Source organism: Natator depressus, chromosome 27 (assembly GCF_965152275.1).
Source record: "Natator depressus isolate rNatDep1 chromosome 27, rNatDep2.hap1, whole genome shotgun sequence".
NCBI lineage: Eukaryota > Metazoa > Chordata > Testudines > Cheloniidae > Natator > Natator depressus.
The window spans coordinates 15,528,038-15,664,668 of record NC_134260.1 but is presented as its reverse complement, the minus strand read 5'-3'; the positions used below and the strand labels follow the sequence as shown (position 1 = coordinate 15,664,668).

The 136,631-nt window shown below is 55.4% G+C and overlaps 9 protein-coding genes across 12 annotated transcripts; 2 read left to right on the top strand and 7 right to left on the bottom strand.

Annotated features, from left to right (window-relative positions):
• Positions 1-85: 85 nt before the first annotated feature.
• On the top strand, positions 86-25,366 carry VAT1 (vesicle amine transport 1). The gene is made up of 6 exons (XM_074940807.1): positions 86-433; positions 11,223-11,430; positions 11,940-12,110; positions 12,230-12,319; positions 13,687-13,928; positions 20,561-25,366. The coding sequence occupies exons 1-6, from the start codon at positions 86-88 to the stop codon at positions 20,660-20,662; spliced, it is 1,161 nt and encodes a 386-aa protein (XP_074796908.1). The 3' UTR covers positions 20,663-25,366.
• Positions 25,367-27,712: 2,346 nt separating this feature from the next.
• Positions 27,713-38,254, bottom strand: LOC141978546 (uncharacterized). Of its 2 annotated transcripts, none has more exons than XM_074940728.1 (6): positions 38,055-38,254; positions 36,348-36,539; positions 35,904-36,007; positions 31,770-34,700; positions 29,246-29,454; positions 27,713-28,551 (listed from the first exon to the last, which is right to left on the bottom strand). In XM_074940728.1, the coding sequence occupies exons 2-6, from the start codon at positions 36,523-36,525 to the stop codon at positions 28,482-28,484; spliced, it is 3,492 nt and encodes a 1,163-aa protein (XP_074796829.1). In that variant the 5' UTR covers positions 36,526-36,539; positions 38,055-38,254; the 3' UTR covers positions 27,713-28,481. The 2 variants fall into 2 exon arrangements, with proteins under 2 accessions (XP_074796829.1, XP_074796827.1); XM_074940726.1 differs by lacking the exon at positions 38,055-38,254 and adding an exon at positions 37,349-37,571.
• A 2,732-nt stretch (positions 38,255-40,986) lies between these two features.
• IFI35 (interferon induced protein 35) lies at positions 40,987-49,473 on the bottom strand. The gene is made up of 10 exons (XM_074940729.1): positions 49,399-49,473; positions 47,856-47,887; positions 47,167-47,262; positions 46,711-46,869; positions 45,751-45,864; positions 45,003-45,147; positions 44,502-44,623; positions 42,727-42,916; positions 42,282-42,388; positions 40,987-41,346 (listed from the first exon to the last, which is right to left on the bottom strand). Exons 2-10 carry the CDS (start codon positions 47,871-47,873, stop codon positions 41,155-41,157), a joined length of 1,143 nt encoding a protein of 380 aa, XP_074796830.1. The 5' UTR covers positions 47,874-47,887; positions 49,399-49,473; the 3' UTR covers positions 40,987-41,154.
• Positions 49,474-50,528: 1,055 nt separating this feature from the next.
• On the bottom strand, positions 50,529-55,407 carry RPL27 (ribosomal protein L27). The gene is made up of 5 exons (XM_074940447.1): positions 55,289-55,407; positions 54,857-54,939; positions 53,387-53,556; positions 52,346-52,456; positions 50,529-50,669 (listed from the first exon to the last, which is right to left on the bottom strand). The coding sequence occupies exons 2-5, from the start codon at positions 54,935-54,937 to the stop codon at positions 50,621-50,623; spliced, it is 411 nt and encodes a 136-aa protein (XP_074796548.1). The 5' UTR covers positions 54,938-54,939; positions 55,289-55,407; the 3' UTR covers positions 50,529-50,620.
• Positions 55,408-56,916: 1,509 nt separating this feature from the next.
• On the bottom strand, positions 56,917-64,433 carry RUNDC1 (RUN domain containing 1). Its single transcript, XM_074940890.1, has 5 exons — positions 64,098-64,433; positions 61,390-61,548; positions 60,906-61,104; positions 60,463-60,576; positions 56,917-59,481 (listed from the first exon to the last, which is right to left on the bottom strand). Exons 1-5 carry the CDS (start codon positions 64,431-64,433, stop codon positions 58,616-58,618), a joined length of 1,674 nt encoding a protein of 557 aa, XP_074796991.1. The 3' UTR covers positions 56,917-58,615.
• Positions 64,434-68,528: 4,095 nt separating this feature from the next.
• Positions 68,529-87,351, top strand: PTGES3L (prostaglandin E synthase 3 like). 3 transcript variants are annotated; one of them, XM_074940893.1, is made up of 17 exons: positions 68,614-68,661; positions 73,113-73,226; positions 73,386-73,452; positions 74,146-74,244; positions 76,619-76,708; positions 78,142-78,195; positions 80,995-81,120; positions 81,398-81,557; positions 82,834-82,891; positions 83,280-83,436; positions 83,569-83,685; positions 84,308-84,438; positions 84,627-84,693; positions 84,950-85,041; positions 85,809-85,863; positions 86,441-86,535; positions 87,110-87,351. In XM_074940893.1, exons 1-17 carry the CDS (start codon positions 68,654-68,656, stop codon positions 87,243-87,245), a joined length of 1,626 nt encoding a protein of 541 aa, XP_074796994.1. In that variant the 5' UTR covers positions 68,614-68,653; the 3' UTR covers positions 87,246-87,351. The 3 variants fall into 3 exon arrangements, with proteins under 3 accessions (XP_074796993.1, XP_074796994.1, XP_074796992.1); XM_074940891.1 differs by lacking the exons at positions 68,614-68,661; positions 73,113-73,226; positions 73,386-73,452; ... (1 more) ...; positions 76,619-76,708; positions 78,142-78,195 and adding an exon at positions 80,707-80,867; XM_074940892.1 differs by lacking the exons at positions 80,995-81,120; positions 81,398-81,557; positions 82,834-82,891; ... (6 more) ...; positions 86,441-86,535; positions 87,110-87,351 and adding an exon at positions 79,008-79,360 and having other exon boundaries at positions 68,529-68,661.
• A 4,225-nt stretch (positions 87,352-91,576) lies between these two features.
• Positions 91,577-95,978, bottom strand: LOC141978497 (glucose-6-phosphatase catalytic subunit 1-like). Its single transcript, XM_074940646.1, has 5 exons — positions 95,761-95,978; positions 94,839-94,948; positions 94,639-94,744; positions 92,889-93,004; positions 91,577-92,105 (listed from the first exon to the last, which is right to left on the bottom strand). The coding sequence occupies exons 1-5, from the start codon at positions 95,976-95,978 to the stop codon at positions 91,594-91,596; spliced, it is 1,062 nt and encodes a 353-aa protein (XP_074796747.1). The 3' UTR covers positions 91,577-91,593.
• A 3,348-nt stretch (positions 95,979-99,326) lies between these two features.
• On the bottom strand, positions 99,327-105,101 carry LOC141978505 (glucose-6-phosphatase catalytic subunit 1-like). The gene is made up of 5 exons (XM_074940658.1): positions 104,872-105,101; positions 103,102-103,211; positions 101,776-101,881; positions 101,204-101,319; positions 99,327-99,990 (listed from the first exon to the last, which is right to left on the bottom strand). The coding sequence occupies exons 1-5, from the start codon at positions 105,099-105,101 to the stop codon at positions 99,479-99,481; spliced, it is 1,074 nt and encodes a 357-aa protein (XP_074796759.1). The 3' UTR covers positions 99,327-99,478.
• Positions 105,102-116,346: 11,245 nt separating this feature from the next.
• Positions 116,347-124,980, bottom strand: LOC141978347 (glucose-6-phosphatase catalytic subunit 1-like). Its single transcript, XM_074940378.1, has 5 exons — positions 124,614-124,980; positions 123,198-123,307; positions 119,713-119,818; positions 118,768-118,883; positions 116,347-117,632 (listed from the first exon to the last, which is right to left on the bottom strand). Exons 1-5 carry the CDS (start codon positions 124,841-124,843, stop codon positions 117,121-117,123), a joined length of 1,074 nt encoding a protein of 357 aa, XP_074796479.1. The 5' UTR covers positions 124,844-124,980; the 3' UTR covers positions 116,347-117,120.
• Between the last annotated feature and the right edge of the window lie 11,651 nt (positions 124,981-136,631).

The following is a 136,631-nucleotide window of genomic DNA, read 5'->3' as shown; positions in this document are numbered from 1 at the left end:
CCGCACCGCGAGCCCGGCCGCTCCGGACCCCACCCGAGCCCCGCACCGCGAGCCCGGCCGCTCCGGACCCCACCCGAGCCCCGCCATGTCCGGGGAAGAGGCAGCGGCGCCCCCTGCCCCCGCCGAGCCGGCCCCCCCGGCGGAGCAGCGGGCGGCGGGCGGCGGGGACGCGCCCCCGGCGGAGCCCCAGTACCGGGCCCTGGTGCTCTCGGGCTTCGGCGGCTACGAGAAGGTGAAGGTGCAGGTGCGGCGGGGCGAGCCCAGCCCGCGGCCCGGGGAGCTCGCCGTGCGGGTCCGAGCCTGCGGCCTCAACTTCGCCGACCTGCTGGCCCGGCAGGGGCTCTACGAGCGGCTGCCGCCGCCGCCCGTCTCCCCCGGCATGGAGTGCGCGGGCACCGTGCTGGCCCTGGGCGAGGGGGTCACCGGCCGCCAGGTGAGACGGGGGCCGGGGCCGGCGAGCCCGGGGGGGGGCGGCAGGGGGCGAGGCCGGGGGGGGGGCCGTGAACAGGGGCGGCGGGGCAGGCGAGGCTGGGGGGGGGCGGGGGCGGGTTACACGGGCGGCGGGACCGGCGAGCCCGGGGGGGGGGCGGCAGGAGGCGAGGCCGGGGGGGGCCGTGAACAGGGGCGGCGGGGCAGGCGAGGCTGGGGGCGGGTTACACGGGCGGCGGGGCCGGCGAGCCCGGGGGGGGGGCGAGGAACGGGGGCGGCGGGGCAGGCGAGCCCGGGGGGGCGGGGAACAGGGACTGCGGGGGAGGCGAGCCCGGGGCCAGGAACGGTGGAGGCGAGCCCAGGGCTGGTCACCGTCTGACGGTCTCGGGGCGCTCCGCCCTTCCCGCTCCCAGACGGGGGCGGCAGCCGGGCGATGCCCTGGCGGGTCCCTCCCGGAAAAGGGGCGGGGGGGTCCCCACTCCGGCCACCGCTCCGCGGCCGGGAAACAATGGGGGCTGCGGTGCGCATGCGGCCGGGGGGGCTCGGGAGCGGCCGCCCCAGCTCGCCCCGGGGCCGGGCCCGGGCCCGCCGCTGGGTTCCGCCCGCGCGCGCAGCCGGAGGCGGCCGGTCTCGGGGTGGGGGTGTGCGGTGTTAGGGGCAGCGGCCAGCGCCCATGTGGGGAGGGGGGTGTTGGGGCGATTTCCCCCTTGCTGTGGGCTCTGCATGGGGGAGGTGGGGCACCCCCACTTTGTGGCATGTCAGGTCCTTGCACCCCAGGCTGAACGATCCATCTAAACGTCTGCAGACCGCACAGGTCCCGGATCTCCGGGATGGGGCGGGGGGCTGCCGCGCCCCCAGCTTGGAGTGGTGTCCAGCACATCCAGGGTTTACAGTTTGGTTCAGTGGCTCTCAGCCCCCTCACTGTACAAACTGTTCCCATGCCCTTGGCTGACAGTGGAGATGGTGATAAATCTGCCAATAACCCCGTAGCCTGGCTGAGGGGGGCACTTCCTAGCCAGGTGCCTTCAAAAACTGAAGTCCCTTGGTTGTGTGATGCAACATAGGGATAAAACAGGTATTGGCATTTCTGTCACCAGGTAAAACTGCATCCTCCAGATACGTGTCAGGCCCTGATACTGGCCAGTACAGATATCCCGTGGCCCCCAACGTAATGCCCTTTAAGCCTCAAACACAGTTTGTAATAGCTCTGTCAGGAGCCCCTCCTCATGCCTGTGGCCACGTTAACTAGTGGAAGCTAGACCTGTCTGTGATGGTGCAATATCTATTCCGTGAGTTCAATAAAGAAACGTGGTTTTCGTTCAGCACAAGGCAGGAGAACAGGTTTCTGGTCTGTGCACAACGTATAGTGGGAGAATAATCTTGTGCAAGGGCTACAGAAGTGACTAGGGAACGGAACCGCTTCCATATGAGGAGAGAGTAAATAGACTAGGACTGTTCAGTTTGGAAGAAAGATGACTGAGGGCGGAGATGGGAGAGGTCTATAAAATCCTGACTGGTGGAGAAAGTGACTAGGGAAATGTTATTTACCCCTTCACATATCAGAAGAACCCCAGGGGGCACCCAATGAAATTAATAGGCAGCAGTTTTAAACATAAGAAAGTATTTCTTTGTGCAACACACAGTCAACCTGTGGAACTCATTGCTAAGGGATATTGTGAAAGCCATAAGTATAATTGAGTTAAAAAAAGAACTAGATAAGTTCATGGAGAATAGATCCATCAATGGCTGTTCGCCAAGATGGTCAGAGACACATCCATGTGCTCTGGGTGTCCCTAAGTCTCTGACTGCTAGAACCTGGGACTGGACGATAGGGTATAGGTCCCTTAATAAATTGCTCTGTTCTGTTCATTCTTTCTGAAGCATCTGCACTGGCCAATGTCAGAAGACAGGATACTGGTCTAGGTGGACCATTGGTCTGACCTGGTATGGCCGTTCTTATGTTCTTCTATATTATACTGTACCTGTATTACTTTTCTCAGCAGGGGTTAGGCAAAGATGATTTCTCTTTATTGTCACTGTTACAAAAAGAAAAAACTGTTCCCAGATGGCCTATATTACCTGTGCTGGACTGAATGTCTATGACTGCTTCTCTACAAATGTAAAGTGTATCCGCCCACTCAGGGTGGGGCAGTTCCCATGAAGCTGCATTTAAATTAAACTGCTTTGAGGTCTCATTTGGTAGAAATGGGTTTAGTGAATTACAATTTAAATGGCAAAGAATTTCAATCTCATTAGGAGTTGTAAATCCAGCACTTGGCATATGTGCTGAGACATCACACTTTCGTGCGACAAAATTGTCTTCAAAATAAAAGCAGTGTACGCTGAATTGGGGGCTTCCATCAAAAGCGTATTTATGTGCTATTAAATGCAGCGTGTGTGTGTGTGTAACAAAGGTGGTCTGTGGAGATGATCTTATTAACGCATCAATCTCGGAGGCTAGTTTCTCTATGTCATTGTCTTTATGGGCAGAGCTGATTGATGAATGTTACTTAAGAGCTCTTCAATAGTAGAACAAAGATTCTGCATTCATTAATTAATTAATTAGCCTTTTCTAAATATATGTAATTCTTTCATGTAATGGTTGCCTGGTCTAATCCCACTGCCACTACCATTGTGGATGAGTCAGTAGAGATGGTTGGCTGCTGTAATAACACAGGTGTGCTAGAGAGGTGACTTGCTCAGGTGCAGGTGTGAAGCTTTCAGATTAGAGTGGGCAGAACTGTTGATTACAAACTGGCTGTTTTTATTTTGACTGGGATGTTTTGTCTCAACACTCTGTAGCTGCTGTCAGGTGCGTCGTCCTACAATAAGGAGGAAGTTAGCTTTAATGAATGATGTTTCAGACCTGGATATGCTGCAGGGGACAGTATATCTGCCTGTTTCCGATCATTATGAGATATGTAATAAACATTGACTATGCATCTAACATGGCTTAATCCGGGGGAAGGAGAAGAGCCTTGGCTAAGCTATCTGAGCATTAGAATACTTGGCAGTAATGATTTCCACCACAGATCTTCATCTGCTTTTAAGCTACCTAAATGAGTCTTTTTCTGGGAAAACGCAGCGTCTCTCAGACCATATTCTGTGGATTCTTTCCTCATTTCTGGGTCTTTAAGTTTTAGTGCAGCTGATTACTGTTCGTCGTCTACTTGTTGTCCAGTTCTCATTTTGAGGAATTAAGCTGCTATATTGTATTCCTTTCTCCCTGCCCTCAAGAGTTTACAATCTAGATAGACAAAGGTTGGGACTGATTTCTGGAGCCTCTAAGCGGTACTGCAATAAAAATAGCTTACTATTAATGTACTAGATCTGCTCTGGAACAACATACGGTATATATTTCATTTAAAGATCAGTTTGGGTTTTTTTAAAAACACTTCCACCCCTCGCCAGCTAATAGCAGGTTTATTTAATAGATTGCTGTTTTCATAGTTTCTCCCAAAGAGTTTAAATGGATGTTAATCTGTCTGGCAGATCAATCCTGAGTGTGTTATAAACATGTTAGTTCTGGGAGTCATGTCTCACTTCAACTAAATGGAGAACATTTCCAAGATCGTCTTGAAATTCACCATTGGTTGTAGAACCTTAAAATTACCACCGTTCCTGTGGCTGACACCCATCCAGAAGTGGTTAGTACCCTCCTGGCTTTCTTTCTAGCACGTAGTGCTGTGCAGTCACTAGGGCAGGGCAGGTGAAACATGTTACTCATACCCACTTGCTGGTGAAGGGCGCTCAGCAGAGCAGATTGGAGTATCAGAACGCATCTGTCTGACATCAGCAGTTTGGGGAGTAAGTAAAATTTAAAATAAAAAATAGCGTCCAGGTTCGGTAAACTTGTGGCTGGCTGCGTGACTGTTTGAACAGGGGTCATCCTTGCTGTCCCCAGGAAAGGAGGGAAGACGCGGTGATCCTACAGTGAGCTGAAGGCCGTGTGCTCAACCCCCCCGTACCCCCCCCCCCCCCGTGTGTGTGCATGATGTATGTGGCAAATGCTTGTGCATGTGGTAAAAGGGTTCATGTAAAAGGTGAAGGATGCAGAGCATCAATAACCCTTTTTTCCTGACACTGCTGCCAAATAAATACAGGATTTCCTGCCAGCAAAGGAAGATGGTGTTTTCTTTTAGCATGAAGGATGCATGGCTCAGGAGCAGTGGAGGCTTCAGGGATAAGCAGTTCCAGTGGCGTTGATTTTACATTGTCTCCAGAACCAGTTTCAGGCATCCACCAGCATGCTGGGGGGAGGCTATTTATTGGCAGGAAGAAATGTCTAGCTATAACTTAATTTAAAAGGAGAATCTTCTTGGGAATCTGGCTAATATGAGATCAGCTGCTGAGGCCCTTTGTCTAAGGGTCACCTGGCTGGTGGCCTGCATGGACAGGATATCTCAGGGGAAAATAACTCTGTGCACTGGCTGGAGCAAGCTGCTACCTGAGCCAGGTTCCAAGATCTGAGATTCTGTCGGAGCTAGGTGAGGGCAGTGTCGCGGGGCAGACAGTCTTTGAGAGAGGGGAGATCAGATGGAAGAGTGTGGAGCTCTTATTTCTGGTTTTTTATGAGGCTTTGCATGAGCAAAATTGCATGCTCATTGGAGTTAGCGAGGACCCCTGTGTTGCTCTCCCCTCCACCCCATACCTGGCAGCCTGAGCGCTGTTTCTGAACGGGGCCAAAACATGATTGGCCCCAGTTTCAGCGTGGAAGGCGATTGCTACAACTATTGCAAACGCTGTTTGCCAGCCTTAGAGCTGACGAGGCCTCAAGGGCACGAGCAGGTTAGCCGCTGCGAGGTCTTGCTGAGGCCAATGCAGCATGATTCTGGCGTTGCTCTGTAGATCACGGTTATCTTTGGAAGTTCGTCGGACTGAAATGCCCTCTTTGTTCTGTTTCTCTCATTAAAGCTTTGGTAGCTCATTGACAGACGTGCCAAGTTTTTTTCTGTCACCTGTTATCATTGGGTAACAGAGTCGTGACCGTTTGAGACGTGTCTAGGGAATGTATTTGCAAAGCCTCTCAAACAAACCTCGATTATTAAATCTGATTCCGTTACATTCGCCCCTCCCCCCCGCGAAAACATTTCAGTTTGCTCAAGTGTAAATGCCAAACCCACACAGCTATGAGCCTTTCCGCTGCCTCTCTGCTGTCCAATATGCTGCTATCTGGTTTTGCTGGCCCCCCTCCCGACACACGAGGAACAGATGCTCCCTGTCTGGGGGGATGAGAGCAGCTCACTGGAGAGGCTTTGGGTTTCGTGCATCTGGAAGCAAAACTAAATTTGAAAGATTTGCACCCACACTGAAACTACGGGTACATCTACATTGCAGGTAAACACCTGTGGTTGGCCCATGTTAGCTGACGCTGCGAGGGAGGAGGGTCCCAGAGCCCGGGCTCCAGCCCAAGCCAGGACATCTACACTGCAGTGTAGCTCCACAGATCGGCTGCGAGCCTGAATCAGCTGAGACAGCCACGGGTGGTTAACGGCAGTGCAGACACATCTTGTCTTGTGTCACAGTACACAGCCTGTTCTCTGTGCTCTTAAAGTTACAAGAGAGGTTCAAGGTGGGGGAGCTAACATCTTTTATTGAATCCACTTCTGTTGGTGAGAGAGACGTGCTTTCGAGCTTATGCAGAAGTCCAGTAAGTTCGGCATGAGGTGAGAGGACTGTGTTGTCCTCTGTAGTTCCTGAATATAGAGCAAAGTGAAATCTGAGGGTCTCCTTAGGTGTCTGGCAGGACAGACTTAAGCTCTTAGCTTACCCCATGCACTTGGGTTTACTGAGTGGCATCTGAATGCAATGGCTGCACATTTTGAGAATTCACTCCGTCAAGTTGCCATGTGGAAAGGCTTTTTCCACATGTGCATACCCTTAAGCTGCCTTTGAAGAACATCAGATTCTTGTATCTGATAGAAGCATACGTAGTTTGTGGAGATATGGTTGGTTCATACAGTGGTTATTCCATGTGTCTTAATTGTACGCTGCCCACCCCCTCCCAGTGCCATCAGAGAGTAGAGCTGGTTCTGTTGATATCATCCTTCAGCCTTGATGTAAACGCCGTTGTGATGTTGAGTTCACCTGCAGCCACGTTGTTTTCTGCTGTGATGCCCTCGGGATTTGCAGGGTCAGACCATTTAACCAACTGTCCTGGAAACGGCTCTTATGTTGAAATATTTCTTATCATTATCTGAGGTTTCTTTTAAGAGCAGAAGCTTAAAGCAAAGGCCTGTATTGTGGAAGGAAATCTCTTCTACGCAAAAAGAAAAGGAGACGGCTGTTACTCTGAAACCTGTCTTCTACACAGGCTTCCCTGCTGATATCCTAGCAGGGAGTTTTTGGTGCAACTGTTGGGCTCTGTGGCGAAATCACTTCCAAAAGAGGAGAAATATATGGAAATTGCCTTTGTGACTTATCAGCTGACTTGTATAACAAATGTCACATGCCTCTTTTAGTGCAGAGTTCAGAGGGGCTCAGTTACTTCCCCAAAATCCTTTTTCAGAAAACCTCTGAGGCATCAAGAATCTAGAACTGGTCATTGCACATACTGTTAAAATATAAAAAGTCTGGTAAAAAATGCAATGCTTTCCTAGTCGCTCCCTCCCTGGACTGATGCTCCTAGAGTATCCCCTTAACAGCCTCATTTGGGACTTTGAGAGCAGCTAACGTTTGGGACACTGTTTGAGTTCTGGTGATTGGTAACTCCGCCTTCCCAAAGTGTATTATATTGTTTCACAGCTTGAGTTGCTGCTTGAGCAATCAGTATTGGCACTCCATAAATAACATCCTGAAGCACGCCCCAGAGCTCCAAGCCTTTGCCGGGTAATACTGACACCATGCCAGCTTTCTGCACCTAGCGCTGTAGTCGAAAGGCACCAGGGATGAATGTCTGGACACTCTTAACCTTCCCTTAGTCATTCAGAATGAACAGTGATGCAAACAGAGCATGAAGCAGATGACTCTGCTGGACTGAACAGCGCCTTAAAGTTGGGCATGCTATATTCAAAGACAGATCTTACTAACCCAGTGCAATCATCTGCGTAGGAGTCTCTGTCCACACGCAAACAAATTCAGCCATGAACATAAGAGCAGCCATACTGGGTCAGACCAATGGTCCATCTAGCCCAGTATCCTGCCTTCTGACAATGGCGAATGCCAAATGCTTCAAAGGGAATAGAATAGGGCTATTATCGGTTATCCATCCCATGTCATCCAGTCCCAGCATCTGGCAATCAAAGGCTTAAGGACACCCAGAGTATGGGGTTGAATCCCTGACCATCTCGGCTAATAGCTAGAGCCTTGTGCAATTATGAAATCTGTATCCACATCCAATCCACGCTCCCAAACGTGGTCTGTGGATATAAAGCAGATACTGATAAGCCATTCCTAGGCCTATCCTCCAGGAACTTATCTAATTCTTTTTTGAAACCAGTTATAGTTTTGGCCTTCACAGCATCCCCTGGCAATGAGGTTGACTGTGTGTTGTATGAAGAAGTACTTCCTTTTGTTTGTTTTAAACCTGCTGCCTATTAATTTCATTGGGTGACCCCCCCACCCCGGTTCTTGTGTTATGTGAAGGGGTAAATAACGCTTCCTTAGTCACTCTCTCAGCACTGGTCATGCTTTTATAGGTCTCAAGCGTCTCCCTCCTCAGTCGTCTCTTTCCCAAGCTCAACAGTCCCAGTCTTCTTAATCTCTCCTTATAGGGAAGCTGTTCCATCCTCTCAATTATTTGTGTTGCCCTTCTCTGTCCTTTTTCCATTTTTAATATCTTTTTTTGAGATGGGCAACCAGAACTCCACGCAGTGTTCCAGGTGTGGGCGTACCATGGATTTATACAGAGGCATTATGATATTTGTGGTCTTATTATCTGTCCCTTTCCTATGGTTCCTAACATGCTGTTTGCTTTTTTGATGGCCGCTGCACATTGAGCGGATGTTTTCAAAGAGCTAAGCACAGAGACTCCAAGATCTTCCTTGAGTGGTAACAGCTAATTTAGACCCCATCATTTTATAGGTATAGTTGGGATTATGTTTTCCCATGTGCATCACTTTGCACTGATCAGCATTGAATTTCATCTGCCATTTTGTTGCCCAGTCATCCAGTTTAGTGAGATCCCTTTGGAACTCTTCAGTCTGCTTTGGACTTTACCCTGAGTACTTTAGTATCGTCTGCAGATTTTGCCACCTCCTTGTTTTACCCCTTTTTCCAGATCATTTATGGATATGTTGACCCATAGGTGATGGGGGGAGCACAATTGAAAGGATGGGGGGTCACGTGACCGCCCCACACATTGCTTCTGCTGCCCATCCATTGACCCTTTATATGCTCCCCTCCTCGCTGTCCTCCCCCCACTTTGCCCCTTCACCCACCACCATCCCCACTGCTCCTCCATAAACCCCTGGTGGAGCGCGTCCTGCGCCCAGCGCTGTGTGGAACCCCTGGCAGGAGCTCTCAGCACACCTGTAGCCTGCCCAGCAGACTCCTTCCTCCCCAGCTGCCTCTGGCTGGGCCAGCACCCCAGGAAAGCCCAAGACTCTCCTACATGGGGTGCTGCCCAGGAGGAACCAAGCCCTGCATGTGCCAAAGCCGCCCGGAGCCCCTGCCAGTGCCAGGTGGACGCTACATGGGCACGGGGGAGCCTTGCCACCCCTCAGAGAAACGCTGGAGTAGGGAGGGGAAGCAATTTCCAGCCGAACCTGCAGGCTCCGCAGCGGCCCCCTGGGCAGGGGCTTAGCGTCCTCTTCCCCCCACTGCCCCTGGTCCTGGTCCCAATGAGCATGGGGCTGCTCCATCCCCTAGGTGACGGGCGCCCTCCCCTGCTGAGCCACATCTGGCTGGGCTCCACGGCCGCTGAAGCCCCTGCAGTCAGGTTTTCCGGTGCACAATGCCTCTTCCCCCCAACAAATTGTGTTCATCAGTGTCTGATCATTCTGTTCTTTACTACAGTTTCAACCAGTTTGCCAGGTACTGAGGTCAGGCTGACGGGCCTGTAATTGCCGGGATCGCCTCTGAGCCTTTTATAAAAATTGGAGTCACGTTAGCATCTGGTCCAGAGGCTGATTTAAATGACAGGTTACATTCCACAGTTGTTAGTTCTGCAGTTTCATCTTTGAGTCCTTCAGAACTCTTGGGAGAATATCATCTGGTCCTGGTGACTTATTACTGTTTAATTTATCGGTTTGTTCTAAACCCACCTCTGTTGACGCCTCGGGTTGGGATAGTTCCTCAGATTTGTCACCTAAAAAGAATGGCTCGTGAATCTCCCTCACATCCTCTGCCGTGAGGACCTCTGCCGGGGTGGCCAAACTTACTGACCCTCTGAGCCACATATAACAATCTTCAGAAGTTTGAGAGCTGGGGTGCACCTGCTGGGGCTCGGGGCTTCAGCCCCATGGGAAATGCCTGTCGGGAATTGGGGCTGAAGCCCTGCTCCTGCTGAAGCCCCAAGACCCGCCCCCCTGCAGAGCAGAAGCCCCAACCCCACCACCCTGCTTCAAGGCAGAGGTCCCGAGCTCCACCCCCAGTCTGGTAGGTAGAGAATGGGGGGAGTGTGTGGGGGGCCCCTTGAGCTGCACTTTAATGGTAAAAGAGCCGCATGTGGCTCAAGAGCCACAGTTTGGCCACCCCAGGCTATTGAAAGAATTCATTTAGCTTCTCTGCATTGGCTTTGTCTTCCTCGAGTGCTCCTTTACCACCTCAATCCTCCAGTGGCCCCACTGATTGTTTGCAGGCTTCCTGCTTCCGATGTACTTAAAAAACATGTTGCTAATAGTTTTTGAGTCCTTTGCTAATTGCTCTTCAAATTCTTTTTGGCCTGCCTCATGGGAAAATTCTGTGCTGCTTAGAGCAGTGATGTTGCTGCAATGCCTGGAGAAGTCAGAACTGCCAGGTGTATAAACCAGTGCAGGAATCTCTGCAGAAGTTGTAGAACCAGAGAGGAATTTGCAAGTGTCTGTAGAGAAATGCATGGTATAGCTTCAACTCCATGGCTGGGCTCTTCCGCACAATGTCTGTATCCATTTCAACATCGTTAAAGTGCTGGATATCCTGTTATTGTTTGAGAGCTAGCAATGAGAATGGTCCCTGCCCTAAGGAGTTTACACCAACCACTGTGTCACTAGGAGCCAACGGAAAACCTGAAGTGAGTCCATGTGTCAGTCTTCTGAGCTGTCTGGCAAAGTAGAAAGTACAAATTCTCTCCACTGTGGTGCTCTTCTGTCATCACAGCTATTAGAGCGCTCTTACTTGTGGTTTCATGCTTACATCACTAGATCACACGGTCCCAAGACACTGCTGCCTTCAAGCAGACAAGGCCCTTGTTAGAGAGGTAACTCTCAAAGGGAAGCAGGTGTCATAGAATGGCTCTAGGCCTTGGACAGCTCCTTGGTCATTGTTTTGGGAATTCTCCCCCCCACCCCTCCCTGCTTTGCCTCAAGTTTCAGCCCAAGCTTCATGTTCTAAGTGAAACTAAACTCCAGAAGTTTGCTGCTCCCTTTTCCAGTCTAGTATGTCACACCAAGCCGGGCCGACACAGCGAGTAGCGTCGTGTCAGGGAGCCTGGCTAGGGGGATGGCTGTACGTGTACTGAGTCTGTGGAGGAGGCAGAGTCTCGGCATTCCCAACCAGAGACCAGGAGCAGTCCAGGCACTGGAGACCTGGTGCTTGTGCTGAGTGCTGTGGGCTAAGTGCAGACTGGGATGCACTGGATGCTGGGTGTGACCTCCCTGCCGACCCAGAGCATGCCACTATCCGCCCTCCCACTTCCTCTCTCTCTCTGGCCGTAGGTTGGTGATAAGGTGATGGTGCTGGCCAGGGCAGGGCTCTGGCAGGAAGTCGTGACTGTCCCAGCCAATCAGACTTACCTGATGCCTGACGGAATGAGCTTCGAGGAAGCAGCCGCCTTTCTGGTCAACTATATCACGGCGTACATGATCCTCTTTGACTTTGGGAACCTGAGACCCAACCAGAGCATCCTCATCCACATGGCTGCCGGTAACGTACGCCCAGCACGCCCCGACGGGGCTCAGCCTAGGGGGAGTTGGCTTCAGAGCGGCCAGTCCAGCTGCTGGGAGGGGAGATGACTTAGGCTCTTGAACAAAGGGGTGACGACCCTGATATAAAGGCTTACACAGATCAGTTACACAGGTGCTGGGTTGGCAAAATATCCCACTGCGCTATTGGCCGATCCGATCCACACCCCGGCCTGTTGGATGGCACACGGTAAAATCAGATGGGTCTGATTGTATTAAAGCCCTGAGCGCCATAGTGAGGTGGCAGATCCCAGGGCCATATTAGTTCGCCTGAGGCCATCAAGCTCTTAGGCTCAAAGCATGAGTTTTTCTGAACCGCAGACAAACCCTTCGCTCTGAGATTGAGCCGTGGCGTGGAGTCAGGTGTGTGTGTGCGGGGGGGGGGGGGCAGAAGCACAGCCCGGGGCTGGTTTGTCTCCTATGCCCCTGTCCTGCCCGCGCCTCTAATTCCCCCATTGCTGCCTGTTTCAGGGGGGGTGGGAACGGCCGCCATTCAGCTCTGCAAGACGGTGGAGAACGTCACCATCTTTGGCACTGCCTCTGCTTCCAAGCATGACGCCCTCCGGGAAAGCGGGGTCGCTCACCCCATTGACTACAGGAGTATGGATTACGTGGAGGAAGTCCGGAAGATCTCCCCCAAAGGTACCGTGAGTGACGGGGGGGAGGACAGGGTGGGATAGGGCTCCCCTACCCCGCTACAGGCCTATCCCTCAGGAAATGGAAGGAAACAGCCTGTTACTCTTTGTGCAAACTCTCTCTAGGAGTCGACATTGTCTTGGATCCACTGGGAGGATCGGACACGTCCAAAGCATTCAACCTCCTGAAGCCAATGGGCAAACTCGTAACCTATGGTGAGTATGAGGGAATGATGCATCTACCGAACAGCTGATCAGTCGTTCTCAAACTTTTGTACTGGTGACCCCTTTCACATAGCAAGCCTCTGTATGCGACCCCCCCTTACAAATCAAAAACCACTCTCTTTCATATTTAACACCATTATAAATGCTGGAGGCAAAGCAGGGTTTGGGGCAGAGGCTGACAGCTCACGATCCCCTGTGTAATAACCTCGTGACCCCCTGAGGGGTCCCGACCCCCAGTTTGAGACCTTTGGCTGATGTCAGCAGGCCAGATTCCCTGTAGGGTGGGGTTATGCATTAGCGCCTGGGGGGTGGGGGGTGGCTCTGCATGAGAGCACTCGTACTGGTTTCCCCTAGCCAGGTCCTGAGGGAGAGCAGCCCACTGTGGCTGGTTACCACATTAGTCTGAGCTCTAGATTCTGCTCTGTCTGGAGGATCACACGGGTGAGAGAGCCAGATTCCTACTGGGGGTTTGGTTCGCTCATGTCTCATTTTGAGAGCTGCAACCCTAGGTTCCTGTCCTCTCTCCCTGCCCGAGAGTTGCAATTCACTCCACTCCATCCGCTGACCTCTGCCTCCGGTATCAAATCTCCCCTGCACAGAGAGTTGCTTCCCAGTCCGAACACGCACATGCAGGGCGAAGTGGGATCTGTGTCCCGCACACAGGATCAGTTGCAGTGAGTTTATCCTGGTTCAGGCTGACTTAATTCGCAGCACTCACAGAAGCTCACGTTTTTTCTGTGGGGTGTGTGGGTGACGCGGTTTGAAGCTACCGAATACTTCTCTCTCCGTTCCCCAGCTGCAAAACACAGCGATTCTGTCCCCACAGACAAAGCCCTCACACAGCCCGACGGGATATGCAGGAATCTCACGCTGACTGCATTCCCTCCCTTGGCATTGGCCTCCTCACTCTGTGGACTGCAGAGTGTTTTGGCAGGATTAACCATTACAGCGGGCCAGGCTCCGAAACCCTAGCTTGGGGTGGATTCGGCCAATACGGCTGGCTGCATTTTAGCATCAGCAGTACTCTGACGTTGCACCAGTCTCACTGGCTTGGCACCTAAATCTAGCTGTGTTAACTTGCTGCCTGTCCTAAGATAAGAAACTGTCAGGTTTTGAATACTTACCCTAGCAATGACCCTGCACATCTGCTGGCCCAAAGGGGTCTCTGTTGCATCACTCAAAGCCTATTTGCTTCTGCCTTTCTTTGGTAGATCCTGGCCTTACCTGATCCTGAGTGTGCAGGTGGAGTGAGTACTCTGTGCTCTCTGAGCTGTCTTAGATCTGGTGCACTGGGTTCTTCACCAGGCATTAGCTTTTTGAGAGCTCTGAGCGTGACTGTGGCCTTGACTTCCTCCTAGGGGTGGCCAACCTGCTCACTGGGCAGAAGAAGAACCTGGTGGCCATGGCGAAGACATGGTGGAACCAATTCAGTATCAACGCTCCGCAGCTCCTGCACCTCAACAAGGCCGTGTGCGGCTACCACCTCGGTTACATGGATGAAGAATTTGAGCTCATTGGGGGTGTTGTGGCCAAGCTGGTTAGCCTGTACAACCAGGGCAAAATCAAACCCAAAATAGACTCCGTATGGCCCTTTGAGCAGGTGAGTCTGAGTCGTGGTGCAGGCTGGCAGCCTCCGTAAGAGAGAGAGTGCTGCAGGGAAAGCTGCTGCTCCTGTTCCTAGCTGGGTTCGGCAGAGTTCTGGGTCACGGTTTCTGGGATTGGTTTTGTTTTGCAGTCGAGGTCCCAACCAAGATGGGCTGCGTTGTGCCATGTGCTGGATCTGGACACATTGAGACAGTCCCTGAGCCAGGGAGCTTATAATCTAAATAGACAAGCCAGACAAAGGGTGGGAGAAGGGAATATTATTATTTCCATTTCACAGACAGGGAACTGGTCCAGAGAGATTAAGTGTCTGGCCCGGGGTCACACCGGGAGCATCAGAGCTGGGAAATGAACCCAGATCTCCTGCATCCCAGTTCAGTCTCAGCCACAAGACCACCACTCTCCCCCCGGCAGTGCTCTCATGCAGAGAAGAGCAGTGCAGCATGTACGGGAACTGGCTGGGTGACTGGCATCTGAACTAAGTGACTGAAGCCTTCAGCACTCTGTGCCCAGTGTCCCTTTGATTTCCACTGGATTTGGAGCGTCAGGCTCTCTGAGGCAGGAACTGTGTGTGCCCTGTGCCTTGCGCAGTGGGGCCCTGATCCTCGACTGCGCGCTAGCACAATACAAATAATAATTGCTCTCCCCTGGGAGACCTGGGTTCGAGCTCCACCTTGGAAGCTAGGCCAGAGGTGAAGGAGTGCAGCCCTCTTGTTCCCCCAAAGCTCCGGCTGGTTAAGGAGCATCGTCCCTTTTCTTGCAGGGAGTCTCCTAGTGCGTTAACCTCTACTTGCCTCCCCCCCAGTCCAAACTGGAAGGATGGAGACTGGATCTTGGAGCCTTGAGGATGGATTTAAATTGGGGCACTGTGGATTACAAGAGACACTGACTTGCTTAGGGAACTTGTACTCAGCAGTGTAAACCATGGGGGCTGGAACAACGTGCACAGTGGGGGTGCTGAGAGCCATTGAACCAAATTATAAACCCTGCATATGATGGAAACCACTTCAAGTCAGGGGGTGTAGCAGCACCCCCCGCACTCCTTGTTCCAGCACCTATGGTGTAAACTGAAACAGATTATCAAGATCGGTGCTGTTCACAGGATTAATGAATCTCCTCTCTGCCAGGCAGAGAGCTACCAGCAGGAACTCAGCCTGGATTGCTAGTGTCGGAGCCAGGTGTGGCTGCTAGTGGCAATGGAGCGAGCAGAGAGTGCCAAGCGCTAAGTGGTATCTTGGAGCAGAGACCCTGAGGGAATCTGGAGTAAAATGCAGGAGGCCTCTAGGGGCTGGGTAATGTGCTGGGTGTCTGCATGACTGATTTCCGTTGGTCCATGCGTGGTAAGCCTGGAATCGCAGCTCATCAGAGAGGGGTGTGTGTGTGTGTGTGTGTGCGCGCGCAGGAGAATTGGAGAGTGAACTTGCACATCAGGTAGCTTCACCCCAAAGTCCCCTGTACAGTGCTGTGAGGCCTTGGGGCCGCGGAATCCCTGGGGCCAGAGCAGGGGAACCCCGCTGCAGCGGTGGACGGCAGAGTCCTGGGGAAGAGGCCAATGTACTGACTTCACTCGACAGCTGTTGGCTCCTACATGCTCCTCACTGGGTTTGGGTTGGCACGGGCTGCGGTTTCTCCCTGGGGGGAGGGTGGGGAGAAGGGGGCGTATCCTGCTGAGTATGTGTTCTTATTGTGTGCTGCAGATTCCTCGCTCTGAGTGGGAGACATCCGTGCTTGTTCTCTTCCCCTTAGCAGAGTAACTCTCTGTCTGTGCCCAGGGCTGCTCAGTGTGCCCTGGGAACTCTCTGCTTAAGCAGCCAGCCCACGCAGAGGAGGAGCCTTGTTCCCAGACGTGGGAGTGGTGTCCCCATAGTGCAGGCTGCCCTGCAGAAAGCAAAGGGGGAGTTGGGAGTGGCCATGGGAGGAGTGTGGCCAGGCTTGTGCTTGCCGTTGGGAGTTGTGGGTGTATTGGATGCTCTCATCCTTGGTGTGGGAGCGTTGGAGCCGCTGTGGACCTACCCGAGTCCCTGGCTGCGCACTGCGGGTGCAGCCTCTGCACTCGAAGGCCCAGCCTGGGTCCCAGGTGCACCTCGGTGGAAGGTGTTCTCACGTCCGAGGCCAGCAGCTCCCGTGGGCTGTTACTTGCGTAAATTCCTGAGCTCTCCCTCGCTTACACTCCCTCCACTTCTCCAGCAAAGCTTTGCTGGGAGCCCCTGTGCCCTTTCTGCAGAGGGTGGCTGGTACCTGACCCACTCGTTTCCGGGGCAGGAGAATTAAGTCACTTTCTTCTTGTTTTAAATGCCTTTTAGACTGAGGTTTCGAGGCGTTCCCAAGCTGTGAACGGAGAAAGGGCTAAAGGGCTGAGTTACATTGATTAATTACAAACAGCAGCGCTGCACACTGCATGTGGGGCGTGTGCTGTGCGTGTCATACTAGACACTGCGTTGAATCTCTGCTCAGTAATTACAGAGGAGACTGTATGTGGGTGGGTGGGTGGGTCATTTTGTTGCTTTACCCTCAGATTTTTCTGCTGATTGGAAACTGAGGCAGCAGAACAAAGTGGAGATGCTGCAAAGTGAGACTGCGGCTTCCTAAACGGCTGTTACACATTTCTGCATTCGGTGCATCCTTATGTCCAGTCAAATTCTGCTGTAGACTCTGGGCTCTCCACCCTGAGCTGTCTCTGGGGCTGGGGGAGCTCTTACGAAACTAGATCTTTCTGCTAAACCCCGCATGTTGTAATAGGTGGATTCAAACCAGCGTTGCTAACGAGAGAATTCTCCTGACGCAGACCCTGCCCTGCTCCGCTCAGTCACATAGCACAGCGATAGTTTGCGATGATGGCTCTGCAGAATGGTCTTTAATAGTGTGATGAAAAAATTCCCAAACGAAGTATTGTAAAGGGCCCTAAAAGACTTGAGGATCAGAAAACAATGCCTGGCTGGAGGATGGCAGAGAATTACTGCACTGGTTTCCTGTCACCATTTGTGACCTAGTCCAGAGTTAAACAATGACTTCAGATGAAATGGGCTCTGAGAAAAGAGCTGACATCTTTACCACTTCCCAGCGAGAGACCAGGACACCGGGATAGCAGGGGTCCTGTGGGTCGGGATTCAGGGGCATCTGCAGAGCTGGGCGTGAGGTGCACGGGACTGATAACGAATGAGACTCTGGGTTTGAAGATGAGCTGGGATGTGGGCACAGTGCCTGCCACAGCATGTCTTCGTTTCAGGCACAACACAGCTCCAAAGACTTTAAACAGGTTTTAGAGGGGTAGCGTGTTAGTCTGTATCAGCAAAAACAACGAGGAGTCCTTGTGGCACCTTAGAGACTAACCAATTTATTTGGGCATAAGCTTTCGTGGGCTAGAACCCACTTCATCAGATGCATGGAGTGGAAAATACAGGAGCAGGTATAAATACATGAAAAGATGTGAGTTGCCTTACCAAATGTGAGGCCAGTCTAACGAGACAATTCAATTAACAGGAGGATACCAAGGGAGGAAAAATAACTTTTGTAGTGGTAATGAGTGGCCCATTTCAAACAGTTGACAAGAAGGTGTGAGTAACAGTAGGGGGAAATTAGATTTAGGTTTTGTAATGACCCAACCACTCCCAGTCTTTATTCAGGCCTAATTTGATGGTGTCCAGTTTGCAAATTAATTCTAGTTCTGCAGTTTCACGTTGGAGTCTGTTTTTGAAGTTTTTTTTTTTTTTTTTTTGTTGTTGTTGAAGAATTGCCAACTGGAAATCTATCTGCAACTGAAATCAACATTTAAAAAAACCCTGACTCCTTTCCAAGCCTGGGGCGAGTGTTGTGGTGCTGTTAAAAGTCCTTTAATCAAGTCTGTCTTCAAAGGAGATACATAAGGTGGCTGGAATTTAGTCAAATGACCACTTGGCTGCTGACTCTCCCTGAGCTCCTTGTGTCTGCCCAGAGCAAGGGATTGTCTGGCTAAGCTGTGGTCACATGGTGTTTTCTCTGGAGATAGTGGTGGTTCTGTTAATCGTATTGCCCATTGTTCTCTGCAGAGATTGTCAGCTTCTGGCATACACTAGAATTGCTTAACTCTCCTCTACAGCTCCAGACCTTGAGATCAAACATCACTGTGTGGGGCAAGAGTGCTGGTGGATCGTGCTCAAGAGCAGGGCTGGAGGGAGCTGTGCGCCCCTCCTGCCAAATGGGCCAGAATCTCCAATGGGGAGCTGATTTGTAAGACAGGCAGCCTGGAGTGGCTTTCCTACCCGAAAGCTGCTGGCCAGTAGCAATCGTGGGAGTCAGGGGTTAAGTCTCAGGAGTTTGCTGGACTCTACCAAGCAGCTTCTGGAGCCTGCCGATATAGCTCTGATTTCAGTCTAAGCACGTCAGGCTGCCCGAGCTCAGAGCGGCCCAGGAAGTCTCTGCTTCTCTGAGCTTAACTGTCCAGGCTGCCTCACAGGTGTTGGGCAGAGGCCACCCAAGTCATCTCCGCTGTCAGTGAATGGACAGTAATGCATAGAAGTGTGTTAGCCCTTCAGGCCCAGCCAGGGGCAGAAGTCCTCTCCAGTGAGGAGCAGAGCTGGGTGACTTGTTCCCCTTCAACCAGAAAGAATAGCTGCTTCTCAGGTCTCAACAGCAGAAGCCAAAAGAGATGGGGGGAGATTCCCGTAAAGGGTCTCGGAGTAACCTGGGCCCAAAATACAGAGGTGCAAAGGGCTTAGAGAAGAGTGATGGACCTGTCTCTCCACTCGCTGAGTCTCCCCGAAGGGCCAGCACGGTGCGGCAGGAGGGCGCTTGCTACACGAGAGCAGCCAGTCTCCGGGGTGGGGGAGAGAGGGATTTGGCAGGGACTTCGCTGCAGGAAGGAGCAGATTTCTCTTTCCGATGGTAGTTTGTAGCCCCTTTGCTGCTAGCAAAGCATGTGCATTAGCTCGTAGCCGTTGGTGTCAGATTGGCTTCTGGCCCCAAGCACCGATTGGAGCAGTACATGCTTCGTGCCTGTGCCGTGCTCTCGCTGAAGCATTCGGGTAGAGCTACGGGGATGGAGACACCACAGTGGAGGCAGGGCTGGGGTGTTCACCCAATTTAGAACCCAGCATGGTGGCCCAGGCAGGGCCCCAAGCACCGATTGGAGCAGTACATGCTTCGTGCCTGTGCCGTGCTCTCGCTGAAGCATTCGGGTAGAGCTACGGGGATGGAGACACCACAGTGGAGGCAGGGCTGGGGTGTTCACCCAATTTAGAACCCAGCATGGTGGCCCAGGCAGGGCTGGGGTGTTCACCCAATTTAGAACCCAGCATGGTGGCCCAGGAGCATTTTCCTGTCCAGTCCTGGGACTTCCCAAGCCTGCCCTGACTCGACAGCGGGTGAGGGAGACGTTTGCCCAAACTGAAGTGCCTGCTAGATGTTAAGACCGTGCTGTCAGCTTTGTGTTGGGAAGCGCCGTGGAGTGGGCCCTTCTTTGAGTCCCGTTCTGTGAGATGTGGGGGATGCAGCTGGAAAACCCTTCCGGAGCCGGGGAGACATTCAGGTGCTTACCAGGTAGTTACCTGGTAAAACACCTTACGCCGGCCTCCCCTGCCCTTGGTTCTGATCTCCCTTTCCTCCCGTTCCCTGCAGTCTGTTTAAATTAACTCTGGCAGGAGGCGTGTGCTCCCGGTGCATCACTGTGCTGATCTCCTCCTGCCGGAAAGAGCGTAATGGGACTCTGATTGCATTACTAGCAAACAGCTTCTGCTCTGCCTGCATTGATCTGGCCATCCACTTTGCAATGAGCCGGCACCTCCCAGTGGGTCTGTGCATGAGGGAGCGCGGTGCTCCAGAGAGATGCAGGCGAACATGAGCATCTCATCAGCATGTCTGCTTGGCATGGTGACGAGGACAGCGCCTTCCAGGGAGCTGAAGGCGAACTGCTTCTTCCGGGCTTTCCAAACTGACTAGAGATGGAACGGTCCAAGCCTGATGTTCTGGGAGCCTTCACCATAGGGCGGCTGGACTCGGCAGCACTGCCGGTTACTCCAGCTGGGGCTCAAAGCAGCAGGATCCTTGTGGCTAGCATGAGATGTCCCTGCAAGGTGCACCAATGGCCCTGTCCACTCTCCTCTCTGGTGGTGACCACTGAGTGGCACGGTCATCTGCAGACATGGCTCATCCCTGATGCAGCGTGGCTAACGCTGGGGGCTAGAATGTGCTGTACCTTTTTAGGCAGAGCTCCCCACTGATTCCAGACTGATGGTACTGTATGGCCTTTGCCTAGTGCTACATGCTTTTCTCCCTTCCTGACACTAGGCTGTCTCTCAGTAGCTGTTTTGGCACAGTTTCTTTGTGTCGCAAGAAGCCCTAGTGGTGCCAGTGTAACCTATTGGACATATTCCTCCTTCCTCCCGGCTCTCTGTTCAGTGGGACGCCCTGGAGTGCGCTGCCCTGGGCCCAAGTGCTCTGAGCGCTCTCTCCCCTGTGGAGGCAGTGTGGGATAGCTGCCCACGATTACCCAGCATTCTCCGTTGTGTGGGATGTGTGAATGCCCAGCAATTGCTGACCCGTGGTTATGCTGTAGATGAAAACATCACTGTATGGACACCCCTGGGCTGGCATGTCGCCCGAGTGGTGCAGCGAGGCAGGTGTGGATCTCCTTTCACGGGACTTCTTTCTTTCTAGGTGGCCGATGCCATGAGGCAGATGCAGGAGAAGAAGAACGTTGGGAAAGTCATCCTAGTTCCTGAACTGCCGAAGGAAGAACCCAAAAAAGAGGAAAACTAAAGCAAGGAGACCTGTCTGCAGGTTGTGAATTTGTGGTTTAACTCCTAACCCTTTTGGGACCTGGGAATGGACGGCTCAGTCCCTGCCATCTTCCCCATTAAGGGAATGATACATTTTTAAAGCCAGTTCTAGGACTGTGAGCACCTTGGGTTGTGAATCATATGCACCTGCCATAGCCAGCCTCTCCCAGGTGTGATTGTGTAACATTGAATGTGAGGCCTCCAGCCTTAGCCCTGCTTTTCTCATCTGGTTGTTACATTTCCTTTCCCAAATTCCAAACCGAGTTCTTTTTCTCTGGCAACGCCTCTCTGGCCTCCAAGCAGTCAGTGACTAATGGCTGCGTAGTATGTTGCTGCAAAGTGTAAATGCAAATTGTTATGGCAACCATTGACTGTCTCCATAGAAACCGAGCCCTTTTTGCAGTCTTAAGATGCACGTTCGACAGACGAATGTGCCGAGCCAGAGATGCTTGTCAATGAAATTGCTGTAGGAAAATAACATCGGACCTTGCATTGTTCTAGGGCTGGTTATTTCTTTGCCATTATTCCTGCTGTCACAACACTTCCCTTCCTCCTCCCCCTCCTCTTCCCCACACCCCCAGTCCTAGGCCTTTAATGCCAATCAGCTGGCAAAAGGCCAGTTTTTCTAAGCCCAGCTTAGTATCTTACATGCTGGTCACGCTGTAGCTTTTTAATTTGCTGTTCCTTCTCTGTGCACGCTGCATGTAACCTGAGGAGGAGTTAGGCTGGTGCTATATGAATACTAAAGAGAAATTTCAATTCAACAATTTGCTCTCGTCCATTTTCTGCTCCCAAACCGTTAGGGAAAGTCTAAACCAATTCTGTGGTCAAGGCTGGGTCTGGAGACTGAAAGAACTCAGCTGTGTCTCTGAAATGACTGACCCATTTGTGTTGGCTCTATGTGCTTTGTTAACGTTGGGCTCTGAATGTCCGTCAGGCTAAACTTCACCCTCGTGTTTGTTACCAAGGGCTGCAAATGTGAAAAGGTGTCTGCAAGACTGGGACAAAACAAGCCTCATGGTCGGCCTTTGCTTCTGCGGTTGTGTGTGCTAGGAAGGGGACGCTGCAGCTCTAGAAGTGAGCAGGCCCAGTAAAGTCTGTGCTGGCATCCACTCCCTGGAGGGCCAGCTTGTGGTTCTGAGTGAGTCACCCGCTGTCTGGGCTTAGACCTGTCGAACCCGCTGGTGTGAGGCTCTCGCCTGGTTAGATCCTGGCTTTTGTTTTTCACTTTCCACTCCAGTTTTAATTGGCTTTTCAGATTCTCCCCTAGTCCCAGGCTGTCCCCGTGGCCTCTGCCCGTCCCTATGGCTGGCTAGCTAGTGCCGAAAGGGGGCTTGCAGCTTGTCTGCTCGAATCATGAAGTGCCAGTGTTTTCAGGGTACTTCCTAGTGCTGCTGAGATGCTGGGAACTGCCCAGTGGGCTCCTCTCTCTAGGAAGAAAACTGGGCTTGCCCATGCCAGGCGTGCAGGTAAAGCTGTGGGTGGGAACCTGAACGGTTCAGTCTGTGAGCATCTAAACTTGTCCTTGTTTAATGTCCTGACTGGCACCGCCCCTTCCAGTGGTGCTCGGTCTCCTGCTGCAGTCCCAGGACTTGGCGCTTGTCAGGTTTGGTCCTGCTGGGTGGCAGATGGTGCAGTAGCTCAGGCTTTGCTTCTATTTTGGATTTGGTAACTGAAGGGACCAAGCCCCCACCCACCCCCTTTTCGTAAAGGTGCCATAGCAGAAGCAAAATGCTGCTCTTAAGAGCAAACATGGATCTCCTGGGCTGTGAACATCCCCTCCTGGGTCCCTCCCCCATTAAAGAAAACCTGGTCCAGCATCAGCACGAGGACTTTATTGTGCACGGAGAAGGAAGGCGACAGCCTCTATTAGCTGCAACCGCCCCAGGAGGCGTAAGTGGTGCTTCGCCGAGGCTTGGGCTACGCTTGGAACTAACGTCGGTGGAACTGCATCGCTCAGCCATGCAGTTTTATCGACCTAGCTCCCAGAGTAGACAACGCTGCTCCCAGCGACACGGCCACCGCCTCTCGGGGGGCGCGGTACGTACGCCGACAGGACAAGCCTTCCTCTTGGCCCAGGCAGCTTCTTCACGGGTGCGCTACAGTGGGGCAGCTGCGTTATCTCATCAGTGCAGCCTGGGTTTCAGTTCCTAGCTCTCTCACCCTGCCGGGCTGCATGAGGCCTGGAATCTGGAGGATTCACTTCGGGTATAAAATGGTGCCCAACATTTAGGACTTCAGAAAGGGAACCACGATTGGGTTCAGACCCTCTTCTGTCTTCGTTCCTTCCATTCGTGACATGGGGGTTGACTCCCCTGATGTGATGCAGCAGAACTCACACGCACCACTTTTTTCTAACCTTTTCTAAAGACAAACTCTCCTCGCTGGGTTTTTCCCCTCTCAGAACCGCTCCTGCCCAGTGAATCAGATTTTACTTTCCATTGTTTTGTGCCATTTCACTGCAGGTTTGTAAAGACAGTTCAGACACTTGTTTGCTATAAAAGGAAAAGCCCAAGACCTACTCTTGTCCAAATCTTGGCTTCACCTTGAGACAGGAGGAGTCTGGACAAACTGCACCACAAAGCTTCAGGTTCTCTAGAGTCTTTGAAAGGGGGAAAATGATCCCACTTTCCTCCTTTCCTTGGCTCTACTCTGCCAGCTGAGAGCACCTGGTGCCTTACTCCGGACGGCCCTATCCTGGGCACTATCGCAAGGCTTTTGTAGTCTAGTCCCCCTTTTGATACAGCGTGAAGGAAGCAAATGGGAATATCTTGTATCTTCCTGTAGGACAACTCTGACGTATGCTGCATTGCATAGAAAACAGTATCTCAGTGCCTTTTCTAGACCACTTGTAAGACTAGCAAGTCACTGAAGCCTTTGCCGTACTGGCCTCTTAAAATACTGCCAAAAAACTAGTGTGCTGCATAATAGATATGGCTTGTGGTACACAAGTGACCTAGCTCTGCTTACCCTCTGCCTTGATATACTCTTCGTACACGTGCGTTTTATGGACTCTCCAGGCTGATCCCTGGAAGCTCCTGCTCCAGAGCCTAAGCAGCAGTGCCTGCCGTAAGGCAATGCCTCACCCAAGTTGGCTGCATTTGGATGTGGCCAAAGGTGATGTCAGCCTGCCCGTGTGCGTCGGTATCTCTAGGCCTGTCCTCTTGCAAAGCTTTGCTGGTTGTGGCCTCTCCTGAGGCTGAGGACGTTGAGGGTTTGTCGCCATTGCGGAGACTCTCTGGAATTCCTTTTCTCTTTGTTTGCAATGTGTAGTTGATGGTGAATTTTCTACCTATAAACTTCTCATGCCCTTTTCAGTCTGACTTCTGAATCCTTCTGAGCAATTAGGTAGTCGTGATAAGAGATTAGCATTGACTCTGCACCCCAGTAGCTACGTTTTCTACGGAAGATTAAGTGTAACCTTGCGCTTTACTGCCTCACTGACTAATGCTCTGTTCTAGATTTTATAGTAGCCTTTATTTACCCTGGCGTTTTAGGGCCCAGTAAGTATTAAACCTACTGATTGTCAGACTTAATACAACTTTATTACCAGTGTCTCAAACAACTTGTTAAACAGCGAGTTGTTCTAGCAAGGACCAAAGCACAATGTCATTCCACTCCAGAAGATGTCTGATTAGAAGGAAGCATGCTGAACAGTTGAGGGCACAGCTGGTGTCATCCAGGGAACAAAGAGTGCCACGTTGCCTCTTAAATTGTGCATCCTTCCAAAATAACTGAAGTGCAGCTTAATATTCATTTTGCTAATTGATCATTTTCACTCAAATCTTGTGCCATGGGTGCAAAATGGCTGAAGGGCAAAAGTTTGTGTCGTGATGCTATGAGCACTAGCTAAAGGTTTCTGTGTTCCCTGCACTCTCTCCTGCTCCAGTTTGCAGGGTGTTCTGCCTTTGGTATGTTGTGTAGATTGTGAAATCCAGTGGTATCTGTCTAAGTGTGACCTGAGCATCATTGCTGTGTCTGTAACCAAAACTGCCAGTCCAGGAAGGGGCCCTTAAACACAACTTTACGTACTTTGCCATCCCCAGGCGGCTTTAGAACTAAAAAGCTTGTTTAGTTTAATAAGAAATTGATTAAAGTTACAAATGTTTCTTGCACCTGGGAGATGGGAGTGGAGCTCAGCTTGCACAAACATAAGCCCTGTTGAGAACCGTAGCTACATCAAGACCGTATTTGAGAGATGGGGGAAGGTCCTACAGACACCAGGGAAAGGAGTTTAGCTGCATGCTTAGTTACAAACCAGCTGTGTGAAGTAGAGTTGTGGGCATCAGACTTCAACCAATGCAGGAATCTGACCCATCTGCACAGACCACTCCTGTTGCCAAATGAAGTCTTTGATGCCCCAAGCGCTGGTGATGGCAAAGGGTGACGGGCAGGTAGCGTATGAGCACGGTGTGAGAACGTGTTGCTTTTGGAGCCTCTTACGACACATGGCAGTGTCTGTGCCGTCCAGCTGATTTGCGGAGATGTGATACGAGTGGCTGTTGTCCTACAGCACGGCATCTTTAAAAATAATTATATTCCGCTTTGTGCGTGTAACCAAGTTGAACAGAAAGCGATTGTGCCAATGCTGTTTACATGACTACAACGTGTAATGCTCTTCTGCCTAACGTTACCGTATGCCTTATGTGTTTCAAATGTTAATTAAAAGCATAACAAAATCCTTGCTGGCATGTTTCTCTGCTTGTGACAATGTTGGGGTTACGCATAAAGCAAAAGTTCATGGGTTTGTCAGCGGCCCAGCAATCTATCTGTAGTTCCCTTTGTCAGACCCGGGCAGGCCCCTGTCCCATCCATCTCACACTCGTTCGTGTGACCGAAGAAATCTGGGAGCAATAAATGCTCCCCAGTCTGTCACAGAATCGTAGACTTTAAGGTCAGAAGGGACCATTCTGATCGTCTAGCCTGACCTCCTGCACAACGCAGGCCACAGAATCTCATCCACCCGCTCCTGTAACAAACTCCTCACCTATATCTGAGCTACTGAAGTCCTCAAATCATGGTTTAAAGACTTCAAGGTGCAGAGAATCCCCCAGCAAGTGACCCGTGCCCCACACTGCAGAGGAAGGCGAAAAACCCCCAGGGCCTCTTCCAATCTGCCCTGGAGAAAAATTCCTTCCTGACCTCGAATATGGCTATCAGCTAAACCCTAAGCATGTGGGCAAGACTCACCAGCCAGACACCCAGGAAAGAATTCTCTGTAGTAACTCAGATCCCACCCCATCTAACATCCCATCACAGGCCATTGGGCCTATTTACCACTAATAGTCCGAGATCAATTAATTGCCAAAATCATGTTATCCCATCATACCATCTCCTCCATAAACTTATCAAGCTTAATCTTGAAGCCAGATAGCTCTTTTGCCCCCCGTGCTTCCCTTGGAAGGCTGTTCCAGAACTTCACTCCTCTGATGGTTAGAAACCTTCGTCTAATTTCAAGTCTAAACTTCCTGATGGCCAGTTTATATCCATTTGTTCTTGTGTCCACATTGGTACTGAGCTTAAATAATTCTTCTCCCTCTCTGGTATCCCTCTGATATATTTATAGAGAGCAATCATATCTCCTCTCAGCCTTCTTTTGGTCAGGCTAGACGAGCCAAGCTCCTTGAGTCTCCTTTCATAAGACAAGTTTCCCATTCCTCGGATCATCCTAGTAGCCCTTCTCTGTACCTGTTCCAGTTTGAATTAATCTTTCTTAAACATGGAAGATAATGTCAATTTGGATCAGTAACACTGGGAGGGGAGCCAAGTTGGGAAGATTCAAGACCTACCCTACGGATTTCAGATAGCCATTGGCTCATGCTTGCAATGGGGGTTAGTGGATTTAGCAACAGAGCGGCTAGCTGAAAGGTGAATGGGATAACCAGGCAACATGAGCCGGGCAAGCTCTTGTCAAGTCCTGCAGTGACCCGCCCAGCAGAACCTGGATGGGTACAATTGTCACCCCTTGTTAATAGAAACTTATCGGGGGAGCATAAACCGATGTTAGAGAACACACGTAGAACTACTGGACTGCTTCTCTGCTGGCACGAACGCTAAGCAGCCCCGGAAACATGCTCTAGGCAGGCTTGAGCCTCTCCCCCCAGACTTTCAAGCCCACCCCCCCCCTTCCCTTTTGTGGGGCTGAGTATAAAGCAGGCGTCTCCCCTCTGGAAGAATGTGCTGGGTCTGAAAGAGGAGCCTGAGCCCATAGAACCGGCTGAAGAAGATCTTGGTGCCTGACTAAATATTCTTAAGGATGTTTTTCACCCCCAACTCTTCACCTTAGAGCTCTTAAATATTGGTCCAAGCTTCATCGCAGTGCTGTAACACACGAGCGAGTGAAAACGAGGGTGCTTGTCTCCGATGTGACAGGCTGTCTCCCCTCCAAGCTGCCACCCCGCTGCAGCGGCAGAGAGCCATTCTCTGACACAGCTTCCGGGGCTAGGTTATAGGGCTGTTGTGCTCAGGCCCAATCACGCTTGTCGCTTTCCCAGCAGGCTCAAAAACTGAATGGAGTGTGAAGTCCCCTCTTGGCCCAATGGCAACCTCTCCACTTCAGAGGGGAGGCTTGTTGGCCAGGGCTGGGGGGAGCTGGTGCTGTGGCTAAAAGGAGACCTTCACCCCAAGCTCTGGCCACGGGTGCACTCCTAGCGCTGTGATTGTAGGAAGCAGATTTTGCACATGGCTTTCGAGCAGCAACACTGAACACCTGCTGTGAAATGTACCCAGGATCTCAGCTGCTTTCTAAGGTTTCAGGTCAGCCCTGCCCCCTCTGGTATCCGCACCAAGTGTTCATTTGGAGCCTTAAATGCACCATCACATTCTCATAAAATGCTACTCGAGAAAGCCCAGTCTCTGCAGAGGGGCTGCAGACACTTCAACCTGCAACGGCCCTTCTGCTCTGGAAGCAGCAGCCGCTGCTGGGCGGCCTGCAGCCAGTTGTTGCTAGCCCTGCCTGTGACCAAAATGGGGGGCATTTTTGAGGCTCCCAGCCTGAGACACGACCAAGCACTACTAAACAGGGTGGGGAATGAGACTCGTTTATTTGGAATTCTCCACCCAACTACACGGAATGCCAAGTAACAGGGAATGTGCAACGTTGTGCTGCCTTGAACACTGCAGGTTTGGGCCACGGTCCCACAGGGCTAGAGGCCTAGGGATGGGACGGGAGCTCCGGACTGTCTGTCCAAGGAATGAAATGCCCAAGCTAACAACTGAGATCAAGTATAGTTCTGCACTGCCCAGGATGCTGGTACGCGGGACCCCCTGTGTTTTGGCTTCATTAGCCAAAGGGGAAAGTGCCATTCCAGAAGCACTGAACACTCCAAAGACGAGCAGCTCCCAGCCTCCCGAAGGCAGAACTGGGATGTCCCAGGGTGACCCTTCCTGCAGCCAGACACGGGCCTCCATTGGAGATTAGCATCGGGCTGGAAGCTGGTAATGGCTCAGCCTGTAATGCTGGTCGTTCACTGATGCCGAAACAAGCTGCTGCTGGCGGCTGGTTAACAAGCTAAATCCAAGTGGGAGCTGGAGCTGACAGCAGGTTTTACTTCCCTTCAGCCAGAGCGAGGGTGGGTGCTGGTGAGACGCTGCTGCTGGACAGCTCGGTTCTCACTTACACTTGGCACAGGAATTCCTGGCTAGCAAAGGGAGGTGAAGGTGAAGCCCAAGCAGCGAAAAACCAGCACTGTCCTGAGCAGCTCAGAACTGAACGTGGCTTGTGCCAGCTGGGCTGAGCCTGGCTGGGGCTGGAGGACGGCACAGAGGGGGCGGCTTTTGGCAGCTCAGCGCTGGGAATTTCACTCGATGCCCAAGTTTCTCAGCAGAGCGCAGACCTCGCGGAGGTACTGGGAATCTGGGTAGCCATTCCTACCAGGGGAGAGGAAGAGGCGTGAGGCTGTGGCCCCGCTGGTAACGCTCAGAGCATGTTCCAACCACTACCCCTCCCAACGACCGCAGGAAGTGGGGGGCATCTTTCCCTATTCTCCCACACTCCCTATTTCCCCTGATGGGGAGGGAGCCAGTGGCCCCAGCCACCCAGGGAACCTCTCAGAGCTTAGCTACCCCACGCTCCCAGCCCCAGAGCAAGAGGCGGCCTAGGTCTGGCGCAGGAATTGCTCTTCGCTAGGGTCTCACTGGGTCCTGCCTTGCAGAGGTGGAAAACGGCCGGCAGGGACGGAGTAGCATGAAACATTTAAAATGGCGTTTGGATGCTGCTCTTGCTCATTCATTTCTTATCTGACAAAGCGGCTGCTGCAGCCCCACCAGCCAGGGTACGAGAGGGGCTCTGCCCTCCCAAGCCAGGGCAGGGAAGCAGCTGGGGGGCTCAGACAATTCCTGGGCGTGGTGCTGTGTTGCACCACCGGTGGGTTTGCTCTAAGGCTGGCTGCAGCATTGGGCTCTTGGGCTCTGGCAGGTGCCTGCACGCCAAGCGTGGATTCAGCACAGCACCCAGGCGTCTAGGCCCGGGCCGCGTTCCTCTCCCTCCTAGGCCAAGAGCTAACAGGCCACAGGCAGCCTGGGCCCCCAGCCCCGATCAAACACCACCAGCACCGCTCCCTACCTGGCCTTGCCCTTGTCGAAGGAGGTTTTGTGGGGGATGAGGTGCCACGTCACTCTTTCCTCGTCCTCACAGGATTGGATCCGGAAGGTCAAGCCCTGCTCAAATGCTTTCTGCAGCAGCTGAGATGTCTTCTTCCCCTCCCTGTTGTCGGGCAGGAAGGCCTGGAAGCGGCCACCCCTGTACGGTCTCCCGGGTCGGGGGTCTCCAGCCTTCAAATGGCGGTGTGGGGGAGGGGAGAAGGAAGACAGTCGTAAAATTAGCCCGGAGCTCTCGGGTTTGCCCGGTGGGAGGCGAGGCGGGTTTCGTCGCCTGCTGTGGTAACACTCCCCGGGCCGTGAAGGCAGGGTTGGTTTGTGGGACCCTGCCCTGCCCTGCCCTGCCCAAGGAGCGAGCCGGGAATGCTGCTGCAGCCGGTGTGCTGGCTAGTTAGCAGGAAGCTGGCACCGAGAGGGGGCTGCTAGTGGGAGCCGTTCGTGGCGTTTCCTACCACGCTCCCAACCCCCCTGCTCAGCACTTCTACACAAAAACCCGACTCTGCTGGGGTTCCCTTCTTGGTCGCTTCTCTCTGCAGTGCCTCAGCCCTGGGGTGAAACGGGGGAGGAGACTGCTCCGGGCTATTGCTGGGTTGGAAGGGAACGTGGGAAAAGGCTGTTCCACCTACTGCTGGTAACTCTCACCGCTGGCTTGGGCTTAAAATAATAAATAAATGAAGGTGAGTGGCTGGGAAAAAGCCACTGCCAGGGACCGGGCAGCAGGCCTGGCACCTGCAGGAAGCCAGAGCCCCCTTCAGCCAGAGATGAACGGTGTATCTGCCTCATTCAACTCCCCTCTGCTGCTGTGCCCGCAACGAGCCGACAACCTCAGGACGGCCAGACTGGGTCAGACCAATCGTCCATCTAGCCCAGTATCCCTGTCCCCGACCGTGCCCGGTGCCCCAGAGGGAATGAACAGAGCAGGGCAATCGTTGAGCAATATATCCCCTGTCACCCAGTCCCGGCAGTGAGAGGGTTCGGGACACCCAGAGCATGGCATTGTGTCCCTGCCCATCTTGGCTAATAGCTACTGATGGACCTGTCCTCACTGAACTTATCCATTCTTTTTTGAACCCAGTCATAGTTTTGGCCTTCACAACATCCCCTGACAACAAGTTCCACGGGTTGACTGTGCGTTGTGTAAGGAAGGTACTTCCTTATGTTTTTTTTAAACCCATTGCCTAGTAAGTTTATTGGGTGACCCCTGGTTCTTGTGTTATGGGAAGGGGAAAATAACACTTCCTTAGTCACTCTCTCTGTCCCCGTCATGATTTTATAGCTCTCTATCGTATCCCCCCGAGTCGTCTCTTTTCCAAGCTGAACAGCATTAGTCTGTTTAGTCTCTCCTCATACGGAAGCCGTTCCACAGACTTAATCATTTTTGTTTCCCTTCTCTGTGCCTTTTCCACTTCTAACCTATCTGTTTAGAGATTTGGCAACCAGATCTACATGCAGTACTCAAGATGTGGGCATTCCATGGATTTATATAGAGGCATTATGATATTTACTGTCTTATTATCTATCCCTTTCCTTATGGCTCCCAACACGCGGTTCGCTTTTTTGACTGCCGCTGCACATTGAGCAGATGTTCTCAGGGACTTCTTATCTATGATGACTCTAAGATCTCTTTCTTAGTGGTAACAGCAAATTTAGACCCCATCGTTTTGTACGTATAGCTGGGATTATGTTTTCCAATGTGCATTACTTTGCACTTATCAACACTGAATTTCATCTGCCAGTTCGTTGCCCAGTCACCCAGTTTAGTGAGGTCTCTTTGTAACTCTTGGCAGGCAGCTTTGAACTTAACTATCTTGAGTAATTTTATATCATCTGCAAACTTTGGCACCTTCCTGTTTACTCCCTTTTCCAGCTCATTTATGAATATGTTGACCAGCACTGCTCCCAGTACAGATCCTTGGGTGACCCCACTATTTACCACTTTCCACTGTGAAAACTGACCATTTGTTCCTCCCCTTTGCTTCCTGTCTTTTAACCAGTTACTGATCCATGAGAGAACCTTCCATCTTCTCCCATGACTTCTTACATTGCTTAAGAGCCTTTGCTGAGGGCCCTTGTGAAAAGCTTTCTGAAAGTCCATGTACACTATATCCCCTGGATTCCCCTTGTCCACAAGCTTGTTGACCCCTCAGAGAATTCTAATAGATTGGTGAGGCATGATGTCCCTTTTCAAATGCCATGTTGATGCTTCCTCAACAAATTGTGTTCATCTGTGTCATAATTCTGTTCTTTATGGGTGTGCTTTGACGACTACTCACCCCCAGCTGGCATCCATGCTCCCCTTCTGCCTGTGTTATCCACCCGCCTCTTTTCTTGTGCGCTCTTTGGGGCAGGGACTCTGTTCTGTGTGGGCCGTGCCCAGCACAACAGGGCCCGGGCCACTGACCGGGATGCCTAGGCATTACCCCAAGTCCCATAATTAGGGGGCTGGGAAGGCCCTGGTGGCAGACTCTTTGTGTGGCCTGGCTACCTACCTCCTGCACACCGTCAGGGATATCATAGATGATCTTGAGCGTTGGGTCTCGAAAGTGGCCAGGCAGGCTCTGGGACAAGGTCACGACCTTGAATGCCCCTTTAATAGCCCTCGTGCTCTTGGGGGAGCTGCAGCAGGCTGGGTGCGTGTCTTCTGCTGCAAAACAAGTCCGGCACAGGGAGTGGCCGCACTGGGCGCGGCAGGTCGCTGTGCGTGAGGTCTGGCACGCATCACACTTCCCAAGCTTGTGCTCATGGGCTTCCTGCCCAGGGCTGGGCCCTCTTAGCTCCAGCTCTGAAATCCCAGTCTCCTGTGAGTCCCCATCTCCTGCTGGGGGCAAGTGGCCTTCCTGGCTCACAGGGTCCCCTTGGCCTGGCTTGGGGGCTTGCTCTGCTGCAGGCCTGGCTGGCAGTGCAGTCACAGAGCTAGAGAGCCAGATGGGCAAGGACTGTGGGGCACCATCTGCTGCATGAGCAGGGGGTCTCGGGCTTCCCCCTGCCTCACTGGGGCCTCCTCGGCTCTTGTCTCTTGCGAACTGGAATCTGTCAGGCAGGACCCGCTTTATCCTGGCTGCCTCGGGCTCTCCAGCTGGCCTCTCCCCCTTCTGCAGCTCCTGGGGGTCCCTTGGGCTGAGGCTCTGTCTGTCTGCCAAGCTGGCATCAAGGAGGCCACTGCCTCCCTGCACGTCCTGTGAGTCGCTGTGGTAACTTGGGTCCTCTTGCCCCACTGCCTGCCGGTAGCTACTGGTTTTCATGGCGTTCCACCCGGGACCATACAGTCTCACTATGTCAGCACCATTCAGCTGGGGGGCGCTCTCCGAAATGTCAGACAGGCCGGTTGTGCTGCTAACCTCCAGCGGCTGCAGTCCCTCCCGGCTATGGGGATATTCTGCAGCCAGCGCTGGGTCCTGGGTTTTCACCTGGTGCGTGGGGCTTGGATATTCCTTGGACAGAGATCCCTCCAGCCCCCGAGACGGGGAAGAAAGCGTCAGAGCACTTCGCCTCCTGGCAGAGAATCTCTGGAACGCCTCATTGACTCTCAGCAGTGCTTCCTTGGGGCACGTGAGATGCAGTTTGTACCTGTCTTTGCTGACTCTGACCTGGGCAGAGCATCCTTTCAAGAGACTGCACAGCTCATTCAAGGCCTCATCGCTGGGTCCCTCCACATCAAGTTCGGAGTAGCTCAGGCTCTGGCATACGAGAGCAGGACACACCGTCTGGCACAGAGCCTCCATCTTCCACCTGGCTTGGAGGAGCTTTGTCCTGTCCTCAGCTGTGAGCGTCAGCACGGTGCAGTCTTTGTCGCTGCGCTCTGCGAGCAGGACGCCTCCCTCCCTGCACAGCCCGTCAATAGCAGAGCTGTGAATGTCTTTCAGATAAGCCCACTGCACAGGATCCATGGTGATCTCCTCGCTGACCCCGTGGGCCCTGCTGGCTGCCCTGCTGGGGTCTCTGGGTGTGTCGCCTGCCTTACACTTCGGAATGGAGAAACTGTTGGAGCGTCTCAGAGGGGCGCGAGACTCGGGCGGTTTCGAATCCAGTGCTGAACAGGTCCCCGTGGTATCGAAAAGGCTCAAGGATTTGAAGGCGCTAGACACGTTGCTAATGGGCTGAGGCTTTACGGGATCGGGGCTTTTCCAGCCTCCGAGACTCTGCAAAGTGCTGCTTTCTTTGCCTCCGGCAAACAGAGACAGCGTCTTGAGTCTCAAGAGCAGGGGGGCCCCCTTCCTTTGGTCCCAATCCTTCGGCTCCCTCTGCTGACCCTCTGCCGCTGGCCCAGTGACGGGCGCAGAGACGGGCAGGTGGTGCTGACCACTTGGTGGTGCTGGATCGCTCTGGCTCAGGGCGCCAGCTTCCTTTAACCAGCTGCCAGAAAGCTCCATCTGATCTATGAACAGGGAGCTGCGATCCAGCGAGGGCCATGCACTGGAAAGAGGCGTGTCGTGCTTTAGGAAGCTGAAGTTGGCGGCTAGCTTGTGTTCACCTTTAGACTCAAACTTGCCAGGGCTAAGTCTTGGGGGTGAAGGATCCACCGGGGGTTCGGGCTTGCCCAGTCTGGCATCCCCTCCATGAAGGGCGGCTGTGTAGGTGGCCAGGGAGGTGTCGGGCATCTTGAGGCCGGCTGTGGCTCTTCTCCCGGTGCTTCGATCTTGGATGTATTGTTTGGCCTGGGAGACATCGACCAGATTCCCGATGAGATAGAGATGCCGCTCATCTTCGTGACAAAAAAGCAGGGGGCACAGCTTCTGCAGGTCCCCTAGCAGGGCCCTCTGAGACCTCATGTCACTGCTCAGCTCCCCCTTGCTGATCTTCTCCTTGCGCAGACTGGCTTCCAGCTGCTGATAGAGGCCCAGCAGCGCCAGGCGGGCTTGCACCACGGAGCTGATGTTCCCCATGTTCTTCGAGGAGGCCTGGAGGTAGAGAACAGCGATGCCGTCACTGCTGACGTCCACCACGTCGACCTGGTGCTGGTGCAGCACCCGCTGGTACTTGTCGCTGCAGAACTTCCGCATGTACAGGTAGATATCTGCGTCCATCACCAAGGAGAAGTCCTCCAGCTGCTCCACAGCTTCTCCGTCCACGGGGTCCCTGTGCAACGGGGGCTCAGACACCTCCTCGTGCACTTGGCCCGGACTTGGCTGCTTCTCCACCCTGGGCTCTGGCAAAGGGGAGCGGGGCCCCTGCTGGGAAGCGGATGTCCCTGTGACTGGGTGGCTGACTCCCTGCGGGGGGCCCTCTCCAGCGTGCTGGCTCCTTAGCAGCTCCCTGCTGAAGGCCTGCAGCTCCGTGAACGGCCCCTTGACAGTGCACAGCGTCTCCTTAGGGTCGAAGCTGAACTGCACGGCACCGTAACGTCTGCGCAGGCTTCTCAGGAGGGTTTTGCCGTCCAGGAGCCTCCCGTAGTCTATGATCATACAAACGCGCACGAAGATCTGGGGGGACAGGACCAGAGGAGTCAGAGGACAGCGACTGATGGCAAACAGCCCCGCTGCAGGAGGGAAACGACCCCCCGACCGGCCCCACTCCACCACCCCGGCATCATCAGGACACATTATCTCACCACGGCTCCCAGGGTCACTTCAAGGCCAAGCGCCAAGCGCCCCCACCTTCCCTTTCACTCTGTGTTTGCTCTCCTCAAGGGCAGGCAAACAAACCGCACGTAGCTTCGTGCTGCAATCGCTGCCCGTGGAGATGGAGAGGGCGTGCCCAGGCGGGAGTGCACGGAGCACGGACACAGGCAGAGGGCTGCCTTCCCGATGCAGGCTGAGCTCGGCCGGGCACCGTCGCTGGAGGGCCGTGCGGCCAGGGCTGACCGAGAGCCAGCAGCCTGGAGCAGAACTCTCCCCTCCACGCCCGGCACAAAGGGCTCGGTGCGCAGGGAGCAGGGAGTGGAGCCGAGTGCGAGTTTACCGCAGCTACAGCATCTCCCACGTGCGCAGAGAGCTCTGCAAAGGGGCCAGGCCTCCCCCCTTCTATAACTCTCAGGCCCCTGCGCGTGGAGCCGGGCTCTCAGCCGCTTCCCACTCCCTCTGCTCTGGCTGCAGTGTCCCCAGCAGGCCCCAGGCTGCCTGTCTCTGACATCACACGCCGTTGCCAGGGAGATGATTGTGATGTCACAGACCCCGCTGAGCTACGGTGACGCCAACGCCCAGAGCCGGCAGCTGGCCGTGGCGCCAGCTCCCTGACAGCCGAGGAAGGGCAGAACACCAGCCCTTCCCCTGACTGCCCTCCCCCCGAGGAAAATCACCTGCTTTCCCGGCTCATGAAATGGCAGAGAAGTGAACAGAAGCCCCTGCCTGGCCATGCGGGAGCAGACAGCTGGGCTTAATGACCCCCGCCACCCGCGCATCCCCTCGCCCTCCCCCGGTGCTATTCCCTCTGCGCTTGGACAGGTACAAATGCAGACTGACCAAGTGTAAAACTGGGCCCTGCCTCAGGCGCATTATCAGCAAAACCCCTTTAAGTCCTCATTTGAATACAAATAGAAAGAGTTTGCTTTAACTCTAATTAAGATTAACAGGATGAGCAGAGTCTCCTCTCTGCGTATCTGTTCCGGGCAGCGGCAGGGCTCGGGGAGGGGTGTACACAGCCGGCGGGGGCTGCTGCGGCCCTGCCCGCCTGATCCCGCTTGTTACCTCGTCAGGGCTCAGCTCGGCCGCGTGCGCTGTCACGGTCAGCGGGTACGTCTTTCCACCGACCAACAAAACGTGGTTCTCCATCTCCAGGACCCTCTGAGCCACTACACCGAGCAAAGCAATAGACACCGGTCAGCCAGCTGCGCCCTGGCCCGGGCTGTGCCACTGGGCTCCCCAGCCAGACGAGGCCCAGAGCGGGATCCTTATTCCTCCCTCTCTCCCACCACATTCTTGGGGCATCCCCTTGTTGGAGGCTGGGGAAGGGCAGGAGGCTGGGAATTCCACCAGTTACCCAACAGGATGCAGGGCCCAATGCCCCAGGAGGTGCCCTGGCCTCTAGGCCCCTGTGCAGAGCTTCTTGGCCTGCCCCCGTGGCCCCAGGACACGATTTAGCCTGCCAAGCGCTGCCTGGTGCAAGCACCCCAGCCTCATCCCCTGCATTACCTCCTGCTTCCTCAAAGGTGACGAGGGCGCAGGCTGGGGAGCCAGCGACGAGTGTGATGTCTGCGATCTCTCCACCGCCGTTGCGGGCCCGCAGGAAGTGGATGGTGAGCTTGTCGGCGACTCTCTCTGGCGGGATGTCTGTTGGGATCCCCCCCACACGCACCGTGCGCCCAGCCATGCTGCCAGACCCTCCTGCAGGGAAGGCGCGCAGACATGAGGCAACGAGCAAAGCTCCCAGCCCCCCCACCAGGGCTTGCATGCTGCCCCCTCCCCTCTGGAGCCAGGGCTCTGGGCTCGCAGGCAGGAGACCTGGGTTCTGTTCTGGGGTATGTGCCCTGCCTAGGCAATATTTAATGCCATGCTCCTCACTGGGGGTAGGTCCCCACCCCGCTCTGTGACTCAGTTTCTTCACCTGTATGAGGGATTGCCGCACAAGGGCTTGTGCAGCTGAATTCAGGAGCATTTGCAAAGCACGTTTGGATCTGCAAACAAAGCCTGTTGTTATCCAGGGGAAACCAGGGCAGCCCTAGCACCCCTTGAGCGAAGCCCGTCCCTTCACCCCATGGCGCTCACTGGGAGCAGACCCCCCTGGTTTCAAGGCCGCAGCTCGGCTGTGTGACGAGTCAGTGGGAATCCGGAGGAACCCACTGTTCCCCATGAAACCACACTGGATTCCTGTCACTGGAGCACAGCTGAGCGTGGCCTTGCGTCTCCCTCCAGCCTGTGCAGCACACCAGCCTCTGCCCAAGGCACTTGCTGCAGACAGGGGAGCTCTCATGCCTGGAGAAAGATGTTCCTCACCCAAGGCCCCATTTGCCCCAAGGGAGACTGAGGCCTCCGTTGGATTTGTATCTCAGCAGCTCTTTTCTCCAGGGAGCCCGAAGGTTCCAGCCTGGTTTTTTCTGGCTTCAAAGCTCCTGCCAGGGCGGCCAAACTTCCACCAACCCCTTGCAAAGGGGTGTCATTGACTCTCTCTTGCAGCGAGCAATAGAATGGCCAACCTCTGCAGGCACCAACGGGCACCGTCGAGTTCCCCAGCTGCATGAGGCTCGCGTCTGGCGTCAGGGCCCCGGCTTTCTGTGGCCAAAGGAATAATGCCGCCTCAGTGCCCTGCCCTCATGAATACACATCAGTGTCGCTCTTTGGAAAGGCACCGCGGGCAAGACCATGCTGTCTCTGCTAAGGGCTCCAGCCTCTGTGACCCGAGCTCGGGTACCTCTTCTCTGCTCAGCTGCAAGCAGAGGGGCTGAGCTCTTGGATTATTCATGAGCTTCCACTGAACATGCAAAGATGCAGCTAGACAGCCCATAAATATTTATTAGGCCTCAGGGAGGGGGACCCTCTGTTTCTGCAAATTCTCATTAAGCTGGGAGCAGCAGACTGAGAGGTGTCAAGGGGGGAGCCAGTGCCACCGGGCTCAGACAGCCTCTGCTGGCGGGAAGGACAGCACCATTCATGGTGCAGGGCAGGCCAACCCCCACACGGCTCCCCTGGGCCAACACCCCATGCACCAGCTGGTAAAGGGATCAGCCTGTGTTTCTGCTGCTCTCCCCCTCTACTGCCCGCTGCCAGGAGTGATCCGACGCCTGAGGAAAAGCCCTGTTCGCCCCTGCCGCTCTTGGCCTCGAGGCTGGGCCAGGCCCAGACAGAATGCGCCCTGCTCAGGGGTTTGCCGCAGAGCTTTTGGGGACTGAGCTGTTACCGTACCAGCTGCGTTGGAGCCAGGATCTCTCTATGGCTTTTATACAGCCGCTGTCCCTGCAGGCCCCAGTGGGAAAGGGGGGTAGGGTCCCCCCCCCGCCCCCAGCAGTTCAGGTGTCCACGTCACCAACTGCTCCTGCAGACGCGGGTTCCTGTGTCCCGGGCCCAGTCTGAGCAGGCGTCTCCAGGCGGTGTCTCTGTGGATCAAGAATGAGAAGGGGAAGGTTTAATATTTAAACAAGCTGTTGAATTTTTCAGCACTAAAGGTAGCAGCCGCAGGGCCCCCTGGAGCTAACAGCTGCCTAGCTGGGCGCCCGGGGCTCTCCACAACCCAGCAGCAGCAGAGAGAAGCGATAACGGCGGCAGGAGGAGACGGCTGCAGCAACCTGTGAGGCTGGCCAGGGGCGCCTGGCGCGGCCCCATCCCTGCAGAGACGCCCCAAGGGGCGTGGGGGGGCCTGTGTTCACAATGCAGCCCCCGGGGGCGCAGGTTGGCCTCGTTCTGCTCTCGCTCTCGGGGGGCTGCCAGCCTGACACCGGCAGAGACGGGAAATGCTGCCCTGAAACGGGAGTGTTGAGAAATGGCACCAGCTCCCGCCGCGGCCGTGCCCGGCTGAGCGAGCGCCCGACTCGGGCCCCGATTGTACAGTGGGAGCCAGGGACCCCATGGGGCCCCAGCCCCACGGCGCAGAGGGCAGGATCCCGGCCCCAGTACCTTGTCCCCCCCGTGCTGCCCGGGAGCCAGGGGGGCCAGGCTCTGCTCCGGGCCAGGCCGGACCCATTGGCTGACCCCCCAGGGCCTGGCAGCGAGGGGGGCTGGAGGCGGGGGGCTGGCGAAGGGCAGGACCCAGCCCCCCAGGCCTGCCCGGAGCAGGGGGCACGGGGTGAGCACAAGCCCTAGTGTCCAGCCCAGCACGTGGGCCCGGAGCCAGCGAGGGCTGATGCCCCCGGAGCCCCCCCAGGCCAGATCCGCGCCCCCAAAGCGCCCGGCCCCGCCCTGCGTGACGCGGGGGGGGTGGGGGCCGCATCTTGGGCGCAGGCCCGGCCGGAGGGGGGGGGGGAACCCTGTGTTTGCTGTTGGTTATTAGTGCTCCGGGGGGGGGGCAGCACCCCAAGTTCCAGCCCCTCCCCCGGGGACGGTGCCCCCCACTGAGCACGAGCGCCCGGCCCCAGGGCGTGTGGGGGGGGGGGAGAGATGGGGCATGGCTGGGGGCGGGGCTGTGCGTGGCCCCGGGGGGGGTCCGTGCCCATGGGGGGGGGGAGACTCCCGCGGGGGCCAAGCGCGGCCCCGTCCCGCGCCCCCCGCGCCCGGTACCTGCGGGCTCCGCTCCCGGCTCCGCGCGGCCGCCGCGGAAACGAAAGTGAAAGTCCGCGGAGGAGCCGCCCCCGCATAGGCCCCCCCCAACCCCTCCCCCGCCCTCTGGGGGGGTCCCCATAGGCCCCCCCAACCCCTCCCCCGCCCTCTGGGGGGGTCCCCTATAGCCCCTGCAACCCCCCCCCCCAGCCCGGCCCCTACAGCCCCCCCCCGCCCTCTAGGGCCTCCCCCCCATAGCTCCTGCCCTCCACAACCCTATGTACCCACCACCCCCGCCCCCCCAGGCCAGCTAGCGCCCCAGCCCCCCCCCCACTATCCCCTGCCCTAAATATCAGGGGGTAGCCCTGTTAGTCTGTATCCAAGGAGGAGGCCGGTGGCACCTTGAAGACTAACAGGGTTATTTGGGTAAAGCTGCATTGAATGAAGAAGTGGGTTTTTTTAAACCCACGAAAGTTTAGGCCCAAATAAATCTGTTAGTCTTTAAGGTGCCACCAGACGTCTCCTTGTTTTTGCCCTAAACACCCATCCTGGCATCCCCCCCTCCCCCCCCATGGCATCTGCCCCCACCGCAGCGACGCCCCCATCCTCTACTCGGGGCCCCTAGGCCAGCCACACGAACCTCCAGGCGTGACAAGCCCAATGAGCTTCTAAGACCCATGGAGCCGCAGCCAGCACCCCACCCCTCTGCTGGGCCCTTGCTTGGGCCCCCTGGCACGGCCTCAGAGCTCACACTGGCACGGCAACATCTCTGCCCCTCACCCAGAAAACCCCTGAGCTAGTGCCCCACAGCAAACCCTGTCCCTGCCCCGCTCTGAGCCCAGCACCCTAGGGACCCCCCGGCCCCAAACACCACGCAGCACGGGGAAGCACCTCGGGCTCAGCCTGCAGCCCCCTCCCTAGCACGTGGGAGTGAGGAGCCAGGCAGAGACACCCCCCCACACGCGCACACACACATGACAAAGGGTTTGCTCAGCCCCATGAGACTAGTCATGCTGGTGTCTGTCTGTCCCGCTGGGTATGCAACCCCTCCTGCCCCCAGGAACCTCTGCCTGCATGGCCCATCCCATGGACAAGAACCTCACCCCACACCTGTCATGGCCCCCTGCCCAGCCCAGCCGGCTAATGCCAGCCTGCTCCCAGCAGAGCCATGGGGCTGATGCCCAGTGACAGCACGGCTGGGCCTCACCCGCCCCTGCCACCCCAGCGGGGGCAGAAATTCAGCATTGGGGGGGATCTCTGACTAACACTCCTCCGAGACCACACCACCTTGTAAATATCCGGGTTTGGCTAAACTCTGACTCCCCCAGGCTCCAAACTCGTTTATTAACCCTACACCCAGCGGGCCCCACACCCTGCTGGAACGAGATGCTCGAGTAGGGCCTAAACGCTATTGGGGTTGGTGGGCAGAGAGCCGTTGGTATTTCACCTACTGCTCATTTCACGCCATTTCATGCCCGTGTCCTCCATGCTGGGTGTTGGCGACAGCCAGGGCTTTGCGGAGAGCCACGCAGGCCGAAACAGGAAGCTCCGAAATGGGGTTCTCTCGCCCCATGGCTCTCTCACAAGATCCTTCTCTCGTGCCCAGCCCCACAACACCAGAGATCCACACTCGGCCCTGAGAACACGGCCAAGGACCCAGAGCAGCTCCCTAAATACTTTAATTCCAATCAGAGTCCGATTAATCTACACAGTGCTACATGGAGCACGCGTGGGCTCTGAGCCTGTGGCTGTCTCAGGCCCAGTCCCTGGGCGCCGACTGTCTCGAGTTCGGGTTAACGTCCATGAAGGAGCTTCAGTCCGTGTCCTCCTCAAAAACAGCAAGTCCCTGTTTCCCCACTGGCACGTATCCCAGGGCATCCACCTCGCCTCCGCCTCGGCTGGGCTTCTGGAAGTGAATCTCCAGGGCGTCCCTCATGGACTCCTCGTCCAGAATGTCCGAGATCCCCGACAGGAGCACGGTCTTGGCACAGACGGACGGACGGACCTAGGGGCAGAGAGCAGAGGAGTGACCCCGCAGAGCGCGCTGTCTCCTGCTGGCACAGCCAGGTGTTGGCTGAGCTACGGGGAGAGCAGCCAGGGAAGAAGAGCGTCCGTGGCTGGGGATCTCAACGGATGGAATTAAACGCCACAGAGATCCCCCTCCCCCCCCAGGAGTCAGAGCAGGGTGTGACACACGCCCTGGGCACAAAGGCACAAACCCTGCCTGCTGCTCGCCAGGCAAGCTCCAGCGCCTCGCTTAGCTTTGCACAGAGCCTCCTGCAGCTGTCCATCGGGGCAGGGTCCCTGCAGAGCGGCTAGTCTGACCCAGCAGCAGGGAGTGCTGGGAATGCAGAGCAGGGGTTCCCCAGCTGGGCTCCTCCTCACTGTGTCTCAGCCACTCCCCAGCGTTGTCATCTGTATTTCCACAGGGCCTAGGAGCCCAGTCATGGGCCAGGCCCCACTGTGCTCTGCGCTGTGCAGACGCAGAACAAGAGACAGCCCCTGCCCCACAGAGCTCAGTCTGCCTCTGTCCCTCTCATGCTCTTGGCCATCAACCCTTTCGGCTGGCCGTGTGCCTTCAGCCTCGAGGGAGAGCGAGCGCTGGAGCATGCCGAGGGTGGGGTGGGGCACGCAGGCTTGTGCAAAGTGCATGTAGGGTGGAAAATGGGCACTGGGCTCACGCCCAGGGTGGGGGTGGTGCTAGGGTCAGGAGTGGCGGTGTCAGCATGTGCTGGGACTTGTGCAGAGGAGAGGGGTGTCAGGATCAGTGCACACTGTGGGGAGTGGGCACGGTGAGTGTACGCTGGGGCTGGTGTGGGGGGGGAGGGGTCTCAGGATCAGTGCACGCTGGGGGGTGCGGTCAGTGCACACTGGGGCTCACACCTGGCCGGGGGTGGCACCAGCGCACACTGGGAACGCACTGGGGCTTGCAACCCCTACCTGAAGGTCTGTGATCTGTCCGCGTATGTAGGGCGTCACTTTGAGCTCGTACGTCTGCTTCCCAATGGGGACTTGGAAGCGTCCTTTCTTCGCTAGCTGCTCCGCCACTGCCGAGGAAGAGAGAAGCCCTGACCTCCTGCTCCCACCCGCAGGCTGAGCCTTTCCACCAGTGCCGGGGGTGCAAAAGTGGCCGCTCAGACACCAGCATTGGCGCCTGCAGCATCTGCACAAGGACACCCCAGGAATCCGGGGCCAAGGGCACCTAGCCCAGTGCAGCCTCTGGGAACCTGGAGCCACCCCAGCCTGCTCCCCATTCCAGCCCTTCTCACGGCTCCCTCTGGCGGACGCACAGAGGGACGCTCTGTCTGCTGCAGGTAGCTGTCCCCTCCCTGGATTGACAGCTCCAGGGCCCCCCACCCCAGCTCTCAGCGTCTCCCCCACGTACCTCCATTGTGCACAAAGGTCAGCACCACGTGCCCAGAATCACTCAGGAGCTCCCGCTGCTCCACCTCACTGCCCCCATTCTTCTTCTTGCTGAAGAAGATCTCCAGCTTGTCCAGCAGCTGCTCCTCAGAGAGATCCAGGCGGGGGAGGCTGGACAGCAGGATGCACCTGTCACTCAGCTTCATCTCAATCTGCGGGGCAGGTACCAGGCCGTCACAGCTCCAGCCTGGAAAGAGGGGGCCCTGGCTGTCTGGGACATGGCAGGAGGTGGGCACCAGGGAGCTTCATGCCCCAGGCCTCCAATGGGGGGAGCTTTGTGCTGGTACTGAGCATAGCCCTGGTTACCTTGAGAACAGGCCACAGCAGGGCACACAGCCCTGCAGGACATGGGGAGGCTTCCCTCCCCTGCCGGGCACAGCCCATCCCCCCAGCGTGCGAGAGGCTGCCCGACCCTGCCGGGCACAGCCCATCCCCCCAGCGTGCGAGAGGCTGCCCGACCCTGCCGGGCACAGCCCATCCCCCCAGCGTTTGAGAGGCTGCCCACCCCTGCCGGGCACGGCCCATCCCCCAGCGTGCGAGAGGCTGCCCGCCCCTGCCGGGCACAGCCCATCCCCCCAGCGTGCGAGAGACTTCCCGCCCCTGCCGGGCACGGCCCATCCCCCCAGCGTGCGAGAGGCTTCCCGCCCCTGCCGGGCACGGCCCATCCCCCCAACGTGCGAGAGGCTCCCCGCCTCTGCTGGGCACGGCCCATCCCCCCAGCGTGCGAGAGGCTTCCCGCCCCTGCCGGGCACGGCCCATCCCCCCAGCGTGCGAGAGGCTTCCCGCCCCTGCCGGGCACGGCCCATCCCCCCAACGTGCGAGAGGCTCCCCGCCTCTGCCGGGCACGGCCCATCCCCCCAGCGTGCGAGAGGCTTCCCGCCCCTGCCGGGCACGGCCCATCCCCCCAACGTGCGAGAGGCTCCCCGCCTCTGCCGGGCACAGCCCATCCCCCCAGCGTGCGAGAGACTTCCCGCCCCTGCCGGGCACGGCCCATCCCCCCAGCGTGCGAGAGGCTTCCCGCCCCTGCCGGGCACGGCCCATCCCCCCAACGTGCGAGAGGCTCCCCGCCTCTGCTGGGCACGGCCCATCCCCCCAGCGTGCGAGAGGCTTCCCGCCCCTGCCGGGCACGGCCCATCCCCCCAGCGTGCGAGAGGCTTCCCGCCCCTGCCGGGCACGGCCCATCCCCCCAACGTGCGAGAGGCTCCCCGCCTCTGCTGGGCACGGCCCATCCCCCCAGCGTGCGAGAGGCTTCCCGCCCCTGCCGGGCACGGCCCATCCCCCCAACGTGCGAGAGGCTCCCCGCCTCTGCCGGGCACAGCCCATCCGCCAGCGTGCGAGAGACTTCCCGCCCCTGCCGGGCACGGCCCATCCCCCCAGCGTGCGAGAGGCTCCCCGCCTCTGCCGGGCACGGCCCATCCCCCCAGCGTGCGAGAGGCTCCCCGCCCCTGCCGGGCACGGCCCATCCCCCCAGCGTGCGAGAGGCTTCCCGCCCCTGCCGGGCACGGCCCATCCCCCCAACGTGCGAGAGGCTCCCCGCCTCTGCCGGGCACGGCCCATCCCCCCAGCGTGCGAGAGGCTTCCCGCCCCTGCCGGGCACGGCCCATCCCCCCAGCGTGCGAGAGGCTGCTGAAGTTCCTCGGGGGAGGCAAAAGCCCCGGGCACTGACGGTGAGCCAAGGACACTGAGCGGCCCCCGCAAGGGATGCGGCATGCAGACTCCACGGCAGCTGGGCCTCACCTCCAGGGCTGAGGGCAGCAGCAGCTCCACCGGCTCCGCCTGCACTCGCAGTCGGCCCTCACACCCGGCACTCTCATCCAGCTTCACCTCGTGCCACTTCATCTCCAGGATCCTCTGGGCAACTGCAAACAGGGAGAAACCACTCAGGCCTGGGGAGCGCCAGGCAGGCGGCTCTGGGACGGGATGGGCCAGGGCCGAGCCAGGCAGGGGATCCCCCCACAGGAAGGGCTGGGCCGTGGGGCACGGCCTCCACACAGGAAGGCTCTGCAGGTGGGAGAGAGAGTCTGGCAAAGCGAAGGGCAGCAGGGCTCCAAGCCACAGCAGCACGAAGGGCCCTCAGCGAGGGGAATGCTGGGGCCTCGCGCCCAGGCCAGGCACCTCTGCGGGAGGGACCCCAAGGGGGCACCAGGCTGCTCGTCTTAGCCAGTGTGTGGGGAGCGGGGAGGCCGCCCCAGACTAGGCACTGACCAGAGGCAGGCTGGCCTGCAGCAACAGACCTACCCTCTGGCTCCTCGAAGGTGAGGAGGGCAGAGCCCCCAGGCAGTGCCCGCTGGACCCGAGGGGCGACCACCAGTGCGTTCACGTCCTCGGCCTCCGTCACGTGTCCCTTAAACAACATCTTTCTGTCCGGCAGGGAGGGCGGCGCCTGGGGAAAGCACGCCGGGCAGCGTGAGGGAGTGCTGCGCCCAGGGAGGGGTGGGAGGAAACGGCGGGGGCCCATCCCCGCCAGCCCCCACCTGAGATCCTGCAGCTCAGCTCCCCACCGAATCCCGCCTAGGGCGCCGGCTTTCTAATGCCTGGAAGGCTGCCGCCGGAGCAGCCCGGGCAGGGACCCGGTCGGACCTCCCAAGCGAAGCAGGGTCAGTATGGGGGTGGGAGCCCTCCGAGGGAACAACCCCCCACAGCACATGGAGGATTCCGGAAGGGTGCTCCCCCCGAGTAGCGCTGACCCCAGTGCCGGGGGGCGCCGTGCTGCTGGAGGCATCTTCTCGGCCGAGATGTAAAAGCAAGGTCCCGAGCCCATGTGCTCCCCACTTCTCACTAGAGCCAGACTCCGGCCGGGGGACTCGGGGATCGGCAGAGCCGCTAGCGGGCTATTGTACCCCCCCTCCGACCAGAACGGGAGTCGAGCGCACTCACTGCAACCAGCCCTGAACTGATCGGCCCCCGCCAGGCCCACGGGCCCCTCAGCGACAATCACCAGCAGACGGGCGGGGCCAGCTGGGGACCCTGCTGAGAACTTCCTCACCTTCACTTGCTTCTCCCAGGCCACTCTCCTCGCCTCCAGCTCCTCCAGCTCCTTTTCCAGCTTCTGCTTCTCCTGAAGCAACGTGCCCCTTTCCTCCTTTGCCAGACAAAGCTCCTTCAGGAGGGAGGGAAAAGCTAATCAGAGAAGGGGGCAGGGGAGCTCTGCCAGTGGACCACCCATGATTCCCGCCCTGCGGGCCCCCCACCCAGCTCTGCTACAGCCTGACACCCACCCGCAGCCCCTGCTCCTCCCGCCCTGCGCGCCCCCCACCCAGCTCTGCTACAGCCTGACACCCACCCGCAGCCCCTGCTCCTCCCCCGTGCGCGCCCCCCACCCAGCTCTGCTACTGCCTGACACCCACCTGCAGCCCCTGCTCCTCCCCCCTATGCGCCCCCCACCCAGCTCTGCTACAGCCTGGCACCCACCCGCAGCCCCTGCTCCTCCCCCCTATGCGCCCCCCACCCAGCTCTGCTACAGCCTGGCACCCACCCGCAGCCCCTGCTCCTCCCCCCTATGCGCCTCCCACCCAGCTCTGCTACTGCCTGACACCCACCCGCAGCCCCTGCTCCTCCCGCCCTGCGCGCCCCTCACCCAGCTCTGTTACAGCCTGACACCCACCCGCAGCCCCTGCTCCTCCCGCCCTGCGCGCCCCCCACCCAGCTCTGTTACAGCCTGACACCCACCTGGAGCCCCTGCTCCTCCCACCCTGCGTGCCCCCCACCCAGCTCTGCTACAGCCTGACACCCACCCGCAGCCCCTGCTCCTCCTGCCCTGCGCGCCCCTCACCCAGCTCTGTTACAGCCTGACACCCACCCGCAGCCCCTGCTACTCTGGGACTTCGCTGAGCAGAGGTGGCCAGTTGTGCCAGACTGTGCTGTGGTTCTGAGATATATTCACTAGACTCTGACTAAATGCATCACGGGAGGGTGGGGTGCAAAGGGCCTATTCCTAGAAACCAGCCTGGTAGGAGGGCTCCAGCTCCCTGCTCAGAGACTTCTCTCTCTCTAGTTTCCCACGGAGGAGTTCGGCTTCCTTCCGGAATCCTCGTGTCTTGTCCTCAGCGGCTTCCTTCGCTGTCCCCAGCTCTCGCTGGTCTTGTTCCAGCGCCTGACAGCGCTCCTGGGAGAGGCACCGAAGGGAACATCAGGCTCCCGTGGGCTGCTCTGCAGAGGCTGCACCGTCCCCATGGCCACTTCCACCCCACAGAATGCCAGTCTGTCCCGTGCAGGTGCGCAGTGGGGCATAGCTCCTCCCCAGGCACTATCAGCCCAGAATCGTCTGGGGCTGGGCCTCTATTAACTGCACACTGCGGAGGGAGCTGCAGCTGGTAGGCACATTCTGAGCCCCTGCCCCATCCCGCCATCAGCTCACGTGGAAAGCAGCTGCTCAACCTACAGTGCCTGGCCAGGGACCCACCTTGTACTTCTCAATCTCCTGCCGCAGGCATTTGGATGTCATCACGAGGGCGCTGTTCCCCAGTTTGAACTCTTCGGGCAGATGGACAAAGGACTCCTAAAAGCCAAGAGAGGTCAGTGACCCTGGGGCCCACGCACGGAAGCATGGGGCAGCCTGTGCCATGGGCCATGCCAGTCACCATCTGCACATGAGCTCTCTGGCTCCACCAGCACAGGGGTCAGCATTCAATGTGGGTGGAGCCAGAGGGGTGGGGGTGGAGCCAGAATCTGCGTGGGGGTGGGGAAGGAACTTTCCTGCTGGACTCAGGCTGTTCCTTTCCCCTGGGTGGTCTCCAGCTCCCCGCGCTCAGAGCTCGTCTACACTCAAAGCGCAACAGCTGGGCTGCTGCAGCAGTTCAGCGAAGTCGCTGCCCTCACGGACGGGAGGGGTAAGGCACCTCGGCGAGGCGGCCGGTTGATGGAAACGCACTGTCTACATCAGGGGTTAGGTCGGGTGAGCTGCGTCACTCAGGGGGCTGGATTTTTCACACCCCTTAGTGACGGGGTTATACTACCTTAATTTCCTAGTGAAGACCAGGCCTCAAGCAACCAACCTCCTGGTGCCCCCCAGGAAACGTTACTCTCAGGTTAATTTCCACTTTGGCTTTCAAAAACCCAGGGCAGGGACTGACTCGCCTGGTGCCCAGTTACCTCTTTGGAATCCGTCATCGTGTCACTCGCACCTGGGGAGAGAAAGCACCAAAGTGTCAGAATCTGGCACCAAAATCAAGCTCCCCGTCCCTAGCGGCATCACGCTGAGCGTTGGCTCTACAGTGATACGGGCTTGTCACCAGGGGAGACCCTGGGCCTTCCTGACTCGCCAATCACTGCAGCATGGAGCGTTTCTCCAGGTTCAGGGGGGTGAGGAGGCTTGGGGTGACAGATGAGAGCTCACCCCATGTTCACCGCAGGTCACTCTGGTCTGAGTAAGATTGTGCCCCCCACCCCCCCTCAGGTGCCCAGAAACCGCAGAGAGCGACAGGAGACACAGTCTAAAGGGAGGGTTGGCTCCCAAATGTCCGGCTAGGACCAGTTCTGGGGTGGGGGGAAATGGGCCCTGCTCCAGTGGGGCTGGTGCCTGGTCCCTAGGACTGCAACACCCCAGGGTGGGAGGGTGTAACGAAGTGCGACTGTTCTTAATGTTTCCTCTGAATAGTGTGGGGGGGGCCTCAGTTTCCCCTAGGCAGTTCTTAAGTATCTAGGTGGTGTGATAAGGGTGTATGATCATTGCAGAGCCCTAGAGGGCAGGTGTGTGCAGGGGTCTGGACACAGAGAATGGCCGACACCCTGTTTCCTGGCCACTGATGGCCTGGGCCCTTCCCCCTGCAAGGTGAGAGCTGAAGGGTTGGAGAACAAAGGAATCAGGTGACCTCCTGGCCAGGGACAGGGACAAAGCCCAGAGGAGGAGGGGCTGGGGGGAGTTTCAGTTTGGGGCTGGCTGGGACATGGAGTGAAGGGCAGACGTGGTTGTCTGGCTCACTGCCCCCCAAAATGGACCCAGCTGAGGGGTCCTGTTCTCCGCACCTACAAGCTCTGTGTTAGACCATGTTCCTGTCGTCTAATAAACCTCTGTTTTACTGGCTGGCTGAGAGTCCCGTCTGACTGCGGAGTTGGGGGGCAGGACCCTCTGGCCCCCCCAGGACCCCGCCTGGGCGGACTGGCTGTGGGAAGCGCAGGGAGGGGCAGAGGAGGCTGAATGCTCCGAGGTCAGAGCCAGGAAGGTGGAGCCGGGGGAGCTGTGTGTCCTGAAGACAGGCTGCTCCCCGAGAGGAGACTCCTGCAGAGTCCTGCCTGGCTTCCTGGGGAGCAGCTCCAGAGCATCGCCCGGGGACTCCGGGACAGGGGGAACCCCTGGAACGGAGCCAATGGCGCAGGCACAAAGGGGCTCCCCCAGTCACTCCAGACAGGGACTTGGGGAGGCAGCGCCCCTGGGCTGGAAACAATGAGGGAGGGGGCACAGCGCCTCCCAACGGGTGGGGAGAACACTGGAGACCCTGTGAAAAAGGGGTGCACGGTGCAACCCCCTCACAGCCGGGGCTGGGCCTAGGACAAGGAGCAGACCAGCTAACACCCCGGGGGACCCAGGGCATGCCATGGGCCCCCAGCAGCCCAGGGCAGGAACCGCCCCCCCCCAGCACCCCGGGGGGCTCAGCGCAGGGCGCTCCCCCCACGCGGAACCCGCAGCCCCTCTCACCGCTCCAGCCTCCTGCAGCGGCGCTTCCTGCCCGACTCCGGCCCCGCTTTCACTTTCGTTTCCCGGCCGCCCCGCCCCGCAGACCCACCCGCCCGGCCCCGCGGCGCCGGCCGGAGGCAGAGCCCGGGCCCGGGCGGCCGCAGCCCGGCGCCTTGCCCAGGGCAGGGACCGCGCCAGGGCCACCCCTGTGAGTTCATTTCGGTCTTGGGGCCGGACGCTGCCTCCAGCCAGGAGCAGGGGAACTGCACCGGGCAGGCTCCGATGCATGGTGCCATTCAGCCGACAGCAGCCGTGTGCCGGCCCTCCCTGACCAGCCAGGAGCGCCCTGACGGTCACGCTTACACCTTGAGGGGCGGGACCCTTTAAAGGAACTAGGACAAAGCAAAGCCTTGCGGTTCAGGCAGCGAAGAGAATTTCTCTCCCTGAAACGATCCCCCCTTCATAGCAGTGGGGTCCTGGCAAGGGCCAACATCCCCATCTAACCTCACGCAGTATAGAGTGGCCCTGAGTCCCTGTGCGGGGGGAGACCAGAGGCTTCTTTGTCTCTGTTGAGTTCCTGATCGTCAGATAAGTCATCCGCCAGGTGCTCATGAAACCTTTTCAATGGAACAATTTTTGCACAATAAACCCTCTAAATTACCTCTACCCGCTGCTGAGCTCACACCACCTTCATTTAGCTTCTGCTCCCAAAAGGTCAATGATGCAGTTGGAGACTATTAGAATCAAAGTTGCCACTTGCCAGATGAAGACCAATACTTAGCAAAGGCAGTTGGAAAAAAATGACACTCCTCCACCCCCCCCCCAACACCACACTGAAGGTATCACTCCCATTTCTTAGGCAAAGAACCAAAGCCAGCTGGAATAGCAGGATCCCAAATCATTTCCCTCCCCATGAGTGACCTTAAATTCATGTTCAGCGCATTTTAGACTACCCAGCCTCCATTCCTGGAAAGGTGGAGCAGCTTTGTCGTCTGCTCTCAACATTGTGTGGGGAACGCATCAGATACGGAGAGAACTCTTAGGGCAGTTCTCCGAAGTCATCTTGGTTAGTATTTAATTCCATTTAACGCTTCGACTGTAATTACCCCTGCAAGTCATCTAATCGAAGCACAGAGCCAGTGATGTTTACACTGCAAAGCCAGATGCTTCGCACCAGGGAACACTTTACAGGGCAACAAAATGTTTTTTAATAAACATTTATTGATGCAGCCATGTTACAAGTTTAGAATCGCAGCTTCTGGAAGAACCACTTATTCTTGCCAGTCTTGTATCTGAAAGAAAGGCACAATCCACACATTAGGGAACGCTTGGCACCAGTGTCCCGAACGAGCCTTGGCCCACGCTTCAGGCCCACAGAAGCGCACATCTGCCCAGCCTGAGTGGGGCTCTGGAGCAGCCACCACCTCCCTCCCCCAACCCTTTGCAGAGAAAACTCACATGGGACTCTTCACCCTCATCTGCTTGGGTTAAACCCACTAGTGAGAATTTGCTCCTGTGGGCACTGCAGCCTGGCCACACAGGTCCCACAGCGGAGAGCCCAGGCCGTCATCATGGCTGGAGAGCAGTGAGTTCAGCTCCTCATGAAGAGGGAGCCACCTCACTACTATGCAGTGACCCCTTTGGCCACATCAGAAGCACTACAGGAGGCTGGGATGAGCCTGCTAATAGGCGTGACAGGCCTTTGGAAGGAGGAAAGCAAAGCAAAAATGCCACTCCCTATACCAAATCCTGGGCCAGTGCCTCACCTGGAGGGGAATAACCCCAGAATGTAAAACAGCATCTGCCTCGACAGAACTAGCTTCTCTGGTTGGTTAAGTACAGCATGGAGATGTGTGCCCCAAACCAAGTTAAATGAGGCCTACAATTTCCTCTTTAACCCTGTATAGTCAGCAAGACGACAGGGGACAAGGGCAGCAACTCTTGGCAGTTGCAGGACTGACAATTCCCACTAGGTATTTCACAACCCCAAAGTTAGCAAGACATCTGCACAGCCCCAAGCCAGAGGTCAGCCAGAGCAGATACAGCAGCGTAATCCTGCAGCTAACAAAGGAGCCAAGGCAGTGAGGATGGCTATAGAAGCCACTACACCTTCTGCAGGCAAGTCCCAAGAAAGGATGATTGTTTCTTGTTGCGGGGGATGCTAGTCACAATTCCTTCCTTTGAAGGGGAGGCTCTGAAAGAGGCCACTGAGAAGGCAAATCAGCCAGCCTGAAGCACTGATTGCAGCCGGGGCACACTGGAGTCATGTACATAGGAAAGGGAATCCAGTGACATGCACCTAACAGGTAACTAAGGAACAGGATGTCAGGAGACCACATCAACAAAATTAGGAAACAGCTCCTTTAAGGTCCTATCTGCTCCTACTCCTCCCCTTTCTCCCCCACCACCAGGCAAGGTTGCTCCCTGCAGTATGTTCACAGGTGCTTGTGCAAGTGCAGTATTAAATCTGGTTAACGTAACACATTGCTTTGCAAGAATCTGGCCCCCACCACTAGAATGCAACCTCCTTGGGGGTAAAGAGTACACACTGAAGGACAGGAAGTGAAAAATTATACGTATCCAGCTGAAAAGGTAGAATTTTAGGTGAAGGAGGGAAGTAGGTAAATATTAACTTAGGATGAGGCCTGGTGTTAATTTACAGTTAATGCAAAAGATCTTAACATCCTCAAGCAGCCAGACCCTCGGTTACTGTCACTGCAGGGCCAGCACAGCCCCATTCAGGAGCATGCTGGGACATCAGTGCTATATGAACCCGGTGTTCCTTGGGTCTCCCAGCCAACAGCTGTCAGGATGGATACACTTCACTTGAGAACAAGAACAAGCCGGGGCACTGCATTGCAGGTTTCAATGACTCAGAAACTGAAGTATAAACAGATTCCTACAGTTCAATAAAGAAGTGAAAATGTAACAAGCAGCTGGGGGAGGGAGAAACAAGTTTCCAACTCACCTTTCCTCAAATTTCACCTTGGCTTCGCGCCTTGCCTTGCGTTTTAGCGCAGGGTCCCTGAACACATCTTTATTGACAACGGTTTTGTCCAGAGGAATATCAACAGAATACCTGAGAGAGAGGGAACAGCAGGCTTTGAAACATCCCAAAGATGTGCTACACCCACATGCCAGGATGCGAGATAGCTAGCCTGAGCCTGGCTAGACAGTGCACCTCTCCTGCCAGCCCACAGAATGATGGCAGTTAAAACATACCTAAGAGACAGAATCAGGCCAGCACCCCTAATGACCCAGGAGTCCTCAAGCACTCTGAGCCAGTAGATGGTGTGAGAGGTGCCAAGCTGCCTTGCTTTGCCCTCACTGTGCACTCAGAAGCACAGAACGCTAACAGACTGGGGAAGGGAAGGCCAGTGACAGTATCATGAAATGCTGGTTCCGCTACAGTCCCCAAATACCCAGCTCTTTCTATTGCGCTGTCCATAAGTAGATCTCAAAGTCCCTTACCAAGGAGATCCGTATCGTTATTACAAATCCTCTTCAGAGCTTACAAGAGGAAGGCTGTGTCTCCAGCCAAAGAAAAAAAAGGAAAGGTCTAAATAATGGCCAATGCCACAAGAGATGCATTCGGGGACAACAGAATTTGTTCACCGACCTCTCCCACAGTATGCATCCGATGAAGTGAGCTGTAGCTCACGAAAGCTTATGCTCAAATAAATTGGTTAGTCTCTAAGGTGCCACAAGTCCTCCTTTTCTCTCCCACAGTGAAAGTGTCAGCCTGAATCGCGATGATAAATGAATGGGGAAGATCATGAAGGTCTCACCCCAACTTTTGAATCCTCCAAGATAATTATCACTGGCCACCCAAGTCAGCATCCTGCAAATCTATTCACTGAGCTGCATAAGGACATAACTGAGGAAATCTCAGAGCAGCAGATTTCTCGGCTTTTCCATAGAGAAAAGCTGCTTTTGCCATGTGGAAGGAAACTAAAAGGAATTTACTAGTTCTATTAGCAGCACTTCAGTGAGCCCCGAGCCTGCTCACCTGGTGGGCATTAGATGGTTGTAGTTATAAACCTTCACAAAAGATTTAATCTTGGACCTCTTCGCTATCTTCTTTTTGCCCATTGCAGCAGTTACCTTCCGTGGGTACCTATCAATACCAGCCACCAGGGCGTGGCTATACGGTCGGTCCGAGGTACCATCATCAATGTTCTGAAACACACAGGAGACCTATTAGCAACGCACAGACACCTGGATTCTGGGAGGTCACCATAGAGTCTTCTACCTTTTGAACAGAAAAACTGCTATAGCTTAACGAGTTTAAGGCGTTGGAGAGAGCGCCAAATGGCAGGGTGCAGAGAACCCAAAAGAAAATTCTCAGCTATGTGAACAGATCTAAAGCCCGCATGCCACAAAAAGCAGCACTAAGGGAAGTCCCCAGAACGCTCACGCTGTATTCCATGGAATTTTTAGAGGCTTCTCTTCTGCAGGTGTGCAACCCCCATGAATAACAACAGGATATATGCAACAACCTCAAACTATCTAGCTCTAGGAGTTAACGTTTCTAGGCATCTCCGTTCTCAGCCCGACAAGCAGCATATGGATGACAGCTTTCCAGATGCTCCTAGGTAACACAGAGAAAGCAGATGTCTAATTACTTTACATGCTTATCCAGCCCTTGTCACTATAAAATCTGAGGGCCCCACAATCTTTAATGTATTTAGCCTCACAATCCCCCTGTGAGGTGGCAGTGCTTTTATACCCATTTACAGGTGAGAAACTGAGGCACAGAGGTTATCCCTGCACAGCTCCTGGGAGGCTGGATTCCCAGCACAGGTAGACAGATCCATGCTATCTCTGCTCAAGCGAGTGCGCTGAAGGTAACAGTGTGGACACAGCTGCAGCCAGACGTACCCAGAGGGATTAAGTGACTTGTCCAGGGTCCAAAAGCAAGTTTGCGACACAGCAGCAAATCGGCCCTGGGACTCCCAATCCTAGATTAGTACCTGACCATTAGACAATCCGTCACATCCTGGCACACCATGAATGTCGGTGCACTGGCCTCTCTGTGACCCACTCAGCAAACGTTAACCAACCCTCACTGAACACACACACACACAGCAACTAAGGCCTACAGAGGTTGATATAAACCACATAAAACCACAAAGGGATTAAGTGACAACTAAGATCAGAACCCATAAATCCCCAGCCGTGTTCAGAACAGGCCTCTCGCTAGAATGGCACAGGGAACTATGGAGACTGGGGAGAGCCTTTGACTCTTTAAATATGCCCCACGTCTACATGCCAAAGGGATGGGGAGCAAATCATTCATGAACCCCCAGACCTGCAGGTGGGGCCATCCCTTACATACCCCAGGCCAAGCCCTGCCCGCCCTCTGCTTTTCAACAGCACCCAGAAAGGTCCGGGCGCTAGGCCACCGCTGCCGAAGGCCCCTCCCTGGTACTCGCAGCTTTGGGCCCCGGACAAGGCCTGTTCTCAGCGGGTGACTTACCTTCACGATGACAGCTTTACGCCCCGAGTAGCGCCCAGCCAGGACGAGCACCACCTTCCCGGGCTTCATGAACTTCCCCATCTCTGCCAGGAGAGAACAGGCGTTAGGGGCCAGGCAGCCGCCGGGGGCGCCCACCCTGGCCCGGGCCCCCCCCTCCCGCCCGGGGGGCACCCACCCAGGACCGGGGGACCCACCCTGGCCCGGGCCCCCCCCCTCCCGCCCGGGGGCGCCCACCCTGGCCCGGGGCCCCCGCCCCGGGAACCTGCCCCGCGGGGTCCCGAGCCCGCTGCCCGCAGGAACACCCCCGGCTCCAGCCCCGCCCGGCCCGACGGCCCGGCCCCGCCGCGGACCCGCCCGGCCCCGCGCGCCCCCCGCCGGGCCCCGCCGCCCCGCGGATGGCGGCCGATGGCGGCCCCGCCGCCCGGGGCTCACCGAGGCTGCGGCTCCGATGGCGCCCAGACCGGAAAAGGAAAGAGCCGCCGCGGCGCCGACCTTTCACCCCGCGCTTCCGGTCACCTGACTTCCGCTTCCGCCCGAGCCGCGCGGCGGACCCGGCCCCCTGCAGTCGTGGGGGGCTTGGCCCGGCCCGGGGGAGCGGCAGCTCCGCGCTCGTCCGGTCTCCAGGGGCGGGGCCCGTGCAGCTCATACAGCGCCGAGCACGGCCGGGCAGCACCGTGCACATTCCCCCCCCGTGCACATTTCAGCGCGTTTAAAGGGGCGGCGGGTGCTACAGCTGCCCCCGCCCCTTGGCCGCGGGGTGCGCCTTACACTTAAAACCTTCTTTTTGAGGGCGTTTATCTCCCCCCCCAGTCATGTAAACCGCCCCCCCACACACACACTGTCGGGAACTAAACCAGCGACCCCGACCGACCCCCCTGCCTCTCCCAGCCCCTCACACCCACACCATGGAGAAGTAGCATCTTCCCCCCTCCACGTTTTTTTCCATGGGGCAGCTAAGGTATTACTCCAGACAGGCGTGCAAACTTTAAAATGGACAATCCTTTCCACTCCAGCCCTCAAGGCCAAGGTAGCCTCTTCCTCGCCCCATCCCTGAGCCCATGTGGAAGGGGTGCACTTGACCTTCCAGAAGTTTTGGGGTTTTTTCCTATTAAGACATCAGCTGCCCCTGGTGGTGCCCAGTTGTGTCCTTGCTGACCCCAGTTTTTAGTTACCAATGATCTGTTCCTAAATGTTCTGTTCCTAAATAATGGTTCAGCATACAAGCTATAAAGGTAATAGCTGTAGGTATGAACCAAAGATTCAAAGTCTAGAAGGAATGAGAGGGTGCATTAACAGTTTATCTATTAATGTACACGTAATAAAACATACACAAACCACCATGACTTTTATTATCAGCAATAGATATTGTACTCTCCACAACACAAATACATCCATCCTATTGCACATATGCACAGACCTAAAATCAGAACAAAATCAACATCAGAAATAAAGCAGATTTCTGAACTAGTGTACAACACAAACTTCTCCAGCATAGCACTAACACAAAATGGAGTTAAGAATTAGAAAAACCTGAAGATGCTTTATGGAACCATTTAGGGCCCCAGAAAAGCCTTTCCAGCAATCAGACACTTCAACTGCCAACTTATTTGTAACTGCCACAGATTTAACAAAAACATGCAGATTTCAGACAAAAAATAGCCAAACCAGAATGGGGAATGTTCCATGGAAATTATTCTTGAATTAAATCTTGCCTCTCCAGCTAATCTTAATGTGGTTGGTCATTGGTAATTCTATAATTTGCTGTCCAGGAAGACAAGTTTATCTGGATAAATGAGCTTGGAATTTTTCACCCTTAGACAAGCCTCTCAAAATATATGAACAGTTTCATAACTGAAGGGTACAACATGAAAACAGTTTCCACATATGTAAGAGTCACTGCTGCTGGTTTTCATTATATTACAGTAAACTATTTCTGCATTAAAAACATGTGGAGGAATGTGTTACTAACCACTAATTCTTCAAAGAAACTAACACCCTCCTTATAGTGTACTGTAAATTTCACTCTGCTCCAAACACGCAAATAATTTTTTTTTTGGGGGGGGGGGGGGAGGAGCAGATTCTGGTCTCTCTGTAGTGGCAACTTTGTCATTAACTTCAATGATAGCAGATGGGCCCCAGTGCTCAATGTCCAAAATCTGTGGTGTCAGTCTATGTAATTCTAGATGTTTTCCCAAATAATAGTTTCAATGCTTTTTAGACAGAAATAAGTAGAAGCCAGCAGCCCGACTGCACTAAACTGTGCGTGCAACTGAGAGGAACTGGTAGTAAGAAAACATTCCTTTTCAAGCTTCAACGAGAGAGCTATTATGAACAGTGGGGAAACTGGGAACAAAGAAACTACCTTGACAGCCCTATTTCTAGCTACTAAATGTACAATTGGAATGGTCACTCCCAACCCTCCCCCATGTGCCTGAGACTCGGATGTTGCTGTTTTGCCAGGAAGCTGAAGGGAACAGGAGGCCAGACTGAGACACTACTGTTTCCCATATAAATCCACTACCTGCTGCTCAGGGCATCACTGGTGCATGTACAAAGGAGACCACTCCCCTCAGCTCTATTCCAGTCAAAGCCTCAGTTCTCTTCTGATGCCAGAAGTGATTTTCTCTTGCAGATTACTACTTCCACAGCGCTGACTGATTTGACTGCAGACCTACCTGTAACCAGTGCAGGAAGCTTTGCCCTCAGACCAGCAGAAAATGCTCAGTTACACAATAACCAAATACACTCGATGTAGAAAGTTCTGGCCAAGAGATACTGACCACAGAAGTGCTTTCAGGAATTACACTGGGAATATCAGACATCTGTAACTACTACAATTTATTTTCTACAAGGAGCCATATGAGCAACTGTTCTTGCAGCACAGGGGCTAATAATTAACTCAAGTTAAACACAGTAACTGGAAAAGGGAATATTTGTTTACAGTTGTTAAACCAATGCATCTGCAATGAAACCCTGGCATGATGGTATTCAGGGCTTTGACCAAAGCTCCAAGAGGGAGCTGAGATTCTTACACAATGCACCTGAATGCTCAATCGAGTCACCTGTCACCCCATAGTCCAAAGAATCTCAATGTCTGGACTTCTGCAGCCACTAATCCTGCAAGATACAAACCAATAGGCAACTATAGCTCAGGGCAGAAACTGTTCCCAGGCCTCCTGTACATTCAAAATCTACATAAACGTGGGGGAGGGGATGTCTGACTCCACCACCGGGCATGTTACATCAAGCCTAAGCAGCAGAAGGAAGGTATATCTGTCAAAAAGCCGCACCCAGCTCTGTGTGAAACAGCCAAATGCCACAAGTGACAGCTTTTAGACTAAAAATTCTGGGGGCTGACGTGCAGCCACAGCACAGGAACTGCTTCCACTGAACTCCATGGGAGCTGCTCCGATGCACTGGCTGTAAAATCAGGCCCTTTTTATTGCATTTCGGACAGTGGTTCACTCCTAATGCATGTCACAGAGGCAAGGCACCGGCAGATGGGGTGCAGCAGCTCTGCTGTTAGGAGCTGCATTAACATAGGCCTGGGCGAGGTGGCACACAACCCAAACATCTGCAGCACTTCCTCACAGACAATCTTGTAAGGGAGGTTTCCAGTGTCAAGACAGGAGACTGCTATCCTAGTAGACAAAACCAGCTTCAAAGGGGGCAAGTTTGGTCATAAACAAGGCTCCTCCTCTAAGCAAGTAAGTTAATACATTCCTATGGGGGAAAGGGGGCTAATCCGGAAAGGGCACATCAAAAAGCATCTCTGATGTTTTTCAGCTGCCGGACAGCCAGGTCAACAGGAAGGTTGAACTTTAAATTGCTCAGGCGGCTGAGAAGGTTGAGTGCACTCTCAAAGCCTGTGTTGGCCACGTAGCTCCAGGGCTGATAGTGAGACTGTATCAGAGCCCCAGATTTGCAGATCAGGTTCACCCAGGAAACCAGACGCTGTTCATTTAATGCCATGCACACCAGGGCTTTCAGTTCAGAGTCCGCACTGCGCTTGAATGGATCATGCTCTGTGAGGACAGTGTGAATAGCCGTCAACAGGCTCTGCTTGGGGGTCACAGTGATGCCCCCCATCACGGGAAGGGAAAAAGACTGGGAGAGCTTGCGCGCTGGGGACTCCACGAAGGCGCGGCCGTTCTTGGTGTTGTAATACTTCACAAAGAGTTCCCAGGGGTGCATGGTCTGTGGCGACGAGGTAAGTGCAGGAATCAGGCACGCAATGGGTGCCAACACCAGGCTCATCCCTTGAGAAGAGGCATAGAGCCCATGAGCCATCAAGTCTCGTATAGCAATGGTCAGTTCCTTCCGCACAGCCAGTGTCAGCTCATCTCTTGCTCCTAAGGAGACATCCTGCATGCTGGAATAGCTGAGCACATGATCCTGGTGCTGGTGCTTCAGTGCCAGCTGCCTCACTTGGTCTACAGACAATTCCAGTTTCTTAATTAAGGGAGAATAGTCCTTATTGGCCTGGTCCTTCTGCCAGAGGGTGCGGGGGATCTGACCTGTAGCACAGCCAAACTGACTGACAGCAAATATCTGCAGCACAGCAAGCATGCGACGCATAAGGTGCAGGCCTGTTTCTCGCATCTTCCTGGCATCCTCTGGGTTCACTGTTTGGTTAGGGAAAAGGAGGAATACTGCCGTTAGATAAATCTGATTCTCTATGCTTATTCCTATGAACAGGGAGCTCATCAGCCACTCCACTAGGGGATGCTTTCGCTCTGGTGCTGGTGGCTGGGTGATTCATGCGGCTTTCCTCAAGAGAGAGTGGCAGCGTCTCAGCACTCATGCAAACTGGAAAATGGGGCATCAGATATTCATGTGTCCCATTCTCAAACCGCATTATCCACCTTAAATCACGTGGCAGAGAATGAATCCTACTAGGGGTGCTCTTTTAGCAGGCACAAGTGACCACAGCAGAATTTTAAGACCTCTAGTGAGGGGAGAGGGTGTTTCAGACACAGATTTGTGGATATCCCAGTATCAGAAGGATAATGACAGGGTGCCAGAAGCTTTTGTGGAAGGAAGTTGCTCATGTGCAAGGAACTAGTTGTCTCAGGGAATAACCTGGCCTGCTCATGCCAGAACCTGGGACCAAATCAAGCTCTTAAGTTGGTGGTCTCATTGTAAACTATAACGAACAATAGATACACCAGCCAGCGACTTCTGCTGATGAAGAGTCCAGGACTAGAACAGCTGGAGTGGTGCAGGCCAAGACTGAGCTGCTTTGGTAAAGCTACAGCATGTCAGGAGAGACTGCACAGCACCTTGTCTGCATTATGTCTGCTGCCAGATAATTATCAGAAGCCCCTCATTTTTGTGAGCTCCACGTTGAAGAGCGACCCTATCCCTCAATGACGTGTTGGTGTACATTCACTGTACAATCACACTGGCCAACAGGGAAAGGTAAGAGGTCAAACATAAGGTTTCTGGCTTATTGTCTGGATCAATGAAAGGGTAAGGGAAATCACCACTAGAAGGGGAAAAGCACTGAATGTAGGAAGTGATGGGACACCAGTTCCTGCAGGATGGAAGCCATCTGGCTAACAAAAGGAGAAGCAGCAAGAGCCAAACACATGTAAATTGCCCACCTCTGTTATTCCCGGGAGGCAGCCTGGCATTCGGTTTGTAGGGGCCACTTCCAGGCTTCCTGCCTGAACACGCACACTGTCCATCCTCCACCTGGCCAGGACTTCCAGCTTCACCTAGAATGAGGAACCCACAATGCCAACAGTTCGTTATTTTGCATCCCTACATCAGCTGAAAGATTTCGGCAACATATTGCAGACTGCAGGTCAGTACTGCCTCGTGTTCCTCTACACATGGGTGACCATCCTGCCTCTCAGAATCAGTGCCCCAGGGTCTCCACACACTATCCCTCACCACCGAGAGGTCTGTGCTACTCTGTGCCAGATTCTGCCCCATTGAGGTCTGCATCCTTCCTCTCCCTGATTCAAGCCATGCTATACCCAAGATGCCCCTGCTGCACCAATGAGCAGCTCTCCTGATTGTATAAGCAAAACCCAGCACGGACCCTGAATGAAGCTGATGAACATCTCCAGGTCCCGTATTTGTGTCTTCAGCTGTTCCACCAGCTGCTCCTTCACCCTTGCAGGATTGACAATCTGGGCAACAGCCACATCCACCTGCTGCCGCAGCTCCTCTGGGGACAGCGACGCAATATCCTCATTCAAGTTCATATCCAGCTTCTTTATTAACTCCTCTATAATCACCTGCAGAACATTACATATAAGGAGCGTCATGATCTCATGTGGCCCTCCCACCTGCGGAACCAGATTGCTGCTTTCACTTTCCCACTAGTTATTCTGGGGCGAAGCCAGTCCGGACTTTATTCTGTCCACTAACAGTAAATTGTAGTAGTCCCCATGGATTATATTCATGGATGCAGATTTATGATGATGTATTACAGCTGCCTGAATCAGCACTGGCCACATGTTCTGAGGGAGGCACTAGCTGGTGTTAAGAAAGGGCACTGGCAGAGGATCCGGAGGCCTTACCCGCTGTCTTTCCATGACCATGGATTGGGGCAGTGAATCATAGCTGCCCTCTTGGTAAGCGAAGGTCTCCAAGTCATCTAGTTGCGTCTTGAGCTGCAGGATCAGCTCTCGCTGCTTCTCCTTCCGAGCCTCAATTCGCTCCTGATTCTCCCGCTCCCCCTGAAATGAGTTTATTGGAAAAGAAATTGAACACTCTACTCATAGCCAAGGCCCTGGAGATAGGATTGTTACACCAGGGATGTTTGGCAGTTAACCTTACAGCCCATGCCACTAACGAGTTCTGTGCACCCTCACTGACAAGAGGCTGCAGGCTTTCAGTGAGAAGAAATTCCAGCCCAGTCACCTCTATACAAAAGAAGCGTTTCTGCAGGCGTCTTGCACCCCCCTACTCTAGTCTCACTAGTCAGAAACCTCAGCAAGTAGAGAATTTTGTTGTAAGCAGTCAGATGACGATCACGTCTCATAGTAACTTCTGGAGTTCTTACAGATCTCAGAATGAAGCAGCAACCTGACACCACGCCCTACATAACAGAGAAGAGTCATGGCTGCATGGCACTTTATCTTGGTATAACCTGAAGGGTATTTCAGGAATAGGTTTTCTGGATAATGCACTAAAATTGTACATAAGTGAGACAAATGCAACCTATTATATCTCAATCGAAAGGCAGATTTATATTGAAAGTGGCACGTATCAAAGCCTCCAGATATTAAGCATGGGAATAAAAAGCAGAAATATTCAATTACATTCTAAATTAGATTTGGGCTTGTTGTTGTTTTTCCTCAAATAAAGTAGCTGAAATTTTATTTATTTAAATAAAACCTCATTATCTCACAGACATTTGGGATCCTTCTGAATTACATACAAAGCCAATTAGTATCAAGATCACAAACCCTATCTCTACTCCTGCATGAAAATCAAGGGTCCCAAGCAAGTGTTTGAACTGCCCTGACTTCAATCTGAACTTTGCAAGCAGTACTAATGCCTACAGACAGAATGAGAGAGAGAGAGCGAGAAAGAGAGAGTTCAGCCAAGAGCCAGAGTTCATTCTGCTCACTATCCTCACCACTTCCAGCACAGGGCAGCAAACAAGCAAGATTAAACTGGAGCATTTTAAAACTGCAGATGGGCAGGAAATTGCCACTGGAATAAGGTTTGGTGTAGGAGACTGGAGTGGTACTGAAGGCCTTGTAACAGTATCTTATTTAAAACTAATTAATTGTGGGGGTACAGATGAAGCTTCTTTGCTTCTGAGAGTAGCTCTAAGTCCCTGCCCTGCTGTTTTTGGTGATGCAATAGCTGCTAAGCAGCTTTTAGTAACATTAAAAAAAGCAAATGGCAATCATCCAGATTTTCCATGTGCAAAGAGGCAGCAACATTCCCAATTAACCTCCCTGTCCCTCTCATCCTCTTCTCCAGTGTGAGCTGGCCCCTTGCACAGGGCTTCCCCATTAGCTGGTAGCAGGGGCCCTGGCTAAGCCCAGCATCCTGATCCAGCCCCATGCATAATTTGCTATAACACTCCTTGTTCATTGTGCTTGAGGAAAAGGTGGAGAGGGGTGTGGAACTGTAAATATAATTTATCTGTACAGGTGTAAGATCAAATGAGGAAGGTCAACTTCCCCTGTTCTGATGCGAGTGGAAAGGGAACTGTAATGTAGGAGGCTAACAGGCAGGTTATACCAAACATTGTCAGTGATCTAAGCTAATGAATCACACTGGAGAAATTCACATGGACACTGTATCCTGACTGTCTTGTACTGCTCCTGGGAAATGCTAGCAGGCCAGGCAGAATCATATATCCTACAAAGATGAAGTGCAGTATCACTTCAGCTTCCTTCACATGGCTATTGCTGGACACACCGTACCTTCTCATTTTAACTGGGCACTTCATGGCTGAGGTTCAAAAGTGAACTTTCATATTCAGCGGCTGTCCACACTGTGAAACAACCACGTTTAAGAAAACTCTGTGCAGCCGAGTCTAACTATGGGTGCACCGGAGCGAAACAGTGCTTCAGCCCAAGGGCAGATTAGTCCAGAGCCTGGGCATGAACAGTCCAGCCCCATGCACACAGGTTGGATTGAACCATTTGATGGAGTCAGTTGTGGATTTCGGGTCCTCTGACCTTGAAGCCGTTCCCCATAAATTGCACCGTTCAGGAAACCGGGTTCTGCAAGCGGAGCCCTTCCGCTTCTCCTGGGTGTGACCACGGGGTACCTCGCCAGCGTGACTCTCGAGAGCAACCCGCTCCGCAGAGCGAAAGGCGGGAGCGGGACAGAAGACGGGGGGCTCCGAATTCTCCCCTGCATCGGTCTCCGCGGAGACGGGCCACCCCGGCACCGCGCCCCCTGAGGCTGTGCCTGGAGCGGGGAGCAGCGCTGTGCCCCCCCAGCCAATCCCCCCCGCCCGGCCCGCCCCCCGCAGGCAATCCCGCCCCCTGGTCCGCCCCCCCGGCCAATCCCCCCCCGCCCGGCCCGCCCCCCGCAGGCAATCCCGCCCCCTGGTCCGCCCCCCCGGCCAATCCCGCCCCCGACCCCCCTCAGGCAATCCCGCCCCCCCGCCGCCCACCCCCCCGGGAAATCCATCCCCCCCCCGCGGGCAATCCCGCCCCCTGGTCCGCCCCCCCGGCCAATCCACCCCCGACCCCCCGCAGGCAATCCCCCCCGACCCCCAGCCTGGGCAATCCATCCCCCCCCCGGCCGCACTCACCGGCGCCCCCCCGGGCCCGGCCCCCGGCGCGGCCGGGCAGCCACGGAAGGCGAAGTCCTCGAGCTCGCGCAGCAGCCGCTGCTGCTCGGCGGGCCCGGCGCGCGCCACCTGGCGGAGCCGAAACTGCACCTGGGCGAAGTGCGAGACCAGCGCCAGCAGGGCCCCGTGCAGGCGGCGGCGCTCGGCGCGGAGCCGCGGCAGCGAGCGGGGCGAGCCCGCCGGCGAGCCCGGCCCCGACCCGCCCGGGGCCCCGGCCTCGCCCGCCTCCGCCTCCGCCACCGCCCCGACCGGGGCCCAGCGCTCGCCGGGGCCCAGCGCCCCGCCCTCCGCCTCCATGGGCCCGGCGCCGCCGCTAGCGGGCCCGCGCCGCCGCCATCTTCCCGGAAGCGCCGCCGCCGGCCCCCCCAAGGGGGCGGTGCTTCCGGGGAACGGGGCGGGGCTTGGAGCAGGGGGCGGGGCTCGGCGCTTCTGGGGAACGGGGCGGGGCTTGGAGCAGGGGGCGGGGCTTATGCGCAGCGGGGGCGGGGCATGCGGGGCGGGGGCGGGGCTTCAAGTTACTGCTGGAGAAACCGTGTCGTGTAGCCCAGGCCCCCCACCCCGGGCTGTTCCCCTGTGCAGTGCCCCCCCAGCCTCCCCCTCCCCCCCCAGGCCAGTCCCACTTGCCCAGCTGGCCCTGCCCCCCCCATCCGGCCCGTGGGGCGGCCACTGGCAGCCGTCCTGGGGTGACTCTTGGAGCGGTCGGGCAGCGCCTCCGGCCTACGAATGGATTTATGGGTAACGGTGGGGGGGCACGTGGGTGCTAGTCAGATCACGCTGCCTGATGGGTTTCGCCCCAGAGGTAGCTGCAGTTCTGTGCCGGGTGAAGTGGGTCCTCGTGCATTGGTCTGTAAAGTCCTTTGCGATGGGCGATGTTATTAATGATACGGGAGGGCCACGCACCATCCCCCGTTCCCACCCCATGCCAGGGGTTCTTTGTGTCCTTGATTCTGCCCTCTGCCCCTCTTCACCCCATACCTAGTTCCCCCTTTCTGCCCCTACCAGGGGGTTTGTGTTGTCTCCTGTGTACCCCTCCCCTCAGGCCAGGGGTTTTGTTGGCCCCACCTTCCCCCCATCCTCCCTTAGAAGGGCCTGGAGAGCACTGCAAAAGCAGCATGCTTAGCTTCTAAGTGTGGGACACTTAGGTCGCTCTGTAGGATCCTTTCAGGCTCATTAAGGAGGCCAGAGACTGATCACGGTGTGGCTGGCTAATCTCATCCAGTCAGCCCTGTGTGGAAGGTTGACGTGCCATAATGTAGACATGTGGAGTTCATGGTTCATAAGAAAAGACAGAACATTTGAGATATGTAACTAACAGTCCCCTGTGCTCTAATTTTCACTCTTCAAACCACAGACTCACCTAACTTCTTGCATGGATCGTGGGTGCTGTAGTCCTGTTGGGATTTCCTGTGCTAAGAAATATAATTGTAGCTACCTCTAGAGGACACATAATACACTCCACTCTGTGCACATCTAATCACATTGAGGAGGGTAACAAAGGTAACTGGTTTCCAAGCTGGTGGAGTTCAAGTGTAGGGAAACAGGGGATTCCTATAAGGAACAGGAAGACACATAATCTTTCCCCACAAATGCAGTCACTCCACAGAGGTTAGGTTGGGGAGACCATGACATGACAATTGTCCAGCTTGCAGGGAAGAAATTTGTTATTGTAACTGGTGTTGTCATGGAGAACAACCAAAATAATCCTTAGCCCTCACATCACACTTAACCATCAGTAACTAAAGGGTAAAAAATGGAACCTGCAGAATCAAGCCATCAGCAATGAAAAATACCCCAGCTGGAGAGTGCCGAACAGAGCCTCTCAGTCATCTATGATTCATTAAAGGAAACTTCCACAGAATCATTTTGTTTTCAGTAATAGACTCGCATGTATCCATGGTAAATCATTTTTATTTACTTCTGCAGTTGAAATCAGGAGGGTGACAGGACTGTGCGAGACAAATACAATTCCTGCTGTCCATGAGCCACTGTGCCTTCATTACAGGTGGAATTAATGAGAACGCCGGGTTAAAGGACTCAAGCAGAGGGTTTTCACTTTAAAGTTCAGCCTCATTAAGACACAGATTGCAGCCAGCTGTCTTTTTGGAAATGGCAATGGGAGATTTTGCTGCAAGAGTTTTTCTTGAGTAAAGCTTTATGGAAGCAGCAATCCTGCTCCCCCTGGTAATTTTAATTTATATGGTAATGGATGGGGATGTCCCAGTGGGAGTGCATGTGTCCCAGATGATGAAGGGGAAAACCATCATTTAGATCTGCAAGTTCACCCCTTTGCATATTCTTCTCAGACTTGTGATTGTAGAATGCAATGAGAGGATAAATGTTCTAGCCAGAAGGAATCTGCGTGATGCATGTTCTTTTTATGAACAGTAGACACATTAGATTGTATCAGGCATTTCTACAGGGCTTTTCATCTTTGCCACAACTTACTGACACAACTAGGGTGACCAGACAGCAAATGTGAAAAATCAGGACGGGGGTAATAGGAGCCTATATAAGAAAAAGACTCAAAAATTGGGATTGTCCCTATAAAATCGGGACATCTGGTCACCCTAGACACCACCCTATTCACCCTCACAGTTGGTGAGACAGGCAGACAAGCACAGAGAGGTGAAGGTTACATAGCAAGACAGCCGTACAGCCAGAAATGGAACCTGTGGGCAATTTTCTCAAACTTAGCTGCCTAAAATGTAGGGCCTAAATCCATATTGGGCACCCAAATAAGTGGCCTGATTTTCAGAGGTGCTGAGCACCACAGCTCCCCTTGACTCCAGCTTTAGCAGGGCTGGGTCAGAACCACTCCACTAAAGAGCACACAGAGTGACAGGCCAAGCCTGGCTGCTGCTCTGAATATCAACATGGACAAAGCCAAATTAGCAGAGGGGCCGGCCCGTATGCAAGGCATGGGAGAGGAAAGGGCGTTTTCCCCACAGCTCTTGGTACTGACACCACACATCCTATTTACCTAAAGAGAATTACCAATCCGGTGGGTCCTATCAGGGCCCAGATTCCCCGTATAGGATGCAACAGGCAAGGTAGTTTGGGACAGCATAATATTGGGGGGCAGCAGACTGCCAGTGACCGTTTATCTGGGTGACGCTGGGCTAGCAGGGGATGGACACTGGCTAGTCCATCAAGGGCAGCACAAGCCCTAGTGCCACCTCTGGCCCCCATCCTTGGCATTAGGTTTCAGGATTAGAGGAGCGTAGTCACTACATCCCCCTCTCCAGTCCAGCCTCCTGTGTCTGAGCCTTCAGAGGAAGCCACTACTCACAAAGCCCCAGAACCGTAATTCCCCTGCCCTCCAGGAGGAGGCTGGTCTGGAGCTGGACTCTTTCCTCCTGTTACCTGCACTCTTGTTTATCTGGGTCATGTATCACAACTCGTCAGTGGCTTACGCCCTCAGTTCTCTCTCCAGGGTAAGTGAGCCAGGACCCACATGCTCCAGTCTAAGCCAAGGGGGAAAGGGGCTGGCACAGAGCACTGGGGCCACACCAGCGATCTGCGTCTCTGGTGTTTGTTTTCCCACTGTCAACTGTGCTTAACCCAGCTGCAGCAGTAGGCAACAGAGAGCACGGGGGGGGGAAGGGGCTCCCAGGCCTTTCGGGGCTCCTCCTGTCCTAGTACCCTATACACAGGGCAGGGGTTAGCTATAGGCAATAGAGAGTGACCGCCAGCCCCCACTTGGGTCACTGCCCCCCCCCGGTCACCGCCCCCGCCCCCCGCCTGGGACGGGACCCCCGGGACCCCACTCGGGTCACCCCGTTTCACCTTGCCTCTGACCAGGTGGCTGCTCTCACCTCTGCACAAGAGAGGTTGCTCCCAGGCGCCGGGTTCTTGCACCCCTGACCTCATGGTGCTGGGATCAGCGCCCCCTTGGCACACGCAGACCGGGCGTAATCATCCCCAGTGTTGTACGAATCCGGGTGAGGGACCATGCTCCCTGCTGGCCTTGGCTCGGTGGGGAGGAGGCAGGAGGGGCTGTGGACCAGCTGTGATGGCAGCTCCAGCACCAATGGCTCCTACACACCCCCAAGCTGCCCCACGGGAGGGGGGGTCACTTCTGGAACGTGCCCTTCTACAGCCCCTGTCATCCACAACCCCTCAGGATAGAGGCCACTATCCCCACGACAGAAGGGGAAACTGAGTCACGGCCTGGGGAAAGTGATTTGGCCAAGGTCAGAGCAAGCCAGTGGCACCGTCAAGAAAGGAACCCAGGAGTCCTAGCCCCAAGCCCTAGATACCCCCCTCCCGCAGCAGGACTAGAACCCAGGAGTCCTGACCCCCGCCCCGCCCCCATCTCAGCCTATGACAGCGCAGGGTGCCGCGGGGGGGCTCGGTGGCCCGGGCGGGGGGATCCCGGCCACAGGGGGAGCCGGGTCCCGCGGGGTCGGGCCGGGCGCAGCGTGTCCCTGACGGGCGCTGACAGCTGAAGCGGCCCGAGCTCCGCCCGCAGCCCAGAATAGCGGCGGCCGGGCACCGCCTCCCGAGCCAGCCCGGCCATGGCGAGGTGAGTGTGGGGCGGGCGGCAGCCTGGACCCGCGGGGAACGCGACCCCTGGGACCCCACTCGGGCCACCCCAGCGACCGCCAGCCCCCACTTGGGTCACTGCCCCCCCCGTCTGGGACGGGACCCCCGGGACCCCACTCGGGCCACCCCAGCGACCGCCAGCCCCCACTTGGCTCACTGCCCCCCCCCCGTCTGGGACCCCCGGGACCCCACTCGGGCCACCCCAGCGACCACCAGCCCCCACTTGGGTCACTGCCCCCCCCTTATGGGATGGGACCCCCGGACCCCACTCGGGTCACCCCAGCGACCGCCAGCCCCCACTTGGGTCACTGCCCCCCCCCATAGGACGGGACCCCCGGGACCCCACTCGGGTCACCCCAGCGACCGCCAGCCCCCACTTGGGTCACTGCCCCCCCCCTTATGGGACGGGACCCCCGGGACCCCACTCGGGCCACCCCAGCGACCACCAGCCCCCACTTGGGTCACTGCCCCCCCCGTCTGGGACGGGACCCCCGGACCCCACTCGGGTCACCCCAGCGACCGCCAGCCCCCACTTGGCTCACTGCCCTCCCCCCGTCTGGGACGGGACCCCCGGGACCCCACTCGGGCCACCCCAGCGACCGCCAGCCCCCACTTGGGTTACTGCCCCCCCCGTCTGGGACGGGACCCCTGGGACCCCACTCGGGCCACCCCAGCGACCGCCAGCCCCCACTTGGGTCACTGCCCCCCCCGTCTGGGACGGGACCCCCGGGACCCCACTCGGGCCACCCCAGCGACCGCCAGCCCCCACTTGGCTCACTGCCCCCCCCCGTCTGGGACCCCCGGGACCCCACTCGGGCCACCCCAGCGACCACCAGCCCCCACTTGGGTCACTGCCCCCCCCGTCTGGGACGGGACCCCCGGGACCCCACTCGGGCCACCCCAGCGACCGCCAGCCCCCACTTGGGTCACTGCCCCCCCCCTTATGGGACGGGACCCCCGGGACCCCACTCGGGCCACCCCAGCGACCACCAGCCCCCACTTGGGTCACTGCCCCCCCCGTCTGGGACGGGACCCCCGGGACCCCACTCGGGCCACCCCAGCGACCGCCAGCCCCCACTTGGGTCACTGCCCCCCCCCTTATGGGACGGGACCCCCGGGACCCCACTCGGGCCACCCCAGCGACCACCAGCCCCCACTTGGGTCACTGCCCCCCCCGTCTGGGACGGGACCCCCGGACCCCACTCGGGTCACCCCAGCGACCGCCAGCCCCCACTTGGCTCACTGCCCTCCCCCCGTCTGGGACGGGACCCCCGGGACCCCACTCGGGCCACCCCAGCGACCACCAGCCCCCACTTGGGTCACTGCCCCCCCCTTATGGGATGGGACCCCCGGACCCCACTCGGGTCACCCCAGCGACCGCCAGCCCCCACTTGGGTCACTGCCCCCCCCATAGGACGGGACCCCCGGGACCCCACTCGGGTCACCCCAGCGACCGCCAGCCCCCACTTGGGTCACTGCCCCCCCCCTTATGGGACGGGACCCCCGGGACCCCACTCGGGCCACCCCAGCGACCACCAGCCCCCACTTGGGTCACTGCCCCCCCCGTCTGGGACGGGACCCCCGGACCCCACTCGGGTCACCCCAGCGACCGCCAGCCCCCACTTGGCTCACTGCCCTCCCCCCGTCTGGGACGGGACCCCCGGGACCCCACTCGGGCCACCCCAGCGACCGCCAGCCCCCACTTGGGTTACTGCCCCCCCCGTCTGGGACGGGACCCCTGGGACCCCACTCGGGCCACCCCAGCGACCGCCAGCCCCCACTTGGGTCACTGCCCCCCCCTTATGGGACGGGACCCCCGGGACCCCACTCGGGCCACCCCAGCGACCGCCAGCCCCCACTTGGCTCACTGCCCCCCCCCCGTCTGGGACCCCCGGGACCCCACTCGGGCCACCCCAGCGACCACCAGCCCCCACTTGGGTCACTGCCCCCCCCCTTATGGGATGGGACCCCCGGACCCCACTCGGGTCACCCCAGCGACCGCCAGCCCCCACTTGGGTCACTGCCCCCCCCATAGGACGGGACCCCCGGGACCCCACTCGGGTCACCCCAGCGACCGCCAGCCCCCACTTGGGTCACTGCCCCCCCCCTTATGGGACGGGACCCCCGGGCCCCACTCGGGCCACCCCAGCGACCACCAGCCCCCACTTGGGTCACTGCCCCCCCCGTCTGGGACGGGACCCCCGGACCCCACTCGGGTCACCCCAGCGACCGCCAGCCCCCACTTGGCTCACTGCCCTCCCCCCGTCTGGGACGGGACCCCCGGGACCCCACTCGGGCCACCCCAGCGACCGCCAGCCCCCACTTGGGTTACTGCCCCCCCCGTCTGGGACGGGACCCCTGGGACCCCACTCGGGCCACCCCAGCGACCGCCAGCCCCCACTTGGGTCACTGCCCCCCCCTTATGGGACGGGACCCCCGGGACCCCACTCGGGTCACCCCAGCGACCGCCAGCCCCCACTTGGCTCACTGCCCCCCCCCGTCTGGGACGGGACCCCACTCGGGTCACCCCAGCGACCGCCAGCCCCCCCTTGGGTCACTACCCCCCCCCATGGGATGGGACCCCCGGGACTCCACTCGGGTCACCCCAGCGACCGCCAGCCCCCACTTGGGTCACTGCCCCCCCCTTATGGGACGCGACCCCTGGGACCCCACTCGGGTCAACCAATCGACCGCCAGCCCCCACTTGGGTCACTGGGACACTCACACCCTCAGCTGGGACTTTTCCTGTCTGACTGGAACCTGGAAAGTGTCCTGCATGTTGGAAACACTCCCGCTTATTCCAGCCCTAGGAACTCCTATGAGACATCCCAGCTGGCCCTCCTTGCCCCACCACACAGGGGGAGGGAAGGCTGTGTCACTCAGGGAACGCACACAGCCCAGGCCAGGAGCCTCCCTGCCATGGGGGACAGGCTTGGGCTAGCAGGGCTTGGGCTAGTGCTCTCCAAATAGCTATGTAGACAACTCTTTAAGTTGGGGCTGGAGGAGCTCAGGCTCTGAAGCCTCCAGAGGGGGGTGAGCTTCAGAGCCCAAGCTGCAACCTCAAAGCCTGTCTACACAGCTATTTGGAGAGCACCAGCCAAGCTGGCTCGCCCAAGTCCATGGGCTGGCCGGGGAGGCTGGTTGCTGCAGCGTGTGCAGTCAGACCCTGGGTGGCCTTGGCTAGCGGAATGTAGAGGGCTCCACAGTGAATTCTGGGCCCTGCTTGGGCTGTCTTGTCTCCTGCCCTTGCCCTGCTGAGAAGCGGAGGCAAATGCCATGGGGAAATGGGAATTTGCTTACCTGAGGCTCAGCCCAGGCTGCTTACGGGCCTTGCAGCCTTCGGCTCTTGCAGATGGCAGCCGCCTATGGGGCAAAGAAGAGAGGTGACTATAAAGCAGGGGGCTGCTCAGGTGAATGAGACCACATGGCAGTAGGGAGACCCCCGGAATCTGTCCCCAGAAAAGCAAAGTCTCCCTAGAGGCTGGGCTTCACTGGCAGTTACAGACGCTGAATGAATTTGTTCTGAGTCGGTGCGAATCTCTGTTACCTGGTGGCAGCCAGCAGGGCCCAGTGAAACGTGGAGGGATGCCCAGCAGTGCAGTCAGCATGCCCTGATTTATTTCAGACTCTGCTCACTATGTATTAAACAAAACCCTGCTCCCCGGGCCCCACAGCTCCTCTTTCCCCACGGCCCAGACCCCATGGTGTAGTGGCAGGGGCTCTCTGGGGCTCTGCCTGGCAGGCAGGGATGACTTTTCAGATCTAGTATCAGGGGGTAGCCATGTTAGTCTGTGTCCACAAAAACAACAAGGAGTCTGGTGGCACCTTAAGACTAGTCTTTAAGGGGCCACCAGACTCGTTTTCCAGATCTTGGTGTTTTCCTCAGACCTCGTGCCCAGCAGCGCTTGCCTGGGCACTCTCCAGGGCAAGGGCAGCGGCCTGGGGGGTTGGGACTGCACTCCCGTGAGCGATTGTGCTTAGTAAGGGCCGTCCCTTGGCCTCGCACATGCAGACTGTACAATAGCTTCACTCTCAAAAGCACAAGCCTTGTGCCTCTGGGAGGTCCCTCTCGGAGCACATGGTGCTGCAGGATTCTCAGCACCTCAGTGACAGAGAGAGGCCAGTTCCTGGGACACTGTAAAGATAAAATGATGCTTTTTGGAAGTGTAACAACAAGTTTGATGAATCTGCAGCCAGCTTCTCGCCTGCCCCCTTTTCCTGGGTCTCGCCCACTCCCTGTTCCTACATGCCAATTGTCTGGCCCGGATTGGTGTAACAAGGGCAGCTTACCGCTGCTCTGATAACTCCGCACAATGCCTTACACACAACCTGCTGCTGTGGGGTGCCGTGAGACGAAGGTGGTACAGAAATGCCAGCTCTAACTCTGCTCCCTGGGATTCATCCCTCCTGAACGGTCTCTTGTTTGCCAAGGCAACCCGCAAAAACGCTGTGGTACGACCGCCCATGGTACGTCTTCCTGGAGTTCTGCGTGGAGGACAGCACGGACGTTAAAGTCGACATTGAAGACCACCGGGTGGCGTTCAGGTGAGTGTCCAGCCCCACTACAGGCCCTGGTAACCGGCACTCGATGGCACGGCCCTGAACCGGGAGCTGTGCAGGGCAGGCCCAGCAGGATCCTCTTGGAGATCGTCACAGAGGAGTTCCAAGCCCAGTTCTGAGCTAACTGAGTTTGTGTTTTGGCAGCTGTAAAAATGCAGATGGTGTGGAGATGTACAATGAGATCAACCTCTATGCCAAGGTGAACTCCAAGGTAAGCAGCCGCCCCGTGCAGTGAGGCATGGATGAACCATGCTCGCGGAGCCCAACTCCTGCCGGCCTCAATGCTGCCAAAGGGACCGTGAGTTTATGACGACCCGTGGAATGGTTTGGGGGACAGGGGGAGTGATTTGCCTCCATGCTGGCCAAGGCCATCCTGGCCTATCACGTCATGTGATCTCATTGCTCAGACAAGAGCATGACCCCAGACACTCACCATCCCCAGAGGTAGGGGGACCTGGCTGGACAGCCAACAAGGGATGCCATTAGGTGGCACCTCTTGGTGCTGCTATGCCATCAGCCTTACCCACCCCTTCCCATCAGCCCCCAGCAGTGCTTTGTTTTGGGTTGTGGCCATCGCGGCCTGCACCCAGGGGATTTTGCCCAGCTAAGTAAATCAGAGACACCCAGCAGGCCCAGCTGCATGGGGAAGATGGTTCAAGGTTGTCACAGGTATCCCCAGGAAAGCCCCCTCTTCCCCTGCATTCTCCTCTCATAGCCAGCTCTCCCATGCCCAGATTTGCACCTCAATTCCTGCAGGCTGAGTCTTGGTCTCCAGGGACTTTCCCATGTGTCTCAGAGCTTGGGAAGGGCTCCATTTTAATTCTGGGCATCTTGGCTTATTGAGAGGGAGAGAGGTGCCCAGAAGCCATGTCAGGCAAGGTGCCTTTGTTCTGTCCCTTGGCAGGACTCGCAGCAGAAGCGTTCTGACCGCTCCATCACCTGCTTCATAAGGAAGTGGAAGGAGAAGGTGGCATGGCCGCGCCTCACCAAGGAGAACATCAAGGTAAACCCAGGGCCTGAGCAGCCGGGGCCCCTTCCTTTGGAGTTGGTTTTTCCTCAGTGAAAAGCTGAGAGTTTCTCCCACCTGTGGGTGCCATGCTATGCAGTGTGGGCACTGCCAGGGGTTGGCACAGCACAGTCTGCTGCTATGCTCTGGCATTGCTGGTTTGGATTTTATGCCCTGTTTAGTGCTGGTGAAAGCTGCCAGGTAAGCAGCTCCCAGAGACTGAAATCCTCTGGCTATAGAGCAGGTACCACAGACACCAGCCTAGCACCACTCACTGCACCTGGCTCAGCCCTGATGGGTGAGACCCTGGGGGGGGCAGCTTGGACTCCTAAGCTCCTTGGGACAGAAACCTTCTCTCTGTTCTGTGTGTGCAACGCCCTGCACGGTAGGGCCCTGAACCATGAGCAGAGCTCCTAGGCACCACCACATGGTTTTACAAAAGGTAGATATGGGTTTACAAAAGGTAGATCGTGCCAAACCAACCTGATCTCCTTCTTTGAGAAAGTAACAGATTTTTTAGACAAAGGAAACGCAGTGGATCTAATTTACCTCGATTTTAGTAAGGCATTTGATACTGTGCCACATGGGGAATTATTAGTTAAATTGGAAAAGATGGGGCTCAATATGAAAATTGAAAGGTGGATAAGGAAATTGTTAACAGGGAGACTACAGCGGGTCCTACTGAAAAGTGAACTGTCAGGCTGGAGGGAGGTTACCAGTGGAGTTCCTCAGGGATCAGTTTTGGGACCAATCTTATTTAATCTTTTTATTACTGACCTCGGCACAAAAAGTGGGAGTGTGCTAATAAAGTTTGCGGATGATACAAAGCTGGGAGGTATTGCCAATTTAGAGAGAGACCGGGATATCATACAGGAAGATCTGGAGGACCCTGTAAACTGGACTAATAGTAATAGGATGAAATTTAATAGTGAGACGTGTAAGGTCATGCATTTAGGGATTAATACCAAGGATTTTAGTTATAAGCTGGGGACGCATCAATTAGAAGTAACGGAGGAGGAGGAGAAGGACCTTGGAGTATTGGTTGATCATAGAATGACTATGAGCCACCAATGTGACGTGGCCGTGAAAAAAGCTAATGCGGTCTTGGGATGCATCAGGAGAGGTATTTCCAGTAGAGATAAGGAGGTTTTAGTACCGTTATACAAGGCACTGGTGAGACCTCACCTGGAATACTGTGTGCAGTTCTGGTCTCCCATGTTTAAGAAGGATGAATTCAAACTGGAACGGGTACAGAGAAGGGCTACTAGGATGATCCGAGGAATGGAAAACCTGTCTTATGAAAGGAGACTCAAGGAGCTTGGCTTGTTTAGCCTAGCCAAAAGAAGGTTGAGGGGAGATATGATTGCTCTCTCTAAATATATCAGAGGGATAAATATCGGAGAGGGAGAGGAATTATTTAAGCTCAGTACCAATGTGGACACAAGAACAAATGGATATAAACTGGTCATTGGTAAGTTTAGACTTGAAATTAGACGAAGGTTTCTAACCATCAGAGGAGTGAAGTTCTGGAATAGCCTTCCAAGCGAAGCAGTGGGGGCAAAAGACCTATCTGGCTTTAAGATTAAACTCGATTAAGTTTATGGAGGAGATGGGATGATGGGATAACATGATTTTGGCAATTAATTGATCTTTAAATAGTCATGGTAAATAGGCCCAATGGCCTGTGATGGGATGTTAGATGGGGTGGGATCTGAGTTACTACAGAGAATTCTTTCCTGGGTGTCTGGCTGGTGAATCTTGCCCATATGCTCAGGGTTTAGCTGATGGCCATATTTGGGGTCAGGAAGGAATTTTCCTCCAGGGCAGATTGGAAGAGGCCCTGGAGGTTTTTTGCCTTCCTCTGTAGCATGGGGCACGGGTCACTTGCTGGAGGATTCTCTGCTCCTTGAAATCTTTAAACCACGGTTTGAGGACTTCAGTAACTCAGACATAGGTGAGAGGTTTTTCGCAGGAGTGGGTGGGTGAGATTCTGTGGCCTGCGTTGTGCAGGAGGTCAGACTAGATGATCATAATGGTCCCTTCTGACCTTAATATCTATGAATTACATCACAATTCAGTTCATGACAACAGAGCCCCATGCTGGACTGCTGACAAGGGGCTGCTGAACAGCCATCAGCCGGTAGTGACTGCTGGGCACTACTGATCTGAGCCAAATCTCCATAAGTGCCTCAAATCCTCAAACTCAGGCTGGGGTGGAACCAGTACTCTAAAGGTGGAAGGCCTCATAACTCCCCCCTCCTTGTCCATATCCCATCCCCAGCCTGTCCCCCCGCCCCCCAAAGGCATCAGACTTGCTGCATTCGGTGCTGCGCTGCCCTGTTGTGATGCTGTTTCTCCTGCTTGCTCATAGCCAGTCTGGCTGTTTGTGGACTTTGATAACTGGCGAGACTGGGAAGGGGATGAGGAGGTGGAAAGGGCCATGGCTGAGCAGTACGCAGAGGTAAGTCTTAGGTTACTGCATTTATATTTGGGTCTGAGCAGTGGGATAGCGGCATCACAAGATCCCAAGCAGTGACCTGAGGCCCCATGCAGAGTATGCAGTACCCGCTGGGGGCGAGACCTTCTGGGCGCAGGTGTTGTAGGGGGCCTTCCTCAGTTATGCCTGTTTCGTGTTACTCAATGCCAAGTTCTTGGATCAGGAGGAAAGTCTGAGCATTAGTATCAGTAAAGTGTCAATTATACAATACAGGCAAGTGCTCCTGCACTTTGTAAAACCTATTGTGAGACTCAATTAATGTGGTTAAATGACTGTCCCTAAAACCAACATCTCCACCAGGCACTGCCTGGGTAATGTCCCAGCTTGCCTTAAAAATTCACTGTTGACTCCAGACTGAATGGTTAGAGCAGCAGTTCTCAACCCACGGCCTAATTAGCACAATGCCGTGGCCCAGCTGTGTCCTAAAGGCCACTTGCCCACTCAGCGGGGTCCAGGCTGCCCAGCACGGCGGGGGTCTGGGGCTGCTGGCTGGCCCCACTTTGTGGAGGGGTCTCTGGGCGGGAGGCGTTGGGCATAGGGGTCTGTGGGGGCACGCTGTGGTTCTCAACCTGCAGCCCAGGTAACACTGGGTAAGAGAAATTTCAGCTGTGGCTGTTGGTGTGTGGCTCAGTATCTCCACCAACTGGCTAGCAGCAGAAATGCACCATGGCTTTGCCCGAACTGGAGAGGTGAGGTATGGACAATAATAGCAGGACATGGATCTTAATTCACAGCCAGGGAGGAGTAAGAGCGATAGTGGGAGAACTATGGAGTAGAAGCCCTGCTATTTCTGTCTAGCTAGGTACTTATCTGGCCCCCATGAGTATCTGAGCACCTCCCAGTCAATGCATTTAGCCTCACAGCCCCCCTGAGAGACAGGGAAGCATCAACCCCAATGTACAGAAGGGGAACAGGCCCCGAGATAAGGGACTTGTCCAAGGTCACACAGGGAGTCTGACTGAGCCAGGGATTGAACCTCGGTCTTTTGCAACCCAATCCAGTGCCCCATCCACCTAATCAACCATCCTACCCCATGATAGCAGGGGGTCTGTCTTACATAGAGCACCATTATGGGAGCTGCTTTCAACAGGAGTGAGGAGGGTCCAAGATGGCCACTGCCACTGGGCTAAAATCCAGTGGAAACCTTGGGGTACAACCTGCAGCCAAAGTCACTTCCAGCCTAGCACCCACGCTGAGCAAGGTTTGGACAAACCAGCTGAGCCAAGCATGCACAGCACATGTGCTTCTCCCTCTCCCCTCTGTGAGTCTGTGTCACAAGGGGCAGCTGGGATCCCTGGGGGTGGAAGGCACTCCCTGGGAGCAGAAGGGACTCCAGCCCTGCCACCTTTGTTGTGGGTTCCTTTCTTTATTCTCATGACTGTCTGTTTCCCGTCCAGCTCCTGCAGAAGGTCACTGTTAAAGGCACACCCCCTGCAATGGACGACCTCGATGTAAGTACAGTTGGTCACTGCCTTGCTGAGACAGCAAGTTCTGGGTGGTTTTACAAATCCGGGCTCTTTGCCTCTGGCCCTCCATTTCATCCCAGTGCCCAAGCCTGGCTCCCAGCTGCTCCATCTCTGCCAGCCAATGTGGAGCCTCGTCTCGGCATGGACTAAAGCCAAACCTCTTCTAGGCCAACAGTTCTCTGAACTTCCACTATGCTAAGCGGCCCTGTGTTCTGGGTGTGGAGACCTGCTCTGTGTAACTGTGGGAACACCTCCCAGCATAACTGTCATTGCCCCATGCATTGAAAAATACGTTGAGGAACACAGGAGGAGCAGGAAAGGAACCAGCAAGGATCCCACCTCCAGCTACCCTGCGGTGCAGAGGAACAAATGGTGCATCTAATTCAGTATCAAACCTGTACAACTAGAACAGGTAACTGGCCTGTCTAGTGTGGTATCCAGCCTGTGCCAATAGCCAATCCCTGATGCTGAAAACCCTCATTATGTTCCTGACCAGATACGCAGTGCAGCTCATCAAGGCAGCGTTCCTTCCAGACCCTGTGGCCATTAGCTTATGCCCAGCAGCATGTGGCCGAGGCTGGTTTTTCAGGGTTTCCTTCCACACTCTAGGCCCAACATATATTTCAGGGTCCTGGAAAAACTGGAAGTCTTGAGCATTTCTAACTTGCCTGGGTCCCAGGGTGTCTGGTACCATGGACTGTCCTTGTTTCACTCCATTCTATGGTCACACGTAGCATTAAGGGAAACACTCAGTGTCCTTTCTAGACTCACTGTCCAACTTTCCATCTCTTTTCCAGGATGACATTTGAAAGCACAGACCCTGGTGGTAAGAACTCCCCTGAAGCACTATCTGACTGCAGCTGGGCCTCCCTGGTACTTGATGGGAGATGTGCGTGCAGACCTGCTGACAGTGACCCGGATTAGTGCATATATCACCTCTCGCTGCACTGGCAAATGCCCTCTGGGATCTGAATGGACTTAAGGGGAGGTTGGCAGGGAAGAGAGCACTGCAAGCAGCCCGTATTCTCTGCCCTTCAAATTGTCTTCCTGGCTCGGGAGAGCTGGGTGCAGCGCTGGCATTCACTGGATCACCTGAGAGTGACAGAGCTGCCTGCCTTCCCACTATTCCCTGTACTACCTTGTCTCTCCTGTGGGCCTGACTGTCCCACTGAGTGAGCTGTAGCTCACAAAAGCTTATGCTCAAATAAATTGGTTAGTCTCTAAGGTGCCACAAGTACTCCTTTTCTTACTGCTCTCATCCTGTCCCTTCTCTCCCCTTGAGGCCTAACTCCCTGCTCTGTCCCCACCCAGGGGCCCATTTTGCACTTCAGGGCCGCACGATGCATTTGCTGACTGCCCTGTTTTTCCCCACAGAGACATGACAGCAGCTGCTGAGATGAAGCGAGTGGGGGAGGGAGGTCGCAGTGTAAGTGCCACTGTGGTTCAAACGTGCCAGGGACTCGCCTGCTTCAGACTTTGGCTCCAAATTGCACAATCATGGACCCTAAAGCTGGAAAAGCCCTGCCGGGCCCATTTTGCCCACCCTTGAAGTCGGACCCAGCGTGGGACTGTTTCCTATTGTATCGGGCAGTCTCGTTTCAAACACGCTAAGCCCTGGAGCTGCCACCACTTCCATTAGGAGAACCGTTCAGTGGCAGTCAGGTTCCTGTGTCTCATTTCACCCCATTACTGCCACTTACACTGCCAAGAACCAGCCTGAGTCACTTCCCTCCCTCCCTGGCGCCGCCTCTGGCTCTGGGCTGATGGGGCTCAGATTTAGCTGCCGTCCCTGCTCGGGGCCTGCCCCTTGTTCCTCTTGTCCCGGGACCTTTCTCCGCTCGCCCGTCTCTCCCGGGCGTTTGCCGGGGGGAAGCAAAGTGGAGAGAAGGCCTGTTAATAAAGGATAATCCTGCCAGGCCGGCTGCTGTTCCTGTGTCTGGGTTTGCCGGCCACGCTGGGGCCCGTCTCCAAGTGCCCGAGAGGCCACCCCGCCCAGGGCGCAGAGGGCACCGGGCCTCGCCTCTGGGGGCGGCTACGGGGCTGGCGCTGGCAGGGTCCAGGGGAGAAGCTGAGACGCCCCCGCCCCCAGGGCAGCCCCCCAGGCCAGGCTGCTGCCCCAGCGAGGGGCAGGTTCAGCCCGCCCAGGTGGGGGCGCTCGCAGCCCCCCCCCAAACCCAGACCCATAGGACGGGCCGTGGGTCCCGGGGGACACGTGGGCCACAGGGTGAGACGTGGGGGACGCGGGACACGTGGGGGTGAGCGCCAGGGGAAAGCAGGTGGGCCCTGTGGGGGAGACAGGCACATGGCGTCATCCCCTCGCGCCGTGTGTCCCCGCTCGCTCGCCGTCCCCATTCCTCCCACTTGCCGTCCCCATCCGTCTTCGCCGGCCCCGTGTCCCCTCCCGCTCGCCGTCTCCATCCGTCTTCGCCGGCCCTGTGACCCCTCCCGCTCGCCGTCCCCATCCGCGTTCCTGGCTTTGTGTCCCCTCCCGCTCGCCGTCCCCATCCGTCTTCGCCGGCCCTGTGTCCCCTGCCGCTCGCCGTCTCCGCCCGCAGCTCGCGTTCGCCGGTGGTCTGTCCCCTCCCGCGCGCCGTCCCCTCCCGCCGCCGGCTGCCGCGATGGTGTTCCAGTGCCAGAGGGACAGCTGGGCCCGGCAGGTGCGAGGGCCGCGGGGCGGGGTGGGTGCGGGGAGGGGGGCACCGCGCGGTGCTGCGGGGCCCTTGCGCGAGGCTCCCACGCGTGACAGGGGCGCGCCGGGCCCCGCGTGACGCCTCCGATTTGCAGTTCGCCACCAGGGTCGCGTCGTGCCGCCCCGCGGAGCTGCCGGCCGAAGGCGGCGCGAAGGAGACGCTGCGGGGCTTCCACGTGGTGCTGGAGGACACGATTCTCTTCCCCGAGGGCGGGGGCCAGGTGCGGGGGGGGGCGCGGGCTAGGTATGGGGGGGCAGGGGGCGGGGGCCGGGGCCAGGTACGGGGGGGGGCGAGGTACGGGGGCCAGGGGCGGGGGGGCACCAGCTAGGTATGCGGGGCAGGGGCGAGGTACAGGGGGCAGGGACCAGGTACAGGGGGGGGGGCGCGGGCTAGGTATGGGGGCAGGGGGCGCAGGCCAGGTACGGGGGCTGGGGGGGGGGCCGGGGCCCAGGTACGGGGGCGCGGACCGGCGGCTGACCGAACGCTCCTCCCCGCAGCCCAGCGACCGGGGGCTCATCGCTGACATCCCCGTGCTCCACGTGTCGCGGCAGGGCTCGGCTGCCCTCCACTTCGTGCAGAGCCCGCTGGCGCCGGGCAGCGAGGTGCTGCTGACGGTGGACTGGGAGAGGAGGTTTGACCACATGCAGCAGCACTCAGGTGACCTGCCTTGGGCCCTGCCGGGCTGTTGGCACCTGGCCCGAAACGCCCCTAGGACCGGGGTGCTGTGTTTCCTGGGGTGCCAGCTTCATCCTGGCACAAAACCAAACACCCTTGCTCCGCCCCTTCTCCTAGGGCCCGCCCCTGCTCACTCCATCCCCGCCCCACCCCCGCTGTTGCTCGCTCTCCCCCCCTCACTCACTTGGCTGGCTCAGGGGGTTGGGGTGCAGGAGGGGGCTCCAGGCTGGGATTGAGGGGTTTGGAGGGTGGGAGGGGGATCAGGGCTGGGGGAGGAGGTCTGGGGTGCAGGCTCTGGGTGGCGCTTGCCTCAGGCGCCTCCTGGAAGCAGCGGCATGTCCCCCCTCTGGCTCCTACACAAAGGCGCAGCCAGGTGGGTCTGCGTGCTTTCCCGTCCGCGGGCGCCACCACAGTTCCCGGCCCATGGGAGCTGTGAAGCCAGCGCTTGGGGCAGGGGCAGCGTGTGGAGCCCCCTGGCTGCCCCTACACTTAGGAGCCGGAGTGAGGACATGCTGTTGCTTTTTGGAGCCTGCCTTAGTTCTGCTGCGCCACTGACCGGACTTTTAATGGCCAGGTCAGGGGTGCTGACCAGAGCCACCAGGGTCCCTTCTTGGCTTGGCATTCCGCTCGAAAACTGGATATCTGGCAACCCTATGTGTTTCGTGGGTGCTGATTGCATTTCTATAAGCCAGGGAGGCCTGGGGGTGTGATAGACGCCGCCGGGGTCTCTTTGCCTCATTCAGGTGCAAAGTTACCGAACAGCCTACCGAAAAGGGAAGTATTATTAGAGCCTGTTAAAATAAGACCCTGTCATGGTGTTCAAAACTCTGCAGTGCTTTGTGTGTGTTTGTCATGCCCTGCTGGGTGAGGACAAGACTTGCCCCTGAAGCAGTGTCATGTCACTCATGATCCCAGAATGGTTTTGGATACCGATGACTCCTTCTGTAGGTGATGTGGCTAGTGACCACTTAGTTCTCTATTAGGAGGGGCTGGTTTGCTGGTATTTCTGTGCTATTTGATGGTATTTCTGGACCTCTTGAGAAGGTAGGTGCTATCCCTGCAGATGCTGTCCTGGGTCATAAACAAATGATTTTAGAAGACTTGGAACAGAGATATGCTGTCTGATTTGAACTCCTCTCAACAGGCAGTCACATTCTTTGGTTCTCAGGGATGGCTGGGGGAGTAGGGGGTGTGTGTGTGTGTAATAGTAAAAATAAAACTAAAAACCTCACAGCCATTGCTTGCACTTCTTTTCCAGGGCAGCATCTCATCACTGCCCTTGCAGATCAGATGTTTGGATTCAAAACAACTTCATGGTGAGCAGGAAAAGTGTTCCTTTTAACTCTATCCTTAAAACTTGTTTGGCTTGTGCCCCAGTGCTGGGTCCTGAGGGATGAACGTTGATAAGTGCACAGAGTGGGGCGTGCAGAGACATTCCACTCGGCTGCAGAGGGCCTGGGAGAAGTGACCGCACTGGAGAGAAGCTATGTGGAGCATTGCTCTGCCTTTCTGTTCCCTTTGCTCAGAAACACAAACACACATCAAGTGAGAGAGAGAGAGAGAGAAAAAATGCAAGTGCTTTGCTCCAGTAATAGAATTCAAAGGTGCTTCTCCTGCACTATGCCCAGCGTTGCACAGAGGGACTTCTGAGCTTGTGTCCTCTGTTGTATTGGCAGGTGTGTCTGATGTTTGTGGTCCTTGCAGGGAGCTAGGCCATCAGCGCACTGTCATCGAGCTGGACACGCCCTCGGTGACAGCAGAACAGGTGGAGGCCCTAGAGAAGAATGTGAATGAGAAAATCCGGGCCCGTATTCCTGTGGTGGTGAGGGAGCATTCTGAGGACGACCCAGAGATTGAGATGGTGAGTAGCAATGGAGGATGCTGGCAAAATTCATTCCAGAGCCATGTGGGGCAGAGGGGAGTATGCCACCCAGTCTCCTTTTAGTCCCAGGGACATGAGTTGCCATGCTCGCCCTTCTGGTTCTCTTCCCAGGTGAGAAGCCGCGGTTTGCCAGATGACCACACAGGGCCAGTGCGTATCATAAGCATCGAGGGCATCGATGACAACATGTGCTGCGGGACTCACGTCTCCAACTTAAGTGACCTGCAGGTAGGGGCTGCACTGCTTCAGCACCTTCAGTGCTCAGGCACCAGCCTGTAGATCAGCTGGTACAGTAGGAGTCCCTGGATCCGCAGGACTTACAGTCCCTCTGCAGATTGTCCCTGTTGGGCAGAGAACCTCAATCACAAGCCAGAGTGAGAGTGGTAGGACACAGCCCTGCACCCTGTGGTTACCATTGTCCACTCACTTCCCCCTACACCACTGCATTAGTGAGGGTTTGCCACCAGTGAAGAATCCCATGTTCTTCATGCAGAATTAGATGAAAATTTAATTCCAGAGCTGCCTCTGAGTTTCAATGTCCTTACAGTCAGCTTGATAAGTCAAATGACCCTTCCCTTCCAGTTGGCATGCCTGATGTGTTGTGGGGTGGGACATTAGAGTATAGATGGCTGGTTGACACACCAGGTCCAGGTGCGTTAGACAGCATGGCACATGGCTAATGAAAGTGTCTCATCTATTTTTTTGGCTATATCTGAAGGCTGATTTCAGTGGGTTTAATTCTGGTGATAGAGTCTCGACACTCACAATGACACATGGTCTAATGGGATCTTTAGCTGTGTGTAACACATCATTGAACCTCTCTGATCAGGGTGTTTGTTTCTTGTTTAAGGTTATTAAGCTCCTTGGCACAGAAAAGGGAAAAAAGAACAAAACCAACTTGGTCTTCCTGGCAGGAAATCGAGTACTGAAGTCTGTCGAGCGAAGTCACAGCATCGAGAAAGCATTAACCTTGCTGCTCAAGTAATGTCCTTTCCCGGTTTCCCCTAGCCTTGCTTTTCCTTCTCGCACAGAGAGAGGAACACCATGTGACCCTAAAGAGGGCATTTCTAGCCCCTGTTTCTGGTGGTGTGTTGTCTGCTGCAGCTTCATTGGTGGAGCCCTCTCTGTCCAGTGCCTTGATAGCCAGAACTCTGCCTTGTTTTTTCCAGAAATGGGGCAGAGGAGCACGTGGAAGCTGTGAAGAGGCTGCAGAATTCTGTGAAGCTGCTTCAGAAGGTACGTGGCCCAGCACCTGCCCCTGCGGTCACTCCGTCAAGGGTCCGAGCTTTGGTAACAGCAACAGCATTCTGAATAATCTTCTTTAATAAGAAGAAAGTTTTAGAATCTCCCTTGTGTTGACCCTGGAGGCTGTGAAAATTGTCACTCCACCTGTCTCAGGAAACTCCATCCCTGACTCGACTCCACTCCATCCCATCCCCGTGTTCTCGTGCTGACTCCTGGGTCTGCAGCATGGGGTTTGCTTTCCTTGCAGAACAACTTGAACTTGCTTAGAGACCTCGCCGTTTTGACAGCGCAGAACTTCAAAAGCAATCCAGGCCGAGGCCGAGTGTTTGTGTTGCACAGGTAAGGCACAGATCTGGGGAAGGGGGCTCGGGTGCTGCAGCGTCTTACTCGCAGCGTCCAAGGCCAGAAGGGAGCATTGTGATCATGTCGTCTGAATTCCTGTATAACACAAGCCAACAATGTCCCATGGCAGCTGCATCCCTCTGCTGTGCATTCAGGGCTGTTTATATTATATTATATTCAGAGGTCCATTAAACCCAGCCATTCTTTAAGGGAGAACATAAACTAAGGAAATGGAATATTAAACCAGCTGCCTGGGCCTGCTGGAAGGGCTCATAATTAAAGTCTAACATGGTTGTATTTCGGCTGTTGAACTCTGCTGGTTTTGGAGCCAAGCAGTAAATTTGTCTGTTTATCCCTCCCCGCTGGTGGTATTGTCAAAAAAAAAACAAAAAACTGAGGAGCTCCATTGGTTACAGAGTAAACACTTCAATAATTCATCATTTGTGGGTGGGAAACATAGAATTTTTCCATATAAATTGCTAATTGCTGTCCCAGTGATGAGAGGCCACAGCCGTGACCCTTGGCACAAAGTACGCTCACACAAGGTCTGGCTTCCAGTTCCCTGACAGGGTTTGATAAGAAGCTGGTGGGAAATTTGACTCTAAAAATCAAACCACAAGCCAAGCCAGGGCAATGCCTGGTCTGTGTGGGGTGGTTGGTTTCTGGTTCTGTCATAGAGTTTAGGCCAGAAGGCCTCCACCACCAGAGATGTGTCTGGATTCTCTAGGCCGGGGCATCTCTAAAATGCTTTTTATCCTTTACAGGAAAGACGGTGACTCTGAGTTCATGAATATCATCGCCAACGAGATCGGGACAGAGGTGAGCGCTCTCTGGCTTGTCCTCGCCGCTGCTGGCACTTTGGCCTCTAAGGCCTACGTAGCCTCTCCCAACCCTTTACCAGCCCTCACAACACACTGACCTGAAAACAAAGGCCTCATTATCCCCAGAAAGTTACAGCCCAAACTGTCACCCACATCAGTGCACTCCCGCTGTGATCTGGAAGGGTCCCGCCTGTCCCTGGGAGATGGGAGCTCATTTCCATGGCTCCTCCAGCTGTGCCCTTCTGTTGATCAATGGGCCAGTTAGAGCCAAACGTGGCAATGGTCATTGTGCTCCGGACACCTGTCTCCCCCCAGCTCATTTAACACAGGGGTCACCAAACACTAGTCACTGCCACCCAGGACCACATGGGGCTCGTGACCTGGAGTAAAAGGCTCAGTTGCCCATTTCCAACCCCCCACCAAGGTAGTTAGTTCCCCAAACAGTCTCCCCTCCAGTAACCAGTTCACAGCAAAGAGAAGGGGTGTTCTTACTCATGCATGGGACTCCCAAGTCTCACTGCTCAAAGAGGGGAGATGCAGAGATGTTCTGCAGCAGGATCCATCTCTCTTCACAGGACACCCTGCTCTTCCTGACTGTGGGAGATGAGAAGGCAGCTGGGCTCTTCCTCCTGGCTGGGCCCAGTGAAGTGGTTGAAAAATTAGGCCCCAGGTAAACTATTCTGGGACCACCTGTAGTCTGGCAACCCTCCTGACCAGCCTGGGGAACTATCAGTGCTGTCAAGTCAGCCTCCAGCCCTAGTTATTGTCCAAACACCCAGCCAACTCATAAAAGGAAAATAAAACTTCTAGCTGAAGATTTCTACCCAGCCAGAGCCTCACACCTGGAGTGTTCCTTCTCCAGGGACTTACTACCACTTCTTCTGCAGTCTGTCAGTCCCCTGCTTCCTGCAGCTCTTTATAGCCAACACCTGTCCTCCCCTTCTCAGCTGGGTCTGATTAGCCAGCTGGCCTGCCTGGCACCATGCCTTTGGTCCTTAAAGGAGCAGGCCGCCCTGATATACACCTGCTACGCTACAATTATTATTAATGAAGAGAAATTAAGTTCTGGCTGCTTTAATCAGAGAATTGATTTTCACTGGCATCTGGCTCAATATCTGAGGCAGGGCCAGTGCGTTAGCAGACGGGCCATTTCCCTCCTCTGCCTCCAGGCACACCCAGTTTGGGACTGTGTGAAAGAGCACACCCAGCCCTCCTGCTTTCAGCGTGTGCATCTGTCTCTTTAGAGTGGCGGAACTGCTGGAAGGCAAAGGAGCTGGGAAACGGGACCGCTTCCAAGGCAAGGCGACCAGGATGAGCAGGCGAGCAGAGGTGCAGGCCCTGCTCCAGGACTTCATTGGCCACCAGAGCCTGGAGGAGTAAGGACCAGCCCTTGCCAGAGGATTTCCCCCATCTGCTGTTCATTGACCTGGCACGACAGGGTCACTTGCTGACTCCCTCTAGACCAATAAAAGTTATGTTATGAGAATGATGTGTGTGCGTGCACAGCCCTGACAACCAAGGTGCCTGGGCTCTGGCCTCAGACCAGGCCTGTGGCTCCAGAGTATGCCAGGGTATGTGTGTGGGGAGTTTGGGTGGGGAGAGGAGCAGGGAGTGTTAGGTGTATTTGGGCAGGGGGGCTGACTCCCTCTGTTTCTCACTGGCCTGGCTATGATGTTGCAAACTTTCCCCAGATAAATGGTACAAGTAGCTTTGTTAACTGGCGCTGACATTCTTGGCCAGGGCTGGGGACTGCACTGCCGGGCAGAGGTCCTTTGCCATCCCTCATGATCCAGCCTCCAGCAAGCCCAGGGAACATTGTGCTGCATGCCATGATCCTTGGCTTTTGCCTCATTTGCCGTTGGTGGCCAGTACCACCCTTGAAGAGCAACAGGCAGTGACTGCAGTGTGAGCGGATTTATTCCGGGTTACTGTGACCAGTACAAACTCCCCTTTAAATGTATTTGGTGCAGAATGTGGGGAAGAAGGAGGTTAATCCCAGTAGGGGGTGGACTCTGACAATTGCTAACCGTTACTGAGAAAAACACCAAGGTAACTCAAAGGAGTCCCTACTCAGGATCCTGTGCGCGCTGCCCTTCAGATGAGGGACATGCCTGCAGGAGCCCGAGAGAGAGAAGTAGGATGTTGTATCATCATTCATATTGGCCAAGCAGTTTTCACTTTAACCAGGGCACCAGGAAACCTCTGGGGTGAGGGGGACGCGATGTTATGGCAGGAATCAAAGATGAGACTGGCTCAAGCTGGTCTCTCAGTCACCCTGCCTCGCAGAGCTGGAACCAGATGGGGAAGTGGATGAAGAAGGCTGATAGTGGCAGTCAAGGCGATGAAGAGGAACCAGTCCTGGGAGTTCTCCTGTAGGAAGCGATCGCCTGGATCCCTGCCTTGTGCAGGACGCTCGTGCCAGCCTCCGTTCTTTGCTGATGTTCTGAAGCCACTGCAGGTGCTGGAGGGTTTAACCTATTTATGCTGGTGCTGCTGGACTGTGCTGGTTAATGCACAGCCTGGCTGCACATGCTATCACCGACCTCTGAACTCAGCAGTGACCTCTGCCAAGCTAGCGCTGACCCGGTTACAAGCCTGACGCAAGTGTTTGTCAAACCATGGCTGTCGAAAGTCCCTGACAGCCTGGCATTACCTTGAAATGATGACGCAACATCTTGCACCGTACTGACAAACAGGGATTGCAGCCGATCATGCTTCTGCCAGGGTGGTCACTAGCTGCTCGGTGACCACGTGCATTCACAGATTACATGTAACCCTTTGCTCACTTCAGGTACACAGTCTAAGGATCTGTTCAGCTGGCAGGCAGAGTGGAGAATACCAGCATTTGGAGTGTTAATCTAAGCAACTGGCTGGCAGCTATGTCGTGGGGACATCTCTGCACACAAGGAGTCTGTGTCCCTCCTGCTGGCCTTAAGTTTCATCTTTATTTATGTGCCTGCAGTGACTCTGTCTCTCCGACAGCTGCCTACATTTCTAATTCCTGGTCACAGCAATGCAGGTAACTTCACAGCAGAGACCAAATCTCAGCCCGTTGTGCAGCGTCAGCGCTGCTGCAAACCAGCCAGGTGGTTTGTTATGCTTCTGAAGGCCGGGATTACTCTCTCACTGCATTGCACAGCCGAGGTAGCAAGAATTACTAGGGCTGGGCCCAGCAGTGAGACTTGGTGGGATCTGGGTTTCCAATGCGCTTAGGAAAATTGCCGACTGGAATATCACGTCTGAGAGATACCAAACTGCCCCTGGGGGGGGGGTGCGGGCTCATGGCTCTCCAGCATCCTTCGCTTGTGGACAGGAAATGAGCGGTGCTCCCTCATGTTCTCGCTGTTCTGTGCACACTTCACACACCCGTGGTCTGATTCGTGAAAGTTATTGATAACAGGTCAGGAGTCACTCTAAGGCTGTTCACGCATGAGGCCGAATCCCGCGCCAGTTCTGATTTCCTGCACGGATTTGTGTCCCCGTCCTCCCCAGTGTGGGTTTTTGTCCATGCTTGGTCTGTGGTGATGGGACCGGAGGGAGGGAGGGTGGTGATGGAAGCCTGAAGCCTTGTGTGACCATAAAGCTAATGGGAACCAAGAGCTATGGGCTCTGTCAGTGTTGTCAAATACCCAGGCTATCTGGCCATTCTGCATGCAGGTGAGCAGCTCCTGGAATGGACATTCAGCTTTCAAACCCAAACACCCTAAGTCAACCCCCCCACCCCATACACATCTCGCTGCTGGAACTTCCCCTGCCACTGAACACAGCTAATTCCAGGCATCGGCACTGACTCCTGACCAGAGCCACGGGAGCAGAGATCTTCCCCTGTGCCAGGGAGCATGGCCAGAATGGAGCAGTTTCTCGCTCTCTCAGGTCAAGGCCCTGCCCCTGCACAGAACGATCGGTAGGATGCCAGGTACGCTTCATTAGGTGCATGGTAGGAAGCTGGAGACAAATCACCTGTTGGTCTGGGCCTGAAATAGAAACGAGCTCTGCAAGTAGAGAAGCTGAACTTTGGCCTTGTTCATGCTTGGTGTCAGTCACTAGGAGGATGCCTGGAACGGGGGAGGCTGGGCCGGGCCGGGGCACACTCTGTGACAGCCCCTGTACAGCAGGGTTCTGTCTTGGAGCAGCTACACCAGGGTCAGCAGTCCAGCACTGGGCTGCTTCTGTCCTCAGCATTCACCTCGACGGAACTCCCTAGTGCAGAGTAGGGGCCTGAGGCTGCGCCTCCCATACCCATGGCCTTGCTGCTGCCCCTCAGTTCCTGCCTTCTGGAGCAGTGGTTCTCAACCTTTCCAGACTCCTGTACCCCTTCCAGGAGTCTGATTTGTCTTGTGGACCCCAAACCTTCACCTCGCTTAAAAACGACTTGCTTACAAAATCAGACATCAAAATACAAAATTGTCCCAGCCCACTACTACCGAACAATGGCTGACTTTCTCATTTTTACCATATACTTATAAATCCACTGGAGTATAAATAGTGTACTTACCTTTCAGTGTATAGTATACAGAGCACTATAAATAAGTCATTGTATGAAATTTGAGTTTGTACTGACTTTGCTAGTGCTTGTTCTGTCGCCTGTTGTAAAACTAGGCAAATCTCTAGATGAGTTGATGTTCTCCCGGAAGACCTGTGCGTACCCCCAGGGGTATGTGTACCCCTGGCTGAGAACCACTGTTCTAGAATGCTCCCCCCCTCAACCAGACAGGGACTGGATAACTGCCCTGGTCTGTTCATTCCCCTGCAGCATCTGGCACCAGCCCCTGTCAGAGACAGGACACGGGGCTAGATGGACCATCGGTCTAGCCGTTTGTATGACTCTGTCTTGGAGGGCTCTGGGTCCCTGCATGTCTGGAGGGCCCACTGGGGCAATGAGCAGAGGTTCCCCCGTCAGTAAGATGGCCTGAGGGTGGGAAAGACTGAGTGTAATTTACTAATTTTATTCCCAAAGGCATTTCACAGCTAGCTCCTGTCCCTTGGCCGCCCAGCCGTAACAGCCCTGGTAACACACACAGACACACCCATGCCTACGACACTCCTTGCACAAGCTGCATGGGGGACCTCAGCCCAGCTTTCCCGCGCTGGGAGCCCATGGACACGCCATCCCCGCTCTGCTGGGGTTGAGTTGATTGACACAGCATCGTTGTCACCGTGTGTCCCCAGAGGGGACTGAGCCATGAGAATGGTACGGTGCCAACTGCTCCCCCCTCTGGAGAGCATTTGGTAAGTTGTCGTGTAAGAGGCTGACAACCTGCCCAAGAGCCAAATTCCGGGTGGGACACCACTCCCTCAGCTGTGTCTATGCCCTCGGCTGGGGCAGCATTCCTGACCGCCCCATTATCCACTCACGCTCTCTAGAGCAGAGGTTACCATTTGTGCCAGCCTGGGCTGGGCCAGGAGCTGTGGCCAAACGAGGACCCAATTATATTTCTCCCTGGCTTGCCAGAGGTGAAAGCAAAGGGCCCGGAGGCCCTGTGCCAGCACTGAGGTGTGTGACAGTCACTCGCTTCCTTTCCCACACAGGTGACAGTGAACTTCCCCTTCCACTCCATGGCACTGAGCCGTGCGTGTGAGCTGATCACGTAACCCGGAGCTGTGAGGTCCGTGGTGCTGGGAGGCCTGTTACTGCCCTGGGAAACGGAAGGGGGAGCCCTGCAGAGCACATTCCCCTGCCCCGAAGAGCAGCCTGGCTCGGCAGCTACGACGCAAGTTTGCAGGTCAGCTACAGGATCTTCTTGTGGCCCCTCCTGAGCACCTGGGCAATGCAGTAGGGGATGAGTGCCACCGCACACAGGTGGGCAGCGGTGCTCTTGCAGAAGGACAGGACATAGAACAGTAGCTCTCTATCCGTGGGGAGGTCAAAGGAGTCGAAGAGGTGCAGGAGGAGGAGCGAGGCCACGATGCAGCTCAGGCGGAAGAGCAGCTGCTGGCCCATTTCCCCTTTGCAACTCTCCAGGTACATCTGGGAGTTGAGGGCCAGCCCCAGCCCAAACAGGATCCCCAGGTTCCTGAGGAGGCCGGCGAAGGGGGTGGTGTCAATGTGGACCCACTCCGGCCGGTCACACCATCTCTTGGCTTTCTCCAGGGTCCACAGCAGGTCAACACTGAGAGCCTTCAGAAGCAGGTAGAACCCCAGGGCGAAGCTGAACAGGAAAAGGGTGGTGCCCAGGTACCTCCGGAGACTGGCGTTGTAGATGGCGGGGATGTGGTTAAATGCTTCTGCTACTACCATCCCTAGGGGCAGAAAAGTCTCCATAGGTATGTCTACACTGCAGTTAGTGGTGTATAGATGTTTGGGCTGGGGCTGGAGCCCGCGCTCTAGGATCCTGTGTGGTGTGAGAGTCCCAGAGCTCAGATTGCAGCCAGAGCCCAAATGTCTACACTGCAATTAAACAGCCCCTTAGCCCGAGCCCCATGAGCCGGAGTCAGCTGGCCTGGGCCAGCCACAGGTGTCTCACTGAGCAGCAAACAGGCCTAGCTGCAAAATGTACCGGGTGGGCTCAGTGCAGAGAGGCCTTGGGGAAGGAGCAGGAACCAGCTCCTGGTACCAGGTGCTAGGCACATGCAGTGACAGCCCCAGGTCACCCAAAGTCACTACTAACAACAGGGATGTGCAGAGAACTGGGACCCTCCCTTCTGTGCAATGGGCCTGCAGGTGCCCGTTGGTTAGCATGTGACCCTGGCGTGTGCTCGCTCACTCGCTCTCTAAAGCACCATGCAAAGCAGTGACATCATGTCAGCACTGAATGCTGGCATTAGCCGTGCAAGGGGAGGCCGAGCCCACTATGCTGTGTGTTTGCTTCTCCACACTGCAGACGTGGGTACCTGGAGAAAGACGTTCACCAGTCCCTGCGCTTTGCCATCGTATTTTGAGTACATGGTGATCCCAGAGCTGAGGATGTACGTCTCCTCCAAGCAGGAGAGGACAGGCTATCTAGGGCTCAATATCATCTCTCTGGTCACTGGGCCCTGGAGAGCTGGCAGGTGATGTGAGGGGGAGGCAGCCTTGACACTCACCTGAGATGACACCTGCCATCACCTGATGGGGGAAGTGAGCTGCTAGGAAGACTCGGGACAAGCAGACGCAGACCTGCACGGCCCAGAACACTAGCCACAGGAGGCCGTGGAGGCACCTGCGAAGAGACAGCCAGCCTGGAAGGTCATGGGCGCACAGTGCAAAAGCACTTGAATAAAGCCACAAGCGGTCTGTGAATGAAGGGAGCCTGCGTGTGCAGGAGCGACCTTCCCAGCACGAGCGCCCGTCTTGCTAGCTAGCAAATGGGACTGAGTCTATGGCCTGAATGCGTCTGCCACGAGGCCCAGACATGGTGCTGGGACTGGGGGTGCTGGAGGTGCCGCGGCAGCCCCTGGCTTGAAGTGGTCTCCATTATGTCCAGGGTAAACAGTTTGGTTCAATGGCTCTCAGCACCCCCACTGTACAGATTGTTCCAGCCCCCCTGGGCCCAGATGTTAGGGCAACCGAGCGAGCTACCCAAGGCCTTTCCCATGCCCGGTGCCTCCTGCATGCTGCAGCAGCTCAGGTGAAAGGGGCTTTCCCCAGGGCTGGCCGATTGGACCCATGCAGATCTGCTGCCAGCCGAGTCACCTCCCCTGTGCTGGGCCCATCTCAGCTGGGAGCCCCTCAATCTCACTGACGCTGATGCCAGTCGCTGTGCAGTAACTAGCCGTGAAGCTGCAGTGGGCGCTGCTGTTCCGGCTGCGAAAAGCCCCAGGATATTTCCTTTTGCTCCAGCTCTTGGGGGGCTTCACACATCCCACTTCTCACGTATCTCCTGGTCACAGACGTAACGCGGGAAGAATATCTGGGGGGTGGGGGTAGCAGGAATTCATGCTGACTGGGGGGAGGGGGCATTTACCCACAATGCCATTAGTCATCCTCCATTGTGCCTTGTCACCCGTGGGACCCTCCTCCGCAGGGTGAAACAATCCCCACCCCAGGGCTGCAGCAGCAGGTGGAACCGGCTGACTCAGCTCACTCACCCAAATGGAGTGTGGGTGGGGGCCATTGCAGAGCACCCCCCATGTGGCCTGGGAGGGCCCCGCCAGCTCGGCTCCCTCTGGGCTCTCTGTACTGACTCCCAGACCCCAGCTCCGAGCGCAGGAGCCCCTGTTGTGGAGCCTGATTTCTTACCTCTCTTCGCAAGCACTAAGCTCTTCTTTCAGCCTGCAAGTCCAGCTCTCCAGCACCCTCAGGCCTCCCTCAGCCCCCGGTTCAGAACCGCGCTGACTCAGGCTAGTTACAGCCTTCAAGCTGCTTCTCCCTCTGCGCTCAGCCCTTTCACCACCTGGGCTGGGAGAGGGCAGCAGGCAGGCTCCTTACCTTGCTGGTGTGTCCCCTGTGATGAGGGAGGAGACAGCACCCTCCTTCCCAGGGCTCCTCCCAGCTGGCTGGGAGAAGGGACCCATCCCACCTGCACTACCAGGCTCTGGTCCTGGGCCCTTAAAGAAACACTAGCCTGGGTTTTCCCCAAGCACTAACTGTTCATCCAGGACAGACCATCTCCCTCCCTCCCACGCCCCGACACCTGCTTATGCCCTTCCCTTGGCCTTCCTCTGCTCCCACAGTCCCAGGAACCCAAAGGGACACACTGTGGAGCAGGGTTTGACTGACCCCTAGTCCCCTTAGGGGGACAGTCACCCTGTTATAGGTATCAAATCATGGGCAGTAAAAACCTGTCCCCTTCCAGCTAACACAGAGCCGGGCCCAAGCCATGGGAAGGCCCTGGGGCCACCAGGCACTGCTCACCTGGCTGCACAGGACCTGTGTTGGGTGCTCAGGAGGCCGGGCAGCAGGGCAGTCACCATGACGTAGTAGACTCCAGCAGAACCCATGGCGTGGCCTGAGGGGCTTCCTGCGGAGAAGACCCAGTCCCGGCCAGTTAAAAGGGAGAGAAGCCAGGGAGGCAGTTGCAGTAAATCTGAGGGGTGCAATAGTGGGAACCTCACCTGGGCCGGTCTCACAGGTGAGGGGGAACTGCTGGATCACAGGGGTGGAGGTGTTGCCATAGTAACCGGTCTCCCGGACCCACCAGTAGGGTCTCTGCCCAAAGAGCATCCTGCAGTGAAAGGAGAAAATAACCATGCCAGTGCGTGGCCTGGGGCATGTCACGTACCCTCCAGCGCAGATTCCCGGGGGTGGAGGAGCACTGGCTGCCCTACACGGAGCCTGTCGGGAGGACTCCGTAGGTGCAAAGTGCTGGCTCACCATAGCTATCATGATTTACTCTTCTTGCCTTTTCAGCTCACTTATTAATTCAGCACCAGCCTCTGCTTTTCGGTGCTGCTCCTGGGCCACAGTAACAGAACAGATGGTTGCAGACGAAGCCAGGCTGTGGACAGACACTGGGGAAGCATCTTGGTCCTATGTGCTGTGAGTAGACAAAGAGCCTCCATGTGTTCCCTGTAGGGGCCCCATTGTGTTCCCCCCATGTGCAGAGAGGGGGGCTGCTGCAGAGCTCAGCGTGCCTTTGGCCCAGGAGCTGCTGGAGCGAAGCACAAGGCTGTGGGTTTTGGAAATTGTCCTTCCTAGCTGATAGCCAAATACAATTGCACCCGCAATTTGCATCAGCTCAGCTCCTTACCACACGAACTCACAGTGCTCTCCACACATTAACTGAGCTTCACGAAACCTGTGTCCCAGTTTACTGAGGGGGAAGCCGAGGATGGAGAGGTAAAGTGACTTGCTCAAGGTCACAGAGCTAGACAGTGGCAGACTCAGGAACAGAGCCCAAGTGTCTTGACTCCCAACCCTGTTCCTCAATCCCAAACCCAGCCTTCCCCTCAGAGAGGCTACATCAGACTCTGGGAGGGCGTGGAAACAACCCCAAACTGCAGCACTCCACAGCCTCTTTTCAGAATCCGCACTCACCACTTAAAGACCAAGTTGAACCAGTCCCCGATCACGGCCACCCAGATCAGCTTGATGCCCACTGCCTCGCAGAGGTGGAACCAGATGGGGAAGAAGATGAAGAAGGTGGTTTTAAGGTCGGCAGCGAAAGAGATGAAGAGGAACCAGTCCTGGGAGCCCTGGTAGTTCTCCTGCAGGTACTGTACCACCTGCACCCCAGCACTGTGCAGCAGGTCCATTATGGCTCCTGGTTGTGTCTCTTTGGATCCCGTTGTTTGTACTGACAGCTTGGTGAACTCAGCTGCTTCTTATACCCTGCCAGCCTCCACTCTTTTATGACATATGTGTTACAAATTACACCTGGTAGGACACGCACACAAGCGCTGCGAATTACACCTGATAGGACACGCACACCAATGCTGCGAATTATACCTGATAGGTCACGCACAGTTCGAATCTAGGCTGAGGCACAGAAATAAAGTCCACAACTGCAGAGTTCCCAAAAGACACTAAGTTTATGACGCTCGAGCGTGGTGCCCCCCTGCTAGCCAGGAGGGGACCCTGAATAGAGATTATACAAAGGTTATATACTTTTTAGCAAAGCATGTTGCCCTCGTGCATCGGAAACCTTAGCCAATAAACAAACCCTTGTCTTATCTACCACCTATCCCTGCTTGGTGCATTCCTCCTGCTATACCAGTATGTTAATGACACAGCATGGTTCTAAAGCCATGCATCAGTAACTTTTATTATCAGGATGGGAGGCCTCACATCAAGGCCAAGAGACAGGGAGTTAGAGACTGACAAAAACCAGATACTGGGAATCAAGGCAGGCTGGAGGCAAGGAGGAGGATTTTCACAGGGATTCAGTATCTAAGGATTACTCCTCCTGGTGTATGATGTGCTGGCATTTAAACAATGGTGGGCCCCAAACCAAAATGGTTTCACAAACCAAATGGTGGGCCCCAAACCAAAATGGAGTCACATATGCTAACTTTTCCTTAACATATGCAACCTTTGATCCTGAGCCACCCCTGCCAAAAACTATTGACAGAGCCAGAAATCTGGAGCAAACTGCCTGTACCATCATCCCCAGGAATCAATATCCCTCATTTCAGAGTTTCCCTCTGGTTATTTCTGGGCATGTGGTTGTCACTAGGGGAAAGGGCTGAAAGTTGGGGAGTAAGGCAGAGAATTGCACAAAAGCTGCAACGAGCTAATTTGGTGTCACTGATTTAAAAACAAAGACAGGTTTGGTTGAATGTTAACCTGCCTCTCCAGGAGAATGATGGGCTAGAAAACAGATACCGGGAGGGCGTGAAAATGTCCTATTTCTCTGAAGTCTGTTCCTGATTGTTCAGACTAAATGCATGGTAAGGGTCAAACCCTCAACTGGAATAACTGGGCCTACCTCCATCAACTGCAATGGAGTTACGCTGATCCCCGAAAGCTGCAGGTTGGGCTTTGGGTAAAGCAGGTTGTTTTACTTGTATTTATTCGTTTGACAGGTCAAATGCAGATTGCCCAGAGTTAGAAATGCAGCTACGCCCTGCTTTACCTCTTAGACCTTCTCCAGGTCAAGATGCGTCAGCTGGTAGCACTAACACCTCTGGGCTGAGGGAGGCGGCTGAGTTCAAGTCCAGTTTATTGTTGCTGCAAAGGTGAGACCAAACCCTGGTCTCTTACAGTCCCAGTTTGCACAGAAAATGTGCCTCCCACAGAAGGTGTCTGCATGAGGCAGAAGATGCATACTGGGCCAACTTCTGATTTCACTTCTACCAGTGTAAATCTAGTATGACTCCACTGAAGTTACGTGTTTGCTCTGGATTTGCCCGGAGTGTAACTGAGATCACCAGCTGGCTGACAGTTTATATCCAGGGTTGCTCTGTGAAGTGTGTCATGTAGTGCTAGGATTCCCAGTAAAGGACGTGTGCACAGAACGTGTGCAGCCCAGTGTCCACTGAGAGAGAAGTGAATGAGCCAAGTGTAACTCTATCCCTTTCTCCCTTCTTTGCTTTTCCCTAGTTGGGAGGCAGCTGATACTGCTCTTTGTTGAGCACCCAGAATATTCCCGGCTGTAGAGATGTGTACTCCACTGAGATGAGGGAACACGACATGCACCAAGAACACAGAGATATTTTCTCCAGCTGCACTTTTTCTACTAGGCTGAGGCAGGCCAGATGCTTGTGATCCCCGCTGCAGAAACATTAGGCTTCAGGAGGTGACTTGTGGAAGGACCAGTGTAAAGGCCTGAGGCAAAAGAGTACATGTTTGATGGTAAAAAGCCGAGGGAAAAGGAACCTCCCAAACAATGTGATTCGTGAGATATATTTAATCGCCAAAACAGAGGGGGAAATACAGAAACTAACTACCCGGGAAGAGAAACCCCAACCTATCCATGGGGAAAGAAGGAGCCAGTGTAAACAAGCAAGACAGCAACGGCCCATGGCACACTCAGGATTCCCACACGGGTCCCTGCAGCAGTTACCCGCAAACAGGAAACCAGATCAATACGTGGCAGTGAGGGGCAGTTAGTGACACAGTGGGATCAGAGTAGAAGTCAGGGCTGTGCATGCCATCAACTCCTCTTGTGACACTTTGCTGGAGAAGTAACAGGAGATAACAGAGAAAATAAACCCTGTTCACATCTCGCTGTTCCAGTTGAGCTCCGGATCTTACCACTTATTGTCTCTTTTCAAACACTTAGGTCTGAGTAACTCAGGCAAAGAAACCTCAAGCAGGTAACAGCTTGAAAAGAAACCATAAATTGGCTCTAGCAGGAACTTTCATGCCCACAAGTGATCAGGGCAGACCTGTGCCCAACTAGGCAGGAGTTTTGAGATATGACCCTCAGGATTGGTTATTTCCCAGCAGGTCTGGGATCTCATGTGCCTGCTGGTGAAGGCAGGGAGACACTCATGAAACCTGGTAGCAAGGGCTGCATGAAAGAGCTGCCAACACCAGCTGAGAGCTCCTCGGAAGCAAACGCTACAGCTTGTATCTCCTGAAAAATCCAAATGTAAATGTCTCACTCCAGGGTGACAGCACAAGCCCAGTGCATGCTGGGATACATAGAGGGGGCACTAGTTTCAGAAAGGTGACACACACATTATTTGCAGAGGTTGTAAGGGTCAGATTCATCATGGTGTTACTCCAGGTTTATGTTGGTGTAAAAGCCTTGAGAACAAAGACACAAAACTGGGACACCATGATGACTGCAAAAGCCAATCGCCCTTCACTCACTGCACACCGAGTTAAGGCTTTGCACAGGTCTGGGTCACGTGTCTCAGCACCTCAGCGAGAGCCCCAGGTTGTACATTTCCTACAATTCTCTTCTCTTTCTGCTTAGCATACAGCAGAGGGACATGGGCACTGCTGTGTGCGTGGGCGTGCAAGGACCATGCCGGGGTCAGGACCACCTCTTACTGCCAAGGGTAAAAACCAAACCATGCTTCTTTTCTCAAATGCCCAGTGTAAAGCAAACCCTCACCTCCAAAAACCCCCTCCGAGCCAGACTGAGTGCAGGTTCAAAGGACTCTGGCCTCATCCGCCCTCCACCTCTCAGACAATTCTCTACATCTTTCAAGACCATGAAGTTTGTGCAGCTGGCACGGAAGAGCCAGCCCATGCCACACTCAATTTGCATTGGCTCTGTGATACAGCACCACCGAGCAGTCCCAGGCCTGGATGTCAGGGCTAGGAACTAGAGGCAGGCAGTCCCACACAGCTCTGCTCTCTCTTATAAAAGCTTTTCCTTCTGCCTCCTGATGAGCTGGGCGACGCAGAAGGGGATGAGGCCGGCGGCAGCCACGGGCACGGCCGCGCTCTTGCAGAAGGACAGGACGTAAAACAGCAGCTCCACCTTGGCGGGAGGCTTGAAGGAGTCGAAGAGGTGCAGGAGGAGGAGCGAGGCCACGATGCAGCTCAGGCGGAAGGGCAGCTGCTGGCCCATTTTCCCTTTGCAGCTCTCCAGGTACATCTGGGAGTTGAGGGCCAGCCCCAGCCCAAACAGGATCCCTAGGTTCCTGAGAAGGCCGGCGAAGGGGGTGGTCTCAATGTGGACCCACTCCGGCCGGTCACACCACCTCTTGGCTTTCTCCACGGACCACAGCAGGTCAACATCGAGAGCCTTCAGCAGCAGGTAGAACCCCAGGGCAAAGCTGAACAAGAAGAGGGTGGTGCCCAGGTACCTCCGGAGACTGGCGTTGTAGATGGCGGGGATGTGCCGGAAAGCTTCAGCCACTGCCATGCCTGAGAAGGGAGACAGACATGAAGTCGGCACTTTGGCACCCGCCCGTGTCAGCGATGCAGGAAGGAGTCAAGGTACCAAGCCCAACCCCCTCCTTCACACAACAGACACGATGCCCGGGCTGCCCGGGCTGCCGTTACCCGCTGACAGCAAGGCTCCGGCCTGTTTGCAAAGTGGGGGAGAAGAGACGGTTAAAGGCCTTCCAAGGCCACCTGGGAGACAATCGCTGGAGGAACAATTCAGCAACGCCATGGTTCTCATTTCCACCAGAACGGGGCCTTCTTCCCGGCCTGGCTGCAGAGCCTCTGGGCGGACAGGAGCGAAGTCAGACAACAGGTCTAGTGTCGAGGGGGAAGCAGCAGCCAGGCCATAAGGAATGGGGCTCCTGTTACCATGACAATGCCCCGAGCCATAACCATCCTGCCCTTCTCCTTCCCTTCGGCCTGTTTCTGCAGGGCCGGACTCCGAGCCCCTCAACCCGAGCGGAGGCCCGGGGTCACCACAGGGCTCCCAGCCAGGCCCAGAGGCTGTGAGCTCTGTGGGGCAGGCACTGGCTCTCTGGTTTGTGCAGGGCAGCCGGGGGGTGTCCCCGCAGTGCACATCGATAATAACATCGGCACGAGGTGGACGGAGATGGACCAAGGAATCCCGGCTGCCCTGTCTCTGTTAGGCTTTGGGGTCATTAGCTGCTCGGCCAAATTCCAGCAAAAAGCCTGGCACAGGCCTGGGGCCGGGCACATTTTCAGCTGTTTATCGGATACCGGATAATTAGGAGCCAACACCCTCTCCCCCAGCCCCAGCACTGGGCAAGGAAGAAGGGGGGGTTCAGAGGGTCCCTTTCTCCCTTCCCGCTGCATCAGCCCCCTTGTCCCTCCGTTGCGCTTGCCCACTTCCAATCAGGCTCTCCCCACCCAGCTCCTGTCTCCATCGCTCCCTGCCCCTCTCCCGTCCAGCCCGGCCCAGAGAGCGCTGTGCCCCTTCCGTGGCAAGGAGCCACAGCCAGTCGCTCGGGCTTTAACCCCACACCTGCTGAGCTGGACTGCAAGCCTGCTGGGCAGCACCCTGGTTTCCCACCGCTGACAACAGAAGCGCTTGGTCTCTTACAGGGGAATAACATGGAAACTTCCCAGAGCCATGCCGCATCCAGCCCACCCACCCTTTCCCCCCGCGGTGCGGGGAGCAATCCAGGGAACCGCCCGGGCAGCACCACCTCACCTGAAACGACGCCCGTGATGACTTGGTGCGGGAAGTGAGCTGCTAGGAAGATCCTGGACAGACAGACAGACACCTGAACCCCCCAGAATGACATCCACAGCGCCCCCCGCAGGCACCTGCAACAAGCAGCGAGAACACAGCCGTCAGTGGGCTGTGGGATTGGTGGGGGGAACACGATGAACCGTTTACTCAATAAGTAAGATTTGTGGGACATTTCAGTTGGACAGACACAGCAGCAGCATCTGGGAGGGAGACCCCAGGCCCCGGTCCTGCAGCTGCCAGATCTGAACCAGGCCGTCCCAGTGCCTTGCTGCAGGGGGAGACTCAATCCCACGCTGGGGACCAAACCCATCAGCGGGGCTCCCCCATGCAGCTCCAGACTGCACGTGCAATGTGCACATTGACACAGCCAGGGGCTGATGGGCAAGAGCCCAACCCGGGGAGCCGTGCTGGTCTAGCATCAGAGTACGGCCAAGCCAAGAGGAGCCGCACACGGCTGGGATTAGCTGGAGCTCATTCTGCCCAGAGCTAATGCCCCTGCACCCATCGCGAGGGCGGAGCTGGATCCTTACTGCTGCTGGAAGGGAGACCTCCGGTGCCGACTCAGGGTGCTAAGCAGAGCTGTCACCATCACGTAGTACACTCCAGCTGAGCCCATGGCATGGCCAGAGGGGCTGCCTGTGGAGGAGAGTTGGGAGAAGCCTGCAGTAAGCTCAGTGAAGCGAAAACCGTCTGCCGGAGAGTTTGAATGAACGGAAGGGAATCATCTCACAGCCTGTTCTAGCCCAGGCCGCCTGGCTGATGTTCCTGGGCTGATGTTCTATGGGGCCTTTCCTGAGGACTTAACTATTTAGACATCGTTCCCTTTCACAGTCTCAGCCCCCCGATACCTTGGGTGTTGGCTGCTGCTCCTTTAACTCTTTTGTCCATTCCAGGTCAGGCCAGAGAGCCAGAGTGCTTGACTGTGTTATAAATCGGATCAACAGGTAGGCAGACAGACAGCCACCTGGAGCAAGCAGCCCTGTTCCAGCCCACCCCTGGTGAAAGGTTAGGTAGGAACCAGAGCATGTGGGGGGAGGGCAGCCAGAAGGGGGCTCTTCTCACAAAAAAAAACAGCTTGATTTTGGTCTGTGTGTCCCTCTGCCCCCAAAATCACAAGCTGGGGATTGGAATCCAGTCTGGCCTCTAGGGATGCCATGCAGGAAAGACCTGGAGGCTCAATGCAGGGAGAGGCTGCAGTCCAGAGTCTGCCCCCAAGCTGCCAGGCTGCAGCTGGGAGACGAGTTTTAAGCAAAGGAGGCTGCTGAGGTTGCTAGAGTCCAGACTACCCAGACTCCTCTGCCAGGAGGTTTGCTGGAATAGCGCTGGTAGGGCCACGCGGCCCATTTCCCACCCGTGCCGCTCCCACCACCTCCCTTGGGAGCGTGGTCTGCCCTCGGGAAGGTCTCACCCTTAGAACTAAGAGTCGGACACCTAGGCCAGTGAGGCGCACAAGCTGCCCTGTCTCCCAGCACTGCACGGAGCCTGTGTGGTGCAGGAACCAACTCAGGCCTGCAAATGGGCATGAATTCAGGGTCTGATTTCCGAGCACCTTAATCCCAGTAGAAATCAGTGGTCATTCAGCAGGATGACTCTTGGGGTAAAGTGCTACTCGGCACGTCCAGGTGTCCTCACGTGGGCCTCTGATTATACGTTCTTTGGGGCAGAAACCTGCCTCCTCTCGTGGGTGCAGAGCACCTAGCGCCCTTTGGGGTGTTACATTAATTAACAGCCACAGGCTAATGGTTGCTTGTGGGTACAGTGACTGGTGTCCATGCTGTGCCTTTGTCAGGCTTCTCCTGTGTGCTGCATATGCACTGTGGCGGATGTGTTTGTTTTACACAAGGGGGGTTGCTCACCTGGGCCGGTCTCGCAGGTGAGGGGGAACTGCTGGATTACAGGGGTGGAGGCGTTGCCGTAGCAGCTGGTCTCAAAGACCCACCAGTATGGTCTCTGCCCAAAGAGAATCCTGCAGTGAAATGCAATGGGTGACATGGTCAAATCAGGCATCATCCGCCCCCCTCCTCTTGGCCAGCACAACCGGTTCATTGGGAGAGGACTCCAAGTGGTGCCAAAATCACGTCTGGGCTCATTTGCCAGGAAAGGGTGTAATTCCAAGAAAATTTTTTTCAGGTTAATCTGTTCTCACGGGAAGCGAACTCTACACATGGCTCTTGCTCTCTTCCTGGAACCGCCATTTGCCTTTTGACCATTATCTCACTTTGGTTGATAAGAAATGCTCTAGAAGTCCCGAGGTCTCTAACCAGCATTTTGTCCTCCCTGAACAGCTTGTTTATTTTATTCAGCAGTCTCTGCCTCTGGGTCAAGGCCAGGCCGGGGGTTGTTTATGCACGATGATGGCATTTTTTTGGGACAAATATATCACATCTTGGCTATGCTGGAGGAGAGGAGGCCGGCTGGGCAGTGTCTGGTTTAACCCGCCTGAGATGACCTCTACATGCACGGTTGGGCTGTTGAAAGATGGTGAGTACCGCCCACCCAAGCCTGCACAGCCTGGCATTTGCCATGACAGGAAGGGAACAGGGTGTTTTTAACAGGTTTAAAGTGAATTTCCTGCCGGTAAAAGGTGCTGGATTGACAGCTCTGATCGCAGACAGTCTGCTGTTCGCCGACAGTGCAAGCCTGCCCCTGCTACGGCGCCTCAGCCCTGACCTGCTTTAGGGGCCGAGAGGCGAGTACAGTCTCCAGGGCCTACTGATGCCTGCTCTACCCGTAACAGTTAGGTGGACATAGCTACGTCACTCATGAGGGTGAAAAATCCACACCCCTGAGCGACACGGTGACACCAACTTAAGCTCCCGTGTAGATGCAGCTAGGTCAAAGGAAGAATGCGCCCATTGCCCTAGCTACCACTGCTTGGGGAGATGGTGTTTCTGCAGCAACAGAAACACCCCTTCTGCCAGTGCGGTCTATGTCTTCGCTATGGGGTCATGCAGGCTAGCTATGGGCCCATGCTATGGCTGTAGTGTAGACATGGCCTCAGTCCTCGGCCTCTTTACAGTGCCAATAGTCGTGGTGTCTTTCAAGAGCTGGGTTTAACTGATACCACAAGACAAACATTGCAGAATCACCGCACCCTGCAGCCTGACCCCCAGCAAACCTGCCCCCGCCTGAGGAAGCGTCTGTGGGGCGCGAGAGCTTGCCTCTCTCACCAACAGAAGCTGGACCAATAAAAGCTATTACCTCCCGCACCTTGTCTCGCTGACCGCCTCTATCACTCATTTCGTAAATTACAGTAAGATTGATATGCCCAGAGCTGCAATAACTCAAACATGGTATGGAGAGGAAATTGGGCAACAGCACCTGCTGGCCCGTCTGGGCAGCTTCTCTTTCTAGTATTAAATTACATCAGTTTAACTCAAGTGCTCAGGAAAATGCATTTTTACATGGCTTAATTTTAAAAACACACAGACAGCCCCTTTAATGCATTTCATTTGTAACATAAGGATCCGTTTAGTGTACAATAATAACGTATCTCATGTGAACATGTGCATGAGGGTGAGTGTGTGTGAGTGCACTTGTGTATTAACATGAGTGTGCCCCTCCCTGTCTCTCTTATAGACACATAACCCTGGGCCTTGCCTTGGCAGTGAGGCCCACACACTCACCACTTAAAGACCAGGTTGAGCCAGTCCCCGATCACGGCCACCCAAATCAGCTTGACGCCCACTGCCTCGCAGAGGTGGAACCAGATGGGGAAGAGGATGAAGAAGGTGTTTCTGAGGTCGGCAGCGAAGGAGATGAAGAGGAACCAGCCCTGGGAGCTCTGGTAGTGCTCCTGCAGATAGCGAGTCATTTGGACTCCAGAGCTGTGTATAAAATCCATTCCTGTCTCCATGGCTGTAGCTCAGGCAGGGGGGAGAGGGCTAGGGCTTTGGGACGGAATGTGACACCTCACTTTTTGGGCTGGCTGGTTATATACTGCTTGGGATGCAGATTACATTTGCTTTTCAAAGACGTCCCCCCAGTTAAGACATGTTTGCACCAAAGCTCCTCAGCAAACATTACTTCACAGGAGTTTGACACAATTACCTGCTCCAGGCTTCTGTCTCAGCAATTCAGTGATCTGCTCAAATCAATCATTAATCCACTAGCACTGGTGGGAAAAACTAGACTTTCTTTTTTGCAGCTTTTGCTGTTTTTCCAGCTGCTGAAAGGCTTCCAGGACGGGGACTGAAGGGTCAGGAAAGGGATCTTAACTGTGTGTTTAATACAGTACTAAATCAGGCGGTGTGCTGTGATGTGGACCCATCTCTCCTGTGGGATGCAAAGTCCCCTGAGTCTGTGCTGAATGGGTCGTTCTGAAAGACGATGGCTATGCTCTTCGTTTTCTTGGAAAAATGATTATAGGCTTTATTATTTATTTATTATTATTAGCATTAATAAGAGCACCCAGAAGCCCTATTCGTGCACCTGGCTCCATTGCTAGGCCCTGTACGAACACAGACCACAGAGACAGTCCCCGCCCCAGGAGGTTACAATTTATACCTTTTATTTTAGAGTACGAGTCAGCTGCCTTGCCGAGAAGCAGCAGGACAAGTCAGTATTTATCATCAGTTGTTAGACCCCTCACAGAAACCCAGCCAGTTACTCAAAATGACTACGGTGACCTTGGCAGCGGGTGGGGTGGATGGAAAGGGGCAGATACCTCATGCCCTCTGGCACATTGCAGGATTCAGAATATTCCTACATCACAGTTTTGTACTTTGTAAAATGAGATCAGGAATTTAATTGTTTGGGACAATGAGGAGCTGTTATCTTTGGGTGGAGCCGGGTACAGTGGGCTCAGACTGTGCAGGCTTCATTAGGATTAGTGACGGTGTTATTATTTTAAAATGGACTTATGTGACAAATGTCCACAGCATCCTATAAATATCGGAACCATTCCCTGCGCTGGAGAGTTTACAATCGAAGATAGACAAGGCAAACAAAGGCAAGCCCCAGAACAATCGTTTCTGAAAGGGAGGTTGCCAGGATTGCTGGTGGCAGAAGGCAGGAGGCATTCCAGGAAGAGGTGGATTTTAAAGAAAGAACTGAAGGACCAGAGGTCACTTGGTGGATAAGAAAAGGGAGTGTGTCTGTGTTCCATATTTCATCCACCCATAGCTCTGTGTGTCCACTGTCAGTGTGTCCAGCCCTGTAGCGCCTTGCTAGGCCAGTCCTTGGCTGCCCAATTCTGCTCTGCCAGTGCACCGCAAACCTGACATGGACCCCCTCTCCTACTATTGCGGCCTTAAGCCTCTCCTGAGCAGAGACTGTAAACCGTGTCAGACGAGAGGGTGATGTGGACATGTGTCCACCAGGGCTTAGAGTGAGCCTCATTAACCTCACTCTCTTTTCTGGGACCTAAAACAGGATTTTAACCCAAGTCTCCAAAACTGCCTTGACTGTACCACTGAACCCATTCTCCTCTGGCTACACCGCAGGGCCCTGTCCGTGCACACAACCCACACACCCTTGTGCTGCCTGAACCCCCTCCTAAAGGAGCTACAGGACATTTTTATGAGGCTGGAATCAAGAAAAGAGACAAAGAACGTTTTATTGCACAACAGCATGTGTGGAGTTGGCATGTGTGGGAGGCTGGGTGTGCGCAGTGGAGTGTATGGGGGGCGGGAAGGATCGCTACAGAGTGGGGGCACTAGAAAGAGTGACCAAGGAGGTAGACAGTGTGAGGTTCTTAAATGGTACAAGGGGGTGAACTCTGTTCAAACAACAGCTACAGAATCATTCTTGGGCCATCCCCATATCAGCCCCAGGCGGAGAGCATGCCCCATAGGGCTTCCCATCTAGCTTCCTGCCATACACCCTGCAGGACCATGTGTTTCCATATGCTCTATCTCCCTTCCTGTGCTCCAGGAAGTCAGCTCAAAGCACAGCACAAAGCAATCACGCAAGTCTGTGAAAGCAGCTACCGAGCAGGGCAGACACCCGCATATGAATGATGTTGATTGTTCCATGCTGGCGTTTATCTATGTCAGCACTGAGCGCTCACTGAGACCAAGGTGGCTTTCCAGACCCTACAGATCCAGGAAACCTGCAGCCATCACAAACAGTGGAGCCACATGCGAGCCAGGTTTGCTAAAGGAAAACGTGTGTCTGAGCCAATCTTGTTGTGACTTTAACCTAACCCTGATGCGTCACAAATAACAATGAAACTTCAAAGTAAGTGGGCGCAGAACAAGGAGTATACACATCTCCCATATTTTGGTCCTTGCTTTCAACACTGGGCTCATTCAGGAGATGCCAGTGACCAGAGAGGGGACAGCAGCTGTGTCTCCCCCTCCCGCACAGGGGACTGGGCTGCCCCGAGGAGCCCTCCCATACAGTCACTGGTCTCACTGTAAGTATCTTCCACTTTATTATTAATAATAATAAAATACAGCCCCAAGCCAATCATGTCCTCAAGGAATCAATTCTGAAGCACTTAGAGGAGAGGAAAATGATCAGGAACAGTCAGCATGGATTCACCAATGACAAGTCATGCCTGACTAATCTAATTGCCTTCTTTGTCGAGATAACTGGCTCTGTGGATAAGGGGAAAGCAGTGGATGTGTTGTTCCTTGACTTTAGCAAAGCTTTTGACACAGTCTCCCACAGTATTCTTGCCAGCAAGTTAAAGAAGTATGGGCGGGGTGAATGGACTATAAGGTGGATAGAAAGTTGGCTAGATTGTCGGGCTCAACGGGTAGTGATCAATGGCTCCATGTCTAGTTGGCAGCCGGTATCAAGTGGAGTACCCCAAGGGTCAGTCCTCGGGCCGGTTTTGTTCAATATCTTCATAAATGATCTAGAGGATGGTGTAGATTGCACCCTCCGCAAGTTTGCAGATGACACTAAACTGGGAGGAGAGGTAGATACGCTGGAGGGTAGGGATAGGATACAGAAGGACCGAGACAAATTAGAGGATTGGGCCAAAAGAAATCTGATGAGGTTCAACAAGGACAAGTGCAGAGTCCTGCACTTAGGACGGAAGAATCCCATGCACCGCTACAGACTAGGGACCGAATGGCTAGGCAGCAGTTCTGCAGAAAAGGACCTAGGGGTTACAGTGGACAAGAAGCTGGATATGAGTCAACAGTGTGCCCTTGTTGCCAAGAAGGCCAATGGCATTTTGGGATGTATAAGTAGGGGCATTGCCAGCAGATCGAGGGACGTGATCGTTCCCCTCTATTCGACATTGGTGAGGCCTCATCTGGAGTATTGTGTCCAGTGTTGGGCCCCACACTACAAGAAGGATGTGGAAAAATTGGAAAACGTCTAGCGGAGGGCAACAAAAATGATTAGGGGACTGGAACACATGACTTATGAGGAGAGGCTGAGGGAACTGGGATTGTTTAGTCTGCGGAAGAGAAGAATGAGGGGGGATTTGATAGCTGCTTTCAACTACCTGAAAGGGGGTTCCAAAGAGGATGGATCTAGACTGTTCTCAGTGGTACCAGATGACAGAAGGAGGAGTAATGGTCTCAAGTTGCCGTGGGGGAGGTTTAGGTTGGATATTAGGAAAAACTTTTTCACTAGGAGGGTGGTGAAACACTGGAATGCGTTACCTAGGGAGGTGGTGGAATCTCCTTCCTTAGAAGTTTTTAAGGTCAGGCTTGAGAAAGCCCTGGCTGGGATGATTTTGTTGGGGATTGGTCCTGCTTTGAGCAGGGGCTTGGACTAGATGACCTCCTGAGGTCCCTTCCAACCCTGATATTCTATGATTCTATGTCCAGGACTCCAGGGGCAGCATATCTGCCAAGTGAGCCCCCAGCTGACTGACAGCTAGGCGCTGCACTGAGTTCTTCTTTATGTATCGTAGAGCAGCTGCCTACGGGGAGCTGAACTCTGGAACTCTTTCACCTGCGAGGAGGGGAGGAGAGAACCTCTCCCATTGCCCGGGGGTTGGACGGAGGGTTTCCTGCAATGCAGTACAGTGGGAGGACTCCATGGCTGTCTTACAATGGGATGCCACGTGACTGAGCAGAGCCCAGGACCATCTGTCCCATGGAAAGCGTTCTTCAGCTCACCTCTTGAGCCCCCTTGCCCTACTATTACTAAACCCACCCATCCTTAAAAGAACATTTAACTTTTCTTAGCCCTTTCCCTTGTTCCAAGTGGGACATTCGCACTGGAGCAAATGTACAAAAGAAGGGCGTTCACACCTGAAGGTCCAAAGCCTGCCCATCGCCAGGACACCTGTGCAGCCCCACTGCTCTTTGGAATTGCTTAATACGCTTGTCATTACTGGGCCTGTGTTTTGCACCTGGCCTAAGGCACCCCAGTGCTGTGTATTCTGACCCCAAAACTTCCACACACCCCCGCCCATTAGCTATACCCAAAATTACAGAGTAGCCCTAAGGGTGTTGAATGTGAACCAGCATTATGGCTAAGCCCTTGAAAATAGCTAGTATTTCTAAATCCTTCAGCCCAAAGCAAGGAGTTCCAGCTGGGCCATTCCCTCTCAGCTCCACGCAGGCTGCGAGGCTGAGATCTGAGCAATCGGGAGGGGACCCTGGCCCTGAGCAGATTAATGCCCCAAGGATGGCTCCATTTTCCACACTGGCCTTCTCTAGTGAGTTTGCTTTGCAGCTGATCTGATCTGGGGACAAGCTCTGGGAGCTAAATCCCTCTCCTAGCCTTCAGCATTAACTGTTAAATGATGCAGGCAGCCCAGCAGTTGAGCTCAGGCCCTAGGGGCTCTCTCTGCCCTTCTGCTGGGCAATACCCAAGCCGGGCAGGAACCTGTATTTGTTAAGATTTCACTAACTACCAGTGGCTGGGGGATTCCTAGATTCCAAGGCCAGAAGGGACCACGGTGATCATCTTGTCTGGCCCCCTGTGTAACCCCAGCCACAGAATTTCCCCCAAATAATTCCTTTTGAACTAGAGCAGATCTTGCAAAAAAAATCCCATCTTGATTTAAAAATGGCCAGTGCTGGAGAATCCACCACGATCCTTGGTAAATTGTTCCAGTGGTTAGTTACTCTTGCGTGCAAAACCACCCACCTTCTTTCCAGTCTGAATTTGTCTAGCTTCAACTTCCAGCCACGGGATCGAGTTAGACCTTTGTCTGCCAGATTGAAGGGCCCATTATCAAATATTCATGCCTCCTGTAGGTACCGGCAGACTCTGATCAAGTCACCTCCAACCTTTTCGTTGTCAGGCTAACAAGACTGAGCTCCTGGGATCTCTCACTCTAAGGCCAGTTTTCTGATCCTTTCATCATTCTCGGGGCTCTTTCATTCTTGGCAAACCCCTGGCTGCCCAGCAGAGACGAGGCCAGGGCCCTTTGGCTCCTGATCGCTCTACCCGGGGTACCGAGCTGGCCCCCATCCATCAGGTCTCTGGGCACATGCCAGTCATGACTGTGTTTGTGCTCACAGCCCCACAAGGAAGGCTGGGATGTTGTCCCCACTGCACAGCTGGGAACGACCTGAGGTACAGAGCAGCTGAGGGACTGGCCCAAGCTCACACAGGGAGTCCGTGGCAGGGCAGGGAAGTGAACCCAGATCTCCCAAGCCCTAGGCTGGTGCCCTGACCCCTGGGCCACCCCTGTTCTCACAGCTGCCAGGATCTCCGACCTCACCGGGCACCGGAGGGCGGGAGCCTCTGCCTGGTCCATGGGCCTGGGGGGCCGGGCACTGGCCCCTGGGAATTTTACCTCAGGATTTTAAATTCTAACCCGCCGACGTCTCCAGGGCAACCCGCCCCTCCGATTCCATGGGGTGGTTTGTGATTGCATGGGGAACAGGGGGCTGAGGGTGGGGAGAACTCTCCTGCCAGCCAGAGGCTGGGCCAGCCCTGCAGCTGCCTCGCCGCAGGTGCCTCTGCAGGAATGGGGCTGAGAGCTGGGGGGGGGAACCTGCCCCCACCTGGGGCGTGTCCAGGATACAGCCAGCCCCTGCTCTGGCACCCAGTGCACCCCCCCAGCAGCCACAGTGTACAGGGGGCGGGGTTCACACCTGGAGTCCCACACACACGGCGCTGGCCTGGCACTCAGCCCCTGAGTCTATGGAGTTTCCTGGAAGCAGCAGCCGGCTGCCAGGATGGATTATTGCTGACAAGAAGCGTTTTCTTGGCAAGTGGCAGGAGCTGGGGCGCAGTCTGTGGGTTGGGCCAGGGGCAGAGACAGCGTCCATGGGAGACCCACCCTGGGGACGCTCGGTGCTGGCTACGCTGCTGTACTTGGAGAAACAAAATCAGAAGCTAATGGTCATTAGATTGATTAAAAATAAACAGCCAGATCCTGTCTGGTGTAAACTGACGTCGTAACGCTGCCCGAACAGAGCCACGCCGATGTGCGCTGTCCCTGGCTCTGCCTCTGGGAGAGCAATCGGCCTGGCTACGTTACAATAACAGGTTATTTATTAATTAGCTTGTGAGCTCTTTACGGCTGGCACCAGCTTCTCATTCTGCCCATGATCAGCGCCTAGCACAGTAGAGTCCTGGTCCAGGAGTGGGGTGCCTCGGTGTTATTGGACTACAAATAAACAGTAATATGGGTGGCCTCTACCTTGGCACCCGGCACCAGGGGGAGACCTGGCCGCTGCTTTGCAGTTTCTAAAATATATTTGATGTATTCTTTTGCTATTTAACACCAACAAGGGGAGAGACAAGAAAATAAATTAGAAAGGTTCCATGGCTCTGGTTCACAAAGCCCACTGTGACGGGCTGGATCATAGAAACCCCCTGGGAGCTGCCACCTGATGTGCCAAGACTACTTCTGCTCCTGCTTTCCTGCCCTGTCAGCTTAGGACTCCAGCACCCTGCCTGGTTTGAGCCAGACCCTCTAGCCTGCTGCAAACCCAGACCCAGGTCTGAACCATGTCCCCTAACAGCTGTAGGCTCAATTGAAAGCAGCTTATAGAAGTGTTCCTGCCTTTAACACTCAGATGCCCAATTCCTAATGGGGTCCAAACCCCAAATAAATCCATTTTACCCTGTATAAAGTTTATACAGGGTAAACTCATAAATTGTTTGCCCTCTATAACACTAACAGAGAGATATGCACAGCTGTTTGCCCCCCCTCCCCCAGGTATTAATACATACTCTGGGTTAATTACTAAGTAAAAAGTGATTTTATTAAATACAGAAAGTAGGATTTAAGTGGTTCCAACTAGTACCAGACACAACAAAGTGAATTACTAAGCAAAATAAAATAAAACACGCAAGTCTAAGTCTAGTACAGTAATAAAAACTGAATACAGATAAAATCTCACCCTTAGAGATGTTTCAATAAGTTTCTTTCACAGACCGGACACCTTTCTAGTCTGGGCACAATCCTTTCCCCTGGTACAGCCCTTGTTCCAGCTCAGGTGGTAGCTAGCGAATTTCTCATGATGGCTGCTTCTCTTGGTCTGTTTCACCCACTTATATATCTTTTGCATAAGGTGGGAATCCGTCTCTCTGGGTTCCCACCCCTCCTTCTCAATGGAAAAGCACCAGGTTAAAGATGGATTCTAGTTCAGATGACATGGTCACATGTCCTGTGAGATCCCAAGCCTTCATTCTTCCCAGCCTGGCTTGCAGGAAGGCCTGCCTGCAAACCGAGCCATCCACAGTCAATTGTCCTGGCTGCTGGGAGCCATCAAGATTCCAAACCACCATTAATGGCCCACACTTTGCATAACTACAATAGGCTTTCAGAGTTATATTTCATATTTCTAGTTTCAGATACAAGAGTGATACATTTATAGAAATAGGATGACCACACTCAGGAGATTATATGCTTTGTAATGATACCTTACAAAAGACCTTTTGCATGGAGCATATTTTAGTTACATTATAGTCACACTCAACAGCATACTTTTATAAAAGCATATAGAGTGTGCCACACCCATAACCATGTGCTTCGCGCCACGCCTGTTGAGGTTAAAGCTAGACAGGTACTTAAGTGCTGTCCTGGACTGGGGAGCTTTCCTGGATTAAGGTCTGTATGAACCAGTCCTGATTTGTCCAACAAAACCTGAAGAAGGGCCCTGGGTAGCTTGAAGCTTGTCTCTCTCACCAGCAGAAGTTGGCCCAATGAAAGAGATTACCTCCCTCACCTTGTCTCTCCAAAGCCCTTTAAGCACCCCAAGGCAGAGATATCCAAGTAGCTGTCTGTGGTCAGCAGATATCTGGCTCAGCACATGGGGCTGGCTCCACCCCTGCTTTCCAGCTGCTAAATTCCATTAAAAGTTAAAAATACATGCCTTTCCTACTTCCCGTTTCCCATGAAAGCAATCGCACTGGATATCATGCATGCAAGGGGAGGTGGCCCATGCGGTTGTGGGTGGAAGGGGGGATTTTCCACAGGACACTCTGTTAAGATGGGAACATTTCAGAACCCCTGTCCTGAGAATAAACAAAATACATCCGAAAAGATAAAGCAAAACATAGAACTAATCCAAACTGGCCTGGTATTTTCAGATGCTGGATGCGGGCATGTCACTTTAACCCAGGCTCACAAAGACCCTGCTGAAGAGCAAAGCTTTCAGTAATTACTATTATCTGTATTACAGTCACACTGAGAGGCCCAGGGCTCCCTGCTGCAGACGCACTCTGAGAGACAGTCGCTGCCCCAGAGAAGTTACACTCTAAATAGACACGGCAGGGAGAAAGAGGGTTAGTATTATTCCATTCCACAAAGGGGAGCCACAGCCCGAAGTGGCGGGCCCATGGGCATACGAGCAGTGTCAGAACTGGGAATTGAAGCTAGACCTCCAAGCCCCAGGCCCATGGCTTAACCACGAGCCCATCCTTCTCCTGTTTGCTTTTGGCGGGTGATGGAGACATGCAGGGCCAGTGCTACTCATCCCTTCTCATTACAGCTCCTGCTCCTCCTCCATCAAAATCCCAGATCCTTTGGGGTTTCTTAAATGAAAGAGAAGGACCAAGAGAAGGTGAATGGGCTGTGATCGCTATGGCTCTGCAGCGAGCTCAGAGCCCCTGCATGCTGCTTGCCATGTCCTGGTATCAGAAGCAGGAGTGGAATCCTAAGTGTTGTACTTTCTCTTTCAGCAGGAGTGCATCCTTCATAGCCCAGACCAACAAGTTAGACAGTTTAATGGCATCACATAAAATGTACTGGATTAAATTCTACTGTCTGTAATAGCGCATTCTCTGCAAAAAACAAGCCTCTCACACAAGACGTGTCGGAATTAGGGCAAGGAAGGCCTGGGATGGGCAGGGAATAGCATGTGTAGCCTCTGGGGCTGAACGGAAGGGGTACCTTATACAGTTTTGGAGCAATAACTGGGACTAACTGGCTTAACTGAGTGTTGGTGGCTGCGACACAGGGCTTTAGATGGGTGTAGGTGTAGGAACGGGGGCTCTGAGAGCAGTGCGGGAACTCCCTCCCTTGGCGAGAAAGCACGGATACAAGCTGACAAACACAGAAATGCCGCGTTGTGCACAGCGACAAAGTCCACTGTCCTGAGACAGAGAGCTGCTGAGGCCAGGGGGCTGCTTTGGGCAGCTACAGCTGGTGTGTGAATTTGAGTATTGAGTTCCTGGGGAGCTCTGCGTGCTCTGACCCCTATGATGGCAGCCAAGAGGGATCAGCCCATTTCACACATTCCACAAAAATACATGAACTGCAGATCAAAGGGCTGAACTGTCCTTTTCTAAACGGGATTTATTTTAAATTGAATCACGTTGAACCAGGACTTTTAACAATCGAGTTAGTGGCGGGGATGAGCCAAGTTCAGCACCTTCGTCTAGTCAGCAGCAAACCCTTCCTAAAGCCCAGGTCTCAGAGGGGGCAGCCAGGGACATGCCAGAAGGCTGGTGCCGAGCTGTGTGACACCGAATCTCCCATCTCCCCCAGGGGCCCAACAGACAATGTGACCCTGGTGATGAAGCACAATAATTCCAGCCCCTACCCTCATCCATCCCGGGACTGCTTCCCCTTTGTGCTCTATTTAACTCAGGGTATGTCTACACTACAAAATTAGGTCGGTTTTATAGAAGGCGATCTTTAGAAAGCCATTTTATACAGTCAGTCGTGTATGTCCCCACTAAGCGCAGTAGGTCAGCGGAGGGGGCTGGGCTGCCAGCCCTGGAGACTGACTCTTACCCCTCCAGCATGCACAGCCCAGCGAGCATCCCCCACCCTCTGCCCCGCAGAGGAGCCCTGACATGCCCAGATTTCCCCATGTCCGCCCCACTCCCAGTGGAGAGGCCCAGCCCCACCCCCAGAGGCAGGCTTGCTGAGCCAGAGAGACCTGAACCAGGAGGCGAGGCTGTTTGACAGCTGACGTGCCTGTGCCCAGGCCCCTGGTAATGCTCAGGAGCAGCGTGGGAATAGCTCAGTTGATCAGACTGAAACAGCAGTTCCACGGGTCTGGGTCGTTGTTACCCGCCCTTCCCTGGAACCAGCGCAGCCCTGCAGCCGCTGCGCGTCCCTGCCTTTCCTGAGCGGTGTGGACCTGGGTTCCGGACCTGGCCCCTTCACTTCAGGGGAGAACAAAGACGTCTGTTCCAGCTCTGGGCTGTCAATCATGCCAGCTCCACAATGAACCTTGCAGTGCCAGGGCAGGGTCTACGACCCACCAAGAGTTTGTGCTTTTCCAGGTTTGTTTCCATCCCAGCACCACAGAGAAGTGGGGCTCACACAGCGATTGATTCTGTACAAACCCCCTTCCTGAGCCTGCATGGAGGATGGGACACTGCTCTTGCCAGTGAGGTCCCGTCTGTGAATTCCTTGCTCCTCTTGCCGGTGGGATGGCCAGGTAAACAGACGCGAGCTGGTTTAACCAGTGACCAATATAGCAAAGAGCAAGGTAATAAGTGCGAGTCGCTGACTGAGTGATTCCATGGCACCGAGCCTCTGCCCACACCCCCGGACAGTCCTATGCCAGCAGTGTTTGGCAGTATTTGCGGGGAGCAGGGTGGGCAATAGGGACTTTGTAGGAGGGTCCAGTTATCTTCCTCCATCGTTTTAAAGTGTGTCTGGCAGGGGATAGGTTAGCAGCATCCAGAGAGGGGGCTGGATTCCCCCAGGAGCAGCAAAATGTCCCCTGTCAATCCAAACACCACTCATGGGAGAGTCACCCCCACTCAGCGCCCCCACTCCGGGCTGATCTGTGACTAAGACGTACAAAGGACTCATGGCTGGTAATGAAATACAGCTCAGGCTTTAATAAAACACCCCACTTATATACAGACAACCCCCCCCACACACATCACTGTTTCACATTAAGGTAATTGCAGGACACTGGGTACTTAGTGGGACACAGAGGCCAGTGAGCCCCAGAGTGCGGGTACGTGCCAGCCTTTCTGCCACGTGCCCTCGCTTTGTCTCCTAACCTAGCTCCCCCACAAACAGCCTCTGCCCTCCATGGGGCGCTGTCTGAGGAATCCTCCGGGGAGCACGTGCAGGAGCGAGCGCCCTGTGGCCCAGAGAATGCCAGTCTCCTTCTCTCACCGTACGTCAAGGGGAGGCAGCAAAGCCAGGCTGTGCCCTCATCAGCGCTGGCACGACCCGCAGGGGAAACGACCACACTTTCCGGAGGCTCCTGCCTGCCGTGCGCAGACTCCCAGGCCCCACTGCTGAGCCATCTGCAGAGCCAGAGTCTGGGCTGGCTCATCGTGTGCCCTGCACATCGACTGTGGTCTGTAACATAGGCAGCAGCTCTACTGCATGAGCCAGACAGGAGCACCCCCTGGCCAAGCGAGCAGGAGCAGGGCTGGTCTGGTCTCTGGACACAGTCGCTCTCCGCAGGTCTAGCAAGGAGAGCGCACTGGAAAGGGCTTGTGCTGAGCCAGTATCTGCTGACTCAGGACCCAGTTCTAGCATTTGGACCCAGAGACATGGGGGAGCTGAGGGTCCTAAGCCTCTGCTCCTGGGACATGTCACATGTCGTGTGCATAAACACCCAAGTCCCTTCCTTCTATAAAGCTTTCTTATCCTGTTGGCTCAGGACCTGGGCGACGCAGTAGGGGATGAGGCCGGCGGCAGCCACGGGCACGGCCGCGCTCTTGCAGAAGGACAGGACGTAAAACAGCAGCTCCACCTTGGCGGGAGGCTTGAAGGAGTCGAAGAGGTGCAGGAGGAGGAGCGAGGCCACGATGCAGCTCAGGCGGAAGGGCAGCTGCTGGCCCATTTTCCCTTTGCAGCTCTCCAGGTACATCTGGGAGTTGAGGGCCAGCCCCAGCCCAAATAGGATCCCCAGGTTCCTGAGGAGGCCGGCGAAGGGGGTGGTGTCAATGTGGACCCACTCTGGCCGGTCACACCACCTCTTGGCTTTCTCCAGGGTCCACAGCAGGTCAACACCGAGAGCCTTCAGCAGCAGGTAGAACCCCAGGGCGAAGCTGAACAGGAAGAGGGTGGTGCCCAGGTACCTCCGGAGACTGGCGTTGTAGATGGCGGGGATGTGCCGGAAAGCTTCAGCCACTGCCATGCCTGCAGGGAACAGAGCGTGAGAGGAGAAACAAGCCGTCAGAGCGAGGAACCTGGTGCGCAGAGATGGAGCCACAGGGCTCCCAAGACAATCAGGGGCTGGAGGACAGCTGTGGTGGAGCATCGCTCCTGAGGGCAGCCGCCCCAAGGGTCGTCACAGAGCCAACTAACGAGTCTCTGCACGGCCACCTCCCTGGGAATGAGCAGCATCAGGTGGCAGTGCCCACTGTGGGCACAGAGAGGCAACCTTAACCACCCATCTCTCCCTAGGCTAAGATCCCCTCCTCCTAGTGCCAAGCCTTCTGTGCCCACACCTCCAGACAATGCTTGCTGGCGGTAAAACCTGCCAGTGATGGGAACGAGTCTGCTACTGTTCTGCCTGGCTGAGCTGGGTTACCGCACTGCAGAGCCTGGGGAACAAGGGCTTTGCAAAGGCATGTTCCTAGGGCACGGGGTGTGGGATTACAAGTGCAGTCAGTGCAGCACAGTGCTGCCTAGCCACAGCGTCCACCTCAGGGTCTGTCCTGTGACAGTTCACTCGATTCAACGCACTGCACAGGACACCGGATACAGAACTGGAGAGCGTTCAGCGAAGGGTCATGGGAATGAGGAAAGGCTTAGAAAACAGGCCAGATAGAGAGACTCAGAGAGCTCGATCCATCTACACTCGTTTGAAAGAGCAGGTTTAGGGGTGACTTGACCACAGTCTATAAGTACCTATGTGGGGAACAAATACTTGGTAATAGGCTCAGTCCAGCAGACGAAGGCCTAACATGATCCAATGGCTGGAAGTTGAAGCGAGACAAATGCGGACTGGAAATAAGGTGTATGTGTCTAACGGTGGGAGTAATTAGCCACTGGAACAATTTCCCCAGGGGCGTGGTGGATTCTCCCTCACTGGCAATTTTAAAATCTAGATTGGATGTTTTTAAATAGACCGGCTTTAGCTCAAAAGGAAGGATTGTGGGGCAGTCCCAGGCCCTGTGTTACGCAAGGGGGCAGACTAGATGAGCATAATGGTCCCTTCTGGCCTTGGCGTCTAGGAACAGCTGGCGGGTGGCCCCTGCGCCCATTGCTCCGAGTGACAGTAACAGTGCGGTTTGTACAGGGAGAGGCGACGGTGCACGCCATCACTGACCTGAGATGACCCCTGCGATGACTTGGTGAGGAAAATGGGCAGCAATGAAGACTCGAGACAAACAGACGCAGACCTGGACAGCCCAGAATCCTGCCCACAGTGCTGTCCGCAAGAACCTGCAGCAGGGAGACATTCGGGTGAGACACAAAGGTCAGCAGAGCACGGCCTGCGCAAGGCCACCCCGCGGCTTTCCCTGCCCCCTCCAGCGGGGAGCAGGGAGGCTGGGATCTCAGACGTCTCTCCCTGCTGGTGGTGGCTGAAGTTCCAGCAGGTGGAGAAGCGGGAGGGTCACATTATAAAGTCCTGACTGCCAGGCACAGAATGGAAAGTGGCATTAAACAGCCCCTGCGGGGTGGGTAGAGGTTCAGAACCAGGGATTTGCCCTCTGCCATGATGCAGGGAAAGCTTAAACACCCAGGAGGGGTCCAAACGCGCTTGGAGCTGGCCTCCCTCTGCTCCCACTCACAGCAGCTGCAAAACTCCCATTGCCTTCAGTGGGGCAGAGCTCGGACACTGCAGAGCTCCTCTGATCACCCCCCTCCCCATACCCGTTGTGGCCTCATCCAAAGACTCCCATCAACTTCAGTGGGCTTTGGATCAGGTCTTAGCCCAGGCCCTTCACTTCCTTCCCAGCCATTGAAGCAGGCACTCGTCTTGGGGAGGCATGAGATGCGATTCTCTTTATCTAGGCGTTGGTTGGCTTAGCTGCCAGGGGGATCAGTGCTCACGCAGTTATTCAACCCCTTCTAAAGCCCTGTGTCTGTGTGCGCGTTGGGGCGTTTGAGCACGTAGCGCTGCTGGCTTCCTGCAGCAGTGAATTCCACAGCTCCACTGCGTGCTGCATGAAGACTCATTTCCTTTGGGTCAAAACACACCTCCCTCAGGCCTCAGGGCACCCCACTGACCCTGCAGACACAGGAGCGCAACAGTCTGAACCCTGCTTACTGGTCTTTAATCGTCAGCTGCTTCTTCCCCAGAGCAATGGACAGAATGGCTGTCACCATCACATAGTAAACTCCTGCAGAGCCCATCGCATGGCCAGAGGGACTCCCTAGGGGAGAGAAAACACCTGCGTTACACCTCCCCAGGTTGTTCCTTGCCCTGGTCACTAACAGCAACCTCCTACCGGGTGCCTAGAGCGCTGGGATCACCCAGACTAAAGGCCAAGAGCCGGCATCAGCCCAGCCCGGCATAGCTGGCTGCGCAGGGCGCGAGGGAATTGACGGGGAGGGGCAGGCACAGAGGGAATCCCCCACGTGAGGCACTGGAGGGGGGTGTCCTTACCAGAACCAGGGGTGCGTAGGAGGGGAAATGAGGTGGAAAGGGAAGTCGCTCAGCAAGGGGAGTGATCCCGCAGCGCTAGCACGAGCCCAGGGGCGCGCTACAAGATTTCTCAGGGTCTGTGGCACAGCCGCTCCCAGGCCCAGCTCCCCACGACACCTGGCATTAGGGAGCCATTTTGGTAATACTGCCAGAATACTTGGCACTTGTGCGGACAGAGCCGCCCGCTACGTATTACCCCGCACACTAGTCCCCTGCAGAGACCAGCCCCGGCACTCCACAGACGTTGGCCTGGTCTTCACGGCATGCTCCGGCCCGTTTTCCCCCTTCCCACGGTGCGTGTTCCCACCTCCACACCCCGCTATCAGCACCGCCCAGCAAGGCAGCCACCACGCTCTGAGCTGGGGGCAGACCACCCAGTCCCCGTTATCCACGGTTGCCCAAGGCTACAGAAAGAGCACCGGTGGTAGAGGTGGCATTAGGCTGCAAGGATCCTGACTCCTAGTCCCATGCTCAAGACTACCTGGCTTTCTGCTCTAGCCACAGACCCCCCTCAGCAGGCAGAGGGAACGGATAGTCACATAGCACCGGAGAGACAAGGCAGGGGAGGTAATGGCTCTTATTGGACCAACTTCCGTCGGGGAGCGAGACAAGCTGTCGAGATACACACAGCTCTTCTTCGGGTCTTCGTCTTCAAAAGGGCCCTGAGTAGCTCGAGACCTTGTCTCTCACCAACAGACGTTGGTGCAATAAAAGGAATTAACCCCCCCCCACTACCCCCCCCCACCCCACCTTGTCTCTGTAATATCCTGGGACAGACACGGCTACAACACCGCACACACAGCACTGGAACAGCCCATCCAGTAGAGAGCAATAGTGAATGTGTGTGAGCTCGCACGTGTGTGTGTTTGACAGTGTATGTGTACACACACGCACAAAACAGCTGGCATGAGCAAAGCCCCAGTGGTTGCAATATACACAGCATGCCTCTGATCTGGGCCTGAGCCTGCACCACCCTGGCTTCCTACTGAGGTTTGCAACAAGCTTCTAATTCCAGCATAGGTCAAGGGTCCCCCTGCAAACAAAATCTGCACTGGTACTGGATTAGTCCGCTCTTTTTCTGGAAGGAAAGACGGCCTCTCTCCTGGGCTGGGCAGATACTGAGGGCAGACAGGCCTCTGTCACACAGGGGAAGGTATTTGTTCTTAATTTCAGTAGCTATAGCGTCGGAGCAAAGGTTTCTTCTACAGAGCCTAAATTTAGCCTAAAAGGGAGGTTTTGCATACGTTGACCTGTTTCACCCCAGCAGCAAGGCGAGATTGGCCTGCCCCTAACTGCTGACAGGGCAAAATCTGCACTTCCAATGTCTCCCTTTCTCCAGTGACCAGGAAATGCTTAAGGGCAGCAGCTGTGTCCAACACTCAAGCCTATGCTAAACCACTCTGCACAGCGGCACCCCCGGGCTTTGGTGAGTTTAAAATGAATTAGTTAAACTGCATTAAGCCCCTGTGTGGACATTCTCATTCAGAATGAAAAGTTGCCTTCATTCAATTTAATTTAATTAATTTTGGAAGTCAGTTAAGCTTAAACTCTCATTCAGAATTAGTTTACCTTAATTCAGTTTATGTTAATTTACTTCCAAAATTAACTAAATGTAACGGAATTAAGGCGATTTAATTCTGAATGGGAGTGTCCACCCAGGGTTTAATGCAGGTTAACTAATCCAAGTGCTTTGGAGGACAGGATTAGAATGCACCATGATCTTGAGAAACTGGAGACTTGGTGTGAAGTCAATGAGATGAAATTCAAGAAAGACGTGCAAAGTTTTGTGTTTAGCAAGGAAAAGACAAATGCAAAATGGGGAATAACCAGCTGGGCAGCAATACTGAGGAAAAAGATCTGGGGGTCAGAGTGGCTCACACACTGAATATGAGTCAGCAACGTGATGCTGTTGTGAAAAAGGCAAATGTAATTCTTGGCTGTATTAACAGGAGTGTTGTCTGTAAAGGATGACCATGCGTCCCGTTTTGGCTGGGACAGTCCCATTTTAACGTCCCGTCCCGGCCATCCTGACTCATACTTCGGGACTTGATCGGTTGGCAAAAGCCAATGGGACAATTGCCCAATTTTGTCAAAAAAGCGAGGTGTGGTGTGGAGGAGCATGCGGGGCGGGGCAAGGGGAGGGGTAAGCAGAGATGCCAGCCCCACACAGGGGGGGAGGCAGGGCTCCCGTGGGGGGGGGCCAGCACGGTTCCAGCGACAAACAACAGTCTCATGGGGGGCAGGGCAGGGGGCTTGGGCCAGCCCCACGCAGTGTCCTGATTTCCCTTTGGGAAATATGGTCACCCTATGTATCGAAGACCCAGGAGGTAATTGTCCTGCTTTACTTGGCACCAGGAGTTCTCAGCAGAAGTCCTGTGTCCAGTTTTGGGCACCTCACTTTAAGAAAGATGTGAACAAATTGGAGAGACCCCAGAGCAGAGCAACAAAAATTATCAGAGGTTTAGAAAAAGAACCAGATAAATTCAGGGAGGACAGGTCCATCAATGGCTTTTAGCCAGGTGGGCAGGGATGGTGTCCCTAGCCTCTGTTTGCCAGAAGCTGGGAATGGGCGACAGGGGATGGATCACTTGATGATTCCCTGTTCTGTTCATTCCCTCTGGGGCACCTGGCATTGGCCACTGTCGGAAGACAGGACACTGGGCTGGATGGGCCTTTGGTCTGACCCAGTCTGGCCGTTCTTATGTTCTAGAAGACCTGATCTATGAGGAAAGGTTGAAAGAACTGGGCATGTTTAGTGTAGAGAAGAGAAGGCTGAGGGGGGACCTGAAAACAGTCTTCACATTTGTAAAAGGACATATGCAGAGGACAGTCGTTCTCCATGTCCTTCGTGGGTGGCACAAGAAGTAGGTGGCTTAGTCTGCAGCAAGGGTTAGGGTTAGGGTGGACATTAGAACAATATTTCTAACTAGGATAGTTAAGCTGTGGAGCAGGTTAGGACATCCCCTCCCCTTCTTCCCAGCAGGTCCCTCCGCCCTGATAAATGCCAATCCCACGCCCTGCTGCTGCAGTGGAAGATGCCTCCCCTCCTTGTGTATAATGTGAAGCATGATTCTGCCAAATTACTCCTCTCTCTAGATGTGTCTCACCTGGGCCGGTCTCGCAGGTGAGGGGGAACTGCTGGATCACAGGGGTGGAGGTGTTGCCATAGTAACCAGTCTCCCGGACCCACCAGTAGGGTCTCTGCCCAAAGAGGATCCTGAAATGCAAGAATAAAAGTGTCTCTAGTTGCCTCGGGCACAAGAGCAGGAAAGCAAGGACACAGCTTGTCAGCTCTGGCCCAGGTTGGGGCAGGGGCTGCAAGAATCGGGGATCCCCAGTTCCAGGCCGGTTGACTTCAGTCCAAGCTTGGGGCACACAGCTGGGTTCTGCTCCGTGCGTACAGGAACCGGCACCTGCTGCATGCTGACCCAGGAGCCAATTCCCCCCTTTCCTTGATGGTGCAGCAGGGCACAGGAGATGTTAAATCTACTAGTGATGGGCTGTTTCTCCCCGGGCATGAACCAGAGATACAGCCCGTGCCCTCACGCTGGCTGACCCACCATCCCCCCAGCCCAGCCCAGCCCATGCCTCCTTGTCTCCAGAGGCAACTCCATCACCACACCCAATCTCGCCCTTCCCCCGATGGGTCAGAGCCCCACGGTAACCGCAAGTCTGGAGAAGGGCACTCGCCATAAATGCAGCACCTAGGACCGGATGGCTGACACCCAGTGCTGGGTCCAGCTCCCATGCTCACTCACACCCCGGGCTCATGCCCCATGCATTCTCCCTGCTGCTTTCTGTCATGAGCTATACAAAGATTCACGTGGCTTTAAAAAGGGTTACGATTTTAGATGGCACTCTGCATCCATCGACCTCAAAGCACTTGTTGTATTACAGAAGGGGAAACTGAGGGGAAACTTGCCCCATATCACACAGTCGGTCAGCAGCATCTCCGTGTCCCAGGTAAGCCCCGTAGCCCCAGCACCACACAGACACTCACAGGAAAATAAATGCAGTTAAACATAAGCCCCTCTCTGCAGTGATACAAGCATGACCCTATTTGCAACGTGTGGCACCTCTGGCTAGTTCAAGGGCTAGATCTCTCCCTGGCTGTTGGCAAGGAGCAGAGTGGGGAAAGTTTGGAGCCGTACCCGTGATGGAAATCGCACAGGAGATCTTAATATATCCAGGGTTTCTTTTGTGTGACTGGGCTGTTGTGGGAGTCCTAACTGTGCACTGTGCAGAATGGTCAGGAGCACCGAGAGTCAGCAGCGGTGGGTGGGTTCCCATGGACACTGATCCATGAACCGGACGATCGATGCAGTTCAAGGCTTCACTCAGGGGCTCTGACTTGGAAGGAAATCTGTGTGCTACAGAGCTGGAGGAACTTGTCTTTGGAAAGCTCCAGCTTGGAGCCACCCTGAACCCTCTTGGTAAGTACCCACTTCACAGCCAAACAACCCGCAGCTAGCCGGGTGTGTGCAGGGCAAGCAGCAGGAACAGGACCAGCACTGGCTACTCACCACTTAAAGACCAGGTTGAGCCAGTCCCCGATCACAGCCACCCAGATCAGCTTGATGCCCACCGCCTCGCAGAGGTGGAACCAGATGGGGAAGAGGATGAAGAAGGTGTTTCGGAGGTCGGCAGCGAAGGAGATGAAGAGGAACCAGTCCTGGGAGCCCTGGTAGTGCTCCTGCAGGTAGCGAGTTGCCTGGATCCCCATGTCATGCAGGACATTCATGCCGGCCTCCATTCTCCTTTTCTATCAACACTTCAGTATCAGCCGAGAGTGCTGAGTGAGCTTGGTCTCTCATGAGACTGCGCTGCTCTGGGGCTGCTCACTGGCTGGCTTTATACCCTGCCAGGCTCTTGTTTGCAGCCTGTAAGTTGCTGGCTCCTGCACTGATCTTTGGACTCAAAACACTCTTGTCAAAACCCCCATTGATCAAAGGTGCATCACGGGGGGGTTGATACAAATATGTTTAGAGCCATTTGCGTAAAAGAGAAAAGGAGGCTGACAAACCAGCTCGCTGTTTGCCAGCCGCTGACCCGAGGGCACCGTTACCCCTTTGCAACACCACACTACTGGCTACGGTACAGGAATAGCCTCGGAAAAATCACTCGGGTTTGTATTTTAAACTGAACCCAGCCTGGGCATAATTCCCGCTGCCGCCTGTCGCTTGCAAACCACAACGGTACTGTTCATTTTTTTAATTACGAGTGTCAAGAACATTATTTGAACAGAGCTCGAAGGACTGATAGTAACACGAGTGGCACAAAGCACAGCGCGCTCCGGCCTGAGTCAGTGCTACATTGTCCCAGAGATCCCGTGGGGTCACGTTGGCATGTCACTGGAGTGTAGCAGGGGTCAAGCAGGCCCTTTGTTGGGCTCTGCACTTTGAAGAGAGGTGTCACCGTTGCTTGGGCTTGATTCTCACCCAGCATTTGTGGGAGCAGGATGAAAGCCGAGAGCTGGATGGGCACCTTTATGGCATTTGCACTACCCTGTAATTTAACTGGGAACTGGACCAGACTCTGCTCATTGGGCCAGTATCCCCCCAAACTGCAGAAGGACCTGCCAATGGCCCTAGACAGTCAGGCTTCCCCAGCGCTTGGCCTGTGATCATGCTTTTCTAGAGACACTTTGCTGGGCTTTGTGTGGCCTCAAAGGAGCTTCAGCGTCTAGATACCCTAGAAATTTTAGCACAGTTGCACGCTGAGCACCAAGCACTCTTCGCTCAGTAACTCCCTCGCTTCCCGCATGCCCAGTGCTGCCCTGGCACAGGGCACAGCGGAGGAGGAGGACACAGGGCTGCACCCCCACAGGAGGGTGCGCACTGCGTAGGGCCCAATCCTGCTCCCACTGCAGGTGGTGGTAAAACTCCCATGCACTGCAGTGGAGTCCCATTGCTGACACCCGCTCTGAATCTGGCCTCACTCTCTAGCCTGCGACATGAAGAGCTGAACGTCCCAGGGTACAGCAGACGCCCAGAGAAACAACCAATTTGATTCAACTCCTAATCACGAATCCCAGGCCGCCAGCTCTGCATCTGCACTGGGCTGCTGCCGCCCTGCCCTGGGCCCTGGCATCCTGCAAAAGCTCCCAGTCTGCCCCACTTGATGCAGTGACAAAGAATCTGAGACACGCAGCCCTCGAAATGGGTTTCAGGCAAAGGTGGAACCTGTTTATACTAGAAAATAAAACCCTGAAGGATCATTGGGATCTGAAGCAAAGGGAATACACTCAACTCTTGACACCCTTGTCCCTAAGTTTGGCTTCTCCTCCCCTGCAGCCATGCTGTCGAGGAAGGGCAGCCCTGCCCCGACCGCGTAATCAGTAGCTCTCCTGATAAGCATTAATTATGGATTTGGTATCTGCAACCACGTGCCATTAGCATGCGGAGGACTCAGATTCGCTGTCAAGTGCTGAACAAGTGCTTTTATATCTGGTGACCGGGTCCCTTCTGACACTGACGAGCAGGAATCAGAACCTGGGCCAACGCCAGGGCAGCTTGTGCGCTCGCTAAGATTCTAGGGCTTTTAACGGCAGCGCGGGAGCGGCAGGGGTGGACGAGGCTGCACACAGATGATCGTGGGTGGTTCACACAGGCCGTGGGGCAGGCCCCTCTTTACGGGAAGGCGTGGGGTGGCTGGGCCCCTGGTTCTGGGACAGCAGCCATTACGGAGGGGCAGAGGCGCAGGCAGGAGCCGAGTGATGTAGAGCCTTGAAGGCAAGGGCCAGACCTGATGCACAGAGCAATGGGGAGCTGATGGCCCTTCAAAAGGGGGGTGGCTGGGTCAGAGCCAGGAGGGAGGGAACCATTTCAACAGCAGCATTTCAGCCAGTGGGGGTGGGGGCCGAGAAGAACAGAGCGGCGGGGGCTGAGCACTCAAGGCAGGAGACGATTAGGGAGCTGAGCTGTAGTTTACATGCGTCCCCCCCGCAGCCGCTACTGCAGCTCAGAGAGCAATGGGGCTAACGTTAGGGCGGGCCTGGCCCCCGGAGGGGAGGGAGAGTTGGCCCCTGAGCTCTGGGTGTCAGGAAGCAGGCTGGCGAGGTTCTGGGAAGTCGGGCAGTGGCTCAGTGTTAACCATCCTGGGGCGACTGGCACCACTGGGACAGTGAGAGCTGCAGACAGGGACAGGCCCAGGGTGGAAGCAGCTGTCACAGGCATCAGCCCCACTGCACAAGATGCAGCATTGCCCATCTCTGCTCTGTGACTGACGCAGCGCTCGCACGGGGGCCTCCCCCCACCTGCCTGCAGGTTCCAGCCGGCTATCGCTGCTGTTGAAACTTTGTGGGGAGATGCTAACCAAACAGCCGTGATGTTAGCTAACCAAACTCCTCTGCACCAAAACACGCTGGCGTACGCAAGCAGGGGAAAACAGCAAGAGGGTTTCATGTTTGCCAGTCAGTGAAACGCAGCCCTTATCTCCGCTCAGTGAGAAAGTTCAGGTCACAAGCCTTGAACCACGCAGCTGTGGCCAGCTTGTCCCAGGCTAGGATCACGTCCCCAAGAGCTGGGCCCTGCTCATAAACAATGGACACAGTGCGGCCGGACACCTGCTAAACCTCTGAATTCACCATCAGCTAAACCCCAGCCACCCTGCTCCCAAGCGGCTGCTTGTGTGAGCTGTGGTACCAGCTCTTGCAATAGTTGGTGCTTTTCTTAAAGCCCCAGCTCCTGGAGTCAGAGGATCATGAGAGAATCTCAGCTTTTGTTAAAATATAATGCAAGGTTCTAGGCCTCCTGGTTACAGAGAGAAGCTGGGAAACGTGATCCCCAAAGGCAAAGTGTCAAAAGGAGTTATTTAAAAAAAATCTCATGATTTGTAAGCCAGGCTCGTGATTTGGGGTCCTGGCTCGGGATATTTTAACAGTGGGAGCTGGCGAGTCTGGGTGGGTTCTGGGGCTCACAAGGGAATAATGCAAGCAGGGGCACCGTTTGCAGTTCCCCTCCCCTAGACTTTGATTTGCCCCCCTGATTTTCCATAGGTCCACTTGCTCCACTTTTTCCCTCCCCCCAACGTTGCAGGAGATAACTACATGGTTCTAGATGCGAACAACTTGATTTCTCCCCCTCTCTTTTCGGCAATGGTGCCGAGAACAGAAGGATTCCCGCAGCAGCTTCTCCTCAGCTACAAGGTGCTGGGGGCAGGGCCCCCATGGACACAGAGGAGATTTGCAGAGTAGTTTGAGGGGATGTTTGGAAAAATAAATCATCCCTCGGTATTTGGCCGGGGAACAGGCCCCAGAGCTCAGCGCAGGGCAGCCATGATGAGCCATAACTGAGCCCCTGCTCCACAAACGTAGCCAATCACGGATCCAGCACAGCAGCCTCAAGGCCTCTCGAAGTTGCACCAGGGTCTGAATGAGCCTGTGGCTGGCCCATTCTGGCTCATTCAAACCCGGACTGCCAAGGCGACGGAAAGACACCCACAATCCCAGGCCTTCCGCACAGACCAGCCAGACCCGAGATTAGCACCAGTGTTTGTAAAGCTTGTACTGTGAAGGCCCTAGAGGCCGAGGCCTCTTGTTCTCCAGTAAATACCACTTTTTAAACCCCTCCTCGTGCTCACCACAGAATGCAGAGAACACGCGTGTGTCCCATGTCCCTCCAACTAGCACAAGAGCCTCTGCGCAGACGGAGGACTCTCAGCTCCACCATGGTGCTCTCCGGCCACCCATGGCTCTGCCACTGAGAGCTGTGGAGTCTCCGCACACAGAGGGAGTGTAGGGACATCGCCCGGGGATTTTGGCTTCCACATTCCCATCAGGCAGTTTTAAGTCCCAGAGCCCAAGGCCCTGTGCAACCCGTGTGACCCTGCCACACCCTGAGCCTCAGGCCAAACGGGCCAGCAACAATGGGAGCAGAGTTGGGGTGGCCTGGTTTGAATGGGGACGCTGAGCCCAGGGAAGGTTTGGGCCCTGTCTGAATGCATTTACGCGGGGCTGTTTGTCCCCGTTCTGTTACCACTTCCAGAGTGTCCACCCACAGCCTGGGGGCCCTGCTGCATCAGTTCTGTTCTCAGAGCTCCTCAATAACCCTGTGCCAGGAACATGTGTCAAATAACAGCCCCCAAATCTTGGGCTCCAGTTAATTAGCAAGGAGCTCAAAGAAAACACAGGAGTCTTGCACCCCAGGCCCCAGCTGGGCACGGCCCCTGCTCCCCAAGGTCCACCTGGCTTCCAGCTTCAGCATCATTTTCCAGCCCAGCCCAGCCCAGGCTCTGCTCAGCGTCTCCCCAACCTGAGCTCCCTCTGGTCACTCCAGTCGCAGGCCTGTCTAGCTGGAGCCCCTCCCTGCTCTGTCTCTGCAGGAAGTCCCAGCCCATTTCAGCTGCCCAGGCCTGGCTCTCCCACTCAGATCCCCATTCCTCTTCAGGAGCACTAGCCACTGGCCGGCCACACCACTCCTGCAGCTGCCCTTTCCCACCCCCAGGGCCCTTTTCCCCAGTCAAAATTGCCTTTCTCTATTTATTAGCCCCAGATGCTGCCCCGCCTTCTTCATCAGCTCAACCTGGGATGCATCTGTGCAGGCCTACGGGAGCTGGGCCCGCTTCACTTAAAGGGACCAGCCACCCTGTGACAGGCCCCCGGGAACGATGGGCCCTGGGGATTCTCGTGGCCAGCAGCCCCACAGCGGTCAGAATGTGAAACTGACGGAGTGAGAGGAGAAGCAGACCCCGGCCTCCAGCTGTACCCACACCTCCCCACCTTCACTGCGGAGAGCAGCTTGTGAGCCCCTTGGGTCATGCCAGTCTCTCTGGGCTGTGACTGGCGCCGATCCGACCTGGGCCCCAAGTCGCTATCACAGCACAAAGACAAAATAATCAGCAGCATCGTCCTAGCAAGGGGCCTCCTGTTCCTCCGCCCAGACCCCTCGGTCTCTGGCCCTGCATTCGGAGCCCAGGCTTGGTGCCTCCCCTACCAAGGAGCAGAGTTTGAGGGGCCTTGTGAGAGCTGCTCCAAAGGGGAATGAACACGTGCACAGAAACGGTGCTTAGAAAATGACTTTGCTAAACATTCCTGGTCTGGAGTCCTTGGGCGAGAGCCTTTCTGGACCATGCCAGGGAATTTGGCTTCAGCTTCAAAAATATCTTTTCTTGGCAACGTCCCAGTAAGAGTTCTGCCCTGTGATGTTTCCACATGGAAAACAGGAGGGGGAGGGGAGACCCTGAGAGTCACTGGGAAGCAGCTTCTTCCAGTTTTATTGAAGAAACCTCCCCAGCTGTCCTTCCCGGCCAAGTTGCAGGAGGTGGGGGGGTGCAGTGGGGTGGGGGGGCGCTCCTCTCTCCCTCCCTCCCTCTAGACAGAGCTGAGAGATTCTGATCAGAAAACAATCAGCTGCTGCCAGGACAAGGGGCTGATGTCCAGAAATGCCTCCATGCAGCCAGTCCCCAAAGCACCTCTCCCACTCCACCCCGCTGTCCCCATCCCCAGCCGGCAGCACCCAAGGCACCAGCTTTGCCCATACACCCCAGCCACTGAGCACCCAGCATGGTACCCACCCAGAATGTCTGGGAGCGACCATGTCTACCTCCCAGCCCTGAGCCTGGCCGCTAGCTTCCTGCCCCTCTCAGACCATGCAGCCTGGCCTGGATCCATTGGGCACAGCTGCGGGAAGCGAGTGAATAGGGAACTGACTCAGTGACGGACGGGGCCTGGGTTTCATCTACAGAAAATGACCCGCTGGAACTTCTCGTTCTGCTCAAACAGCCCCGGGATGGAGAGCGTGCTGTGCCCAGGCCTTCCTTCGGCCTGGCCGTGAGGCTTGGCTCCGCTCACGTCCACAGGAACCTGGCGTGCGTGCCGGAGGGCTACAACATCTGTAAGTGCAGCTGCTCCTCGATCATGACCCAGCACTGCGAGGGCCAATGGAGAAAAGCCAGAGACCCTGAAATCCAGCAGGTGCTTCGCCACTGCGGAGCGTAAGGTGTCAGATACTGCATCCGCCCATACACCACATTCCCCACATGCCCTCCAGCTGCGTCCTGCCGGCATGCAAACCCCGCTGCTTGGATGATGGCCTCCCTTCAGGAAGCTCCTGCCCAGTGGGGACACCAATCACCCTGGGGTCACTCTGATCCCAACTCAGCTCCTCCCCCCGCCAAAGGACCCCTGTCTCCTTGGTAGCTGAGTCCAAGTCCCACACAGCCCCGCAGGGCGAAATGCTGCATTTCTGGGGTTGGCTGTTCAGAGTGAGGAGCATAATCTGGCCGCACCCACAACACTGGCATAGGGTGTCCAGACAGCAAGTGTGAAAAATCGGGACGGGGGTGGCGGGTAATAGGAGCCTATACAAGAAAAAGACCCAAAAATCAGGACTGTCCCAATAAAATCGGAACATCTGGTCACCCTAGCTGACAACCCAGACACCGCACCCCGCAGCACACCCACGGGCAGAGCAGCGCCCAGGCTGGAGGCAGTGCCATGCTCTGGGCTAGCCCTGAGCCCCTCAGCAGGTGTGGGACAGGCGCCTCCTCCAGAGGAGAGACGGAGTCTGTGCCGTGGTGGGCCCAGAGCCGACAACCGGGCCCCACGTCCTGCTGGAAGCTCTAGTGGAGTTTCTCAGCATTAAGGAACATTTGTCCAGGGCTAGGAACAGCTGCAACCCATCCAGCCTCTGAGAGCAATGCAGCTTCTTGCCAGGGTAACACAAGATTCCTCCTGGCCTCCAGGGTGCTGTAATATCGGCCTCAGCCGGCCTGGTCTCGGTCCAAGTTTCCTTCTGACTGCAAGTTGAGGAGATAGCGCTTTGGGCTTGGATGCCTGGGATTCCTCGTCCTCTGCAGATCACCCTGCATAGCCTGCCAGAGCCAAATTCCTCCTTCACGCACCTGCAGAGAAGCCCCGGCCTTCCAGTCGCCGGCCGGAGTCTAGCCCCTCTTGCTCCATCGTGGCTGGTTATGTCGTGCACTCTCCCCAGGAGTTGCGGCATGGTATGGGCCTCCTCGTCTTTCATGAGACAAGCTGGCTGACAAATGTTGGCGCACGCGTCGCAGGCAAACGCTGCCCCTTGGCCACTGCCCCCAAACCTCCCTGCATCCCAATGAGAAATCATCACAGGGAGAAAATCCCCTGCTCCTGGTCACTACTACTGTTCTCCGGGGGTTCAAACTCAGCCTTTCACAGGTTCCAGGAGCAGGGAGTTCAGCCCTCTGCTCTGCCCTGCCCTGCCCTGCCCTGCCCTGCAAGTGAGTCACGTCCCCGGGCAATGCTTCAGTTTCACCCCCTTGGAGTGGGAGTGACGACACTGACCTTCCTTTGCAAGGTGCTCTGAGATCCGAAGGACGTGTTCTGGGGCCGTTACCCCCCGTCTTTCTGAACCCGGGGGGCGGGGGGGCGGCCCATCCTGCTGGATGGGTCACAGGACCTGCATTCCCAATCCCGGTTTTGTTTCCTCAGCCCTGAGCGGGTTCTCCAGGCACGAGAGACCCTGGAGGGGCAGTGGCACCACAAGTGTCTTCTCCCTATACACTCCTCGCTCCACCCACCGGCCTCATCCTTGCCCTGGAGCAAGGCAGGCACGCTGATCCCACGGCCGGTTCAACCCGTGGCCTCTCTGCTGAGGCTGCCACTGGTACGTGTGGTTTTACTGGTGTGGACACCTCTCCAGTAGGAACTGGGCTGAGACCCTTCAACTCAGTTCACACAGGCCCAGCATACGCCGGGCCATGGGTGGAGGGGGTGCACTCTAGGGGGTGAGGGCAGAGCAGGGGCTGGAGTAGTTTCACCTGGGTTAGCTCTGTGCTCCCATCTGCGGGGAGCTCATCTCTCCTTGCATCTAAGGAAACTGGTCTTGGCTCAATGGTATTGCAAGTCTGGCCCATGCCCCCGAGTCAGGAAGGGACACAGAGTAGGAATCAACCCATGGCTCTAGGGGAGGAGCAGGGGCTTTCATGCTTTGTTTTACCCCCTGAGGATTGAGCGTGAAGTTCCAGCTGCCCCAGGCTCTTCTCTGCGTGCTGGGCCCCATGGCTGGGACGCAGCCCAGACCTGAACTCCACAGCCTCTGGGCTGCTGGGGGGGAGATGGGGCTTCCCACTAACACTCCGAGGGGAGTCAGGAGAGGCCCTGCAGCCACAGGATGGGGCCCACTCTCCAGGTAAGCACAGCAATAGGAAGGAAGGGGGCATATGTGTGGCCATGTTTCATGCGCCTTAACTGCTGCACGCCGGGACTTGCAGGTCCCTATGTGCGGGAGCTTGCAACACCTCTGCGTGTAGCGCCGGAGAAAGAGGAGAAGTGTCCCTGTCTGTAGACTGCTTGGGTGTGGGATGGACATGCCTCGGGGTGAGATTGATTTAATCAGTACTCAACCCCCATTGGAGGGTGAACGCTGCCTTGTCCCAGCTCTGAGCATCTCCAGTGATGCTGGTTCCTCAGCTGCTGGCTCCGTCCTCTCGCAGCTCTACAGTGCTTACGGAGCTGTGCAGGGCTCGTTGGCCAAGGAGCGATGGCTGCAGGATGCTGTGAAGCAGCCGTTGGGCGGAGGATGCAGAGCCCTTGACGTATGCCAGGAAAGGAGGACTAACCTTCAGGCTATTTATAAAGCACCCACAGTTCCCGATCCATGGCATATGAAACAATAATAAACAGGGAGGAAAAAAACCAACCACATCAGAACCACCAGCTCCTCTTGCTCCAGAGGGTTTCAATACGTTACAAGTTATGACAAAACCTCACTGCAGCCCAAGTGCCTCTCGCCAACCTTTGTTCCACTAACCACAGCGGCCAGATCGCTGGCTTTGGGACAGCATGTTCCCGGAGATTCCCAGGGCTCTGGTTAGTGTCCAATCACACGATCAGCGATGTGGGCTCTGGGAAACGCTCCCAGCATCTGCACTTGCTGCGACAGCCCCTCCGTCAGAGAGCCTGTCTGTGTCCTCTGGGCAAATATTTACTCTAAAGTGCTCCCGGCCCACCAGGACCTCCTGGGGGACTAAGTGGTGTGGAGCGAGGAGCTAGTCTTGGCTGGCAGCGTTAGCGCGGTGCGCTCCCAGCCTTCACCTGCGTCAGGGCAACGAGCAGAGTCCAGGCAGGCCAATCCGGTAAACACCCTGGGCAGACAGTGATGGATTTCTGAGAAGTTGGGCCTCCCCAGGGACTGGCTCGCCATGTGCGGAAGGCAGGGATCATTCAGAGAACAGCATCCCATTTACGGCTACCACTGACCCCTCCATACCTCTGCTTTCCCCAGCTCATGGGGCCTGATTCTGCTTTCGTCTGCTCTGGCATAAATCCAGTGGGACTGCACCATCAGAGGTGGTGCGAAGACGGTGGAAGCGTGAGACAAGGCCCATGGACTTGAAGGTCAGAATGGACTATTGTGCCAGGCCAGCCCCCCACAGGGACCTTTGCAGTACGGGTACCTATACTTCCCTCCCATGGGACATGACTGAGCCCAGTAACCTGCGGTCCAACCAGAGCACAGCTGTTAGCTCTTGCTCTAAAGACTCCCAGGGCCTCGTGATTCCCCTGGCAGCAGGACCTCAGGGATGAGGATGGGGACAGGAGGGAGAGCGCGAGGCTCAGTGCACCAATGTTTTTAAAGCACGGTGAGATGCTCAGAGGCCAGAGGTGGGGCAAAGGATGCTGCTGCTGCTAACTCCCCCCACCTGTGAGCGGTGTACAACAGCCGAACCACAGACACTGGAGATGGAAAAGCCGTAATCAGCTAGTCCACCACCTACCCTGGGGTCGAAGGCAGGATTGTTTCCTCCTGTGCAGGGAGGAGCCTAACAGCAAGGACTTTTCTAACACGTCTCCTCCACACCCCGGCAGGTATTTTCCACACCTTCCGTTTGCCGTTGTCCGGGCAGCTACTCTGGCCCGCTCTCATCTCCTGGGCACTGGCCCTTACGTGGGAACCAACTCCTGGACTGTTCTACTGGATAATCTCTGCAGACCCACTGTCAGCCAGCAAAGCTCCGGGAGGGAGTGACATCTTTCCCAGCCAGTCGGGAGTCTGCAAAGGAAACTGCTTTCTATATGGCCTGTCTGTTCTTCTATTAAAGGAGGAATCATCCTAATACACTGATCCCTCAGACAGGGATCCTTCAGACAGGGCATAGACTGGGGATAACTGCTCTTGCCACTGAAATGCAACCTCCTCTGGGATGGGACATAAGAGCCAGCAGAATGACGCAGTCCTGAGCCTAGAGCTGGGGGAAACCCAGGGTAACTTCACCGAGGGGCCCTTTGGCCAAGAGAGCTGAGCTGACATTGCTGCTCCTGGGGAAAGGGAATCTGGACTGTGCCTGGTCAGGGCTTTGGGGTTGAACTAGCACCCAGGAGAGAGGAGGAGTCGATAATGAGCAGCCCTCGTGGTAAAGCAAAGAGCAGAGAGCCCTGCACTTGCCCCTGCGTGAGCACAAAGGAGCCCGAGAGAGGGGCCCATCGCTGTGTGCCCCGTGCGCCAGGCTGGGCCCAGGCAGGGATCCCCTGAACGCAGCAGCCATAAAACGTCTCTCAGACAAGAGCAGGGAGCTCCGAGGGCTCATTTTTATAGAAAGCCTCCAGCTCCGATCCCACAAAACCCACCTCACAAACGACTCCCCCGCCTGGACGCCATCAGCCCAGGGTCAGGGTCTTCATGGCCTCCAGCAGCTGGAGATGCTCTGCGTCTCAATGGGCTCTGGTACTGGCTCTGTTCTTGGTCAGCCCACAGCACAACACACCCTCCTACCAATCCTGACCTTCGACGGCTGTGATCCGTCAGATCACTGAGTCCCTTCCTGCCCCGGGCAGCAAACTGCCCCTGGCCCAGCCCCGGGGTTCCATGACCGTCGGTATAAATAAACTCACACGGCCATTGCGCTGCACACACATCCTGGTGCTCCACCGGCCCTTCACACCAGCCTCCCAGAGCTCCTCACGGGGCCTGAGGAGTGCTGCCGTTCGAGAGATGGGGAAAGCATTGCAGATCCTTATGCAGCCCACCAGGCTCTCAGGCCGGGCCCGCTGCCCCAGCGAATGTCCCAGCCCCTGAGAGGTCAAGGCAGGTGCTGCATGAGGCAGACTCCCCTGCTTCTCCCATGGGGCTGCCCAGGCTAGGGCGCATGTGTGGTTTGACCAATGTCTCGAAAGCAAGGCCAAACCCTGACCGTGGTCAAGCATCTGTGCCTTGGGGCAGACATGGGCCTCCCCCACCCTCAGACACACAAACCCACCGGACTCAGGGGGCCTCGCCTTCCAGTTTGGCGTATGTTCCCTGGGACAAGCCCCGCTACGAAGAAGTGAGTGCTAGGGCACATGGGACTTGCTCAGATGTTCTGTGCCCACGGCGCTGGGCTGCGCGAGCTCCGAGGCCCTGCAGGTGTCTGGCAGGGTTGTGGGGCCATTGGACAAGGGTCCGTATCTCTGATTCAGAGCTAGGAGGATTGCTCTCCACAAAAGCCAAGGCCAGGGCTGATTAATCCCTGCTTAGTACAATTGTTACACATTAACTCACTTGTTTGTCTCTTACTTTCCAGCTAGTGCTTTGCTGTCAATGGACTGGGTCCATAGAGCAGTCCCAGCACAAGTCCTGTGCGTG

Coding starts and splice junctions, on each gene's coding strand:
- LOC141978505 (XM_074940658.1), bottom strand. CDS start 105,101: ATGGAGACAGGAATGGATTTTATACACAGCTCTGGAGTCCAAATGACT. Junction 103,212..104,871: donor CTCAACCTGGTCTTTAAGTG/GTGAGTGTGTGG, acceptor ATTTCACTGCAG/GATTCTCTTTGGGCAGAGAC. Junction 99,991..101,203: donor CATCACGGGCGTCGTTTCAG/GTGAGGTGGTGC, acceptor CTCCCTTCTCAG/GCATGGCAGTGGCTGAAGCT.
- RPL27 (XM_074940447.1), bottom strand. CDS start 54,937: ATGGGGAAGTTCATGAAGCCCGGGAAGGTGGTGCTCGTCCTGGCTGGG. Junction 52,457..53,386: donor AACCATCTAATGCCCACCAG/GTGAGCAGGCTC, acceptor CCTCTCTCTCAG/GTATTCTGTTGATATTCCTC. Junction 50,670..52,345: donor AAGGTGAAATTTGAGGAAAG/GTGAGTTGGAAA, acceptor CCTTTCTTTCAG/ATACAAGACTGGCAAGAATA.
- RUNDC1 (XM_074940890.1), bottom strand. CDS start 64,433: ATGGAGGCGGAGGGCGGGGCGCTGGGCCCCGGCGAGCGCTGGGCCCCG. Junction 60,577..60,905: donor GTTCATCAGCTTCATTCAGG/GTCCGTGCTGGG, acceptor TCCTCATTCTAG/GTGAAGCTGGAAGTCCTGGC. Junction 59,482..60,462: donor GCCTCCCGGGAATAACAGAG/GTGGGCAATTTA, acceptor CTAACCAAACAG/TGAACCCAGAGGATGCCAGG.
- LOC141978347 (XM_074940378.1), bottom strand. CDS start 124,843: ATGGAGGCCGGCATGAATGTCCTGCATGACATGGGGATCCAGGCAACT. Junction 118,884..119,712: donor CAGCTGACGATTAAAGACCA/GTAAGCAGGGTT, acceptor TCCCTGCTGCAG/GTTCTTGCGGACAGCACTGT. Junction 117,633..118,767: donor CATCGCAGGGGTCATCTCAG/GTCAGTGATGGC, acceptor TGTTCCCTGCAG/GCATGGCAGTGGCTGAAGCT.
- PTGES3L (XM_074940893.1), top strand. Junction 73,453..74,145: donor ATGCCAAGGTGAACTCCAAG/GTAAGCAGCCGC, acceptor GTCCCTTGGCAG/GACTCGCAGCAGAAGCGTTC. Junction 84,439..84,626: donor GCATTAACCTTGCTGCTCAA/GTAATGTCCTTT, acceptor TGTTTTTTCCAG/AAATGGGGCAGAGGAGCACG.
- IFI35 (XM_074940729.1), bottom strand. Junction 45,865..46,710: donor AGCTGGAGCCCTCCTACCAG/GCTGGTTTCTAG, acceptor TCCCTCCTGAAG/GAGCTTTGTCTGGCAAAGGA. Junction 42,389..42,726: donor GACCTTTGTGCACAATGGAG/GTACGTGGGGGA, acceptor CTTCCTCGGCAG/TGGCGGAGCAGCTAGCGAAG.
- LOC141978497 (XM_074940646.1), bottom strand. CDS start 95,978: ATGGACCTGCTGCACAGTGCTGGGGTGCAGGTGGTACAGTACCTGCAG. Junction 94,949..95,760: donor TTCAACTTGGTCTTTAAGTG/GTGAGTGCGGAT, acceptor CTTTCACTGCAG/GATGCTCTTTGGGCAGAGAC. Junction 94,745..94,838: donor CACCTGTGAGACCGGCCCAG/GTGAGGTTCCCA, acceptor TCTTCTCCGCAG/GAAGCCCCTCAGGCCACGCC.
- LOC141978546 (XM_074940726.1), bottom strand. CDS start 37,391: ATGCAGCTGGGGAACTCGACGGTGCCCGTTGGTGCCTGCAGAG. Junction 36,540..37,348: donor GCCCGTTGGTGCCTGCAGAG/GTTGGCCATTCT, acceptor CCTTCCCTGCAG/GAGGGTCTGGCAGCATGGCT. Junction 36,008..36,347: donor CACCTTTGAGGAAGCAGGAG/GTAATGCAGGGG, acceptor TGCTCGGTGTAG/TGGCTCAGAGGGTCCTGGAG.
- VAT1 (XM_074940807.1), top strand. CDS start 86: ATGTCCGGGGAAGAGGCAGCGGCGCCCCCTGCCCCCGCCGAGCCGGCC. Junction 434..11,222: donor AGGGGGTCACCGGCCGCCAG/GTGAGACGGGGG, acceptor CTCTGGCCGTAG/GTTGGTGATAAGGTGATGGT. Junction 13,929..20,560: donor CCGTATGGCCCTTTGAGCAG/GTGAGTCTGAGT, acceptor CTTTCTTTCTAG/GTGGCCGATGCCATGAGGCA.